Source organism: Dermacentor variabilis, chromosome 5 (genome assembly GCF_050947875.1).
Source record: "Dermacentor variabilis isolate Ectoservices chromosome 5, ASM5094787v1, whole genome shotgun sequence".
Lineage (NCBI taxonomy): Eukaryota > Metazoa > Arthropoda > Arachnida > Ixodida > Ixodidae > Dermacentor > Dermacentor variabilis.
In genome coordinates, this window is record NC_134572.1 from 16,511,475 (window position 1) to 16,655,653 (window position 144,179).

Here is a 144,179-nt window from a genome sequence, read left to right on the forward strand (position 1 = left end):
GAAAGTGGTTTTGACACGTAAAACCCCATAATTTCATTTTTAATTTTCTTTAGGCTTGGACAAAGTTGATAACTTCTTACGTTATTCAGTAATGTGTACCTGTGTCTTGCAGTTAAAATGACGAAGAAATTAACCGTGTTTCTAGATAAGCATCGCGAAAAAATAATTTATTGTATAATTCGTTGCCCGAGTTTCATTACCGTTTATTTCTATCAGTAGTCCGGTTACTGTGGCGCCTTGCGAGCAGTACCAATGTATGCGGGTCGCAGGAGGCCCGACAGCTCGTGGACATGACGGCCCAGAATGGGTGCCTGCCACTGCGTAAGATCAACCTGACCGACAAAGTGGCGCTCATTCGTGACTTGGGACACTGTCCACTCGAGACTGTTGCCAAGAACTTCCGCGAGGTCAAGGTCTATGGTCTAGTTGTAGGCCTCTCCGGCAGCAAACTTGTAAGTCGACAAGAATTTGAAAGATATTAAACATAAATGTAGCAGAAGCAATCTTTACTATGAAGAAAAATTTCCCGTAATCCCGAAAGTACGTCTGGATGATCGATGGATTAAGCTTCCAATTAAACGATTAATGCTTTACTCGCGATTACGTTTTATTGTTCTTAAACGGAGATTAACAGCACAGGCAAGCTTTTTCGCCGGCGCCTCCGCTACACTTGCTCAACGCGAAGGAAGAAAATAATGGCTAGCGCTTTTAATGTTCCAACTAAAATGACGCCTGCGGTTCTTGTACGACCGAAGCCGCCCATGCGCGATGCTCCTCGATTTAGGAGAGAGTAAATTCAATGCCGTGCGAGTGTTCGGTCAGTGCAGCTAGCATGGCTGTTAATAAGCACAGGAAGTCTTTACATCGAGAAAGCGTTAACAGGCTTATTTGGCTCCACAGGGCATTCAGCTGCATCCGAGTGAGCCCGGCAGGCGCCAACATCTTTTTGTTGGGGGTGGTAGAGCATGACAGTCAAATTTCGTCGGGGGTGCAGGAGAGCAATCCATCACTTGGTACGGCTGGGTGGTAGGAAGGGGACGATGGGTCGCGGTTGGGCATTTTGGTGGGACGGCTGCCCCCCCAAGCCCCCACCTTAGATCCGCCCCTGCGAGTGAGCTTGATATGCTTGATATGTGCACTTACGAGAAATTGTCACTGAAAGGCAAATGTAGGACGGTTTTTTCTACAAGGCTTAATTACATCAACCAAAATTTTTTTATAACTCTTGCTCACATACGTGAATCGGAAAATCTGATCAATCGATTAATTATTCGGTTAAAAATGTTCAGTTACTCGGAATAAAATTTTACTCGATGCCTAGCCCTACCAGAAAGTGACAACAGTTATACACGCTAGGAAGGAATAGTAGGAATGTTCGGCAACCGGCTGTGAAAAAAAGGAAAGAAAATAAAAGGTCTCGAAAATTGATGACATTGCTTCTTCCGAATCGCCTAAGTGGTTCCGTCACCCTTCGTGATATTTATAACTGGAAGACGGGCTCAGGCAATGAAAGATGACGGACTGTTCTTGTATCGTTATTTCACTCATTTTATTCACTAGAGCCAGTTTTCTCATTATAAATAATGGATTAATTAGTCGCACAAGGAGAACCTCGTCCTTGCTTACGAGAGCTGTTTAAAGTTTTGCTACTTTGGAAGATCCTGTGTCCATTTCATTGCGAATTCATACGAGTATCGATGCAGGTGAAGTATTTTTATTTGCCACTATGACCTATTGAAAGCTTGTGTGTTGTAACTAAAGAAAGAAATTTAATGCGCGCATATCATATCGGTAAACGTAAGGAGCCCGAATAACGTTTGATTCTCTCTGTTTTATTTACTGTTTTTTAGGACGACGTTGTCTATGACAGGCAGTCACCTGAGCCTCTCGACATTGTTGTCGGGTTTGTCACCAGAAGAAGTTTAGGAAAGTTGGTGGTAAGTGGAAGCTCAAATTAGCTTACGCCCCTAGTGTCACTACCGACTTGCTGGTATTGCATTTTGCAGCGTGTAGTGCTAATTACCTGAAGCGTTTTGTATGTACCGTAATATCACGTAAAGGTCGCTGATTATAGTTCGCCGTCAAACGCAATGATCGACGTCCGACACAATCGGCACAATGATCGACGGCCTCAGGATCTACCGGCGATGCGCGAAAGCTGCCCCTGTTAGCAAGATGCGTCGTTCATTGAATGATAGATGCCGTCTCTGGATTCTATCGGAACGGGGCGCCTGGGATCGTACGTTCGAGAATGAAAGACGTTCGTTTGAGATCGTCTGTTCGAGAATGAAAGAGCGCTTGCGGAGCGCAAGCGCTCCGCAGTCAGTGGCAAAGTCCTGCTGGGCACTCATCAGAACTACCCTCGTCTAAACTGAGCTGTTATTCCGTAGAGCTCATTTGTTTGGCAGTGCTGCCAACTGCTGCCACGATTGATGCTGATCACTAATACTTGACGCTGTTTATGTGCGAAATTCTTGACTCGTTTTGTGCTTCCCCATGACATCGATCTGTCCAGCATGTTCATATCGGCTGCCGAGGGATGGCAGCTTCTTGCATTGTGTGGAATACGGCAATGGCCTTCACTTGGGGAAATAATGCTCGAGTGTTGCTGAAAGTACATATTTCGCTATGGGATACTCAAAAAGGGAGATTTAGAAATAATGGCACAATCTACGGGCGAGTACAGTTCAGGGCCACTTCGCAATTCGACTGCATCTGCAGGAACCGATGACCCTGGTTCTCAGGCTCTCTTCGGGAACAACCACAGGGAATAAATGGCATGGCTGCTTGTTCTTTTTCCCCTTAAAGAAAAGGTAGATCAGCTACTTGCTCTAAAGCCAAGAATCGACGAGGTGCTATCTTTGAAAGAAACAGTAAACGAGTTGTAAAGCTCTCTGCAGTATTTGGCAACAGGTTATGATGTTGTCTTGGCTGCGACAAAAGTACCACATTCAGCCGTAAAAGGTCTTGAAACCCAAGTAGGGTCACTAGCAGGAAGATTAAGAATACAGTCTGATGAAATTGCTAAAGTTCGGGCTGAGCGCAACAAAGATGATCAGTACAAAAGGGCTTTCGAATTTGGGACTCCACGGACTTCCATTTTCTTCAGGCGTAGACCTGCGTGTTGCCACAGCAGAACTTGCACAGAAGCTAGCCTTGACAGAATGCAACCTTCGGTACGTTGCTGGGGTCCACCGAAAACCAGCCAGAAAGGATAATGTACCAACAGTACTAATCCGGTTCCCTGACCCGTTATTACGGCACATTTGACTGGCAGCCCGTCGCAAACTGTGTGACTTGGCACAGAAAAGAACTCTATCCCATGATGTACGTAAACGAAAATTTGACTCAGATTAACAAAAAATTATTCTGGAAAGCTAGTGCCAAAGGCAAGGAAACGCTTTAAGTATTTGTGGGTTAAAGCAATAAAACGACAGACACCGACCAAAAGAAGTACTAAAAATGAATAAATCTTTAAGACGTTTTGGCTTTGCTACGGAAGCAAGCTTGCTCACAATGGGTTGAAGCAAAGTTCCTTCAACTTTTCTTCAACCCATTGTGAACAAGAATTCCGTAGCGAAGCCGAGACGTCTTAAAGATTTATTATTTTTTAGTACTTCTTTTGGTCGGTGTCTGTTGTTTTATTGCTGCATGTTTCATCCCGACCAGACAGGCTTCCGTCGAACCCTCGTGTGTGTGGGCTAAGAATGGCAAAATGTTTATTTGAAAATAAAAACGGAGGCCGCGTCCTTCGAATCACTACGTTCGCTGACGTTAAGATGACTTTGAAAGCAGCAGTCAACTTTCACTCTCTCAGATTTTTGTTAACTTGGAACAGTCTTTGACGTTGCACATACCCGCCGTGGTTGCTCAGTGGCTATGGTGTTGGGCTGCTAAGCGCGAGGTCGCGGGATCGCATCCCGGCCACGGCGGCCGCATTTCGATGGGGGTAAAATGTGAAAACACCCGGGTACCATAGATTTAGGTGTATACGTTAAAGAACCCCAGGCGGTCGAAATTCCCGGACTACGGCGTGCCTCATAATCAGAAAGTGGTTTTGGCACGTAAAATTCCATAATTTAAAAAAAAGAAAGAAGTTACAGATAACCCGTCTTTTTCAGTCGTTCATGTAAGCGTGGGAAGCATAAGGAAACACTGGGATCAGTTACTTATCGATACGACTAGCATTTTGAGTTTAGCGGACGCTTTCCTACTTAAAGAAGTTAACGCTGAAGGCATGTTTCAATTCCGCCTACCCAACTTTAAAGAGTATTATATAACTAGATCAGGTAGACGAGGCGGGGAAATAGGGGCCTTCATTAAGACTAAATGGTTACCTACACCGTTAACGATTTCGATTGCTGAAAGCCCTGCGTTCCGCCTGGAAAATTCTACCAGTACTCTCTCATTATTGGCTGTGTATCGCTCACCGTCAGAACACATGCAGCCATTTCTCAATCAACTGAAACAAAACTTAGATGTTTCACCCTCCTATAACAAGATCGCATTATCGGTGATAGTAATATAGATATCCTAAGCTCGGAGAAAACATTTGTTTCAAATTAAGCATATTAGCTGCCTATGGCATATGATCTGCCACTAACGAAGCCACTATAGACAAGAAGTGCACTCAGGTCGCCTCATGGTCGAGGCATGCACTCATGCCTCGACCACGTTTTAGTTCGTTCCACTGATGTCTTTGACCTCCACCGTAAAAACCGGAATATAGGTCGAACTTTTTTTTTCAAGAAACCGCGGCAAAAAAAAATCGACCTCTGTCTTATATAGAGGTCATTTTTTACATGTTTATACCGTTTTTCTTTTCATTTTTTTTTAAATTAAGGTTTGGGTTGTCGACCTGCATTCCGTTCAGATATTATACATTCCGGCTTTTACGGTAAATTCATTCGAATAGCAAGAAAACTGGCTGATCAATACTATGTCGGCGGCTGCATCTCCCCTCCTGACGCTCATGCAGTCAAAAGCAAAGAGGCCCAATATATTGAAATATTTGATTACGATAAATTTGACAAACCTGTATCCCAATATGACTGGGATACACGGTCAGCAGATAGTTTCTCAACCAGATAAAAAGTTTGTAGATGCTTTTATCGAGCTAAAGCAAGAGTGTAAAAGCTATAATTTAGTACATAAGCTAAAAGCAAACTTACATTGGCTAACTATTCGAATATTTAAACCTATTCAAGAGAAAGACAAACTTTCTAAACGATGTCAAAAGCACCCAGAAGACGAAGCTTTGAAGAGTCTTTACCGAAACGCACAAAACAAAGTGACAGCAATGATGCGCTCTTCCAAGGGAAGCTACTTGAGCGGTCAGTTTTCTTTTTCCCGCGTTAAACTAGTGGCGACGTGGTCTCTAGTAAATGAACTTTGGGCTGCCAAGTCGTGTTCCTAATTAGATTCAATACTAAAAGGTTTCGTTACTCCATCACAAGCAGTGGCTGATTGTTTCAACGATTCATTTTCTTCAGTGGCGACAGATATGAGAACGCTCCTTAATCTGCTGAGCCTTATAGCAGCTAGCAGTTCAGTACCAGATTCTGCGCTTCTTCCCTCGATGGGGAAAGTCTACTATGTTTCAATTTCTATGTCGGTCACGAAAGAGCCGTGCTCAAGGTTTAGATGGAATATCAGCTGAACATATAAGACGTACTACCGGTGTGCTAGCTAAGCCGATTCTTTTTTTTTTTTGAACAGTATTCTAGACACGTGTGTTGTACCCGATGAAATGAAGAGAGCGCGTGTTATTCCGATATTTAAGGGTGGAGATGCGTCAAAGCGAGAAACCTACCGCCCTATATCCGTACTTCTTAGTAAAACTACTGGAAGGGCATGCTCCTGACGCTGTGGACAGCTTTGTTCTTAAGTACATTCTTTCATCTAAGCAGCGATACGTAGGAACCTTTTGAAACTTTGTCAGATTTTTTACACGGCGTACTTGAACGAAACCAAGTGGCCGGTGGACTCATTTTGGATATATCCAAGACTCACCGTTTTCTATGCACTAAACTTTACAACTATGTCTTTCGGGGACGTTTTCTCGACTTATTAAATATTTATCCTTTGAATCGGTCTGAAATTTTTTGTTTGTTTGATATACACAGCGCTCTGTGGTACCTCACATCAGGAGTGCCGCAGGAGTACCACTTTTGTTTACCTTTCACGTGTGACTTGGGGCAGGTAATTGACACGAGCATTGTTTTTCAATATGCGGACGACACGTTGCTTGTTTCGAGGCACTTGGAATGTGAAATGGCCGTTGCTCTGCTTCAAAGTGATGCAATAAATATCATAGGCTGTGCAAAAATAATAAAATAAAAGTTAATGCGCGAATAACGCAATAAATGTTTTAGAAATACCTTAAATGTTCTTGATGCCACTCTGCCTTTCTGCTTGCGTGCCTCCGACTGTTTGAATTGTGACTGTACACCGCCGATAGGGTATGCATGCAGTGTAAAATATTTAGCAGTTCACTTTGACAATGATTTAACATGGAACGTTCATATGGCTTCCATTTGTGCAAAACGTCTACGAGCTGCGTGTTTATCTTAACGCGTTGGAAACTATTATATTAAAGAAAATGATTCTTCATGTGTTAGCTTATTTTCATATAAGATATAGTATCTGCTGTTTTTTCTAACTGCAGCAGCTATTGGAAAACCAAATTAAACAGTTTGAATATTCAAAAAAGTGCAGCCTACAACACAAATATTTATATGGATGAACCATTCAGGGCTGGTATGGCATAAAACTATTAAAATCAAATAAGATTTGATTTTAAAAAATCTGTTTTTGTTCCAAACCGGCCGTTAGCCCTCCGTGATAGGTCAAAATGGCTCGGGCTCTGCCCATATGGCTGTGGCGCCCGCCCATATGGGCTGAATTCGAACCATTCTGACCTATCAGGAGGGCTACTAGCCGATATGGAATACCAACAGATTGGAATAGTTCTACGTTATAGGACCCGTGGCAGTTCTCTGAAAATACCGAACGTTTATTGCAGTGTTTCTTTCTGTTGTGCCGCGATATCTCTGGAACTAAATATTTACCGTACCCGTTATAAAGCATATGGATCTACGCGATCCCTGCAGATGTGTTGTCCCTCGAACAAGAACTAATTATGGCAAAAGACAGACTGCATTATATTCCGAATTTGTTTAATGAAACCCCACTTCAGTACTGGAGCAACGAAGTTTATCCGGCTGAAAGAACGCCTTAAAAGAAGGAATATAAAAAATGTCATTTGTATGAAGTTGATTTTTTTTTTTGTATATGAGCATTGCGGTTGGTGTGAATGCTGTATCTGTGTCCAGTTCTCGGCCTTTGCTTTTTGCTGATTCAGTGTGTATTTGACTCAGTTAATCACCATTTTCTATGCATTAAACTTTAGAAAGTTGTTTACGTGTGTTGTTTTACGATGACATGTAGTACCTCTGGCGCTCAATTTTGTGTGTTTCTTGGCAATTTGTATTTTGTACGCGTTATTGAAAATGGTGAAGCAATTTAGTTTATATTTTCAAGCATTAGTTATGCTCGAAAAGTTCTCAATGTGATTTTGCCGATACTCTCAGGTCTCTGCCTTACAATCTCTCGGAAGGGTTCGGCGGAGCCAGAAATGAATGTACCTAAGAACCCGCAATAAAGGCTATTATTATTATTATTATTATTATTATTATTATTATTATTATCATTATTATTATTATTATTATTATTATTATTATTATTATTATTATTATTATTATTATTATTATTATTATTATTATTATTATTATTATTATTATTATTATGGTCCATCATAGCCCCACTATTGTTTAATATTTTCATGAAGGACCTTGCGCCCACTGTTTCAAAATGCACAATTTTTCAATACGCTGATGACACTGTTCTACTAGCAAAGTATTTATGCTACAAATCAGCAATCAATATGCTACAAAGAGATGTCTATAACGTAATTGATTGGTTTTCTAAACATTTTCTTGCAATCAATAATTCAAAAACAAAGCTGACTTGCTTCAGAAATCCCTTGAAGATGACGTCGATAGATGAACATATCTTTTTGCACAAAAAGTCATGTTCGCAATGTAGTTGTACTCCAGTGGAATTTGTGCAGTCTATAAAATACATGGGCGTATTTTTTTACTCAAGCCTGTCGTGGGACTCACATTTAGCGTATTTATGTAGTAAACTCCGAAGCGTTGCCTGGGTACTCTATCACTGTAAAGGTATAGTTCCTTTTTCAGTCAAAAAAACAATTGTGCACACTCTTGCGTACGGAATATTAAGGTATGGCATCACAATTTTCACCTTCTGTTCTGCGCGTTGGGAGAGCCGGGTGGACGCTCTTTAAAAAAAAAAAAGAAAAATGCTCCAAAGTGTAGCGTATAACTCGCCTCTGCTTTCTTCTCGAAACATATTTACCGCCGTATGTTTTCCTTCGTTCCGCTCATTGTTTGTTGAAACAGTGGTGTTACGTCATTTTTGGGACTCGGATTTCAAAGTTGAACATAAACCTGTGCGCATGCTCCGTTCGGGCTTGCGTTTCACTGTGCCTCGTTCCGCAACGAGATACGGTAAGGCCCGGCTATGTGTGTACGTTCCTAATCTGTTTAACAATCTACCATATGACATTTTCACAGCAACTTCGAAAATATCACTGAAGAAGATGATACGGGGTGCTCAGTAGGTTAAAGATGTTCCATATTCACATTGCTTTGCCTTCTTATCTCAGGTAACATTTATGTGGAAATTGTTTCAAAGATTCGAATTCCGGCATTTTGTGTTATCTGTTTTGTTCGTTTTACTTAAGCTTGAACTCTAGGTACTGCTGTAATAAATTTGCGCATTCAAATGTAATGTCGCGCACTTTATGCAACAGCGTCATTTTTTTATATGTAATTGTTTTCCTATTTCAATGTATTGCCTTGCCACTTCTGCAGGGCCATGTCCCACAAGCCCTTGTAGGCTTAGACAGGCCTGATTATAATGCTGTATATGTGTTATGGCAGTAAAGATATTATTATTATTATTATTATTATTATTATTATTATTATTCAAAGGAAATAAAATTGATTGATTGATTGATTGATTGATTGATTGATTGATTGATTGATTGATTGATTCTGCTTTCCAGGTCGAAATTGTGTAGCAGCTATTTTTACTCATTTGAACTACTGTTAAAAATAACAGTTGGTGTAATTTCGTCAGACATAAAGAATACTGCCTGCATATAATATGTTAGCATCTCCTGTCCTCTAAAAGAATGTTGAGAAATAAGCTGCAGTTTCTCACGCAACGGAATTCTGGTTGCACAAGGTGAAAAAATAAACAGCAATAAGCAATAAGGACGGCCTCCGAGAGCTCGGGCAATATGTTAATGAACCATCCATTTATCTTGTATATGTTTTAGAGTGCTTAATGATTGGCGATGTGCACAGCCCCTTCGTCTTTTTTTCTTTTCACGCATTTGCGCTTGCAGAAACTGATGACGCCGAAGGAACCGCTGCTTACTCAGCTCTTCACAAAGGAGCCTGAGGTCGACAAAGGGCTCCTCATTGTTTGGTCGATCGCTACATTCAGCGTTGCCATGGGCGCTTTGTGGGCAGGAGTCATCAGTCACCAGCTGTAAGTCCACAATTGCATCGGTTCTGCAAACTGACTTGAGGTTTGAACTTCGCTCTATTTCACTCTATGTTGATTTTCCGCATCCACCCCTGGTACAGCACTGGATAGGTTTGTAGTATCACGGAATAACTGCAGCGAAGGAGACGCAGCACAATCGCCATCTCACATGGTTCGCATACGAGTCTCTTGCTGTTGACAGACGGACGGACGGACGGAAATGCTCATCAAAGGCCGAAGCTTTCTCCGGGCTAGTCCTCTAGTGTTTGCCAGATCTCAAGTTCCAACCCTTCGTGCATTTGCGCACTCGCAATACGGGCGAGTAATTCAACCGTTGTATATCGCACTGCGCCTCACACCGCTGAAATCAGAACTCAGTGTCACACAAATGCGCCTCTATGGGCTTTGTTAGAGTGTTTTTGCCAATTTGCGAACAGATGCTCTTTGCCTACACGTCATTCAAAAGCCTTCAGTACCAGCTACTTTGACATTTCGTGAAATAAAACTCCGAGCTGAAAATCGCATTACTCCAACGAACATCGGCTGCATCCTTTCTCACGTCTACCTCCTGAATGTGGATCTTTTTTCTTGTTTACCTTGTTTACCTTGAATATTCGACGAAAGCAGTTGAAAAACAAGCAACATGCTACAGATGCCAAGGTAAAATACCTAAATGAGAGTTAGATTTATCGAATCCACCCTTAATTTGGGTAGTTACTTTTTTACGAAACCCACCTTGTAGTATTCAGAAACTAACAATTCAATTGCAATCTACGACACTTGAGGTGCAATGACACTGAAAATAAACTTGCAAATCGAGCACACCTTTTTTTTTAATTATTATTCGACAACGAAGCGGCAAAGGCATACTGCACGACGTCTGAGCAAGAAAGTCAGTTTTCTACTGAAAAGCTGGGTTTTGCTGCCTCAAGCGTCCAATCTGAACGAGTGCTCATGCTTAGTCGTTTCACATATAACAAATGCAGGCCAATATTTGCTGAGCTAAGCAAAACATTCTTGCTTCTTCGCACAAGTTAAAAGGCTCGCTGTTTTCAGCACGTCAAGACACTGCGCCGAGCACTCGCTTTGCATGAAAATAGCTACTACAGAGTACGTCACAACGTACGACAAACCGCTGAAGTTGTCTTTTGACAAAATTTTGACTTTCGAAACAAGGCTTACGTGTACAATGTCAAAACTAGTGCAGTTGTACTGAGTAGCAGATAATCAATGAAAGCTACAGGTTCTCGGCATCCTAAACAGCCCTTTTCAACACTCACAGCTTTACGCTCACGCTATCATAAACTAATATACGAGCCTACTGAACGAGCGTGATTTATTATCTACCATTGTAATTCTGGCACATTTGCTTTGACGGAAACATTAGGGAGCCCACATGTAAGTACATGTCGCGTAAAATTTTACGCGACATCAACAGAGTTAACATATCTCGACATGACCGCACAGATAAAAGTGGTGATGGAGTCCTGCTTGCAGTAAATAAAAAATATTTGGTCTTTTTTAGTATACACTCCGTCCTCACTTGAGATATCTTAGCTTCCTGCCGGGTACTTGTGAAAAACATTTATTTGGTGTCTGTTACCATCCTCCGAAAATGTGCCTTTCCTTGGTTGATCATTTACATGAACGTATTGCTAACCATGCAGAAATGTCCACCAAGTGATATTTATCCATCAGGCAATTTTAGTTACTCCAGATTGATTGGCCGCAGTCGACGCCCTCTCGTAGCACAGCAATTGATTTGGTTAGTTTAACTTTCGACTGTAATCTTTTTTAAGCATTTGACTGATCCACCTGTGATACTAACTTTTTAGTTTTGGCGATAACTACAATTCCCGAAACCGTGTGTCCTCTGTCATATTCAGGTTAATTTATTGACCCTAAATTGCTTCGACGATTAGTGCAGGTACCTTTGCCGTTTGTAGGACTTAAGCGGAAGTAAATCGTGATTATGATTATAACAAAACTAACTATGACGCCATAAACGCCGAATAAAAAAGAAATTAATCAATCTTTTTAGCAATCTTTTTCACGTCGCTCTGTCGAGTAATACAGGTCCTTTATAAGAATAAGTTGCTCTAGCTCGTTAAATACGTGCCGTATATTTCTTCAACTAACGACAAAATCAAACCATAGTTCAATATTTTGCGAATACTTAGAAATACGAATATTATGTCTTTACTACCACGCGACACGCATACTTTGTGAATTACCCGTACGCACGTCGTCGTGATTACGTAATCGTCTTACTTTCAGGCGCATTCACGGAAGTACGCGCCTTCAGCTTACCTGCTCTTCCTCGTGCCATATCCCATTGGGATGGCCTTCCCGGCGAAGTTGTTTTCACATCGTGAAAACTTCTGCGATAACCTGTGTGCGCTTTCCACCTAATCTGCCTTGTGCGTTTATTATTTGCAGATATGCTGGTGTCCTTTTTTTTTCTCAGCTTTGAACATATATTGGTGCAATGCCTAGTATGTGGCGCCCAGTCATGCCTACACATATACTGCACTTCGATGTCATTTAGTTTTATTTCTTATTTTTTGTACTAACTTACGTGGTTAGTGATGTTCTTGTTTCGTGTTTTTGTTCCCATTGTTCATGTTTTTTTTAACCAAATGCCATGCTCTCCTTACTCAGTGTCGGGTGCAGGGCCTAGTAAGACGTTTGCTAAACGAATGAACCCTCTCGTCAAGGCACCGCTGACCGCCTATCGCAGTTACCGCTACCAGGCCTACAAGGCGAGCCGGCCCGCGGCTGCCGCGGAGGAATCCCAGCCCGAGGGCCGACGAGCGAGCGTCGACGAAAACGGCGAGGTGGTGAAGAAGCCCGAAGAGATCGACATTGGGGAGGACATCGACCTGCAGTTGACGCCCAAGGCTATGGTCTTATTTGTCGCCTTCATGTCCGGCGCGTTGATCGTGCTCTACCTCTTCATCCAGTATCTCGGTGAGTTCGCGACCGACGTGCATGTCGGCACGCCCGACATACTTTCAAACCGCTTTATCTTGGCAAGCCCACAACTGTCGCCAGTGAAACATTCTGGGACTCTAATACAGAGAGGCTGTTTTAGCACCAGCACAGCCGCCTTGGACCCTCTCTCACCTCCCCCCTCGATTTCGTTACCAGAGATCGCTAATGTAGCAGGTATACGAGCTGTTTTATTTTCTGCACCAAATAACACAGGATGCTGCACTCATAACTTGTGATAAGCGCATTTGCACATCTATTGTCAGAATGTGAGGCTTGGCAGCCAATAAAGATAAAGTTTTAATTAGCGATTTGTGAGGCAATATTGCGTTTGCAAAATTGAAGCCTGACAGTCATATGTTGCCCAACAACTTCACAAAAATTGTTGTAGGTACTGCGCTCAAACGAAAATTAAATAGCGTGTCAGTGACGCTGATCTCCACACCCTATCAGAAAACGCCACCTGCTTCCTTACGGCGCAGGCGCCAATGCTATGACAATTACGAGTTCTCTTCATTCTGATCCATAAAGCCTTTCTTAATTTGCTGCTATTGGCAAACGTGATCATTCGAGCTGCGGTAGCGCCACAAGATTGGAAACGGAATAGAGCATGCTCCGTGTCGATTCCTTGCGTCACTATGCAAAAAACGAGAAGGCCGCGATTAAGCCCGTGCCAGCGAAATCTTGTGCTACTGTTGGTCTGCACTCGCAACGGAGCGCGTAGAGATATCGACGTCACTGATGCACTATTTCATATTTCTTTCGGCACTGCCATACTGGGCCGCCCGCAGTGTCAAAGTACTGCATGCCTCTAGCACCCAAGACAATGTTGTTTAGATAAGATTTTGTTGAATTAATAATATCCCTTGGGTCCTCAATTCCCCAATCGCAATGTTTCTTCTATAATTGCTAATTAAGCAGCTATTTAAGATGTCCTTATTAATTGTCTGTCATATTTTTACGATACCCAGTTCCTAGTGGTCGCAAAGACGCATAACCTGATAGAATATAGGGAAATATCCTTACAAAATTAACCTTTTTGGTAAAATTCCGTGCAGCTGAAACAGGACACTGTATTTGTGACATGAAGTCACACAACAACAACAACAACAACAACAACAGTAGGAGGAGGAAAAGAATGAAGGAACGCTAGGAGGGTCAACCAGGCGCACATCCGGTTTACTAATCTACACAGGGGAAGGGGTTTAAGGGAAAAAAAGAAAGGATGGGGAGGGAATAAGGTACCATCACTGTGAATGCGTGCAGTTGTCCACAACTTCACGCCTACAATCGGTCATTGAGGCCAGTCGATTTTATGAAACGTAGCAGTGCCCGCGTCGCTTTGCAGACCTGCAACGCTTGGGGCAATGGTCCGAGAATCTTAGTCTCTGAATATGGTCTGCTATCTAATCGGTTTAACACTTTCCGAAGAACGTCGTGTTCGATCTCATAGAGATCTGACAATGTACCGCAGCCAGTTAGATAATAAAAGCCTGTCACTATAGGCAATGTTATTCGCTCTGAAAGCAATGAAATGCAACATCCTATAAATGGGGAGAGCGTTTTATTGGGTGTTCAAACGACGCTGCGAGTCACCGCCTGATCATTGCGTCGGTGGTTACGTAAATTTTGACGATAGAAGGTCGGAATACAAACAGATTTTTACGCTATAGGGCGCCAATTTCGAACGATGTAGTTGTGAACTTGTGATATTTCAGTAGATGCCACTAGGGCAAAGCGCATGGCTTTCGGCTTGACTCGGCCGCATGTTACGACAACGGAGGAGAACAAGGGCACACTTGCGCGCGAGCGGTGCTCGTATGGCGCCGTGTTTTCGAGTTTAGTCCTACTGATGATGCTGCGCACTCGCTGCTTGACTCTCCTTACGCGGATAGTTAGCCGTGCGCGAATGTAATTTTTGCCTCATATTTATAGTAATTTTCGGTTAAGGTCACAAAGAGCTCTAGTTTACTCTCTACTTCCAGTGTACGTGATCATTGGCATGTTCGTGCTCGCGTCGACAGTTGCTCTCATCGGAGTTCTTGAACCCCTGTTCTACATGCTGCCTTTTGGCACTGCAAGGTAAGCGTACCTTTCTGTAATGCTGCTGGTCACTCATTCAGTTTCTACTGAATTTGCTGGGTTCCTTTCTTGCGCATTCGCTCAGTTCGCTTTGCATCTTTGAAGTGAACTGTGTTGCACTTAATCGGTGGCATGTTAAAGGATGGGATCATTTGACATGATCGTTTCATATCGATTCGATGGACTTACATGGGTGGACAAATGATGTGCGAAATACGTAGCATATAATGGCTACATTTCCTGCAATGCTGTGAGCTGTGTTATGAGCCGGGTGAGCTGTCAGATTGCAGTTAGACGGTGCTCTAATGTAGGTGCTCTAAGACGGTGTTCTTTTATGTAGCATGCATTATCTGTTTAAATGCGTATACTGTATATATCACTAATTCATTGTAACACCCCTATGTAATGCCCGCATGGGCCTTTAGGGTACTTGAATAATAATAATAAAAAAAAAACAGAGCGGGAGATATGCGTTCTGATCGTTTGTTCTGTGTCTCACTGTTTTCTTTCCCTCGGTGTTTGTGGTGCTAATGTGCTAGGCATTTTTACAAAAGTGCAGATGCCTGAACAATTAATACAAGCGCTTGTGGCTGCTCAGCTTCCGAGTTGTTAATAAATGCAGAGAACTAGTGAGGGTAACGCCGACGTGCACGCAGATCATCGGACTGACTCGATTCTCGGACGCAGCGCATGCGCGTGCAAGGCTAGCGGATATAGCGCTGCACAAGATGTCACAAGGCGATGCTGCAGATGTGCGTGTGTGCGTAGATGTGTAGTTATGTCTTCGTGCGTGCGTGCATATGTTGAGGGTGTAGTGCGCGCGTTCACGTGCGTCCTTACGTGTAAAGGTACGGGACGGCTTCCTTGCATGCAGTAGAGCGGACGAATTCGTCCTACTATCGACTAAGAACGAACACCAGACTTTCGCACTGAAACTGCTCAAAATGTAGGAACAACCAAGGGTGTATACATACTAATTCTCCCTTCTTAGTCAATATTATGTTCAAATTTTGTGTTCTTTGCTTGTGGTGACCGTGCAAGTGCGATTCCTGAGTTTGTCTCATACTCCCGTTGAAGGCTGCCAAACTACGCATTCCCCTGCTTCTACGGCTCACTGGAAGTGCGCCAGGTGTTCCTGATCCTGTTTTCCATTGGCCTGGCCTTTTCGTGGGTCGTCATCCGCCACAACTCTAAATCTTGGCTGCTCCAGGATTTCTTGGGCGTCGTCTTCAGCATCTACATGATCAAAACCTTGCGCCTGCCTAACCTCATGGTGATCACTCTAAAAGCTGTGCATCATACTCTAGGCATTTTTTTTTGCGATGCACAGGTGTTGCCTCTTTCCTTTTCCTATTGCCCTCTCTCATATTGAACGCGTTACCTCTTGTCTTCTAACCTACAGTGTACTTGGTGCGAAAAGAAGCGTGTTCCTAATTGGTTGATGCAACCGGTAAGATAGCTGACGAAATTAGAAAGTTGAGAGCAGGGCACGTTTTCTAACAATGGTGGCGGGGGGGGGGTGATGACGGCGCCTAAAGAAAACGGTTCGCTTCTGCACCCAATATAGGACCGAACTGCTGCAAATCAGTAGGTAGACACAACGAAGGCGCGAGGCCACCCAGGAACTGCAAGAAACTTCGAGACTTCCTCACAAACGTGTGTAGGAGCGGCAACTAGAAAAAAAGTAGTTGCTAATTATCGGGAAAAGCAACTGATACTGATGCTGAAGAGCAACTTAAACTGAAACTGACTATCGGTTCATTGCTAAAGTCTATACAAGTCCGACGACTTTTTCTCGTTCAAGTGTTCAAGCGTCCAGAAAGAGAGATACAGGAAGAACGTGTTTAGTAAAAAAAAATTCTTAAGAAGGGATGCGAGGAACACGCTGTTGTGTGGTTATGTATATGGCTGGCATTGCGCAGTAGATATTTTCCCATGGTATCTTTAGGTGTGGGTTGTGTAACTTGGGAATTTGGCCGTCAATATCGGCATCCTGAATGCTTGTAACCGCCTCCACGTAAGATATGGCTTTTCTAGAAACGCACTTAAGGATTTTATTCCTTTTTTCTTGCAGGTTATCTGCGTTCTCTTGGTCTTGCTTTTTTTTTACGATATTTTCTTCGTATTCGTCACACCATACCTGGTTCCGGTGAGTGAGCTTAAAGTTCCGCGAACAACTTAAGCGCGGCTGTATGCTTACTGTCTCAAAGAGTGAAATAATGAACTGATTGAAAGTGAAATTGATGTACTGTTATTGCTGAATTATTTGTAAAGGAGTCTTTGTACTTTTGTTCTTTATGCCTTGCGTCATACAGAAATCAACGCCACACAACCAGACAGGCAGTTTCGCCAAGTCATCAGGTGTAAGTGGAGAAACAAGACATGACTTCTCTCTCTCTCTTTCATTGAAAGCACCTACTTGAAAACATTGCAGGAATAGTCGTGAAGAAGTGTTTATTATAACTTCATGGTGAATACGCAGCAAGTGCGACTATACACGCGCGGTTGTTGGCGTTTGGCTGCAGCCTAGATATTATCCATGTACGATTCCTCTAACGGAGGGAAACAAGTATCGGTCATATCTTTCCGCCGAGGCTATCCGGTGTAATAGATCATGTATATGTAATTTTGATTTTTCTACTAGATAAGTTCTTCGCCTCTTAATTTTTCTTCTCTACTCATTTTATGAAACTGGTAGCCCGGATGACCGCGTCAAAGATTAGGGTTTTCTCATGCAGATTGGGTAACGACTCTTGTGCACTTGACCACCTTCTCGCAGTGTGGACGAACAAGTCATACCCAGAACATTAGATAAGGACAACTGGAGCCACTTGTAATCGAATAGTACGAATCAATTGCCCCACGGTACAGCTTACAGAGCGTTTACTCTTACCTTCAGGTTAGCACGATTACTGAGCTAGTTTCGACTCAGTTCAGGGCATAACGGGGAGAGAGTTTCATAGTTTGGCTCTGGTTCAAATAATCTTTGTTGTAGTTCGGCAAAACTTTAAATGAAAGTCAGTGGTGAAGTTCCGCTACACCAGCAGTCTTTGCTCTGGACGGATGCTTACTGAATGCTGGTAGCTTTGAAAACGAAACATGTTGGAAATGCCCTCACGGCAACGTCGGTGGTGGTGACGTGTGCTGCACATGCAGCAGCAGCGTGTCACTGCAGGCCTTCCGGTGAAGTCTGTAGCTCGGAATACGCAGATTTTACGTTTTGCATGCTATACGTAGGGCGTGAAGTCACTGCATTATTGCGGGTAGCCCAACATTGAGCTACCCACAATATTGTAGCAGCTACGATATAGTAGCGCTCTGTTATGCATCGATCGTCTCCATACCATTCCGACGTCTATGCTAGAAAATTTTGTTTTTGAAAGAGCTTGGATTATTACGAGATTTATAATAGCCTGCCTATGTGCTCCGAATAGCTCTCTAAATTTGAGGCTGTGCGGTTTTCTTTAAACCGGCGGCCTGCCCTAGACCGCGCAAACGGTAGCGGGAACGCAGCACGCAGCGTCGACGAACGCGATTAAGCGACGCGGCCTCGCCTTGCAGAAAGGAGACAGCATCATGGTGGAAGTGGCCCGAGGCGGCGGCAGCGACGAGCAGATACCAATGGTTATGCGGGTGCCGCATTTGAGCAACGAGGACATCGGCGCTTGCTTCGGGGAGTACTCTGTGCTGGGATTCGGCGACATCCTTATTCCCGGTTAGATAACGCCGATTTCTTACCTTGATGTGTCCACTGCGGCGTAAGGTTACGTAAAGTTATCCCATGATCGAAGTGATTCCTGAAACCTGTGCTGTTCTTTCAAAGGACCGTTCAGACAGCGAGGGGCACCGGAGAGTGCAGCCGAACTTGATTTATCGAATTCGAATTTATCGAATGGCGCCATCCGATGTGGCACCTACTCGCATAGTAATTTTTGCTCTCATTCCCGTCTTCCTTAAGCTGTCCTTCCTCTGCACTGACAGGTTTTCTCGTGGCGTACGTGCACAGCTTCGACTTGATAGCGTCCCAGGGTTGCCTCTATTACGTGACCAGCGTAACCGGTACGTGTGTATATTTTATTTATTTTATTTATTTCCGTATTTGCCCTGAACGTCTGGCTTTAAGTGAACCACATGCACGCGTGGCACATGCCGGCAACAACCAAACACGCAGCCTACGGCGCCGGTCTCGTAGTCACTTTCATCGGCCTCTACGTAATGAAGATGGCCCAGCCCGCCCTGCTGTACCTCGTTCCCGCGACGCTGATTCCTGTCATTCTCGTCGCGTGGTGCCGCGGGGAGCTTCGGGAAATCTGGTACGGAATCAAGGTGAGACGTATACCGTGTGCGGGACGCGGTGTGGGCAATTGCTTCGGAAAATGAGGTCAATGCGTACGTCCGTGCCGCGGACTAATATACGCATGGTTACAGGTTACATCGATTTAAAAACAATGCTAACAGATGACACGAAAAAGAAAGAGAACAAAGACAAATTGAAGCTAAGAGGTAATGCTATGGCGTGAAGCGTTGTTGCGTGCTCAATGTGGTGTTCTTTTACCACGGTGTGACCTTGACGTATCATTTTGGCGGCAGCAGCGATGTTTTAGTACGCTCTCCTGAACTGCTCTACTGATGTCGTGCACTGCCGTTATAAGTAACTTTCACCTGCTACCTGGCAGTTTGTCCGTTGCCAGTCCTAGAAATCGCTACGACGACATCTAGACCTTACGCCGAAAACCCAACAATTCCTTGTTGCCATTAAAATGAAAAAGAAAAACGGACACTTTGTTAACTCACCATTTTGTTGTTTTCATCACTTGTCCCTTTCACTCGTCATGTCAGTTTTGGTGTTCTAGAGCCAAATGTCTTGTGATCTGTTACCACCAACTAAACTAAAACAAAATTTAGTATTTAACGTCTCGAAACTGCGCATATGGGTCCCGAGGGATGCCGTAGTAGAGGGCCCCGGAATATTTTTGACAGCTTGGTGTTGTTTACGTATTGCACCCAAAGCACGGTGTACGGCGAGCGTTGTTGTTTCCCGTCCCTGTCGAAATGCCGCTCCCGGGAGTAGAACGCGCGACCTGGTGTTCAGCAGCGCGACGCCATAGACTTGCCGTCAACTGTGACAGAATACGTGGGACTGCATCCGATGCTGTGGTGCCTGGGGTGAGCCAGCCCCCACAATAGCCTAAGCCTTGATTCTGCGCAGCATGAGACGCCTTTCCCCTCCGAGGAGGAACCGGAGCCCCCCGCAGACTCGTCCAAGAGGAAGCGCTCCCAGGACGACGAGGCGCAGCGTGGCCCTCCGCGTCCCGCGGCAGCTGCCACCGAGCCGCCCCCGCAACTCCCCGGGCCGCCGCAGCGGTCCGCCCTGTTCCCCGTGCACCGCTTCGCGCACCCCGCGCCGCACGTGCCAGCATCGCCGTTGTTTCACGTGCCTCCGCGATACTTCTGAACAATATGTTGGCTCACTAAGCGAGAAAACACGTCTGACCTTGACCTATACCGGCGCGTGCTTGCATACGTGCGTGTTTGAGCATTGATATTGTAACTTAAGCAGCCATTTCTAGACGGCGTCGCGTACTAAAGTGATTTCGAGAACGTCCGTCTACGAAGCACCGCCATAAGCGTCTTTCTTTTGCTAATCTCATCGCACAACAGGGTTTTTTCGTCGTGTATAAAATAAAAAAAGCATATAGTACCCATCCCACGATAAATGACGTGGTCGTTAATGCGATTCGCATGAAGCAGTGGGGAGATACACCGTAATGCCAACGCCGAAACGTGTGTACCAGCCGGGCTCCTCTCTCGCACTTCCCACTGCACACGCTGCGCCATCTAGCGGAGCCACAATTAAGTCCGCGCGTGGCGCGGCTTCGAGTCCGCCGAGCATCGCATAAATTGAAAGGATATTTTTTGTCTTTGTAGAGCGGCAAATACCCAGTGGCACACACCTACTTGCCCGAGTAGGCGTCAGAGAGGTGCACTGAAGAGCGGCGCAGATCGAGTGGCCCACGCCCGATGCTCCAAGTCGGCGTCGACACTGATGAGCGGTACATAACTCAGCGGCACACATCCAGTGCCGCATTCCCAGTGACCCATGTATAGGCGTCAAAGAGGTTCGCTGAAGAGCGGCACATAAGTACATGGTGCCACATAGATCAAAAAGACCAATTGTAGCCCATTAAGTATGCTACAGGTTTCCTTATGTATCCTAACAATAAACAGGCTTAATATGTATATTAGTCCATGCACACAGCAGTCCAATGGCTAGTACATACATTTTTATGCGATTTGGCACGCCTTCGCTGAGAGTGCACTACAACTTCTTTCATTGTGGCTCAGCTCTGCTGCGGGCTAGCCGCATATCGTTTCATGAGAGCAGGTTAGTGTTTCACGTTTACCACAAATTAATGATATAGCGCCATTTACAGTGCATAATTAGGTCTCGACACTTTCGTGTATTCGGTTCACTAAAGTTCTATAGCTTAGGTTCGGGCTGCATACTGTAGTATTTTGTATGTTTTAAGCAGTTACGTTTATTTGTAAAGTTTTGGCAACTGTATGACATTAAATATTAGAGGTGAAAGGAGCATGATCATTGTCATATGAACTTGCGATGATAAATTGTATTAATATGAAAAATCGGCCGAATCCAGAAGGGTGATGTTTAGGGAAATCCATTTTGAATGAACCGCTGAACTGGTGGAGCGCACAGGCATTAGCGTCAGGTTTCTGCTTGGTACACTTATAAAAAAAAACAAAGAAACAAAAACAACTATCTTGCAATCCAATCTCGGTGCAGAGGAGGCGTTATTTCTTCGCTATCTCTGCTAGGCTCTTTCCCATGTGCGCTTCGTCCCCGATGGATTACAGCACAAGCGCACCACAGCACGTACTAGGTGAACAGCTAAGGCAGTAAAATCGTAATCTCGAACGCAACTCTCGTCGCTGTGCGCGTTCTGAAAATTTTCGACATTGAGTAACACTTTAATATACGTGCTCTGTGCAAATCACGAGTGTACGGCAGCGGCGTGCATGAGAAAAAAAGAGGAGCCTATAACTAGCAATCAAGCTGTCGGCGCTTTGTAGACGGTGAAGATAATGTATATGATGAAAGCTGAACGAAAAGTGAGAGCTTGAAGTGGCTCACCACTTTTCTACGTATACAAATTTAAAAAATGTTCAAAACCTCTCAAGTAGGTAGTGTATCTTCTGCTTACTGTATGACGACGCCCTTAAGCCGGTGCCGCAGATATACCTACTTGATGATTTGTGCGTATAGGGTCATCTGCATGATATTTAAAACCTTTGTCATTATTAAGCCTTATCATGGATATTGAAACCTTACAAGGTTTGCTATAGCCTATTCGCAGAGCGTTGGAGTAGACTCGATACCTTATGGAAACCACTATGTTACATGGTTGTACATACGCATCCATTCTTCCTGTATTCGTCATTTTTCATCATTCTTTTTAGGAAGTCACTGCCATGAGGAGCCCATCATAATAGAACAGTTGCTAAAGTAAGAAGGAACCTTTTTCTATCACACTTTATAAGCGCACAGAATTTCGCTAGTTTGTACGCGTACGTACGTTCAAGCGGAAAAACAGATGTCCGAATATATTTAGTGCTTTCGTTCCTAACATGACCTAAGCCTAACGAAACCTAAACTACCTAAAAAAGTAAAAATAAAAATATAATTCAAGGACTAAAACCTGACGTAACGCGGCTTGAATCGAGGACATTGTAGTCACGAACTCGGGCGTTCTCCGGCGCCACGAATCGCGGACGGGAAGAGGCGCTATGTGATGCACAGGTTCTGTATCGGCTGCTGCGGCCCAGTTGCTGTATAGTGTTGCCCATATAGTGAGGGCACTTCCTTCTTTTTAATTTCTTTGCTTCCTCCCCTATGCAGTGCAGCAGGACGGAGCATAATAGCCAAGGCAGAACTCTCTGCCGTTCCTACAATAAATTCTATTTGTTTTTCTCTTTCTTGTCATCATCGTACGCAGGGCCGTACGGGTCAGGCCTATGATTCATTAAAATAGCAGCTTGGGATGGTTGGTTTTCCATGCTGGTATGAACAGCGCAAAACGTGGAAGGGACACGAGGCGAGAAGACGGCACCACAAGCGCTGTTTCAGACGACACCACAGCGCTTGTGGTGTCGCCTTCTTGTCTTGTGTCCCTTCTACGTTTTGTGCCGTTAACACCAGGCTATGATTCACGTTTCACCTGATACCGCTTTAATCTACGCTTTTTAATAAGTTTTGTTACGTTTAATACGTTTTACGTTTTTACGTTTAATACGTTTTAATGCGTTTTTTACGTTTTTACGTTTAATACGTGTTAATACGTTTTTACGCTAATACGTGTACGTTTAATAAGTTTTAATGCGTTTTTTACGTTTTTACTTCTTACGTTTATTACGTTTTTTACGTTTAATACGTTTTACGTTTTAATACATTTCTTACGTTTAACACGTTTTAATACGTTCTTACGTTTAATACGTTTAAATGCGTTTTTTGTTGTTGCAAACTCATTTAATAGAATTATCGGCAACAATGGCCAGAGATTTTCGACAATTTCGTGTTTAGCATGAAATAAACAGTCCATGGTGTCCTTCCAGCCAAAAGGAAATCTCGTACATCAGGATACTTCGTCGTATCCTGCCATTAAATTTTGGTTACATAGAATTGGCCATATGGTGTTTCCTCCCCATTATGCGTGTAATGAAATTGAATCGATAGACCAGGTCTCTTAAATTGTTGCCTTCAAAACGGAGAAAAAGGCTACCCAAAGCTCCACTTTGACAGATTGGTCTAAGCCTAGTATCTTGTCCTATTATCATTTCAAGCCTAGACACTAGGCTTTTGTTAAAGAATAAGTGTTGCGCTGTAGCTTTGTTTGTTTTATGGGAAATAAAATGATTACCGTGGTAGTTTTTATTTATTTTACTGATTTCCTTTTTTGTTCTGTGGTAATTTTCCCTCCTAAATGTGTACTAAAGCCGCCGTTCATCTTTCCTTCTTTGATATGCCTCTTCTACAATTTTGTTTCGGTTGGTATATGACACCTCAATCTTTATGATACATTCTTCCACGTCTATTTAACTGAAAGTTCGCCTTGGGGCATAAAACGATTTTTCTTGTATGTTTTGTAAGTTCGTATGTTCAAGAATCTTTAATGCGGACCATGTATATCCACAAATAATAGTCAGCTAGGTGGCTCGGATGTAGACCCACTTTTTACAGGTAGTGGCGCCTAAATGTTAGCAGTCTTTCTCGTTGTATTGCTGCTGTTCTTCTTGACCTGAGTGGTTGTGGCGCATGCATACAGTGAGGGATTCACCATGAATCGGGTGGTTAAATTGGGCGTATAAAAATAGAGGAACTAACAATTTCAAGGTTGGAACTTAGAACGTAAAATGTTTGTGAGAGAAAAAAAAGTAATCGGGAGAAAACCGTGAATAATAAAAAAGCTAATAAATAAATAAATAAATAAATAAATCAAGAATTAGAACTATAGTGGGGAGGGGGTAGGATCAATCTATAGCATGGTATTGGATTAGATTCAGTCAGGCTATTCTCGGTTTCCAAGCAAACATTGAAGGGTTGAACCTAATAATACAGGCTCCAAAAGACAGGATCACAGGCACAGATATATCTAGGCCAATATTGCGAAGCGGGATTTCTAGTAGTCTTTCTTCTTATTACAGAAAAAAACTCCTACAAGACAAGAGGAAATAATCTATTATCTCTGCTTCGCCACAGAATGAGCATAATGGCGAAGGGGCCAGACCAGACTTCCTTGGATAGAAGTTTAACGTAGATGTGCGGCAACGCAGCCTCGTTATGAACATTGTTACGTCTCAACACCACCAGGGGTGTTAATTGAACGTTTTCCACGTGTCAAACCACCGCACCTCCTAACCAGACGTCAGCGCGGCGTGGATAACTACTAAAAGCGCTCACCCCACCATTACCTGGAAACCGGAGAAGAGGATGAACGGGAGGGAACCACGACAACGAATGAACAGGCGCAGTTAATTAGACGAGTCAAATCACGATTCATCCCTCGGCACTTATCCAGCCGTCAAGGCAGCGTGTAAACCGGCTGTTGCAGGATTCCACAAGAGGCTCTCAGCCCGCCCTTCACCTTGCAGACTGAGCAAAGAACGGGGTGGTGTTTGGATCCGACTGCTGGTACGATCTGTTGGGAACTCGGCGCTGACGCCCGTGGTTGTACCTGGGTCGCAAGCCCCAAGGGTAGCGTTGGCCTGGCGGCCTGGGGTACAACTCGAAGCATCCGAAGGTCCCGGCAAAGCATGAGTCGACTGGTAACAACGAAACAACTTGTTTATTTTAACATCGCAAAGAGTTGGCGGTCAGGTTTGACCGAAGTAGAGAGACGGGAGAGCACTTCACTCAACTGAAGAAATCGGAGCCCTCCTTTTGGCGTCCGGGGGCAGCTGTTTTTATACTCTCGCAGTTGAGGGCAAGAAGGAACCCCTCAAAAGACGAGCACGTGAATGTACAATGGGCTAATGGTGACGCACACTGTCGTGGCGCTGCGCACGATCTCGTAGCACCCTGTCGTGGCGCTGCGCACGATCTCGTAGCACCCCGTCGTGGCGCTGCGCACGATCTCGTAGCACCCTGTCGTGGCGCTGCCGGTCGGACACAATGACTGTAACGAGAAGATGGTCCCTGCTTTGGCATCGCCTGTTTCGGGCACAATGACTGGAACGAGATCCCTGCTTTGGCATCGCCTGTTTCGGGCCCAATAACTGGAATGAGATCCCTGCTTTGGCATCGCCTGTTTCGGGCACAATGACTGGAACGAGATCCCTAGGCGGTCGCATCGCCGCAGACGCGCCTGGAAACACCTGGCGATGAGTGTTGCGGCGACGACGATCGGGCCAAAATGTCTGCCGCCCGCCGCAGTCGCGCCGGCAAAACCACGTGTCGCAGGCGAAACGCAACAGACCGCCCCGCCGGGGGAAGGAGATCCCGATGGACAGGGGACTGCATCTGCTGTCCGGAGGGATGTCGCTCGATGATGCTCATAACCGAAGTCGGGCGTCCCTTGACGTTTCTTGAGCGCAGCGCACAGAGAAGGCCTCGTTCTCTCGTTCAGGTTCGCACGGGACACTGCAAAGTGACTTCGGGAGAGTTCACATTTTTGTTCTCGTTCCCGGCAAGCGTTAGAACTACGCTGAAAACTCAACCGCTCAGTCAGCAAGCACGGCACAACCCTCACTAAGCCCTGCCAGGCTCTTTCCCCTTTTTAGACCACTGCCTAGTTCCTTACAGTAGTCTAGCATCACTCAGAACGCGTCCACAAATTGAAAAATTGCACTAGAAAGCATATCATCACTTTGAAACACTAAACAAAAGCAATATGTTAAAAAAAAAATCCTGCCTCAGGAAGAAAAACATCAGTAACAAACAATTTTGAGGCTGATTCCTACGTTAGGGGCTTCGACTTAAGCCATCGGCGTTACCGTTGAGACTCCCCTTTTTGTAACGTACCTCAAAGGAATATTGTTGTAAAGCGAGGCTCCAGCGCAGGAGGCGGCCATTTTTGGGAGAGATGGTCTGCAGCCATTGGAGAGGGCAGTGATCCGTCTCAATGATAAACCTCGAGCCGGCTAGATAGCATGACAATTTCTGAACGGCCCACACGAGACACGCACACTCTTTCTCGGTGGCGCTATACGCCTGCTCACGACTGGTCAGCTTACGACTAGCATACAGGACGGGGTGTTCTACTTCTCCATTTTCCCGTTGGCACAGTACAACGCCCATGCCTCGCTCACTAGCATCGCACTGAACAATGAACCCTTTTGTATAGTCTGGCGATCGTAGCACAGGCTGGCTTGTTAGGGCACTCTTTAGGGCGCTAAAAGCTCTTTCCTTGGTCTCGTCCCAGACGACTGTTTGAGGCTCTGTCTTTCTTAGAGCATCCGTCAGGGGAGCCGCGATATCAGAGTACCTAGGGATGTACCTCTGATAGTAGCCGGCGACACCTAAGAACGACCGAATATCGGTCTTTGTGCGCGGTTGCGGAAAGTCTCGCACAGCGGCCACTTTTATTTCAGAGGGGCGGCTACGACCCTGACCAATCACGTGACCGAGGTAGACAACCTCGGCCTGTGCTATCTGGCACTTAGGAGCCTTGACTGTCAAGCCCGCTTCGCGCAGGCGGGTTAGCACTGCCCGCAAGTGTGTCATATGCTCCGACCAGGATGCGGAGAATATCGCTACGTCGTCTAGATACGGTAAAGCGAATTCTTGCTGTCCCCGCAACACTTTATCCATGAGGCTTGAAAAACAGTATGGCGCGTTCTTCAAACCAAAACTCAACACTTTAGGACGGAATGTTCCCATTGGTGAAATGAACGCCGCATACCTACTAGCCTCTTCTGTAAGTGGAACCTGCCAATAACCCCTGACAAGATCTAGGGTGGAAATAAACTGAGCGCTACTAACTTTCTCAAGGCGCTCCTCGATGTTAGGGATCGGATAAATTTGATCCTTAGTGATGGAATTAAGCCTGCGGTAGTCGACGCAAGGACGAGGTTCCTTGCCCGGTACCTCAACTAAAATCAAAGGGGAGGTATAATCACTCTCACCTGCCTCAATAACACCGAGCTGTAGCATTTTCTTTACCTCAGCCTCCATAATATCGCTCTGGCGGGGTGACACCCGATACGCCTTGGATCGTACTGGCTCTGTGGAGGTAAGTTCTATATCATGAGTAAGTACAGAAGTCCTACCAGGCCTCTCAGAGAACAGACCCTGAAACTCTTGTAATAGCTGGTGTAGTTCGGTTTTCTGCTCGGGCGACAGCGGTGCTTTACTGATAAGGTCACTAATGACTTGACCGGTGTCTTCCCTGTTCGTCACTGAGCCTAGTCCCGGAAGCTCGACCGGAAGCTCTTCAGGAACGTTTATCATCATGCACACCACTGCTTCCCGTTGTCTATAAGGTTTGAGCAGATTACAGTGGTAAACTTGCTGTGCTTTCCGCTTTCCTGGCAGACTTACCACGTAGTTAACTTCCGACAGTTTCTGAACAATTCGTGCTGGGCCCTCCCACTGCACGTCTAGTTTGTTGTTTAGCGATGTGCGCAATATCATGACCTCATCGCCAACCTCAAAACGACGGGCCCTGGCTGTCCGATCATAATAAACCTTGGCCCTCTGCTGGGCCTTTGTCATTGCTTCACCTGACAACTCCTGTGCCCTTCTTAAGCGTTCGAGGAGCTTAAGCACGTACTCCACCACGACTGGGTCGTCGCCCCTACCTTCCCACGATTCTCGAAGCATGCGAAGCGGAGATCGAAGCGAGCGACCGTACACCAGTTCAGCTGGCGAAAACCCCGTAGCCGCATGCGGCGCGGTCCTTAAAGCAAACATCACCCCAGGCAGACACAGCTCCCAGTCAGTTCGATGTTCAAAACACAACGCTCTCAACACGCGCTTCATGACGGAGTGGAGCTTCTCAACGGAATTCGACTGTGGGTGGTACACTGAGCTGTGTAACAGCTTTACCCCACACCTTTCGAGAAAAGTTGTCGTCAAAGCGCTAGTAAACACTGTGCCCTGATCTGATTGGATTTCCGCAGGAAAACCAACTCGCGCAAATATGGACAGTAGTGCATTAACTATCTCAACTGAGCTGAGTTCTTTAAGCGGCACTGCTTCAGGGAACTTTGTCGCTGGGCAGATCACAGTCAAAATGTGTCTGTACCCCGTGGCTGTTACCGGCAGAGGTCCCACAGTATCAATAACGAGCCGTCTAAAAGGCTCCGTTATGATAGGTACCAATTTCAACGGCGCCCTCGATTTGTCCCCTGGTTTGCCCACCCGTTGACAAGTGTCACATGTCCTCACGAAATGGTCTGCGTCCCGAAAACACCCTGGCCAATAGTACTCTTGCAAGAGACGGTCCTTAGTTTTCTTAACTCCTAGGTGTCCGGACCACGAACCCCCGTGTGACAAGCGCAACAGATCCTGACGATAGCATTGAGGCACGACCAGCTGATCGAACTCCACTCCTCTGCGGTCTAGATACTTCCGGTACAGGACTCCACCTCTTTCCACAAAACGCGCAGTTTTCCTGGCGATACCTTCTTTGACATTGCAGCGCACGTTTTCCAGGCTGCCATCCTTTTTTTGCTCGGCTATCAAAGCCGACCGGCTGACTTTTAGCAACCTATCAAGTCCGTCTGACGTAGGTGCGATGAGCAAATCAGTAGATAGCTCTTCTAACTTTCCCGCGTCGGGCGTTTCCTCTCCAGTATCTGGCGCCTTTAACGTTACAGACTCAAGTTTATTCAGTTCGGGCGTGCTCGGAATATCAGCTTGCTGCGCCTCTGACCCTTTTTCGTTGTTTGATAACGTCGGCCCCGCAACTACCGCCTTTGCAGCGAGCTCCCGAACCTTCGATCTGGTTAAGGCCTGAACACTAGCTTCACCAAACAAAAGCCCCTTCTCGCGCAGGAGGTGATCGGACCTGTTTGAAAATAGGTACGGGTACTGGGGTGGCAGCATAGATGACACTGCCGCCTCTGTCTCAAGCGTTCCGAAAGGTCCTTCAATAAGCACCTTTGCTACCGGCAGACACACGCTATGAGCTTCCACGGCTTGCTTGATCCATGCGCACTCGCCCGTGAACATATGGGGTTCTACGTAAGATGGGTGAACTACATCCATCGTAGCTGCGGAATCGCGAAGCACTCGGCACTCTTTCCCGTTCACGAGGAGGTCTCGCATGTAAGGCTCGAGAAGCTTCATGTTCTCGTCAGTGCTGCCTATTGAAAAAAACACAACTTTTGGTGTTGTTTCCGGACACTGCGCTGAAAAGTGACCCGGCTTCTGGCACGTATAACACAAGCGCGCTCGCCTCATCTCGAACCGCTTTCTGCGTTTGGCTTCGGCTGCCGCCGTCTCCTTAGGTTCAGTCGCACTGCTTCCACTCGCATCCGCACTACGCGTGTTCCCCTTTGCTCTCATGGGTGTGAACTTCGGCCTCTCAAACTTCGAGCCAAATTCACCCTTTTGACCGTCCTTAGCTCCGCGAGCTCGACGCGTCACAAACTCCTCGGCTAGCTCAGCGGCTCTAGCCACCGTACAAACGTCTGGCCTATCCAAGACCCAGTATCGCACGTTCTCCGGTAACCGACTATAAAACTGTTCTAGCCCGAAGCACTGCAGAACTTTATCGTGGTCACCAAACGCTTTCTCTTCTTTGAGCCACTCCTGCATGTTCGACATAAGCCTATACGCAAACTCTGTATATGACTCACTTCTGCCTTTCTCATTTTCCCGAAACTTCCGACGGAACGCCTCCGCAGACAGCCGGTACTTTTTTAGAAGACTCGATTTCACTGTGTCGAAATCCTCTGCCTCCTCTCTATCCAAGCGAGCGACTACGTCGGCCGCCTCGCCGGGTAACAAAGTGAGCAAGCGCTGTGGCCACGTTTCCCGAGAGAACCCCTGCTTCTCGCACGTTCGCTCAAAGTTAACCAGGAACAAACCAATGTCCTCTCCAAGCTTAAACGGCCGCATCAGGTCAGTCATTTTGAACAATACGCGTTCTCCTGCACCGTGTGCCTGACTTCCATTACGAGCGCGTTCCATCTCTACCTCAAGACGCTTCATTTCCAAAGCGTGTTGACGGTCACGCTCTTGTTGCTCTCGCTCTTTCTGTTCTTTAAGTTCGCGCTCCTCTTTTTCTTTCTGTTCTTTAAGTTCGCGCTCCTGTTTCTCTTTTTGCTCTTTAAGTTCGCGCTCCTGTCTTTTTGACCTCTCCTCAATAGTCTCAAGGCATTCCGACAGCTCGTCATCCTCAGCCTCTAACTCAAGAATAGCCTTTATCAGTTCCGGTTTTCTGAGTTTGTCTGAGACATCCAGACCCAACTCTCTTGCAAGCTCCAACAATTTCGGTTTGCGCAACGACTTCAAATCCATGGCTGCTCTGAATGCTGCTTTCTCTACTGCTTACTATTGTCTTGCCGCAAACTAACCCGGCAGCAACGACAACCACAATTACCAGCTCTGTTTCTGACACTAACAAAAGCCTGGCAAAGCTCAGAAGGAGAAAGTCCCGCACTCACCAAACCTCGCAGGCAGGAATTCCGCGCAGTCGTTCCGCTGCAGGCAACCAGTCGTCACACAGGGCTCGTTGCACTGCTCCCGGATCGTCGTTGAGCTGCTCAGCATACTGTCAACTGCATCTCTTTGCTGCTGGCCTCCGTTGTCGCGATCTCGCCGCTGGCAGACCGTTGTTTGAAGTCGTAGGCGATCTCACCGCTGCCAACCAGATGTTTGGATCGCGACACTGGAGCGATCAGATGGGAACTCGGCGCTGACGCCCGTGGTTGTACCTGGGTCGCAAGCCCCAAGGGTAGCGTTGGCCTGGCGGCCTGGGGTACAACTCGAAGCATCCGAAGGTCCCGGCAAAGCATGAGTCGACTGGTAACAACGAAACAACTTGTTTATTTTAACATCGCAAAGAGTTGGCGGTCAGGTTTGACCGAAGTAGAGAGACGGGAGAGCACTTCACTCAACTGAAGAAATCGGAGCCCTCCTTTTGGCGTCCGGGGGCAGCTGTTTTTATACTCTCGCAGTTGAGGGCAAGAAGGAACCCCTCAAAAGACGAGCACGTGAATGTACAATGGGCTAATGGTGACGCACACTGTCGTGGCGCTGCGCACGATCTCGTAGCACCCTGTCGTGGCGCTGCGCACGATCTCGTAGCACCCCGTCGTGGCGCTGCGCACGATCTCGTAGCACCCTGTCGTGGCGCTGCCGGTCGGACACAATGACTGTAACGAGAAGATGGTCCCTGCTTTGGCATCGCCTGTTTCGGGCACAATGACTGGAACGAGATCCCTGCTTTGGCATCGCCTGTTTCGGGCCCAATAACTGGAATGAGATCCCTGCTTTGGCATCGCCTGTTTCGGGCACAATGACTGGAACGAGATCCCTAGGCGGTCGCATCGCCGCAGACGCGCCTGGAAACACCTGGCGATGAGTGTTGCGGCGACGACGATCGGGCCAAAATGTCTGCCGCCCGCCGCAGTCGCGCCGGCAAAACCACGTGTCGCAGGCGAAACGCAACAGTGGGCAACGACGAACGAACCAGGTGTGGTAGGATGATTTCTTTCTTCCACAAATTCCAGACCAGTTTCTTCGAGGCGGAGTTACTGCGAGTTATGGGCGTGGTATCGCAACGGAGTCGACGATGGTGATTTGCTGCTGGACAGTATTCAGATTCCCTAGCCGACTCGCCTATAGGGAAGACGACGGGATTAAGAGCAGATACTTTTCGAGAGTAAGGACAGAGGGTCCTAATGTGAACTGAGACGTTTAACTTTCTCCTGCATGGAGCGGGCGTCGGTACTGGAGCCGTCTAACTAAGCCAATAAACCCTTTTCCTTCATTTTCTACAACTTGACATCGTAGTCGATGGGTTTGGTGGATTCAATGCCCTGGACGCCACCCTAGCCGCGACAGCACTTCAATTTTTCGTGTTTGGCAAAAAATCTCGCTGCCAAGAGTATAGACCCTTTTCATGCTTACAAACATAGTTCCCAGAAGACTTCCGGTTAAACAGTCCGGAGAAACGTAAGTTACAATAGCCTAAAAATTTATAGGACCTTACATCTGGCACCAGTTTTGTTGCAGTGTAGGAGTGTTTGACAAGTGAATTGCAGTATTAAATGCAACAAAAAACGCGTTTACATGAGCTCGACATACGGCGCACGTTTTTTTATATCTGAAAACATCAAGAATATGTGCCTACATTATACTATGCGGCAAAATACTTCTTTTTTTCTTGGCTAACTGGACTTTCGAAAATGACTGACCGGAAGTTCTGTGGGGTCATGCACGCACTGCTGCCACACCGCGGATGAAAAAGGTGGTGCGGGTAATCCACAGAGTCAGTTATTGTTGATGATCTGTCGTAATTACGATGTTTGTTTGAAGGCTCTGCGGATGATCTTGCAACAGGCCGTCTAGAATACGATGTGGAAGTAACTTTGCATTATTAGGCAAAACGTCATCGAACTGAATATCACTGTTAACAGATCTGTCAGGAAACGGAAGTACATCGCAGATGCACACGTCCAAAGGGTCAAGTAATTTGTACGAACGTAATTTGTGGAGTATGCAATCGCGGCCTGTTGACACCGAAAGGCAACGCAGCCTGGGAAATAAGTATTGTTTGAGAACGCCGCAGCAGTGATTCATAAATTCTCAAGAACGCCTGCACTGTCAAAAGACGGAACCTGCACTAAAGAGGAGGCACACGGATTTCTAGGAACAACAGAATTTGCAACAAATTTAGGCAGCCCTAGACATAAACGTTATGCCTCTCTTTCTAGGAGGGAGGATATGAGGGCGGGACTCGTATGCTGGAGCTCCAGAGAATAGTATGTAACTAAATTTTAATACAGGACGAACGTACATACGATATATAACAAGGAGTGTATCTCTTCTCAATCATATTCGACGACTGCTCAGCTTACGCAATATGCTAATTGTGCTTATCTCTCCTTAGAGTACTTCTTAAGGTTCCTCCTGTCGCCCCAATGTTGCTCGAACCCCTCCCTCTCCCTCCCCCCTTCATATTTTTGGGTGGGGGGGGGGGGTAAGGGGCGTGCGGGCCGAAATTCAAAGTCATCATCACCATGAAAGAGAAAATTGTCATCCACCCGGCTGTACACGAAGCACCAAGTTCCCTGTGTAGCTTCATGCTATACTCCGATGGACAACAATTTTTTTCTTTCATGAATTGTCGTTCACTTTGCGCGCTTCTGCAGAACTGATTTGCCACGTCACACTGACCATCTACCAACTTCGTTTTCAACCTACTCGATTGTGTACTATTCTTGTTCTCGACAATATTCCTTTTGCGTTTATTGTTTCCCTCCTTAGAATATTTTTTTCTGCTACACTGCCTACTGCCCGATCCTTAGATTATCTTTATCTGTAGGCTCATGCCTTACCTGAGGATCGTCATCATCAGCCGCAGCAGTGGCAAAGCTCGCGCGTTTCTGGATCTGTCCCTGATGATCGTTAAAGGCCGTTTGCGACGTCTGTGCTGCGTATTAGGCTGAAGTGAAAAAAAAATGGCGTCGTCCTGGTCTCGTCTGCCCCAAGCAATTCACGGGATCGGCTCCCGTTCTGCGAATGTGGTCATGGTACTCCTATCGCTGATAGCCATGTCTCAGGTGAGGGCACTGTGTGCTGCTTGCAATGTCATGTCACATTCGGATCCCGGTGGAATCGAGACCCTGTAGAGGCGATCTAATGCGTGTATCGGTTGCAGTGTAGGGCTGTAGATTAGGAATTAGTTTTTGATTTGGTTTGATTTGATTAATAGAATTTGTTTTCTTCTCTGTGAGACGGTGGCCACTCTGGGTGTAATATAACTTCTTCACTCATTAAAATCTCAGTACACGAGGAATACTTTAGCTTCTTCTTTATTTTGCCTCTATTTGAATGCAGACGAAGTTGTGGCCATTATATAATCCGCAGCTTTACGGCTCCGCTATGAAATGTATACAGTAGGCAGACAAACCGCTGTCAGTGGACAAGCAAGTCGCAGTAAATGAGCTTCAACTGCGACACACATGTCCGTCAGTAAATTTTTTTAATTGTTCGGTCGCGCTTTCTAATGATATTATTGCTGCCATGACCGACTGGGACCTGTTCTTGTGAAGCGTCCCTATATAACGTACGAAGAGCTTCGTAAAGGGGTCGAATTCAATTTTTTTTCCTTGGGGTAAATTGTCATTGGCCCGTCGCCTTCGTATACCATATTTAATGAGTGCATGCTTTAAGGATTGACCGGTGATTTTTTCCAGAAATCCCTCTTGCTCGAACAACTTTGTGAGTACAGGACCAGGGCTATTCATGCACCCATTTTTATTCTAAAGGATGATGCAACAGAATGAATCTAGAGAATGCGCGTGGCCAGTTAAAGGGATCGTTTTGGCGAGATGGTTAATATTTGTGGTATAGTGAAGCAGCGTAAACGTAACGAGGACAATTTGAGAAACGAACACGACAGGACCAGGTCTGAATGCCAATTAAAGTTATCAGACAGCTCTGGTGCTGTTGCGCTCGTTTTCTTTGTTACTCCCGGTACTTTCGCGCTTCTTCGTTATAATCATTCACAATCTACATTTGCGAGCAAATATGCGCTTGAATTCGACCCATGATAGCATCTTAACACGTGCTAGCGCTCCCAACCTTCCCCCCTTCCCCCTCCTGATTTTTCATTCTGCAGAGTGAAAACAGCAAACTGGGAGTTGTGAACTTCTTTGCACATGGCAAGGATTTCTCATTCTGTCTCAAATACTACCCAAAATTCAAGGGGTTGCCACAAGACAGATCGGAAGCGGTAAGTTTTTCAGAGTCCCACGCTGAAAGGACATTATTGTTATTTTGTAGGCCCACTTTCACTTAGGACTGCACACAAACTATTATGCATACCTGTGCGTTCGTTCTTTTTTGGTATTCGCCTAACGAGCGAACGCTGTTCTATCGATAGTATAACTTCAGTGAACTCAAAGGCGGGTTCAAAATGTCAAGTACGCATGAAGGAAATGCTATAGCTATATTTTCAGGTCTCGTGCATGAAGACGATTGAATTTCTCGACATAAATGTGCTCAATCACTAAGCGCTGTTCTTAAAAAAAAAAAAAAAAACGTACAATGCTTCCTCCGTTCTGGAAACAGGAGTGAAATAGGAACAAGTAAAAAGATAACGCATAAGTTAAGAAAATCTCCACTATTTGCAGTAATATGCGCAATAGCAACGCAGCGTAACTGCGCTGAGGAGCACGTTCTGTACAATCGCAGCACGCTTGAGTGAACGACCCCTGTTTCACGCACACCCGTAAATGTATGATAAAAATCCCCGTTGTACAGCTTTTTCGGTTTAGTTTCGATGGTACTCATGCAATATGAGCACAGAGCAACATTTCTACCCTCCGGTTCTTCAGCTTTCTTAATTAAACAGCCCAGGAGAAACTGAGAAAGAGTGATTGTGAAGCGGAAGAGGCGCCATTTTCTGCAACCCTTTAGGGAACACGACTCTGCGCCTTGGGAAAGGGGAGGGAGACATGAAGAAGAAAGAGAAGGTCGAGGCTTTCAACGCAGAGAAAGAGAAGGTTGGCTGTCAGGCGGTGGCCAGGCGGCGCATTCACAAGTTAGACGACAGCCCTGTGACCTTCAGGAACGTGAGAAGGTGACTGAAGGCGGAGCTGTGGTGCCGACAGGGAGAACAACATTTGCGATGCCGAGAACGCAGGGAGTTCCAGGCGTCGAAATGACGCGTAGAGAGAAGCCCTCTCTTTGGAGAAAGTGGGACAGAAACAAAGCAGATGCTCGAGTGCTTCGGCCTCACCGCGCGCTGAGCAGGCCGGGAATGGAGCCAAGCCACATGGGCCTCTGCCTCTGCTAGCGAATTCCACATGGGCACCATAATGGGCGAGTGCGAGCAGTTATTGACAGCAGTTATCCACAGTTCTGTAAAGTAGATACGCACGTATATCTCTATCTAGAGGCAATGAATAAAACATCACCGTCATTCTGTACAAGGTAATTGATTGATTGATTAATTAATTAACCGATTGATTGATTGATTGATTGATTGATTGATTGATTGATTGATTGATTGATTGATTGATTGATTGATTGATTGATTGATTGATTGATTGATTGATTGATTGATTGATACTTGAGCCATAGAATTTGGGCTGTAGAGGCGGTGGTGGAAATTTCGTTTAGACAATGCGCTGTTGAGGCACGTGACTTTCCTCGCCGCGCTCACTTTAAGAGCCCCCTCAGCGCGCACTTTAACATGGTTTCTGTCACAAATTAAGTGCCTGTATTTGTGCGAGTCATCTTTAAAGCCGGATAGGAACGTGGCGGGATTTAACTAGCTAAGCTTAACCGCACACCTTATTCCTCTGGCTGCAGCGATCGTTTTAAAATCGGACATATACCGCGTGTCTCAGCGAACACTTTCAAAAATTTTTTAAAGGTTGCCTGTTGCAGGTAGCACAAGTCTAGTGCTACTAGACTTGTGCTACACTTTCTTAACAATATGTCGTTTTATGCATTGAAACAGAAGATAACTGGAACGTAGGCCAATGTACTTCTTCGCAAAACTCGGGAATTGATATCTCGAAACTGGTGTCATCATGAAAATTTGTTCCAAGTAGATCCGCCTTGCGAACTCCCCGGCTAGAATTTGTAAATTGCAATATGGTCCATAAGATAATTAGCTAACACTTAATTAGTGAAGTTTTGTTGATTAGTCGATTATGCATTTCAGTTTTTTGTGCAAGTAGACTAGACTACTTCATGAACTAGAATTGTGCTGTCTGCCACAGACAACCTTTAAAATTTTTTGATAGTGTTCACTGGAACACCCGGTATATACTGTGCTGCGCTACATGGGGGCCACGCGCTAGGCAGTTATAGCGACTTTAGCAATTAATGGCGACTTTCATGATCACCTCAGGAATTGCTTAAGACTTTCACCACTACGTACTCGAGGTCTGCTCGGTTCCTGCGATGCTGTTTATCTGCAACCTGTATTTTCTGCTATCATGCAGCAATCGTTTGAATATAACTCCTACCCGTCTCCCACTACGCACACTTAGACAATACATTAGTGAGTCCAGAGAGGACAGCACAGATATGGCGGCCTCCACAACCGGTACAGGTGACAGCGAGACAACCGCGGTGGGGGCGCAGAAGCGATGCTTCTCATTACGTGCTTCGCATTTGTCTACCAAACCGCAGCAGAGCGACCGACCCATAGCGAACATGGCAGCGCAGGACGGCTGCCAGCCGCTGCACGGAATCAACCTGACCGGCACCGTGGTGCTCGCCAACGACAGCAGCCGCTGCCCGCTTGAGACCGTAGCTCGAAACTACGGCAACGCCAGCGCCTACGCGCTCGTTGTCGGCCTCTCCGACAACAAGCTCGTGAGTTCAGCGGCTCGCGGCCGTATGTTATCGCTGCATGTATGGTCTACACCGTCTTAGCTTCGTTCTCTTGGCACTGCCGTCGTGAAAATGCCAAGTTGTAAACAGATATATTCTCTTCTGTGTCAGTTGGTGGAAGACAGGCGCAATTTGAGATCTCTGGGAGAAGCTTTCGTCCGGCACTAGACCGTAATGATGATGATGATGATGATGATGATGATGATGATGATGATGATGATGATGATGATGATGATGATGATGATGATAGCGTTGCAAGCAGCGGCGGCAAGCTGGCGAGCGTGAGGAAGACCAAAATTGTCTCAATGACTTTCGTCGCTTGCATGTTAGCCATGACCTGAGCAGCGTTATACGCAAGGGCACCAGCGAATACACTCAGTTTGTGTTTGCCTCTTGTGCTGTTCACATTATGGTGAGTAACCAGGCAGCCAATGTCAACCTGTTACCTTATGATTGTTAACACCGTGGTTTAGGCGAAACTTTCATCACTGGCACCAAATACGGTGGTGTTCTAGATCTCTTCTACGAACCGTGTGCAATTGGCGCAGTAGCCATTGCACGAGCGTAGAGTGAGTGTTGCCAGAGGAGGCACTCGCGCAGTGTCAATGCAAATAGTTACTCCATACGTACAACCACCGTCAGACTTAACCAGAACAATGGATACATAACACTAGCAGCTTAATTGTAGCAAACTTGGGCTTAAAACATCGGAATTTTCTTTAAGGAAAATACATTAAACTGCTACTTTCAAGGCACCTCTAACCAGAAATCTCCACCACAGCAGAACAGCCTTTGAACCACGTGCCTTAAATTAAGCACAGGGCTGACGACATCGGCAGACGCCATTGCCCACGGATAACTGCTCACTGTAAAACCTTTGAATAACGCTGATTGTCAGCATACTTTAGCCTTCTCTTTTGCTAAATCACACTTATATTTCAATGGAAGTGAACAACATTAGGCAAATGCGTGGGCGCGCACAATGTTCTTTTCCTATTTTCACAGGACGACGCCGTTTATGAAAGGAAATCATTGGAGCACCTCGATATAGTAGTTGGATTTGTAAGCAGGAGGAGTTTTGTGACTATGTTGGTGAGTGAATTACCTTGTATCCACGTATTTTTGCGTAGTTTGACGTGCGGCAAAACTTGATTGTGGTCAAACTTTATGTTCACATTTTTTTTCTATAGGGTGAAAAGTTGGTCATAGAACTTTGAATGATACCGCAGTATTAAATTTAATATTTGAAGAGTCCCGCCTTTTCAACAGCCATTCTTCATTTCTTTATTTTCTGAAGCTAAATTAATGTCTGAAAGCATAGCAATACTAATCCAACGCAGGAAGTTTAACGAAATTATGTGGAACTACATTTTTTCGCGATGAACTTGAGCCCATGCTCTTTGTAGCACAAAGTGTAACAAATCGAAATTAAATTTTGCGTTCTTTGCGCACTTGTAAAAATATATGCGAGTAGACCTCGCTCACTAGATGTTTGATTGATTAAAGTATACACAGGTGTCAATACCTCAACACTAGGTTGTCTCATACAGACAGTGCTCACCAAACAGCACAATACGGCCGTCCTGCTTCCTCCTGGACACTTAAAAAGTTTCCTTCCATAAGAATTGAGGCAATTTCATCGTTTACGAGCCGATTAAAGACGTCGTCAACGTTCGTTTCGCTGAATCTTTCCCAAGTGGCACAAACATATTCGAATCGGAAAAATTTGTGGGACAAATTTGTGTACCAAGTTTCGGGAGACAGAATACGAGTTAAACCTCTAAGGGTCTTAACAGCATGTTGTAAAATACTTCTATTACCCTCTTCATCGACATTGTTGTGGTTTCAAATGCTCCGTTTCACCACATGTCATTAGATCAAGTCATTCGATACGCGACAACTTTGATTTCCGAAAATTTGTCGATGCCTATTGATGTTGGCATCTACCAGTTTTTTTTTTTTTTTTGCAATCATCAGGACAATTTTACGTATTTGTTCATTAGCAGCGTTTATTGCCGATTTCTTTCTTTTTATATTTCATCAGAAACTGATGGTGCCAAAGGAGCCACTGACGGGATTACTGTTCACGAAGGAGTACGAGATGGACACAAGCCTGATACTAGTGTGGTTCATTGCCACTTTCAGCGTAGCGGCTGGCGCTTTTTGGGCAGGAACCGTCAGTCATCAGATGTAAGTCACGAGTAGAGCACTATCTTCTAAGTTTATATTAAACCGGACACAACCTTTGGCTTCCGCATTTGCAAACAAGTGACAGAAAAGGCGAAATAGGGCGAAAAAACACGGAACTGAAAAAGAAAAAAAGAAGCAGAACTGTAACACGAGCAGCACTAAACTGCATCTGAAGGAAAACCATCCACCCCGGTGGATCGTGGCGTATGCGTGAAGCCAGCCACAATCACTGCCAGAGCTATTAAAGGCGGATTTAGACGGGTTCAAAATGCAATAACACCCGTGTACTCTGAACCCTGTGTGTAACGTGTATCGCCTTCGAAACATGCGCGTTCTGTGACATGAAAGTTCTTCTTTGATAATGTCATGTGATGGTCATGTGATGCGTGTTATATATTGGTTGTTTTCTTCCAATGAACTTCAGTTGTTAGTACAGCGCCGCATTGTGTCCCCTTCTATTCCTTTTGTGCTCGTCCGCTGCGCTGTAGCTACCATGAGGCTTCACCAAGTCGCCCGACTTTCCATGTTATTGAAACCCAGCTGACCAAAGTTAATCTGGAGGCCCCCACTACGGCATGCCTCGTAATCATAGAGGGGTTTTGGCACGTTAATCCTCAGAATGTAATTTTTAAATGTGCTTGCGTGTTTTTTTTTTCTTTAGTAAATGAGATATCAGGCATCTCGTTATTAACCTCAGATGAAATTAGTTCCTTAGTGCTTTGTACGCGTATCCACACTTCTTGGATGGCTTTTTTTATTACCTGGGAGATGTCAGAAAGTAATATTCATCATGTCACCCAAAGGGTTTTTCTTCCTTTTTAACTTTTCCATACTCCGACCATTGCCATCTTTCGTTTTGCATTTTAGAGCCACTAAGTTGCTTAATGCGACCTCTAGGCTATTGACCACCACATATACCTAATATCATAGAAACAGAATTTAATTCCTTCCGCCCGCAGCTACCGCTACCACGTGCACAGAGCGAGAAAGCTGGCATCCGCCCCTCCTCGACGAGCCCAAATCGAAGCGCGCAGGCCAAGCCAACCCGCTGCTGGTGTAGCTGACGCCGGGGCTGGTGCTGGTGGTGCTCGAGGTGCTGGTGGTGCTGGTGGTGCTGGTGGTGCTGGTGGTGCCGGTGGTGCCAGTGGCGCTGCTGGCGCCGTAGGCGGGGCCGCCAGAGGCGGTGCCGGTGACACGGAGAAGCAACGGAGTGACACCAGCTTCGCAGAAGCGGTCGACATCGAGCTCACGCCCGTCGCCGTCCTCGTCTTCGTGGTGTTCATGTCCTCCTCGCTCGTCCTCATCTACCTGCTCATCAAGTACATCGGTCAGTGCGTCACAGACCACAGCTTTCCGTGTCCCTCTTTGACTTGGCCCACGTTTCACTGGACGCGCCACAATTTTTACTTTCTGATTTCAACCTATCGGGTGTGACTTCTTCGCGACCACGGCAAGGAAGGTCAGTCGCAACGTCTTTATTGGCTGAACTACGTGCCAGCGCTTCCTAACATGTGCCCGCCACGCATACGCCTTGTGATGTCCAGTCTGGTTTATACAGAAGCGCAGTAAGAAAATATTTCGGGAAAAAAGTGTGACAGCGGCGCTTGCGAAATCGGGGCAAAAATTCGTAGCCGATTATCTACGCCAGTAAACGAGGTTTGTTAGAAAAGTATTCGACCTTTGACTGAAGAAAAAAGAACTGGCATAACTGGAGCGTTGGAAACCTAATAACCGTGAAAGTAGTCTCCTTGGGACTCCACACACTTCTCCCAGTGGTGCTGCCATTGTTGGAAGCATTCCGAGAAGGCCTCTTTCGGAATGGAGTTTAGCTCAGCTGTCGTTGCAGCCATAATGTCCTCTCTTGTCTGAAATCGTGCTCCTTTCAATGGCGTCTTGATGTTGCGAAACAGCCAGAAGTCGCAGGAGGCCATATCAAGAGAGTAAGGAGCCTGTTGAACTACAGGAGTCTGGTTTTTCGCCAAAGAAGTCTGAATCAAGCGCGAGTAATGTGCAAGGGCATTGTCGTGATGAATGCGCCAATTTCCTGTTTACCACAACTCCGGTCTCTCGAGCCGCACAGCATCACGTAGGCGATGGAGGACATCCCTGTAGTACTCTTTGGTGATTGTTTGACCCTGTGGTGCGTACTCGTGGTGTGTCACACCGCGGGAGCCAAAGAAAGCAGTCAGCATCACTTTGACGTTGCTGCGTGCTTGGCGGGCCTTCTTTGGTCTTGGTGACGTGGAGTGCTTCCACTGTGACGACTGGGATTTGGTTTCCGGGTCGTACCCGTACACCCAAGACTCGTCACCAGTGATTACGGTGTTCATGAAGTCGGGGCCACTGTTTGTGGAATCCAGCATGTCCTGTGAGACTTCAACACGAAGTTACTTTTGCTCCACCGTGAGCAGCTTCGGCACGAATTTCGCCGCAACTCTCTTCATGGCCAAATCTTTGGTCATAATGGAATGTGCAAAAAAAAGTGCTGATGCCCACCTCTTCTGCAATTTATCCGATAGTCACACGACGGTCCTGCATCACCACAGCGTTCACTTCGGAAATAACCTCGTCATTTCGGCATGCTGATGGCCGACCGGAGCGTGGCTCGCTCTCCATCGATGGGCGGCCGTCTTTAAACCGGTTGTACTACTCCTTAATCTGTGTGCTGCTCATAACATCGTCACCGAAAGCCGTCTGAATCTTCCAAATGGTTTCCACTTGGCTGTCGCCTCGTTTCTGGCAGAATTTGATGCAGTAGCGCTGCTCCAGTCGCTCCGCCATTTTCCTTGCAATAAAAAACCGACGAGAGCACTGCGCACTACCTCATTCAAACGCTGCGTCTCAGCAACTGGCGCTATCGGCAGGCGGGAAAAAAAATCGCGCATGCGCATGAAGGTTCAAGGTCGGCTGACGCAGGCGCGCTTGTTTCATATCCATCAGGTGCTCACAAAAAAAATAATCATAATAAAGTTGGGTACTTTTCTAACAGACCTCGTACGCTCTCCTGCAACGGTTTGTGGGAAAGCAAACGTGAAGAAAATGTGTGTGGTGGCTACTTAAAGTCCGAATAAATCAATCGGATAATAATGCCACGTGTGTTACTGTGTTGTCGCACAAAAAAGCATGCAGTGTCGTTTAAAAAAATTTGGGGGTGATGGCAGATCAGTGGTAAGAGCTAGAAAACCTTCGCAGATGTATGCAAATCTGTGAGCTACTGATACTCCAAAGACGGTGAAACCGTATGAGCGCGCTCTCACGCTCTTCATCGGCAGTAGCAGTAGGGGCTCGTTTGCTGACTTAGTGATGATTCATCACCGACGCTGCCTGCGCGTTCTCACCGACGGCGGCCTCGTCACGTGCGCTGCTGCTCTCGAGCAGGCTGCGTCGCTGCTGGATCACGACGTCATCTTGCGCCGTTGTAGCCGCATAAACTCCTAGCTTACCTCCAACGTGGACTCGGGGAAAACGTGACGTGTGGAACAAATATCGCGGATTACTGGCTAAAGAGGCCATGCAAAGGAGTTGTTGCCTGTTCGAGTGAACATCAGCAGCACTACTCTCTTTTGCTGGCTTATAGTGAATGTGACGCCACTTAATTCTCTTTCTTCAGTGCCTGTTGCTGGGCTAGTCGGTTCATGCTGACAAATTTCTGACCATAAAACCTATGGCCCATTTATCTCCAAATGGCCATGGTCTTATATTCTGAAATTGTTAATTATGTTTCATGGCCAGAAAAACAAAGGTGCTGGCTATCGTATTTCTTTCTTTTTTACAGTGTACGTCATTATAGGAATGTTCGTGCTGGCATCGTCCGTCGCCCTCGTTGGCGTGCTCGAACCTCTGGTCCACAGGCTTCCTGTCGGCACTACAAAGTACGCAATGATTTTGGAACGTTGCTGTCCAACTGACTAATTGATGAAGCTTAACGTTTTAAACTATGGCACAACGGCCATAATATATGCGGTAGCGGAAGTCGCTGCGTTAAATTTGACCGCGATTTTTTTTTAACGTGCATCCAAACACGAGCGCTTTTCGCACTCGGCCTCCACCGAAATGTGGCCGATGAGTTTAAAATCGAGCGCGTGACTTCGTTCTTACTGCGGCAAGGGAACGCTGTACCCACAGAGCCACCGCGACGGGAGATTGCTCTTCGGAGCAATCAAAACGTGCTAGCGAAGATGACCTGCCAATACCATATAGTTCTTATACAGGCTGTTCTTTCTTTCTTCTTTTTTTTTTTTTCGCTGCAACACATTTTTTCAAGATTTCCAATGGCAAACAGCACAATTCTAACCTTTGATCTAAATTACTCGACGATGCGGCCATTACTTCTACGAGAAATCAAAATGTTGAATAATTAACGTAGTTACGGTAATTACCTTTTTAATTAATTGCTTTACCCCACATATTTCAATATACGAATTATAGCCGCTGAGTTCGCACGGCGTATCCACTTGGAACGAATTCTCTGGACAGCACCACTACCGAGATATAATTTACAAGGTGCCCGTCGAAATGTATTGGTGTTCCAGTTAATTTTGTGCTTCATTGCATAAAACAGCAGTTTCTTAAAGAAAGTAAGTGGAACGCCAATGCATTTTGATGGACACTTTGAAAATTGATATCTCGGAACTGGTGCTGTCCAGATAATTCGTTCCAAGTGGATACACTGTGCGGACTCTGCGGCTATAATTCGTAGATAGAAATATGTGGCGTAAATAAATTAATTAAAGGTTAATCAGCGTAACTACATGAATTATTCAATTTAGCATTTTGATTTCTCTTAGAAGTAACGGCCGCATTGTCAAGTAATTTAGATCAAAGGTTAGAATTGCGCTGTCTGCCATTGGCAATCTTTAAAAAAATTGGTGCAGCTAAAAAAAGAAAGAGAAAAACGCTCTGTATGCCAACTAAAAGCTTTGTCAATTAATTCCGCAATCTTCCCGTAGCTCTGCACGCTCGCATACGACGCGCATTTAGCTTTCCCTAAATGTTTGATATCCCGTTCAGTCACGAATTATGACGCACTATCAATACACGTGTCAAAGTTACATATTTTATTCCATGGAGCTGCAGACTCCATTGAAGTGAGGACAAGAGCGGCAGGGTAATCAGGTGTGTTTTCGTGCAGCTTTTTAAGCGAAGCTTTCTTTTCCTCTTCTCCCCACATTTTGAGGTTTCTACCTTGCCGATTATACAGTTTGGGTCACTTGGTGGTTGTCACGATATAGACAGCTTGGGCCACTGGGTATGGGAACATGCTTGGCCAACTCCTCAGAATTGGTATGGGCCGCTAGGTGGGTGCCCGAATAGACAAATAGAACAAGAGGTAAGAAAACGAGTCAGCAACAGAAGCAGCCGAGTGTGAAGAAAGACGTAAAGGAATGAACGTATTTTTTTTTTATTTCTCAGAGAGGGACAGAGGGTTACGGAGTAAAGCTGCGTAATGCAGCTTGACAGAGCTCCGGCCCAAAATGGGCGAACCAGAGCGTGCATTAAGCGAGAAGTACAGAAGCGAGGACAAATAAATGCTACTGCACTTAAGGTGGTCGTCGTCGTCAGCATCATCATTTCTGTAAACATCAAAGAAAGCTCGATTTATCACTGATTCTCTCATATATGTGGAAGGCGCCGTTTTTTTTATATATATATAAATAGTTGGATCACTGCCTCGAACCATACGCACAGCTTAATTATTAACTGCAGGCATTACGAGGAAGAAAGAAGTGTTGTTTCACCATCGCAGACGTACAACACGGCGCATCGGATATCCCGTCAAACATGTTTAGTGCCCTGAGCAGTTATGCACAGAAACACTCTGCAGGTGGGTCTGCAGTGGGTTCTGTTGAGTCACAGCTCAACGTCCGCGTTTTTTTTTTTCATTGCCAGTACTTAACATTAGTGGCAAAAATGCATCGCGTCGACAAATATGTACATCCGCCACGATAGCTAAGTGGTTATGGCGCTGCACAGCGGAGCTCGAAGTCGCGGGTACGGTCCCAGCCGTGGCGGCCGCATTGTCGATAGAGGAGAAATGCAAGAACGCTCGCGTGCTTTACTTAATTTAGATGCGCCTTAGAGAACACCAGGCGGTCAAAATTAAACCGGTGCACCCCTCTACGGCGCGCCTCATAATCATATATATCGTTGTTCTTGCGCGTGAAACTCCAGAATATAACTTCTTTAAAGTAGAGCTCATTACTTGTTTTCTTTCTTTCGTGTCTATCTATATTTATAAGGGTTCCCGCCTACATGCTACCCTGCTTCTACGTCGAAATGGAAGTGCGGCAGCTGTGCCTGATTGTGCTCTCCGTGAGCGTGGCCTTCTCTTTTGTCGTGATCCGGCACCACCCGAAATCCTGGCTCCTGCAGGACGCCCTTGGCATCATATTCTGCATCTACATGATCAAGACCCTGCGCATGCCCAATCTCATGGTGATCTGGCATCGATTTCACTACCTTTGTTGCGGCTCGCTTAACAACAGTAACCTACTGAATCTTATTTAACGATTAACACGAGAGGTTCGTATTTTGGGGCTAAACAAGACACGCTAAGTTCAGTGGCATATTTCTTTTTTATCTTTATGCGATAATATACAGGCCACGCGCATGGAATGATAAATGAGCAGTTTAGAGCGTGGGCTCAAAATTGGTTCTGTTTAGCATTTGGGGCATATTACGTTCAGCTGGCGTGATTGCACGCCTTCGTTAGGCCGCCCGGTGTCATTTGTTGTGGCGGATTATTATGAATTGGAAAATAGTTGTAACGTGTTTCTGTCGAATATGAGTATGGCACCTAAATAACCTGTAGGGCCCGTATGCTAATGCAGGCTAACGTCCCTGTATCTGTTTTGCGTAGTGCGTGCGCGTGTTATAATAATGGGTATACATTGTGTGTTCAGGCACATGGCTGGCATTTACAAGTAAATTCTTTATAACTACGATATGTCTGAGGCAGGGGGATACGTTCAGAAAGTTTAGATGCAGGAGTGGTTTGTAAAAAACTGGCAGTGGCCAATCGTAATATCAAATGAGGTGATGGTCAGTACTGCCAGCCAATGGAAAGGATATCTATATAGGAACGAAGAGCTTCGTGCGCGTACGGATTTTGTGCCTCGCTTCGAAAACCCTTTGGATACAGCGCTTTGTAATCTCTTCGGGCCATTGCCGTTATTGCGTGGGCGATAACAACTGGTGGTAAATTGAAAACAATCCTTGTGGTAAAAAGCTTTGTGAATCGGACGTCCGGACAAACAGCGGTAAGACTAGCCTGTAACGAAAGCGACGAGCAAATGGGGTAGAGCTGACCTGACCGCTGCATGTTTTGACGTAATTAACCGTGCTCATTCTTTACCGCAGGTTATCGCCGTTTTGTTGGTCTTGCTCTTCTTTTACGACATATTCTTCGTCTTTCTCACGCCGTTCATTCTACCAGTAAGTGAGCATGGCGCACTTAACATTATACTGCACTTGCTATTTCGAGGCCACATCGCGTCGCTTCGTTGTGTCGCGCCTGATCGCATTTTAACTGCATTCTCATACGATGAAGTTCGCGGGGCAGATAACTTAATTTCCTTGGTGGCTCGAACTTCTTTTCTTTTTTTTCTATTCAGAGCCGCACGGCTATCAGCGGGCAAATGTGATTGAGTCATCGTTGTTCTGTGCCGGTATTAAGCTAGGAAAAGGAGTTGCGTCTGCGTAGTCGATAGATTCTTGATTGGTGCAACCAGCAGCTGAAGTAATGCAACTGCATGCTCATTCAATACTCAGTACATTCTTATTCTCGGCGATTGTCTTAACGACACCAACAGCATAAAGTTTGGTGGTTTCATCTCGTCTTTTGTAGCTCGGTGTCCATGGTTGCGACGCCTGGTTCTTCAACCTCGACCGGCGTTATTATTGGGTATCGTGGCGTTGTCGGCAGGCAGCAGGCGTCCGGTAGACCATGGCGATCAGGCAGAAACGAGACGACTTCTAGTGCGAAACTTGCGCTGTTTATTCAATGGTTGGTGAAATATGTAAAAGAAGAGAATGAAGTTAAAAAGTACATTGCGCGGACCTTTAAATAGGCCAACTAAAATCGTAGGCGGTATCTTGCTCACGTCAGCGTCACGTGACAGGTACCGAGTCTGGTTGTGGATAGGCGGCGGATCCCTTCTCCCCGGGGAGCTGGCACGGGCCCGCTTCCGCAGGTGGCAACTAGCAGGTCCGAGATCGTAGGCGGTTATCCTTTCCTCTAGGAGACGTCGGTTTGCGGTAAGCGTTCTCCCTAGAGTTGGACAGTTCGCGGAAAGGGTTCTTCTAAAGTCGCACACACACGAAGGGGCCTGGAAGCACTGCAGAGCGCCAGCCAGACCGGAACCCCTCGAGACAACCATACCAAATCAGTCATCCATTCTTCGTTTCGCTTAGGCATGCACACACACGAAGGGGCGTGTAAGTACTGCTGTGCACCTGCCAGACTGGTAACCACTCGAGACAACCACACCAAATTAGGAATCCACCCTCCGTTTCGATGAGGCATGGTGGTTGAGCATCGTTTTCGCCCTTTGTGTTACACGCCAATCGTAACACCATTCAGTTGTGGTGAAGTGGTCAACCATCTACTTTTCCAAGTGTAAAACTACGGCTAAGAATGTAAAAAGGACGAGAATGTGGGAACACAAAGTTAAAGCGTCCACTCTTTTGATAGCGTTTTGTTTACCCTGTCCAATTCGCTCTTGTCTTCCCATGCATTCCGTTCGAAGCAAGTTATTGGCGCTCCCGTTATGGTGGCCAGCAGCAGATTCCATCCCTTATACAACTGCCGGTCGTGCAAGCCGCAACTGCACCTAGAAATGATTTGATAAATTCTGTTGCACAATACGACAGAGAAAACTCACCTGCTCAGTATGTGTTGTTGAGAGTAAATATTATTTTACATATTTCTTTTTATGTTAGACCTTACGGCAATTCAAAGTGTTCAGCGCACGCTACCCTGACCGTTGAATGGCTGGCAACTGGCTGTAGTCAAATTCGCTGTTTTTTCGGTAACATTGACCCGAATAAAGCTTGCCTACGAACTACTTCGTAAGCTCGGCATCGTTTTCACCCATACAGTCTCGTGATGCGCCACGTTTTTAGTCTCGGTTTAGTCACGCAATACCTCGACGAATACAAGGCGGGGTATTGTAGAAAAAACTCAGTCATTCAAACCGTGCTCACCTGCCGTACTCGTACGCCACCTAACGCATTATGCAAAATTCAACTAGCTCATTCGTTCCTTCTAATCTGCATGCTGTCAACCTTTCACGTCCGACTATCGTCCGACTGACGAGTGTTTTCCGACTCCACTACTACAATGTGTGTGCCTTAATTATATTAAATTCTTTTTCCTCCGCAGAAATCGGACCCGCACAACGATACCAATAGCTTCGCGAAGTCATCAGGGGTAAGCCAGCATGTACAAACGCGCGTTCTGATCAGTCTGGAGAAGCAGGGCAAACTGGACTTGCTCTTCACTACAATCATGTTGAGAGCTACGAAACCAAACTCTTCATACGTGTATAACCTCAGTCCTGAATTTATGAACGCGCCATTTACAGCTGAACTATTATTAAATTGATGAGTAGAGTAGAAACGTGCCAGGAATGATTGGTCGACAGGACAAACGCGGAAAAATGCGGACAAACGCTAACTTCCAACCAAATTTTATTAAGCAATGCAGCACAAGTAAATGTGTTACAATTAAAAATAAGATATGCAAGAAATAGAGGTGGACTATCACAGAATGCACAACCCAGCACTATGCGGCGCGGCACGCGCGTATAAGTGAAACCGCAGGAGCGCTGATTCCTTCGGAAGCATCAGGACTGACGTCTCGCTAACGCACAGATCTTGCCCACTTTTCATTCATGCTGACTTTTAAGATTTCTTTCCTATACGCTGTCATTCAGATTCAGGTTTGCGGCAGTAACTTAAAGTGATATGCTGCTGATGTACTGTTTATGCTGCGCTGCATAGTGGGCCATTCTCCACAGAATTCGTAAGCCACAAAAAGGAATCGTGTGTCCCCGCTGCCGGTCTCATAAAAGCGTGGTGGTCGAGCGAAAGCACTCAAAGACGCTTCATTGCATTCCATGTCCCGCGCACATATATGGTTGCTGGGCGGATGCAGTATTTGTGAATTCAGCTTGGTTCCTCTCTATTCAGAAACGGGAAATTCAGCAACACACTCACTAAGTAACCCCTGAATCTACCGTATAGATCGGAATATAGGTCGAGCCTGAATATAGGTCGACTCCTGACCTTGATTTGGCCAGACAACTCACAATGTGGTAAGACCGCCATATAAAGTAAGGGGCGACTTTAAGCGATTTTTTTTTTTTGAAGAAACCTCGACCTATATTTAGGTTTTGTAGTTAAATGAAGTGCACTGTACTTGACTGAAGACAAGTCAAAATCTAGCGATGTTCAAATATGTGGGAAAAAATATATATTGTTGCTGTACACTTGCAGTGATGGTGGATGATCACACTACGCCAGAAAGTGCGAATGAATACTCACTCTTTATTCGCCGAAATTCTGCTCAAGAACGAAATCAACGCTCAGATAACACTGATTGCTGCGAACATGGCGCACTATCATAGCACTATTTTGGACGCCGTCAATTTCCGCCATGCTGGCGCTTTGAGCCAATCAGAAAGGTTGTAGTAGCCATGTGGGCCATTCATAACTGACAAGACGGCGAATTGGGTGATATGGCATAAATTCATGCCAATCTCCAAAATAGTACCTTCGCTTGTCGGTCGTTTGAATCTAGTCTCGCGCCTGAAGTCGGCCCGATATTTACACACACGTCACCGTATATTTCAGAACAATTGCTGACGCTCAAGCAGGTTCCAGGATGTACAACACTATTTTGTGTCACACTCGCAATCAGATTAAACGCGCCTTGTCACTATCGAATTAGCAACTTGCAGAAAGCTTACCATACGCGAGCGCGAAAACCCGATAACAGCGAAAGTTCAACAAAGCGGTCAACGGCAAAGATTAAAACATGACGCGTGGCCATATTAAAGAACTCCGCCACATGAACAGATATCTAAACCTGTATTCACTAAGAAGTAAGTACACGAGAACTACTCGAAAGAACGAATGCCAGCCAGTCGCGATGACGGACATATTATAAACGAAGGCTGTTCGCCAATGGGAAACGCCACTACGAACCAAAAGATTTGTGAATTCGGCTCCTGAATTCTACACACTGAACCAATTCGAGAGGCTAAAGCCCGCAAAATTTATGTATGTGTGATTCGTCAGGACACTGCATGTATACTGTATTTACTATTCAAAAATACAGTATCTTTGCGGAACTCGCATAGCCAGAGTAATTGTTTCAAACAGTTAAGCAGTGTACATATATGTAGTATGATAACACGTCGTCTATAGATTATTGTAGTATAATCGAAGTGTTTACAATACATACGCGCGCGCGTTCACTTGCTAAAATCCCTTTTGGATCCCATTACCTTGTAATCTTTCGTTGGTGCCCCTTTGAGATAAACCTTAAAACTACGACGATACTGCTTGCAATGTCGAACCTACAGCAGCCAGTCCTGCGATTACGGTGATATTAGGTTAAAAGATATGTGCTTGTACTGTATAATTATTTATGAGCGTATTAGACTGTTGCTAGTGTTCAAGAAGTATTTGATGCCATAATACAAGCTCCGACCGAGGAAACTACGAAGTCTGTTTAATGCTATTTATACAAGCTCTCTTTCTCTCCCCCCTCTCTCTCTCCTCACACGCAGTACGTGAAGAAACTATACGGGGGCCGTTTAAGATAGCTTTATGCCACCCTCTGTCAGCGTTACGGACAGGGCGAGAGCTGGAAGTACCAAAGAACACTGTGTCTCGGCGTTCGCCTATGCATCTGGTATATGTTGGTGCGAGTCCTTCGGTATAGGGCACGCGCACTTGGGCTACTGCACGTATAAGCTTTTGACTACGCACATGTATCGCATTCCTTGTACAACTAATCGCGCGTGACAGAACTTGATTTTCCTGTTTGTGCTGCTGCATTCGGCGTGCCCAGTACAGTTGATTTAGCAGAATATAACAGGTTTATTTGTAACACTAATGAAATTATTTAACCAATACACGTGATATCACTGTATTGGATCAGCTGAAAGCGAAGGCGTAGTCTGCAATCCACTTAGCAAAAAGGCCTAGCAAATGGCAAACAAGCTTGTTTACACGTTCCAGAGAGGCGACAGCATCATGGTGGAAGTAGCCCGAGGCGGTGGCACCGATGAGATGATCCCGATGGTGATGCGGGTTCCTCGATTCGGCAACCACGACCTCGCTGCTTGCTTCGGGGAATGGTCGCTGCTCGGACTCGGCGATATCCTTATTCCCGGTGGGTGGTGTCTATATGCATGACGTCATTAAACGTCACTGATTGCTTATGGAGAGCGTTTCCGGCGCTCGCTTGCGTCTCGGCCGGACTGGGGCACACGCGCGATACCCTCCAAAGAGCGCGCGCGCGTGCTCCGGTTTGGCCGTGGTTGCACAAATCGTTGCCATGATGTGGAAGTGCCATTGGGGGTTTTCGGAGTACGCTAGCCCTCAATCAAAATTCTGGCGTCGTATATCTTAGGTGGTGGGACATACTTATCTTGCGATAGGTGTCAGCAAGAGAAACAAGATGTGTCGATTCTCCAGTGGCGAGCGTGAATTCCAGACGTGGCTTTGGTATATTCTCAGGTATACCAAAGTTGCCAGCTTTTGTTTTGTGACGATAATAATCGTGTTAAGAATTGCTACGGGGTACACTACGCCGTCTTTCAAACGGTGTGTCGCACCTCGCCTGCATTTTCCATTGATCGGGTTAAATAGTTAACGCTCCAGGAGACTTTCCGTTAGTTTACTTCTGATTTCAACGTTGTTACTGTTGAGGCTAAGGCTGTCTCGACGGCCCCCTACTATTTACTCATACCGTTCCTTCGTAGCGCTGACATATTCCACTTCCTTCTTGGTGCTCGCAGGGTTCCTGGTTGCCTATGTGCACAGTTTCGACCTCATCGCGACTGGGCGCCGCTTGTATTACACTACGACAGTCATCGGTAAGTGCGGTCATTGACACGTTTGCTCTTCAATAGACTGCATGTGAAGCATCTCTCTGAAAAGCTTCTGGCTTCTGTGTGCGAGGACGTTCTATAGTTTGAGAGAATTTGACCTCCGCTATCGGTGATTCTTTCAAGAGAGCCAGCACTGTAGGAAGTTAGGGAAATCATTATGAAATCAGGCAATTCAATGTGACGTGTGAGGGGTGTATAATCTCCCTCTTTCATATGGCTCTGCCTTCGTAGGACACACTGGACGGTGTGTGAATATAAGATTAAGGCAGCACGAGTCATCTACACGTGGCAATGGTCAGTCAAATATTACCTTGCACTGAAACGATTGCGGCTGCGTACCTGAGTTCAGCCAGGCTCATGTTGTTGCCAGGCATACATGTTCAGACAACTAGGGAGGTTATCGAGGCATGGCACATACATAATAAAAAAAGAACCACGTATCAGTTTTCCTTCTATTGCGTTGCATCAAAAATAAATTTAGCATTTTAAGGGCTAACCTGTTTGTTTAACCACGTGTGGATATATATTGTCTAGTTAATTGCTAGTAAATTTGAGTTGAGAGTGGACGCTTGTGTCCCTAGTGTCATTCGGTGTTCGTATTTTTATATGGCGCGGTTTCAACGAAATCACTATGAAACTGCAGTCTGGCATATCGCACCGTGACTCAGATATGCTACTCATTTCTGGGTACTTCTAGAGCATCTTCGTTCTTTTTATATTTTTTCGTTCTGGTGGTTAACTCCTTGCCCATAACAAATTTCGCAGCTTTCGCAACTTCCGCAACTTTCGCAAGGGGGACTTTTTTCTTCCATTAGAATAAAAAATCGCCAATTTTTGCGAACGTTTCGCCAATCATCCACTTGTATTTCAAAAGTAAAATTTTACTCAAAGGTCGCTCTATTTCTGCACTTTCTGAAACTCGGCGCTGTCCAAAGATTTGTTGCAGTTGACCTTTAAATAGATAGAGGCGAGCGATGCGTTATTCAGTTATGGATGCGAGTAGCGTATGCCTGTTCTTCTAGCATCGCAAGCTCACCACTGAAGAGATTGTCTCACGATCTGAAACCTGAAAAAAAGAAATCTCTGTACAAAAGGCGATAGTCAGTATAGACTTAAGCAGATGAAAGCCGGATGTGCCTATCAGTGACGTTGCGTTTCACACGCCGACATCAGGTATCCCTCTCGTTATTTTCCCATTCGTTCGGTACATTAGGTCTATTGGGCTATCTCTGCAGCATTTGCTTTTTCTAACAGTTCTGTGAAAAACCACGGATCACCTAACCACCTTTGACATCATGTTGTGTCAGCCAAGCCTTATCGTGTCAGATTTCCTATTCAAGATAACGCACTCGTTGCAATCTACGTTAGGCAAAGTTTTTATGAATCGTGTTGCGACTGTCCGTGCTGTTCATCGTGTTTTGAAACATAGCGAATACGTACTTCCTGGGCAAGGCGCTTGTTCTTGGCTTTAAGAACGCGCTTCGATCCCATGATACAAGTGGGCATGGCTCACATTCTCCTAATGCGAGCTTTTATATGTTATCCCGTGGCTTCAAAGCCTATAGCGTGGGCCTGGTGGTTACTTTCCTGGCGCTGTACATCATGAAGACCGCCCAGCCGGCGCTGCTCTATCTAGTACCTGCAACGCTGATCCCCGTCGTTCTCATCGCCCGACATCGTGGAGAGTTGCGCGAGATCTGGTACGGACTGAAGGTAAGTTACGGAACGTTGTCTTTGTGCGCTAATACACATTCACTATTACTCCTGTCACACGGCACGTGTAATGTCATTCGCAGCAAATGAGATTACGTCTTAATGCCATCTTTGTTGCTTCTACACGGCCGTAATGAATGACATTTGCAGCTAATGGCATTCACCCATTGGATGAGTTTGCCGAACTCATGCAGCGCTCTGTCCTGTGCTCTTTATTCGCTCGTCATGTGTTGCGCTGTTCCTGTTCTTATTCCCAAGCGCGATTTGTGTAATCTCCATGACAGGGGCTTGGCAAAAATTACAAAATCGACAAGTTAAAACGCAATCTCATCAGAGTAGAGGGTGTCATAATTGCTGTTATGAGCTTTTTAGTAATTTTGTGACGTATACAGCACGATAGTTGAAGTGGTGTGTGGAACTATATTCTTGTTCCCCACCTCGACTGGACTCTAGCACCTCTTGTTGGCCTTGTTTAAAAGGCTCGTTTGTTTTGTTAAATTTCTGCAACCAACCACGGAAGCTGACTCTACAGCTTCGTCGCATGGAGAATGAGAAGTCAAAAGCGCACTGGACCGACGACGAGAGGTTCGCGCTACTGAAAATGGGGGAAGACCACCTCAGTGATTTGCACTGGGCGAAGCGCAACCTGAAAGTGTACATGTCGATTACCGAGTGCCTACGTGCGCAAGGTGCCGATAAACATCGCCATCGATAGCGAATGCCACTTTATATGCCCGTGTAGAAAGGAACGCAATACCGCAATGACATTCGGAATGAATGTCATTTACTGTGAATGACATTACACGTGCCGTGTGACAGAGGTTTAAGGCGAGCCAGTAGGGTCTCGGAGATTCGGTGGTTCGGCAGTGAATGCATGTTACAGGGAGGGAGGGGGGGAGGGGGCAAGGGGAGGAGTGGCCGATCCCCAATGTCATCACAATATCATACCGCTGCAAACAAACTTCTACTTGCCTACAATGTTAACCCGGTAAAACCCAGAGTGAGAAACAAAAATTACGGATTACCGGCTTAACAGCCCGCGCACGAAAGTTGTTGCCGATTCCGAGCAAGGTATACGCAAAGTAACTGTGACAATCATTGATAATTACGTTTAAGAACAAAGGTTTGGAACTCTGAACGCAAGTTTCGTTGCTGGCTGTTCTTTAATTCACATTTGACACCGATCACGACATCGCCGCACGAAAACGGTTGTAGAATGCCCCCCCCCCCCTACCACATTTTAACAGCTTACTTATTCGACATGATACTCGACCCTTCGTTGCACGCACCCCAGCCTGAGACGCCTGAGCCGTCGGAGGAGGAAGACGAGCCTCCTGCGGTCCCGAGGAAAGGCTCCGAGCGCCAGGGCCCGGCTGACGCGAAGGAACAAGGAAAAGCGCAGGAGCGGCGCAAATCCCGCGAGCCCTCGGAAGTCGGCGATGCCCCAGAGACCCGTGGCACTGCCGGAAGGCCTCCCTCCGCGGGATCGGTGGCGGCGACCTCGCCGCAGCGGGTCGTGAGCCCCGCGATTCGTTCCCCCGCAGGCGCTGCGTCCGGGACTGCAGTTCCGCCGCCCGCGTTGCTGGGCACCATGTTTACAGTGGGACTGCGCTAGATGGAAAAAGAGAACAAAAAAAAAAGTCGCTTCTCGAAAAACGCGTGCGCTCTCGGCGACTCTGACTCGTGTTTGTCTCTTTAAAATACCGTACATGTCGACGTGTATGCTTGGCTGCAAGCTCGTGTTCCGCATGGTTTAGCAGTGAATTGCAACTTGATGGCTAACGGTGAGGTTCTGTTTTGATTTGGTACGCATATTGTTACCACATTCCTGCCTGTAGAAAACGTACAAATATTATCTTTGCATTTGATATTTCGTATCGAGTTCTTGATAATTCGTATCGTTGAATAAAACTTAAGTGCGATCCAAGAGCCACATTGACAAACCTTTCATTTCCATCGAAACTGAGAGTTGGGCGAGTTGGTGTGGTTCCATCTTAACGAAAAAGTGCACGAAAAGGACGTAGACGAGAAAAGAGAAACGACAAACACGGGCGGTACTGGCAACTAACAGTTTATTTCCAAAGAAACAGAAAAAGTAGAAAACTATGCTGAAAGGAGAACAAACATCCTCTCAAGTGCGCACAAGAAAACTAAAATAACTAAATATGTTAGTTTTCTTAGTCGATTACGAGACAGATTACTTCGTCGCCACTACTTCGGCTTAGCGTGTTTCGCACCATTACACGTTGACATGTGTATTTGGTTTGTTCGTTTTACAGCGAATCTGTATATGGCCGTCCGTCCGTCCGTCTGTCGGTCGCCTGTACGCCGAAAGCTCCTCCGGCGCAATCCCATGCGCATGCGCGAAATAAGACAGAAATATAGGCGCGCGATTAGCCAACACCACTGAGGCAGCACAAAGCCTGTTTACACCGATCCATGACGTCACGTTATCTGGCCCGAAATTTACATTGACAAGGCTGGCGTGATGAAAGCGGTAGCGTCAAAATCACTGTTGCCTACTCGGGAGCATCCTTATTAGATTCTGTGGCAGTCGGGCCAGGTAACGTGACGCCATGGATCGGAATGAAAAGGCCTCGTGCAATCTAGGTGGTGTTAGATTAGCTGCGCCAGTAGTAACGTCGTTGCTCTCCGTCACAGCCGAGCGCGCACGCAGCAGTTTCTCTCCGGCTCCGAAATGGTCAGGCCACGCGTCACACGTACTCCCGAGGAGCAGACGGCCTTCGATCAGCAACGCCGCGAGCTGAACCAGGAACGAGCTCGTCTACGCCGTGCCGATGATGCAGCCCGGGCACAAGAACAGGCTCGTGCAGCCAAGCGCCAGCAGCAACTGCGTTTAGTAGACTGCCGGATCGGCAGTCTACTAAACTGTCGGTTAATGAACTGTCGAGATTAACTCAGTGATAAACCCCGGGGCCGCACGTTTCAGCTTCACCGGTTAACCCTCCATACGCAGTGCTTGGGCGGTGATTTTTCAATACTTTGGCATAGTTCTGAGTTTTTGCGACCTGGGCTTAATTGCTTGCTGTCACCGCGTCATGCGGAATTCCCTCAGCTGAGCGCTACTCCGTACATCCATACGTGCCTTTTTTCTCTTTTGTGGTTAGCGCCTTTTAGAACATCGGCCGCAGGCGCTTTCGTTTAGCTTGTACGGGGTCCCGAAACGAATCAATTTCACCACATGCCTTGTGTTACTGCATGGTGATTACGCAGAGGACACACGCCGTTGCTAGCGCTTCATCTGTAAACAGGAGCAGTTTTAGCAATGTTCTCGTTCAAGAGCATTAGTAGCTGCCGTTACATGCTTATATTTCGCTTCCATCGACACAAGCTCAAATCTGCGACAGCTTTGGTGATGGCTGTCTGTAGTTCCGGCCGAAAACTGGTATTCATTGTGGATAGGCACTTTGTTTTGTCGTATATAGTGAACGCCATCGGTGCGCTGCTAGTCACTGGCTAGTCCTCTGGTGCCACTGGTATCTTGTGGTATGACTTCACGAGGTCCACCTTGGAGAAGATTGTAGCACCGTGCAAGTTCGTTGTAATATCGTGAATGTGTGGCACAGGGTGGCGCTATAAACTAGCCAGTTATAGCGGCGCGCGGATGCCGTTCATTACAGTCCCTTTTGTGTGGGCTAGGTCATTTGCCTGGTGCAGAATTCATGGAGAGCTGACGTCCAGGTTGAACGTTCAAATTGCTTGCGCTGAACATTCTTTCTTTCACAAACATGGTGTGTACGCATTGCAGTCGAATTACTTTTTGAAGACCTCGCTTGTTGACGTAATGGGTGCGTCGCGGTGTAACCGAGCTGGTCATTGCCACTGCCTCTAGCATGGTGCGGCTGACACCTGTCGTATGTGTAAATCAAAATTCACCCATGTGAGTTCGGAGGCGCGTAACCGGCTCACAATGGCCCGAGGATCAAAGGGATCAGGAACGCTGTAATACAGAGCACGTAAGACCAAGGGGTGGTCACAGTGTCGAGTCACCGGTGGTGTCGTATGCTTCCGTTGCACCACTAAGCAAAGTAGGGTGCGCTGCGGCTTGCCTCTGTTTTTGTCCTGCGCGCCCTGACTTATCGCTGCCTTGTTCGGAGGAGCACAGCATATAAAAGGAATTCACAGGTGTCAGTTTATATTATCAAGTGTTTGTTTAGCACTCCCCTGTCTCCTGTTTCTTGTCTTTATAATTCTTTTTTTTTTTTTTTTTGAGGCGAAGCTTTCTTAGCGAACTCTTCCGGACCGCGGAAACCGCTGCCTTGCGTAGTACATCGCCTCGCGTAGCAACGTGCGCGCGATTTCATGTTCGCACGAAAACATGTGCGCGCACACGTCTTGTTTCCATTAGCCCGTGCACGCAGGAAAGAACCGGGAAAAGTAATGGTCATCATTACTCCTGCCTTTCGCGACGTATTTCTCTTAGCGTACATCTTTCCTCATCACTCTTCCTTAGAAACATCAACCCTTGTTCTCTAGACATCGCTGCGTCGACGTCGATTATAGTGTACACCCGCATGAACTGCTGTTTCCATTTTAGCTTAGATTGTGACTGGTGTAGCGCATAAACATGCCATCACATGAAAGTTGGGACCGATTGCGGCGCATAAACATAAACATTGCACCATATCACACGATATGATGATAATAAAGACATTGTACGTATGGTATCATTTAAGTAGCCGCTTCACGAGACCTTCGATTCAGCAATTCCAACATGCACAATGAATCAGCACAATGATTTTTCTTCACTCATGTTCAGTTCCGCTAATCTCAACATGACGTCATTGATTACCAACTCGCCGGAACCTGCAGCCTTGTTCTCGTAATGGTTGCTCTATCTATACTAATAGTCACAACCATTGAATAGTCGGCTACCCTTTCGTAATTGATGACAAAACGCAGCACAAAGAACTTGGGCGATGTGAGGCGCCGGAGTGGACGACTCCAGTTTGGTTTTGACCATCACAGGAATTTTCAAGGTGCAGCGATACCTTAGTGTATGGGCCTTTTTTATTGACATTTATAACGATTTCATTTAAAATTAAATTTTGGGTTTTACGTGCCAAAACCACTTTCTGATTATGAGGCACGCCGTAGTGGAGGACTACGGAAATTTCGACCACCTGGGGTTCTTTATCGTGCACCTACATCTAAGTACACGGGTGTTTTCGCATTTCGCCCCCATCGAAATGCGGCCGCCGTGGCCAGGATTCGATCCCGCGACCTCGTGCTCAGCAGCCCAACACCATAGCCACTGAGCAACCACGGCGGGTGATATATAACGATGAGGAATGCGTATTTATTCAGAAATGAAACTTATAAGAAAGTTGATAGTAATTTTAATACTGAGAAGTGTTTGGGTGCAAGGAAAATGACAAACGTCGCGCATCACCAACCTTTCCAGTGTGGCTGTTCTCGATTTCACGTTTACAGTCCTTCATTCAAAGCTTCGAAGTCTTTATTTAATTTTTATACCCCTCAAAGTTCTCTTTGGAAAGGAAACGCCGCCCGATTGTTGGTCGATGCGCCAAAGTGGCTATGTGCCGCTGCTGGGGTTCATTATCATCACCGTCTGTCTTGTTAGCGCAAACAGTGAAAAGGATGACAAATACCAAGAGAAAATCAGTCTGATGGCGGCGGCAGGCGGTTGTAGCCTTATTTATTGCAATAGAGGCTCGCAGTTTTTTTTTTCTTTCACAGACGCGTCTACTGGAGAAGTGTTCTTGTTTTAAGGGCTCATCATCATCAGTTGAGATGTAGGGCGCCACGGATGGCTCCTACTCAGCGTGGTCGCGAGCGCCATCTGTCACTAAGCAACGTCCATCCTGTAACACACAAGGTACTGAAGCAACTGTCAAGCAGCCGGCTGAAAGGCTGTGTCCGACTCGGCGATGGGACCAGCACACGCTCAACGCGACGCCGTCGCCGATAGCCGAGACAAACGGCGCGGGCTGTAGTCGTCGGCGCCTTTCGATTCCGACGGCGTCCGGTCTAGCCTGTCATGCTTGAAGCCACGCAACCAAGGCACAGCGCCCCGGATCGCTCGCTGTGGAGGCAGGCACAGGTTGGTTCACCTGTGACGCAGTGCTGCCGGGGCTCGTGAGCGCACCAGCAGGACGTACAGTGCATGCATCTTACGCAAATGGCGTCGGCGAGACCTCCACGAAAAGCCAGCGTCGGGGCTGCGAGCTTCGTAGCAGCCGTGGGCCTGGCTTTCGTCTCTCTGACGGTAAGTGTGAGCAAGCACAAACGGCCTTGTTGCTGCTTCGCGTTTTCCCCCCCCTTAAACACGTAGCCGACAGCGAAACGATCCCGCTTTCAATTTTATCGCGAAATGAAATAGACTACATCGTTCAGTCGGGAAGACACCAATATTGAAGCAGCGAGTAAAAAATATGTTCGGAGGTAAATAGATACAAAGGAACAACACTTTCCACAAAATATATGAACGTACAGAACGCGTTCTTATCACTTAAAATCGTAATCTATAGCCTTAGGACACATTAAATGAAACCAAAATTTATACGTTTTAGTGACTTACACGAAAGCCGCTGTAACGCTCTAAATACCTGAGATAATAAAAGGCCCATATTTATTGTGCGATCATAGATCTTAGCCTAAAGATAATGACGGCAGAATGAAATATTTTCTCCTTACAAAATAAATTAAGTTGTTATTGACACCTGCATCGCCAATTCGACACTTTGTAAATATCTGGCGACTATCAGGAGCGTGAATTATGGCTTTAAAAGATAGCGTATGTTGGCAGCACGTGGACAAGCTTGGCTCCATTAGCAGCGGGGTGATCGATAACGCTGTGAACTGCACCGAAGTGCCTATAGGTATTAATGTACACGGTTTTACAAGTTACCGTCACTTTTGCTGTTACATATTACATCAATAATCTGCTCTTTGTTGTTCCTTTTCTATTGTCGCACTAAGCGCTGTCAAGATTCCAAATAAATTCCCTTTCTAAGCACATTCATTAAAAAAGAAAGCTTAGTGCCCTTCCACTCTGTGCAGAAGGATGACCAGCGAAGCCCTGTATATGGGCGCCTTAATGGCGTACTGTACCTCCGCCGCGGTATAGGCCCGGCATTACACTATCTTCGGCATCGCCGCACGTATGGGTAGTGCTTAACGCCTGCTTCACCTCCGCCGTGGGTCGGCCCGGTATTGTACATCTTCGGGATTGGACCATGTATGGAGAGTTTTGTGTCTACACACGGACACGATTCCGGGAGGAACTAGCCCTTAACAGTTCCGGTGTAATTTCGCTGTAAAATTGGTTAAGTCTTTGTGTTTTCTAATTAATTAATTCCTCCTGCGAACGCGGGAGCACTGACACGAGCGCGCTCGCGCGGTAGCGCCGAGGGGCGCAAACGAGCCAGCTGTTGAAGAAGACGCTGCTGGAGCCAATCGTGATGATGATAGTTTCGTGTTGACACACGCACACGATCGTGGGGAGAGTAACCCTTAACACCTTCGTAGAAGAAAAGAAAAACGACTATGTGCGGCTAATCCCAGCTGCTATCGAAGACTGCGTTTACCACGCTTTCGGAGGTGGTTACTTGTGGCATTATGTTGCACTATATGTGCTATGGGTGACGCTCCCTTTACTGCCGTGCCTTAGATATACACGGGAACCAACCCGTACTTCGAGCTGTGCTGCCCCAAGGACCAGTTCGGAATTCCGTGCATCCAGAGGATCAGCGTCTCAACGGCAGCGTTAAACGACAGCGTTAAGAAATGTTAGCTGTCAGGAGGGAAGTATGCAAGAACGCCCGGCCACGGCGGCCGCATTTCGATGAGGGCAAAATGCGAAAACACAAGTGTAGTTAGATTTAGGCGCACATTAAAGAAGCTCAGGTGGCCCTAATTTTCGACGTCCCTCCCTACGGCATGCCTCATAATCAGATTGTGGTTTTGGCACGTAAAACCCTATAATTTATTTTTTTAGTGCGCAAGAACGCTCCCCGCCACCATGCCACCATGCGGTTCTTAAGTGTTAGACTTCACTATCTTGGTGATCGGCCATGAAAACGGTTAGAAACTCAAGAAATCTCGGTTAGCTCTCAAAGAAAGGTAAATATGTTTTTTTTAAACAAAGTTGGAAGGCGATTGGACCTCTAGCTGACGCCGATCAATGAGAATGTCTTCGTGAGCGAGCTGAGGTGGGGATGGGGCGGAGTCATTGCGCATCGCACTCCATCAGGTCCCCCTTCGCGTGAGGGGAATAGGATGAGCGTTGGATTCCTCACATCTTTAGACTGCACTGCCTTACGGATCGGCCCACGAAAGAGCCTAAAAGTACACATACCCGATACGGCAATATCAGGATAACTCGCTAAGAAAAAGCAGTCTTTAAAAATATGTTCGCCGAAAGTATTAATAAAAACAGTGATAACTCTTTAGACATGCGTGCCAGCCATAACACGCGGTAGGTATTCTATATCCTTGCAGTACTTTCTGTTACACACGCGCACGCACACACACGCGCACGCACACACACGCGCACGCGCACGCACACGCACACGCACACGCACACGCACGCACACACACACACACACACACACACACACACACACGCGCGCGCGCACGCACGCACGCACACACGCACGCACGCACGCACGCACGCACGCACGCACGCACACGTTTGTAGAACACGTTGCTGCAAAATGCAATGGGGAGCCGCATTTATCGGCTAGATAACGGTCCCGCCATTTGCGTCTTTACAGCTGTGCAAAAGGAAGTTTTAGCTCGGGAGCTCACATCGAAATACACGGGAACGGAGGAATCATTTTCCTCAGCAACACCAGCACCGATGTTGAGAAGGCTTGTTGCATTTAAAAGAAAAAAAAAGATAAAGTGCAGTGACTGTTGGAAGCGGGTTTTTTATTTTCGCCGTCATTGCTCAAAATCAAATTTCTTGCAAAATGCAAAAAATAAAGTAAAAACTCAGGTGTGAAGTTTACAACTCCGTACCTCCATAATAAATAGTCATATCACAATTATGTATGCTGCACCTAGTAATATACCTAAAGCGGGCAAAATTATGTTATGCATTGCTCTGAAGTATACCACTAAGTTGTGAGTTGGACTTTTGCAACATCATTGTAAACATAAGAATTTCATGTAAGCCGCCAATTCATATCTTATATTTGTGTGCTTTAGATGCTCTAACAGGCGCAGTTTACGGAACTGCGATATGTATTTTCATTGGTGGGTCATGGATTTGTAAATTCCGTACTTCAGTAGTTTTGAAGCCTTCCAGCTGTCAGGAATTTTCGGCAACGTTATCCAGGCCCTACATCAAAGTTATGCCACCTAGTGAAACTGGGATTTAACTTTTTCTTTCAAATGCAACAAGTTTTATGCACATTGGTCAAGCGGCGGTCTCAAAAAGCATTTATGCGTTACTTATTTGAATAGGAAAATTGTAGTTTGGGACACCGTCTCGTTATCCTAATATAGGCCTTGCCGCAGAACAGCATGCTTCTGTACACTTCTGGCCTGTTTGATATTCCACAAATTTCGTGGAATGAACTTACTTTGATAGGCTGATTTGCCTGCACGGTTTATTATTTTGCGGCACTTTATTTTCCAGCTTACACCCTGACTAAAAAACGGTAGTGCCCCATGCACTTCTCGTCTAATTATTTGAGGTGGTCGGAAAGCCGATGAACATGCGTCGACAAGTGCAATTCTAGCCGCGTCGCTGTGCCTTTTCCTTTTCTTGAGTCGCATATCGCCTCACATATTTAGTGAGGCATTCGGCCATCGCAACCACCAGCTCGTTTGGGTATATACCCTGCTTCTTTTCTTTTTTCAAACGTGCCACTTGACCAGCATACTTCGTGCCATATCCGAAGGCCACTGTGCGGACATTTTTTAATGATCCCTCTTTTTGCGAAGTTTTAATGAACAGGCTTTTCCTTTCCCACCATAGTACTACGGGTTCGGTACTGCCAGCACAAATTAAGAGACACAACTACAAAAACTACAGCTGATTGTCGGCAGGCAGCTCGTGCATGAACTTCCGACTTTCAGAACAATGCTCAAAAACCAAGACATCTTTACAGCCTCTTCACTTTTATGAATTCGCACTTGCCCCAGTACCACCGAGTAATCATTCACGTGGTGGCACACGTTCAGTACAGGAAGTTTTTTTTTTTTTTACGCGTGCATGAATTTATTTATCACACCAGGCCACGAAGACATCAATAATGCCTGGCATAATGCGCAAACCAATGCAGATGCCATCCTCCTGGACAAATGCGTCCCTGTTAAAACTGACGAAGCCAGACAAAACGAGACGACAATGGACGTTACTGCGGTATTGTCGCTGCAAAGTCAGTGGACCGTCGGCCGACAGTGGTATTGCGACCGTGCGAGCGAGCGCTTACGATGACTCTATTGCGTTGGCCGTTCGGGGCAATGCGACTGGTGTGAAAAAGACGCTGACATCACAAAGCGACGGCACAGTGTTTGTAGACCAATCCACGACAAGCTATCGTTCAACTGTGGCATCGAATTTGCGATACAACTTTTACAAATTAAAGAAGGTAACGTATAGAAAAATATTGGGCTTTGAAGCTTCAACCTTTTTTGTGTGGTAAGTACAAGGGAAAACAGCCTTCTCTGATAAAATAGCTAGCTCGCAGAACACATTTTGTGTATCCACTGTGGCTTGCGAGTCAAGTTAACTTATAAGACCCGCTGTTCGTCAGACGCCTCTCTCTCTGTCCAGTACAACTATTAGATTATGCTCTTGTGCGAGACCACACGTGTGCGAGACCACGCGTGTGCGCAGCTCTGTGCGCAGCTCTGCACGCTGTTTCCGCTGCTCTATATAGCATCCTGAGTGGTGAATACAACGTCCATGTTCAGCCGCCACCTTGGAATTGTCGAGGAGGCTGCAGCGGTGACGAACAACTTCTGTTGACGTTCTTGTGCCGTCACGACGTGTTTCATTCCATCATTTCCAGCAAGGCTTCGGTGTTCATTAACTCCTCCTGGGAGTCCGGTCATGTCCGGTCCGATGTCGTAGTCTGCAGGAAAAAAAAAGAATACAACAATGACCAAACAAGTTACGCATAATGATGCACTATGTATGCATAAATGAGATTGTGCTGCTGGCGTGGAGCATCGACACATCTCCAAAATGAAGCTAAGCTGCCTTAATTGTAGATATAAAGAGGGCATAGGGACAACTGACTGCCCTGTGCTGCCGTCCACTCATGTTTCGGTGAGTGATTATCTTAAGTACAGTAAAGTTTATACTTTTTTTATAAGCAAAATCCATATTTTCACCAACTCGACAGCACCAAAGTGATAAAATATAGCCATTTTCACTCCTCAAACATCTTTGGATAAGTTCTTGCTCGCCAGTAGACGTAATTTTTCACAAAGATTACCAACTTTGAAGGAAGGACCTCCCGATGCATACTTCGCTCTCTTGCACCCAAATGAAAGCTGGAATAAAGAGGCTACTCATCACGTTACCTCTATGATATATGTTAGCTCGTGAGGCTACATGAAAGCTTTATTCGGAAACCAGAAGTGCCCAACGTCAGCAAAGTGGTATCAAGTGCGTAATTGATGCTTTGTAGCGAAAACGTTCACTTTACAGGGCGCTCAAGAAATCGCTGTGGTGTCCCTAATTACACCGAGCGAGCATCCAGTCCAGTTGTGCATGTCATACTACCCAGAGTTCAAAGAACTGCCGGATGGTCCAGACGCTGCGGTGAGAGTCTCAGCGTCTTTTTCGTTTACTTTCTTTTGTGATCGCAGGCAACCCTATGCGATTAACTTATGACTTGTGTATAAAATGTAGAGACCATAGAGTGTTTAGTGTTAAAACAACCTAATGTTCTTTGACAGCACTTCACACTGCCTGCCTCAATGCCGCCCTGCGTCAATGCAACCCTGAATTGTGCTGCCACCAGTTTGCATTTTCACTATTAATCGCTAATGGATAACCCAGTGAATGGTTTTCGCTTCCTTCTTTGATCCATAAAACTAACCATTGTGGTAGGCGCGGATCCATGGCTTGACCCGTCTGTCTCCAATGCGGAAGTCTTTTCATCGGACTATCAGTGCTTCAGGCGTTATCGTGCCACACCTCGTGGTTAATAAGTTAATTATGGGGTTTTACGTGCCAAAACTACTTTCTGATTATGAGGCACGCCGTAGTGGAGGACTCCGGAAATTTTGACCACCTGGGGTTCTTTAACGTGCACCTAAATCTAAGTACACGGGAGGCCTTGTGGTGGTGTGTTTGTTTTAGTATACATAATAGGTATTACTAGCCCTTTCGTGCACCAATGAATTCTGTTGAAACTTACTTTCAACCGCATCTCTAGAATAGTATAAAGCTTACAGCTGCAGAATAAATTGAGAATTTTCAATTTTTATTGAGTTTTGTTATGCACAGAATATGGACCCCATGCGAAAACTCACTACAGGAACATTAAACATGGGAACTACTTCATGTCTAGCAGGCTTGAAAAGCACCTATCCAGGCACTTGAACATTATTCACAGGGCAATACAATGTGAAAGTCAATCAAAGAAGTGAACCCACTACATATAATGACATACTCACACTGAGAAAAGACACATAATCGTCTAATTTACCACTCGTTTCACAACAACATTTTGCTGCCGTTATTCAAACCTGCAGCACGATTCCAAGCAGAAGGGTTCTAAGATGTGTGCGAAGCATTTTAAAAATCATTACCTTCATCAGTGGTTTTGCTGTTGACGCGCTTTCTTGGCGTACATAATTGTGTACGCGGCACCTAGTGTGCACAGATTTTGCTGTCGTAGATTGTGAATGCGTCTTTTGTAAACTACAGATGTCCAATGAAAAATGCATTGTTTTAGGGTCATTTTACCGTCATCCCTGTCCGTCTGATCAACGAATACATAAAGGTAGTTTGAGCTATTAAATGTAATCATGTGATAATAGGAGGGATTTGAACCTTCATCATAATGTTCGGTCATCCAGCTGTCCTAGAGGCGCTGTGGGAGGAAGTTTGTATTCCACGCTTGTTTTTATTTGCTGGATGAATGCGCATTCAAACAATATGTTGATGAGGCGCTCCGTAATGACTGAGCTGGCCATATCCTTCACTTGCTTATCTGTACGACTTCCATTACATAAGATGTCCATACATACACGACGCACCACCCAGTCAAAATCCTGTAGGATGTATGAACGCGTACTCTACAAGAACTATGCCTTGCAAAACGAAACGCCCGTACTGCAACTATAGAATAACTAAGTCGGCCAAAAATCAACTGAGTTAAAAAAAACTAAAATGTGACTTTAATTACCTGTCGACATCGGTTTAAAAAACTATATCCCCTAATCTCAAGTTGGGGCTAGTTTATGACACTAAACATATATGGAAACAAGTTAGGCGTTATGGGAATATAACTGTGCACCACCCTTGAGATATAAAGGTGGTATCATTCATGATGGCCTTATAAGTAAAGGCTAAACTGTTCTTATTCCTCACCCGTGTTTGGTCAGTCCGCTGTTAGCCCAACAGACGATGCCTTCGTTCCAAAACTAAACGATATGCCTGAATTTGGTATTATTTATGCGAATATCCTTTTCCTCGCTCATGCTATAGCTCTATAGTAAGGCGGCACGTTGTGTGCACGTGCAGTGTGCGTGTGGTATGCGCGTAGTATTCGTGTAAGCGTGCGTGCGCGTTCTTGCGCGTGAGTGGGCGTATGCTCCTGCGTGTGAGTTTGTGTATGCGTATGAGTGTGTGTGTGCATCTGCGTGCTCGTGTGCGCGTGAGTGTGCGCGTGAGTGTGCGAGTCTGTGCGTGTGTTCGTGTGCGTGTTCGGGTTTGTGCGTGTGTTCGCGTGCATGTTCGGGTTTGTGTGAGTGTTCGTCTGCGTGTTCGGGTTTGTGTGAGTGTTCGTCTGCGTGTTCGGGTTTGTGTGAGTGTTCGTCTGCGTGTTCGGGTTTGTGTGAGTGTTTGTCTGCGTGTTCGGGTTTGTGTGAGTGTTCGTCTGCGTGTAAGTGTTCGTCTGCGTGTTCGTCTGCGTGTTCGTCTGCGTGTTCGTCTGCGTGTTTGTGTGCGTGTGAGCGTGCGTGTTTGTGTGCGTGTGAGCGTGCGTGTTTGTGTATGTGTGTTACACTTCACATACACACTTTTGCCTACTTCGACAGTCCTAATGCTAACACCCCTAATATCGTTTTCAGCTTCGACAATAATCTGCTTATTCTCACGAGTTAACGGAACAAGAGAGACATGATCCCGATTTTTTCAGGAGGTGCTCCAGGTGATAAGCTTTACAAGCCAGAGCAGCTGTGATAAGCCATATGGAATCGACCTCAAGGAAAAGGTGGTCCTCATTCAAGACACCGGAAACTGCACTCTGGAAAAAGCCATGCAAATATACAAGGATGCCAGAGCTTACGCCCTCATAATTGCGCTATCCTCGAATAAGCTCGTACGTGTGGGGAAACGGTGGGGTATCGGGTGAATATAAGATTATAGCAACATTATCTTTTTCTCGCTATTGCAAAACTTATTCAGTACTTTAACAAGTTGAAGTAGACTAGGCGAGATATCGATGGCCTTTTGATGATATTTTCGCTTTGGTGTCCGAGTATTTGTAGGTTTTCACAAATAAGAAAAGTAGAGGACTTTCTTAGTTATATAATGCAGATGCGACCCATGCCTATAAGAAGTTCTCAATCTGCGAGGTAAGCGATATTTGCCTAATTTTTGGCAAGTAGTCGAAAGGTATTTGGCATCAGCTATTGTTATTTACGTTTGCATTGTGCTGCATCTGTGGTACCTATCTCTTTTTCAGCGTGAGGTCCTGCACCGCTGTATTGCACTAGCTTTTAGGTTCGTGCAGTCCGTTGCCAAACAACACCATTGAACCTATTTATTTATTTATTTACTCGAGGTCCGGAATTAGGCTGCTGCGTGCTGTTTTCCTTGCTCACTCTTCCCTGATTTATCATTTCATTGATAGCGATAAGGAAAATTAAAAAAGAAATTATGGGGTTCTACGTGCGAAAACCACTTTCTGATTATGAGGCACGCCGTAGTGCAGGACTCCGGAAATTTCGACCACCTGGGGTTCTTTAACGTGCACCTAAATTTAAGTACACGGGTGTTTTCGCATTTCGCCCCCATCTAAATGCGGCCGCCTTGGCCGGGAGCGATAAGGAAAAAAAATTGCATATTTGTAACGGTGCAGTGAATTGGAACGACAGATATACATTGTCTTCCAAGTTAAACTAACAGTAATTTTAATAAATACGCGATGCTAACTGCGCAAATTCTGCTTGCACAGGCGGTTTATGTGCGCTGACAGGCACAATTTTCACAAACACTTAGTTATCGGGCGAATACTTAACACGAACTTGTTAATGAACTTTTTGCTATCACGATTAGGATATATGTTTGTTTGAAACGTCAACACAATCGTATTCAAAGGCGATTTCACTTTGTTTGGTCCTCCTGGAGTGCTGCTGTTCCGAGATATTCAGAATCGAATTCGACACTCATTCAGCTAATTTCACACTCAAGGAACATAGATTTTAACGCAACGTCAAGCCGTGAGGGAATGTCAACCTGAGGGAATGGGAAAAAGTCAGTCGTTGCTTGTCTTCACCAGCCGATAACAATATTGCAGTTGTTGTCAGCTCTGACCAGCTTTCAAACGATATGCCACACGCAGTAAGCTACGTCATAACGGGGGCTTGACGTTGTGTTGAGATCCATGCCACTGAATGCGAAATTGGTCGGATGAGTGTCAAATTTGATGATGAATATCTCGAAACAAAAGCGTTCCAGGAGAATCAAACAAAGTGAAGTTGTCTTCACCTGTGCAAGCAGATTTTGCATAGCTAGCATAGGGTTTTATTAAAATTATTTTTACTTTAGTTCTAAGACTTTGTACATTACGCTAAGGTAGCAGTAGACAGTGCGAAAACTGGGACAATGTCGATACTATAGACCTACACAGCGCTGGCTATTTGCTGCTTGCATTCGATATTTCTAAAACTAACGGTCTGTTCTGGCTGCGTGCTGTGAGGAATATTCGTTGCAAGAACACTTGAAAGTTATTGCTTTGTGAAGAATTCTCGCAGTCGAAATGTGCAAGATAAAATGACGTTGCATTGTGTAGCAGATTTCAGATACCACGCGCCCATTTATGTTCTTTTTTACTTCAGGAAGAGTGAACACTATAGGTACAAAGTTTTAGTTTTATACACACTCATCCGAGAATATTTACTGAATCTGGCCTTGTCTTTCTGCCATATACAGAATGACATTACTGTCGAGAAGACGTCTTCGTCTGTGACGGACCTGGTGCTCATATTTGCAGCAAACAAATCGGCTCAATTCCTTAAGGTACGTGTGTATTGTGCCTACTACGAACGATTTGCTTCCCTGGTTTCCTTTGCTCGACGTGAGCTTGAGTTACCACTGTTCACCCCGAGAAGACGGAGGAAGTATATCGATGGTGACGACGGCTTCTAGCTACTATAAAAGTAGGACGGATCGAAGATTTTGCGTGCTAACATGATTGAAACATAGCTAGAGAGGAATGCAAAGTAAAAGAAACATGACGATGCGCTGACTTTCGAATGAAATTTATTAAGAAAAAACAGCAAATTTAAAAGCTTTCACATGCCGTTTGGCGGTCAAAAAAGAAACAGAAGCAAATAAGACAAAATATTTAAAGCAAGGAAGGCGAACATTGACATGTGTAATCAAGGTTCGGGGCACCACGAATGTGATAATTAGCCTCATAATTTAGTCAGCGTTTCGTTCTGTACATCTTCCTTCTTCTCTCGCATACCTTTAGTCTTGTAGCCAGCGTTTAGGATGATAGCGGCATCATTTTCGTGCAGTGATACAATCCTTGTAAATCACGTAATGGAAACATACAATGACCAATGAATAATCGATGGCAGCAACGTAGCTTTGATATAGCGAGTTATTATGTTTCCCGCAGAAAAACATGAGTTGCAAAAACATTTAGAATTTATTTTAGTTGAACACGTTATCTCATGACGCCATTATATTATCCTCTTAACCATGTGCGCTTGTTGTAGCGTCACCGCTGACGTCACGAGAAGCTTTCTTTCATGCCCGGTCCCGTGTTCGTTTCAATGAAACGCTTGTTGTTTGATTAAAATTACTTCTGCGTTTTTAAGCAAATTTAACTACTTTGCGTTGGGCATGAGGCGCAAGAATACTCGAATCAAACGCTTCTCTGACCTCAAAATTTTCTTATAATCAGATAGTACCCGTTAAATATTCGCATTTGAGTAAAAGTAATGTATTCGACTGTTTTTAAATATATGACGTGACACAAATATTCTGAACTAATCCGAAGTTTTAAGGGCACATTGGCAAATACCAGCTTCAGCTTGTTCTCTGTGCTCATCCACCCAGTGCGGCCTCTGAGTTACCACAGCGTTGTGTCGGTGTGCACAAGGCCGTGGATTCGATTCCCGCTCTTGGTGACCGCGTGTCGATAAGGCGAATGGCAACAACATGTGCCGTGCTTTCGGTGCACGTTATACAACACTAGGTGGTCAGAATAATTCGGGTGCCCCCGAAAGAGAAATCATCGGTGTTAAACCGAATACTGTGTATACCCTTTCCAATCACAGCACCACAAACACGCCGCATGAGCTTTCTCTGTGAGTAAGCTATGACCAACTTGTTAGCGCCTGGGGCTGCCGGAAGTTTCACCAGTTGTTGGATCTGGAGGACAATCCCAGTTGCTGTCCCCCAGATTTTTGGACCTTGCCGTTGGGTGCGGGAGATGGCCGAGGTTGAGGAGGACTTTGAGATGAAAACTGGAGGTTTATTTACATTATTTACAGTGAGAGAGCAAAGACATTAACAATCATAAAGTCATTACGAGCCGGCAGCAACTCGGACGCGGCGGCCCGTGGCAAGAAGCTCGAAAGAGATGAATGAAGGAATGCTCTCTTGCTGCTACCGGTCTCTGGCTTTTAACCCCTTCGGTGTCTCGAAGTCACGTCACGTTCGGCCAATCGGCGAGCCCGCTCAGGTGGCGTCATTTTCGGCCAATTGTAGGCGCCCGTGCGAGTGTACGTCACATTCGGCTCAGAGGGTCACTCCTTGGGCTCCAATTGTCCGAGGAATTATTTTTCTGCGGTATTGCCTTCCCGGTCTGTAACTGTTTTCACAAAGGCGGATTGGGGGATTGCTGCCAGGGCTTCAAGGTGCATTACAGCCGTCTTGCCTCCAAACCCAGTTACCTGGAACAGTGCCAGGCTCTCGCTACACTTTCGGGAAGAGTCAAGCAGTGAATAGTTCCAGATGCGGCGCACGAGGTGGGGGACGCCAACTAATTTGGACGTGCGGCGCCTCGGGAACGTGGTAGATGTACTTCTGCGCTCCTTAATTAGCTGTGACGCGATTTGATGTGGTCTGGTGAACTCGAAGTAGGCTCAGGAAAAGGTCCCGTATCTAACACAGTGCGTACACCATCTGCTCATAGCGCCTCACGCTGCTTTCCTCTTTATGACGCCTTAATAAACATTATTTTATATCGTTATGGGAAAATCGCTTCCCTGTTTGGTTTCAGGCCTTAAAACATTAAGTGAGAACCGTTCCTCAGAATCCAAGTACGATGAAAGCAGAGTCATTCTTATTGTAAATTATAGCATGTGCAAGTGAGAGGCGTTCGCGGACATCTGACTGCTAATATATGACGTATTGCAAACTAGCCTTTTCTGTTGATTCAGTGTGTGTAAGCAAGGTGGCTAAGTGCGCTAACTAGTTTACACACACTTTATCTGTGCATTGAACCTTTGATGCCGTCATTGAAGGGCAGAGTAGCATAAGAGACATACATGCTATAGGCGATTTGTAGTTTTTTTAGCTCCTAAGTACGTTGTCAGATGCTTGAACCTTAAGTCACGTGTGTTTGTACACGTTCTGACACATCTGAACGAAAACCACGGGTTTCGCAGACAGCACGGCCAAATTTCAGCAGACTATGGGTATTCTCACTTTCAGAAACTCATGATACCGAAGCAGCCATTTCCGGCGAAATTGTTTACCAAAAGCATGCAAGTAGACCCTGGCCTGCTAGTAATATGGTTTCTCGCAGTCTTCTCGGTAGGGATTGGTTCCTACTGGTCGGGAAACATCAGGCATCAGGTGTGAGTATACCCTTCTCTGTCTTATAGGTTCACACTACGATTGAAGGGGAGCTCTCTCCATAGCGCTGCCCATGCATTCGCCCTCCGTACGGGCCGGTGCCGAAAAGCCAAGCGTATGGCCTGAAAACTGCCTCATAAAGCAAGCTGTAGCAGTTCTCTGTTACTCGTAGTCTCTGAAATGACTGCGTCATAGCTAAGTGCCCCCGCTAGTGACAGAAAATTAGCGCATCTCTGGTTCCATGTATGAGCGCCTTTGTTGGGAAAAAAACAAAAAGAACAAGAAAACGATTGAGCTTTCTTTTTTTCTGTTGGCTGCATGGGCCGCATGGAGACTTATTCACCAATGTCAGTTTTTCGTAGTATCAGTCTTCATCCAGCAACACCTACTTCGTTGCCTATAGGTAGTGGTGCTGTCTCGCGTCTTATATGCGGCCGACATCTTTAACCAATCTCGCAGCAAGCACATCATTCCGGCATTTGTGCCACGCAGCGGTGTTTCTAATGTGCAAATTCATGCAGACGTGTATCATTGATATGTCCATCGATATTTACACTAAGCTTCACTAACTCTGAAATTGAACTGAAGCAAATGTGTGCAAGATTTTTTTTGTGCTGATTGAATATTTCTTTCATTATTATTTTTCGTTTTTGTGTCTGCTGAAACTACATTGTGGAGCATACCAAGTTCGCGCGTCGACTGAAAGGCACCGCGCATTACAAACGCGGCCAGAACACGAGAGGCTAAAGATTCCGCTACAAAGCTACGTCTTTGAACACGGATTCGTAACAAAGTACAAAAAAGCCTCCTCAATCCTATCTATCGGTGCTCTCAAACATTAGCGGAAGAGGGTGAAGGCTGCGATGTTTGTTGTTGTGACCTGCAACGACGGGCTTGACCAATACTGCTTCGTTTCATTTCTATAGTGTCATAGTCAGCTGATCGACGCTATGGTTACCATTTGAGTTGCGTCGCAGAGTGAAAAATTGGCTGGGGTTCAACGTGGCTTGAACCTAGTTATACGAGCGAAAGCTCTGTTAAGCATGGTTAGACATGGTTGTGCCGCGATATCTGAGAACCCTGTCACAAGCAACACTGATTGCACGTCATAAATTATGCGCTGTGCTGTGTCGCCGATATTCCTCACTTCCGCTACTGAATTAGAGATTCATGACCACCTGCAGAAAATAAAAAATGATACTGCATGTGGCACAGACGAAATGAAGCCTCAGCCTATAAAAGCGATTTCTCATATCATTGTTCGGCCATTCTCTCACATATCCAACTTAATTATTTGCACTGGAACGTTTCCTGATAAACTAAAGGTCGCAAGGGTGACAGCAATCTTCAAAGGAGGCGACAAAGGCGACCTTGGCAATTACCGGCCGGTCTCAGTCTTGCAGATATTCTCAAAAGCTTTTGAACAGGCCATCTATTCTAGGTTTTCTAAGTTTCTTCAACATAACATAATAACTAAGCAGCAGTATGGCTTTCAAAAATAAAAATCTACTGAAGCGGCCCTATTGGAAACAAAAGATAAAATTATTGCCAACTTTGAGCACGAACTGTTCACTTTAGGCTTGTTCCTTGATTTCCGCAAATCATTTGACTCGGTAAAGCATGACATGTTATTAGCCAAACTGTGTAAACATGGAATTAGAGGAGTAGCTTTAGATCTGGTTCAAAACTACCTTAAAAATCGCGTTCAATACACTGCCATTAATGACTTGAAATTTAGGATGGGGCATATAACATGCGGCGTTCCTCAGGGGTTGATTCTTGGGCCACTTCTTTTTCCAATTTATGTAAATGATATCGTAAATGTACCACACACGCCACATTTAACATTATATGCAGACGACAGTGGCGCTTTCTTTTCCGGGCACGAAATTAAAGTCATTATATGATCAGGCTAACGATTGGCTGCAGGAACTGGACTTATTACTTACCACGAAATCTGCACACACTACCTATTAGACCGCTTAACCTTTCCGCCACTCATGGGCAAATCCCCGCGTAGGTGTGAAGTTCTGTGGCGACAGCTGCAGACTCGCACCTTTCCGTCCCCTTACCTCCTCCACCGCATTCATCCCGCCATTTACCTTTCTCCCTCTTGTAAATTCTGTGTATCTCCCAGAGTAGACTTAAACCATATCATGTGGGGGTGCCCTAAACACCTCCTTCCCCCTTTCCTCAAGCAATTAATATCTAGTGAGGAGCAGTGGGAGGCTGCCTTGCGCAGCTCCAGGCCCGATCTTCAGGAGGCCATCCTGGAGTGGGCTGAGAGGATAAAGGAGGCCTACTTCAAGTAGTTCCTCCCCCCACCCTCTATTCCATTGCCCCCTTCCCTTTAAAGAGGGATAAATAAAGTTTTTCATCATCATCATCATCATCATCATCAAAATGGCTTAAAGTTAGGTTTAGAATTAAACATAAAAAAACAGAGTATGTTATATTTAGACCTCGTAATAAGCCAGCTCTTGACGAGAACTTTATTCATTTTCCTAATCAAGTAATTGACCGAGTTACATCATACAAATTTCTTGGTATACTTTTTAACGAATACCTAGATTGGTCTATTCATACAATTATTGTCCGTGCAAATGTGTCGCGAGGATGGTGTTGCAAGTAAATTGCGAAGCTTGATTCCGGTGTGGTTAAAGAAACAGCTGTACTACAATTTGGTACACTCACACATTCATTACTGTCTGCTTGTGTGGGCTACCACGACAAAAACTAACATGGAAAGTATACTTGTGCTCCAAAAAAGAGTATTACGTATTATCGAAGGTGAACCATACCATTGTCACACAGCTCCAATATTTAAAAAGCAACAAATCCTGACTATTGGTAATATACTCAATAAGAAATAAGAAATAGCTACTCTAATATATAACCAAAGAGTATCTGATCCATTTGATTTTGTAAATAAATACCTTCGGGGAGAACACTGCCGCTACTTGCGACATACGTTTTATAAAAAGTAAAAGCTGCGCACAAACTACGACACCCACAAGCTTGAATACTTAATACCAGATTTCTTACACAAACACCCTAATGCATTGTCCATTATCGGAAGAAGCACTTCTGCCCACGCCCTGAAAAAAACTATGCATACTTACCTATTATCGTTTCAGTAGGAACGGACTATGTCGGCAAATGATCACCTTTGTTGTACGGTATGGTTGTTGTCATGTTTTCAGTGTTGTTCATTAGACCGTCTAGTGTTTGTATAATTACTCTTGAAGTCATCATATTTTACATATATTTTGTATCCTTGCAGTTATGTGTGGTTTCCACAACTTCTTTGACTTTCTTAAACTATGAATTGCCGCTTTCTTTTTTTTTTTACTGTTCTCTTTTCTTTATGCTCACTGAGTGTTTGTGCTTATGGGTAGCTGGCGCTTTGTCAGGCATTTATTTGCCTTTTCGCCAGCGTCCACGGAGAATCTGTACATGACCGTCCGAAGTAAACAAACTTCAAACTTCAAAAAAAAAAAAAACATGGTTCTTCAGTGCTTCTTCCCAGCGAGCTATATCGGCAGGGTGCTCAGACGCAGCCTGGCGCCTGAGACGAAGAGTAGACGCGCTCGTACCGGCGCGTGCTTCGTCCATGGCGAGACTGGTGAGCGACTAAGCGTCGCCGAAGCAGCTGTTCTAACCCTCGCCTACTCGCGTGGTACACAGCGGCGAGGCTCGAGCGAGCGCAGCTGCGACGCCTCTCCCCAGCGGATCACGTGACGTGACGTCACACGAGCGCCGGCGGCTGAAGGTCAAACGCGCGCCGTGATTGACCTTGGGAGTTGTACCTCGAAGAGTACAGCTATCGATTTAATACCGGATCGCTGGCAGGTTCTGGGTGGTGAATGTTGGAGGTGTTCTTAGACGTTGAACAAAGATTGATTTGATTTGGATATCTGACTATTGAAAAAGTTTAGTTTTGATAGTTAACTACTTGTCTTGAACTATTTAGTCTTTATTTTGAACCGATTTTGAGCGGTGTCATCTTCGTTTGCTCAATATTTTGTTTGTGTAACTTTTGTTTAGTTCTGTAGTAAGTTAGTCACTAAACCAGTCAACCAGTTAGTGAGTCAGTAGGTTAATTAGTTTAGTGTTAGACGATCATTCAGCTATTCAGTCAATTGATTAATTAGTTTATCGAAGAATCCCAGCTGGTCAGAACTTATCCGAAGCACTCACTGCATAACACAACGTTCTTCATAACCCACTTCATTATTTTCAGGATATAGGTTAGTTAGTTAGTTAGTTAGTTAGTTAGTTAGTTAGTTAGTTAGTTAGTTAGTTAGTTAGTTAGTTAGTTAGTTAGTTAGTTAGTTAGTTAGTTAGTTAGTTAGTTAGTTAGTTAGTTAGTTAGAACGATGTCTACCCTTGCCGTGGTGGCATCCTCGGTTGCCTGTGCACGAAGATTTGTGTACAGGGACTGTCTTCTGTGGCACACCATTGCATGCAGGTACTTGTGCGAGGTGCATAAGCGTCAGGAAGCGGCGATGCGCCGTCGGCGGCTCTCGAGCACCGGCAGCGTGGTCGGCCGGCGGCCCAGCCGGCCGCAAGGCATGAACATCATCGAGGAAGAGAGCTCGCTCGACGTCTCGCCCGTCTGGGTGCTCTCCTTCGTCGTCTTCATGGGCACAATGCTCGTCGTCCTGTACCTCTTCATCGCATACCTCGGTGAGCACGGCGCCCCCTTGCCACCTCGAATGTGGGAGAACTGAGCTTAATTTTTACCGCTTACGGATCCTATAGGTTCGATTATTAGAGGTCACGTCTGAAATTTACTCTCACTGTTGGTCGCATCACCGTGCGGTTCGTTAATTGCGCTGTCTACAGTGGGACACCCATTCGAGATAACTTGCTACTAGTTACTGGTTTGTCGTAAGCACCATGCCAAACTTTCGCAATTTCGTTACAATAGAGCTCGCAAAAGGCTGTAGGAAGAAAAATCTTAGGGCACCTCGTTACGACCTATGTGTTAAGACGGCAGTGCGGATTCTTTACCAAAGGTGGACTGATGACATTCCACTTTGAGATTGGAATTAAGAGGTGGAGTTTGGCATTTCACGTATTGCCTGGTGCAGATATCCCGTGGTTTATCAGGAGTGACAATGGTGGGTACCAATGTAATGTAAACGCAGCCGAGGCCTGTATTAGATGGAGTGATAAAATTATGACGTGGATGGGACAGTTGACATAGGTGCATGTTCTTTTGACTACTTTGACTTAAGTTAGCGGCGTTTACACTAATGTCATATGTGGCACGTCACATAACATTTCTAGCGCATCGCATCCATGTAAACGGCGGCAGGGCGGTAGGGAGATGAATCAAACTGTTGCGGCGGGAGAGGGTATGGTTCGAGACAAGGAAATTTCTCACTTGGTAGGCATAAACGCTGGCGTATCGCACTGAGGGATATAGGGAAAGTGAGACAACTGCCGGCGTGGCTCTCGTCCACTTAACACTTGTTTCGGACCAATGGGGATGCGCCACGTGGAAACGCTGTCGCAAAGTAATTACCGTGATGAGCTAATAAACGCGATACGCTAGTGTCGCATTCACATAAACGCGGGCATTGACTTATAATGATGATGCGTCATAGCACACGTGTCCAGACAGGGTTCACCTTCACTTCGCAGCTTGGCTGCTTCTGTGAAGTAGCATGATAACCGGATGCTGCGAAACGTACTGCAGTGAAAGAGCCTGCTTATAGAACTGCCAGCACCTCAAGCTCAGGGTAAAGCCGTCCAAAAGCTGCGGAGTCTGCGAATGACGCAAACGCACCTTCCCTGCGGGAATCTGCATTCTGCCACGATATACTGCTGAGAAAGCATGCGCGTTAAGGGGCCGATAGCACTTCAGTGAGCTGCCTTTCACTAACTTTTTTATGCTTGCTACTTGCGTACACTGGGTGTTTTAGCGAATCCTTTCAAAAATTTTTAAAGGTTGCCTGTGGCAGATAGCACAATTCTATAGCTCATGAGCTGGTCTACTCGAAGAGGTGGACATTTAAAAAATTGAAATGCATAATCGATTATTTAACAAAAATCACTAATTTAGTTTTAGCTAATTACATTACGGCATATATTGCAATTTACAAATTTTAGCCGTGGAGTTCGCAAGGCGCATCCACTTGGCACGAATTCTCAGGATGACACCAGTTTGGAGATATTTCCCGAACTTTGCGGCCAAATGCATTGGCGTTCCAGTTACTTTGTGCTTCAATGAATAAAACGACGTTCATTAAGAAAATAACTGGAACACCAATGCATTTCTCCGCGAAGTTCGGGAATTATTATCTCAAAACTGGTGTCGTCCTGAGAATTCGTTCCAAGTGGATCCGCCTTGCGAGCTCCAGGGCTAGAATTTGTAAATTGCAATATGGACCATAAGGTCATTAACTAAAACATTAATTAGTGAATGTTTGTTAATTTTTTTTTTGCAAATAATTTCCGCCTCTTTGACTAGACCAGCTCATGAACTAGAACTGCGCTATTTTGCCACAGGCAACCTTTAAAAGTGTCGAAAGTGTTCGCTGAAACACCCTGATACATTGGGAGCATTACATTCGCCCTTAATATTCTTATCTGAACATATTCATCATCATGGTCAGTTTTATCGTTTTCAGCTCGTGGCCTTAGAAGTCTGGAAAAAAACACCAGAATGCCGATGCTCTCTCTCGTTGTCCACTACCACCGTCTTCAAACACTCCTCCCTTGCCACCTTCCATGAGCAAGCCTGAAGACGCGTCTTAGTTATTTCACTCGCAGCTATCGACCGGCTTCCATCTCGCCACCCTCGTATGTTTGCATCTTTCCAACGCAACGACTCCTCCTTCCATTCAATTACGGAACGTCTTCGCGGCTCATCTTGTCCTCCTAACGCGCGGCTCCGTCGAAGAATTTCGAGATCAAAAATTACATAATATATCGGTGCGTGCTTCATTCCGAAGGACAGCGTTCGGCTCCTATCACTCCCCGATCCCTTCGGGCCCAGGTGGTACAGGAGACCTTTCACGACGATCCCAAGGCCTGGTCACTTCGGCTCCCACGGAGCCTTTGAGCGCCTCCACAGTCGCTTCTCTTGGCCCTAACTTGCCACCAGCGTATACCCAAACACGTCGCTCCTCGCTCGCTCTGCCAGCGCGGCAAACGACTGACCTCACCTCCGGCTGTGCTATACGCCAACCGGTCCCATGTCCTGAAGCTCCTGACGCAGTCGTTGGTATCGACTTCTATGGACCGTTACCCTTACTAACTGGCAATAAGGGGTGGATAGTCATGGTCGTAGGCCACTTGACACGGTTTTGCTGAGACAGCCGCAGTGCCTTCAGAATCCGCAGCGAAGGTTGCGGCATTTTTTTCTTGAAAACCACCTTTTTTATCCAATGGAGCCCCATGTGTCCTTTTGAGTGATTGTGGCAAGACCGGTCGAAATATGTTCTCTGTGCGTCCAACACGATCCATTAAACGACTTCCAGATATACGACCGGAAAACTAATGGCCTCACCGAACGCTTTCATCGCACGCTGTCCGACATGATATCAGTGTACCTCAACCCTAACCACACGAATTGGGATGTCATTCTGCCATTCGGGACTTTCGCGCACAACACCACTGTGGTACAACGCACTGAGGGGGTACGCATCATTTTTTTACTCGTGTGCGGCCGTCAAGCGACCTCTCTCCTCGACGTCTCTTTCTTTGGTGTCATTGTGCCCTCGTCGGCGTCAGTGTGTGGGCAGTTCATTTCGCGCTTTGCCCAACGTCACCACCACGCCCGCCGCAACACTGACGGCAATGAAAAAGACCGCTAAGCTCCATGTGACGCATACCACCGTGTCGTTTCCTTTCACCCTGAATACGAAGTGGACCCCAGTTCGAGCTACTGGATCGTATACGAAAAGTCTCAATGCCATTTCATCCGGTCATACACTGTTCAGCAACAAAACATCCTCGGAGAACTATCGCATCATTCCCGTTGTCACGCTACTCAACAGCCGCTGCCATGCCACAGAGACTGTGCATGTTTCACGTTTAAAACTTTTCATACTGCATTCTAAAACTGGTGAAGCGCAATATGAAAAAAAAAAGACGAGCCTGCCAGAAGAAGAAACAGAACTCTGTTTCTTCTTCTGGGCGGCTCGGCTTGTTTCTTCCTTTCCATGTTGCGCTGTACCGGATTTAGAATGCAATACCAACTCGCCGAACCCTCAACCCTAGCGAATTATCATACGGCGTTCTTCGCTGCCATAACCAGCTACCGCGCGCTTGGTAAACAGTGTGAGCATTATGTTCATCCTTCCTGTCCATCTGTGCATATTCATCATCATGGCCAGTGTCATCCTCTTCAGTGCTCGGCCCGGCTGCATATATATATATATATATATATATATATATATATATATATATATATATATATATATATATATATATATAAATTTGTTTTTTAGTGAGAATGTGTGACCTGTATGAATATATTTTTTTTATAGTGTTGCCAACGTAACTCCGCATATAGGAAACGCCAACCAACTTCAGAAATAGAAGTCGAGATTGAAAGCTCATGCTTTCTCTGTAAAAGAAAAAGAAACCGTTATTAGTCATCCTTAGAAAATAGGATGCGCTATTATGCATGACACATCAATTCTGCCGCCGGTAGCTGCTCTGTCCAATGATGGCCAAATTGCCTCGTCATTGGTGCCATAAGACTAGACGTGATCGCTGAATAGAGTTTCTCACTATTACCTAGAGGGAAATCTGGCGCTGCTGAGCTGTGGTATGCATGGGAATGCCGGTATATTGTGACTTCGGATTGACATCGTTCTCGGAGAGACAGGACACCTTGAAGACGCGCCTCCCAAGTACCGTTCAGTCTGTCACAATGATTCATTTCCTACTAAAACAGCGCGTAAAACGCTGTTTTATCTTTATTATTACGCGAGAACATGTTTTGTTTAACTATGAAAACTTGTTATTGCGTGTACGACTATACGTTACGTAAAAAATATCAGCGGGCCGCTAAAGTTGGAGGACAGACGACAAGGTTCGCGCTCGCTCTGAAACAGTTGGTCGTCTGTTCTTGCTTTTCTTCGCTTGGTGATGCAGTGCGGGTGAGTAAAGATGTAATATGCGTGAATGGAAACATTTCATTACGATTTTACTTTGAGAACGCGTTATTTGCGTAGCCATATCCACGTTTTAGACGAAGCCTCTTACAACACCAGCCAACACGAGCCTCGCAGACACATATACCGTCATTCCCATGACGGCACGGTGCCCCCTTAAGAAACTCCCATAGACGGTGGCGCCAGATTTCCCTCTAGGTATTATAGTGAGAAACTCTATGGATCGCTGTATGTTTGCGTGTGTATATATATATATATATATATATATATCATCAGCCTGGTTACGCCCACTGCAGGGCAAAGGCCTCTCCCATACTTCTCCAACCACCCCGGTCATGTACTAATTGTGGCCATGCCGTCCCTGCAAACTTCTTAATCTCATCCGCCCACCTAACTTTCTGCCGCCCCCTGCTACGCTTCCCTTCCCTTGAAATCCAGTCCGTAACCCTTAATGACCATTGGTTATCTTCCCTCCTCATTACATGTCCTGCCCATGCCCATTTCTTTTTCTTGATTTCAACTAAGGTGTCATTAACTCGCGTTTGTTCCCTCACCCAATCTGCTCTTTTCTTATCCCTTAACGTTGCACCTATCATTCTTCTTTCCATAGCTCGTTGCGTCGTCCTCAATTTGAGTAGAACCCTTTTCGTAAGCCTCCAGGTTTCTGCCCCGTAGGCGAGTACTGGTAAGACACAGCTATTATACACTTTTCTCTTGAGGGATAATGGCAACCTGCTGTTCATGATCTGAGAATGCCTGCCAAACGTACCCCAGCCCATTCTTATTCTTCTGATTATTTCGGTCTCATGATCCTGTTCCGCCGCCACTACCTGACCTAAGTAGATGTATTCCCTTACGACTTCCAGTGCCTCGCTGCCTATTGTAAATTGCTATTCTCTTCCGAGGCTGTTAAACATTACTTTAGTTTTCTGCAGATTAATTTTTAGACCCACTCTTCTGCTTTGCCTCTCCAGGTCAGTGAGCATATATATATAAATATATATATATATATATATATATATATATATATATACATCTTGTTGGTCATATACATCATATACATCTTCCTCGCAGTTTATTTCATTCACGGCATGTTCGCGCTGTCTTCGGCAGTCGCCATTCTCGGTGTTCTGGAGCCGCTGGTTTACAAGATGCCCTGTGGCACCGGCAGGTACGCATGTGAGCACTACTGTTGGGGTTTCCCCCCGCTGTTTAATAAGAAAAGTGCAGAGGAGCAAGGAATGGCCTAGCATGTCGATATTAAAGCGAAGCTTTCTATGCCTATCCTCTCGGGTTGGCCGTAACTGCTGGCTGAGCAGCTCAGTATCTCGATGGATATATTTGTTGATAGATATACGAAGGTTGTATATGCACAGAATGAAATTACCAGCTGACGGGCGTATGTGTATACGAGCCCAATTTGCCACACCTTGACTACGCTACTGCTGTTAATCAATAATTAATTAGTTATTTTGTATAATATTTCAAAACAACTGACGGGCTATGAACGTTAGTTAGTGAGGAACGCTTGATTAATTTGACGACCTGGGACTCGTTAACGTGTGCGATGAACGAGGAGAACAAAGTGGCTCTATTTTTGTTGATCACAACCATATGAAGCGAACAGTTAATGAAGCCAAAGAACGTTTCTTCATTCCTACCCACGCGCAAGGGTAGCGTAGGAGATTTGGCGTTCCGCTGCTAAGCCCGAGGGCGCTGAATGAAATCCCGACTGCGGCGGCCGCGTTTTGATGGGGGTGGAATTCAAACACTCCCGTATACAGTGCACTGGGTGCACGTTAAAGAACCCTGGGTGGTCGAAATTAATCAGGAATGCCCCACTGCAGCGTGCCTCATAACCATATCGTAGTTTTGGCACGTAAAACTATACCATTTAGTTTCTTTTTTCGTTCCACCGCAGCGGCTGTCAAGGGCTTAAAGACCGGGTATTACGTCAGTCAGGTTCGCGCAGTTGCAACGCCTGACCGTCGCTGTTCGGGCAACGCAGTGCAGTCTCTCCGCGCATGCGCAGGCTTCCGGTTGGCGCAGTACCCTGCTTCCATGGTTCGCTCGAGGTCCGGCAGGCGCTCGTGCTAATCATGGCCGTCATAGTGCCCGCTGTCTGGGTCTACTGGAGGCACCACCCGCTCTCATGGATAATGCAGGACGTTCTGGGCGTCTGCTTCAGCGTGTACATCTTGCGCGTGCTTCGCATGCCCAGCCTAAAGGTGGGTACACGACATGTCGATTGAACAGCCGATCAATGCACCCAGCGACCTGCGTATTTATTTAATCCGAAGCATTCTACCAAGAACTTTGCGCTAGGTAGGCTCCTCTCTCGCCACGTTCTGAGCCTATTCAACAATAAAAAATTAGATTTCCGATGTTGGGATTCGAGCCAGTCTCCTTAAGTGCAATATAGCCTGATGCCCTACCCATTAGGCAAGAGACGCATGCATACTTCTGCACACCCGCCATGGTTGCTCAGTGGCTATGGTGCTGGGCTGCTGAGCACAAGGTCACGGGATCGAATCCCGGCCATGGAGGCCGCATTTCGATGGGGGCGAAATGCGAAAACACCCGTGTACTTAGATTTAGGAGCACGTTAAAGAACCTCAGGTGGTCAAAATTTTCGGAGTCCTCCTCTACGCCGTGCCTCATAATCAGAAAGTGATTTTGGCACGTAAGAAAACCATAATTAATTAATACTTCTGCACAGTCAACTAGTACTTTGAGACGATTGCCGCGCGTGATGTCGCATAGCAACAACTGGCTTAGAAAAACGAGAGCATGTGCCGGCGCTCCAGTTTCTACCAGGGGCCGTATTCTGAAACGTTCGCCTTCCGCGAGAGTTTCGCCGCCGCGATAGTCACGTTCAATAAACCAAGCGACTGCGTACCCGTGACGTCAGCATGCATTACCAACACGCGCTGTCGAACGCTTCACATCGCATGAAAGAGCGCACCGTGCGAGGGCAGAGCGGCTCGGATGTGTTGTTTTCGAGTGTAGTGACCGCAGTACTGGTTCTGCACGCTGATTACGGTTGGTTACGGCCGCATCAGGTAAAATAAGTTGAATAAAGAAGTGTGGAATGTTTTATTTTAAATGAATCAACAACTATCGCTGCGAAACAACGCGTGTAAGACGTCACCAAGAAGACTGCTCTAAACTACCACCTATGTTATCTCTGGTACACTCCACCACCAACCGAACGCCAAAAGACGCCAAAGGACGTGTTCGTTTATTCAATTTATGGCGAGTGCACCCATCGACGCAATGACGTTAAAATGACGTGGGCCGGAACTACTAGATGGCGCTGTTTATTTTCGGGCTTCCGGAAATGCGGTTGTTTGCTTTAAATCAGGGGTACAATCAGGACTCGATGGGAACCAAAGGTCAGTGGGAAGCCTCGCATTGGGCGCTCACGGGAAAACTACAAATGAAGCTGTACAGGGTGATATGGGATGGACTAGTTTTGAAGTGAGGGAAGCTCGCAGTAAAATTGAGTATGAAGAACGACTGAGCAATATTGAAGAAAGTAAATGGGCTGGGGGAGTGTTGAGGTATATGTACAGGAAAAACATTGATTCATAGTGGAGGAAAAGAACTAGGAAGCTTACCAGCAAGTATGCGGCCTGTAGGGTGGGCAACACAGCAACAAAGAACGTCAAGCGGAAAGTCAGAGAGGCTGAAATAATTTCATGGGTATCGGCATTGGAAAAGAAAACTGCCATGAGTAACTACTTAAGAGGAAAAAACGAAATCAGGAAAGAAACAATTTATGATAACTCAAATGGAAGCTCATTACTTTTCGAAACGAGATCGGGATGCCTTAGAACACGCACCTATAAAGCGAGATATAAGAAGGAAGAATAAACATGTGCTTGATGCGGTAAAGCTAGGGAAACTATGCAGCATGTTTTATTAGAATATGAAGACGTCTGCCCGCGATCGATTTAGGCACCACTGGCCTCCTTGAAACCCTTCGGTTCAGTGAGAGCAGGGGAAAAGTAAACATGTCTGCAATAGAGATTAGTAAGAGGCGATTGGAGGATTGGTGGAAGAAAAGTAGGGGAAACGACAAAGAACGGAGACGTACAAAAGCACAGTTCTCAATAGATCAGAAAATTTGGTTGTGGGAGTTCATAGTTGTTTTTCTTTTTTTGTTGTTTAACCTAGGTAGGAGGTTAGGCAGTATAAAAAGAGCTTGGCGGCGCAACCCACCGCCCGTTTCCAAAGGGGACGTTCATAACATACACACATACTGTTAGGGTTGGCGTCTGACACCACGTGGCGACAGGTCATTCACCCTACCCTCTGGGCCGGAGCCCACGGGCGACAGATCGTCTCGCCCCTGCTTGGTCGCCATGATCTACCGGATACCTGCAGCCCGCCGACAACGCCACGCTACCCAATAAGTAATGTCGGTGGAGCTTCGATAGGCAGGCGCCGCTACTTCTCGGCAGCAGCACGGTACGCTACCCTGGAGCACGCAACAATACATACGTACATACATACGTACGTACATACCTACATACGCACGTACATACGCACGTACATACATACATACATACACACATACATACATACATACATACATACATCGTACGTACGTACATACATACATACATACGTACATACGTACATACATACATACATACATACATACATACATACATACATACATACATACATACATACATACATACATACATACATACATACATACATACATACATACATACATACATACATACATACATACATACATACGTACGTACATACGTACATACATACATACATCGGGCGAGTTGGTACTGGGTGAACATCTTGAAGGGGCAGCGCAATATGACGACGACAGAAGGCAGCGCTGTCCTGTGTGTTCCTGCCTTCTGTCGTCGTCGTATAGCGCTACCCCTTCAAGATGTAAAACGTTTCAGAACACGGGCCCAGGACCCACAAGCAGGAACGTGCGAATAATATTCAAGCCCACCACTGTCTTTCGCGTGCGTCACGTGGCGTCGCAACAATTTGCTTGTAAAAGCGAGAGCGAGTTTGCTCCATTCTTTCGCTGTGGAAGAGAGTGCTTTGAGATATTGCACTGCCGTTGCCACTGACCCACTTTCCACAGTGGGAGCTGTCTCCTGCCCTAGTAAGTGATTGGCGCTATGTGCGATGATACCGCCTTCGGCATCAGCCTTGGTTGTAAGGGAATAGATGTTCCTTCGTCAGAATGCAGTGAGCCAGTCGTCGTGCTATCTTTGTCGTCGTGCTTTCGCCTTGCCGCTGTCGTCACATGCACACTCGCGTTACACATACAATCGGTGGCTTTGAAGAAGTTGAGGTCACTGACCAAGTCAGGGTGGACAAAACCACTAGGAGGCGTTTGGGAACCCGTACGCGTACCTTGATTACTCTAAAGCTGTCTAGACTCTGAAACGTCTCTGCGTTCTTTTTCACCTTTCCTTGGTCAGTGACCGCAACTTCTTCAGCATGTTACCTGACCAGACAAACTTTTGTCGAACTCTAAATCGGTCGCTTTACGCGAAACATGTACATTGGATCATCTGAAAACACTTTGCGTGACCGCAAGCGATACCGTAAATAGCTAGCTACCAGCAAAATCATTTACATAACATTGATTCTCACAGTGCTTGGAAAACGCAACAATTTCTTTTTTTTTTATTCTTCCAGAAGATCTGTCGCTTACCGCTGCTTTGTTCCCGAAAATATTTCCAAATATTGATTTTTTTGGTACGCATCGTCTAATAAAGCTTTCGGCACCTATGCCATTTAGAAAAGACTGTTTCAATGTACATTCACTGCCATGCCACCATGAGCGGTGCTGGTTAAGCCTCTCGCGTATACATCGCGCGTCCATGTGCACTATAGACACCCTTGAAAAAGCTGGGGAAGAGAGCATTCGCTGTACCTCAATTTGCTGAACGAGCACGCATTATACGGAAGTTGTGGCCCGTCTACGACGGCGCCGTTATATCTTCCTGATACATTTCTTTTTCGAATTTTCGATGTGATGAATAAGAGAACACATGTACAGGTGTAATTAAAAGGCTCAGAAAAAAGTCCGATCATCAATCGCCGGCTCTGAAGCAACTTACGTTCCTATTACTGCACCAGACGTATCATGACCACATACATATATATACCGATAGTTCGACCTCCCGTACCAGCTCAACTGCCGCATTCGTCATTCCGGCAAAGAAGGTTACAGTTAAATTCAATTCGCATATGACTACATCTACATCGGCAGAGCTTGCAGCTCTCCGTGCCGCTATGATGTACGTCAGCGAAGAGCCAACAGAGAAATGGGTCGTATTTTGTGACTCTAAGGCAGTCCTTCACAGCATCAAGTCTGCATTACGCCAAAGAAATTACGAGCAGATGACATCTGACATCAGGGAAGTGCACCACCATGCTCTGGAAAGAGGGCACACCATCATATTTCAACGGAATCCTGCTCACTGTGGCATCGTCGGCAACAACCTAGCTGACGAGGCTGCCCGGTCTGCCCACGAAGATACCCAGACTCGTTCAATACCTTTGGCGAGGTCGGACGCTGCCAGAGAACTTCGCCTACTTGCACGCAAAAAGTCGCAAGATCTCTGGAGCTCAAGTGCCTTCAATTGCCGGTTATATGAACTGGACCCCACGCTACGGCTGCAACTGCCATCTATCCTTTCGCGCGGCGAAGCAACATTTCTGTACCGCTTGTATATGGGAGTAGCGTTCACGAACTCATACTCCTATCGTTCGGGAATGGCCGAGAGCCCGATGTGCGATTCCTGTGGGTGCGAGGAGACCATCGAACACCTATTGTGTACTTGCCCCCGCTACGATGTACAACGCCTCTCTGCGGGAAACTTTACACCAACTGGACTTAAGACCATTCACCGAGTCAAACATACCCGGACCGTGGCCACACCCGTCACTGGCACGAAAAGCGAATCGTGCATCAGTGCAATTCTTGAAGTGCACCGGCTTAAGAGACCGTCTATAGTGTCCTTGTGTATAGTGTCCCGTCCACACGCACTCACTGCTCACTTTCTCCCCTTTTCCTCTTTCTATTCCCCTTTCCCCCACCCCCATTGTAGGGTAGCAAACCGGATGCTCTTCTGGTTGACCTCCCTGCCTTTCCTGTCCTTGCTCTCTCTCTCTCTCTCTCTCTCTCAGATATTAGTATTTCAGAGGACTTTTCGGAAAACGTGCACAAAAAGCGCAAACGACTGTGGGATTACGCTAAGGCGAATCAAGAGAAGACCAGCAAAGTAAACCTCAAGTTCATTACTCTTCATATAAATAAGGTGAAGTAAGTCTATATGATGAATCCCTGGACGAAGTTGTGCAAGCAGAATGACAGGAACTCAACACGGATGGGTCGGTGCTCTCTCTTCTTATTGTAAATCGCAGAAGTATACGAAATAAAGGGGATGACTTTTCTAGCCTCGTTGATATGTCTAGACCAACTGTCGTTCTTGGATCTTAATCCTGGCTTGATGCTGACGTTGAGGATAGTGAATTATTTTCCGGAGGCTTTGTTTGCTACCGTAAGGACCAAAATCGTTACAGTGGAGGTGTTTTTATTTTAGCGGATGCGACAATGTGCTCCCGGTAATGCAGTCAAATGAAATGTTGTGGGTAGAGATTAGATTGAAGAACATAAATTCATTATCGCTATGTTCGTTATATCGCCCACCAAGAAGCAAATTTAATATTCTTGGCGAGTTTAGAAAACAGTGAGCACCGATTATCTATATATAGGCGGAGATTTTAATCTTCCAGAATCAGATTGGTCTCTAGCAGATGCCAGCTACAGCGCTTTCAGCCAGTCAAGTAAAGAAATGTTGAAGATATGTCGCCTCTTCAAGCTAACTCGGCTAGTTCTAGAGCCCACAAGAGCAAGAAATATTTTAGATTTATTTTTCACTAACAGGCCAGAGTATGCGCGCTATACAACAGTGCTACCGGGCATAAGCGACTACCAAGCCGTATTGCGCGACATGAATTTGCAGTATGTGAGAGCTGCTAACGGTGTTACGCAGCGTATCTACAGCTATCAAAAAGCACGTGTCAGTGATATGGTTCTGGCTTTAGATTCCTATTTTGATGTGTTTGAGACACAGATTGAATTCTTGAACATGGAAGAGCTATGGAAAGTATTTAAGAAGTTGCTCGAGATGCGTGAAAGATATTTACCATCATGGGTTTTGACTGCGCGACGCAGCAAAAGTCAGCCGTGGTGTTCGCGAGACGTGAAATGCAAGGCCAGGCACAGTGCGCACGTGTACACTGCTTATAAGAAAAACCCTTCGTTGAAGCTTGAAGATAAACTCAAGAAAAAAAATACTGAAGAGATGGAGGCAACTTTGAAGACAGCCAAAGATAAGCTCTTCAGCACGTTCCATCTCCGTATACAGAAAAGACCGAAAGAACTGTGACAATTCTTTAAAATGAACCGTAAAGGTGTATTATCAATTCCGGCCCTTGATAGCGACGGCGCTACCGTCCATAATCAGATCGAAAAAGCCGAGTGCTTTATCTCCTTTTTTTTCCCGTTATGTGTACGCTGCTCGTGTTCACACTCAAAACTCTGTGGCGCGATTGCCGCCTGTGTTGGGTGAGCCAATGAGCGATATCGTGATCAACCAACGAGAGATTGAGGCCGCTCTCAGAACATTGAATGCGTATAAAGCAACTGGGCCTGATGCTTTATCGCCTGCGCTGCTTTCATTATGCCCACGAGAAGTAACCAAATATCTGTGCGCAATCTTCACCAAATCTTTACAAAAGATCTCTTTACCAGATTATTGGAAACTTGCGAATGTCGTCCACGTGCATAGGGGGGACCGCGAAATAGTGTTTTGAATTACCGGCCTGCCTCACTTACTAGCTTTGCATGTAAGATACTTGGGCATGTGTTTTACAGTAATGTTATAAGCCATATGAACGTGCACTCCTTGCTCAGCCCCCAGCAGCATGGATTTTGTAGTGAATTTTCCTGTACAATACAGCTGCTTGAGTTTACGCATGATTTAGCAGGAGCTTGGACAATGGTTTCGGTGTTGACCGCTTCTTTCTAGATTTTAAGAAGGCGTTCGATGGTTGTCCCTCACTCTTATAGAAAATTTTGAAATGTATAATATAAAAGGTATGGTTGTTAAGTGGATAAATGAATACCTAAATTTAAAAAGACAGGAAGTTGTGCTTAACGGCAAGACATCCCGTGAAGTTGATGTGTCCTCTGGCGTGCCCCAAGGATCAGTCAGAGCCACTTTTGTTTCCCATCTATATAAATATCTGCTCCGGTATTTCATCGCAAATCAGACTATTTGCGGATGATTGTGTTTTGTATAGGGTTATTCATACTACCCATGACTGCAGTGTTTTACAAAATGACCTGTACAAAGTAAATGAGGGGAGAAACAAGTGGCACATGCTCATTAACTTGAAAAAATCTGTTCATATGCATTTTTCGAGGAAAAGATCAACTCATGACCCCTGTCACTCTCGAAATTCAACCAAGTCATTATCAGCTCAGGAGCACAAACATCTCGGAGCTTATTTCACGCCTGTTCTTTCTTGGAGCCGTCACATTGATCATATCACAGCTAAAGCATGCCGCGTTCTAGGTTTCCTGCGCAGAAATGCAAGAAAGTTGCCTCTCCAGACAAAGCTATCATTGTACAAATTAAATGTCTGATCCATTTTGTATTATGCTTGCCCTGTGTGGCATCCGCGGTCAGCACGTGACGTAAACAGTTTAGAAAGAATTCAAAGCATAGCCGTTCGTTTTGATTGTCCAGATTATACCAGGAATTTCAGCGTTTCAAGAGCAAAAGAAGGCCTCGGTTGAGAATCACTACAGCAATGCAAGGAATATCTCAGAATGAAAATTTTCCACTCTCGAACGGCTATAGATCCCGGGAAATATTCTTCCAAGCCTGATTACGTTTCACAACGGCTGGACCAAAAAAGTAAGATTAAAGAAACAGCTTGTAAAACTGAAACGTTTAACATGCCATTTTTTCCCAGAACCATAAGCCAGTGGAACAAGTTACCATCTGATGTCGCAAAAATTACCTGAAGCAAGCTATTTTCGAATTCAATAAGCCCACCAAAGTAAGAAAGAGAGAGAGTGTGTGTGTGCGTGTGTGTGGGTTCGAAAGTATGAAAGTGTCCCGGGTACATGTTTTGTTTTAGCTGCGTCATTTATTGGTTCTTTATTTGATCTGATCCCCCCCTCCACTGTAATGCCTGCGGGTGCTGTGGGTATTGTGATAAATAAATAAGAATAAATAATAAAAAACACTCCATTACAAATGACGCAGTTGCAGTTCCCACTGACCATTTCCTGGCCTCATTGAGCTGTTTTTTCTTTTCTGAACTGATTCTTACCAGGGACGCTGAAGGAAAGTGATGCATGTTTGTTATTGAGTACAGCACTGCGCACGTGACTAATTCAGACAGTAACATCACAGACGCTTCTGACTGTTTAGCGCATGCTGCGCACCTGATCCACAAAAGCGATAATTAATGTATAGAGCTAACTCTTTGATCGTTACGTTGACGAGGTTCACTGTAAATTTCACAATACAAACACGTGTTCGATATGTCTTCTCTGTCGCAGATAACAACAATATAAATACATCACTTTTTCTTTTTCTTTCAGATATGCACACTGCTTCTGTCGATTCTATTCTTCTATGATATATTTTTCGTATTTCTCACGCCACATTTGATTCCGGTGAGTCCTCGTTGGCGGCTCCCTTTTTTCTGCCCATATTTCATTAACACTAGTAGAGCGGTGTACCAGAACTTCTGTTAAGTTGGCCATAAAATACCGTGCTCCACTATAGCTTCATTTTTACTTTCGGGTATAGAAAGAAGCAGATACGAAATGAGTTTTGGAAAACTATTTCAACAATACTGCATCCTTTACGCCAACCGCAATCCAGTTATCTCCTAATTCTGCTTGCCCAGTACAAAGCCCAACTACACCGTTAGATCCTGCTGTCTTTGACAGAACTTTACCGGAAAATAGCGGTTTGAAGTGGGGAACAGTGGATGAATTAGGAATGTTCCTGGAGCCAATGTTTCAACACGGAGAGTTGTCTTCATCAGGGCAACGAAAACACTACTTTCTTAAGTCGGAGGGCGGGGAGAATTATTCAGCTAAAACAGCATTCAATGTCTGCCATGATCCACTAAACATTCCTCTGAAATCGCTGAAAGGTTTCTGTGCATTTATTCTAAAGAGAAGATGCTACACACCAAAATTGCATTTTGGAAAGCCTGTAATTGTATAAGTAACTTTGTACACGCCGCAAATACAGGAAGAGCAAATACAAGAAACTTGTTTAGATTGATGGCAAAGCACTTACGGAACCGCCTTTCAAAAAAGGCTCTTGGTTTTAATATACCGGTTCTGCCGTAAGAGCTGTATGCATATTCATTTCATCGTAACGTACCTACGTACTTACGTCGTTAAAGAAAGGCGCTGCAAGTCATTGGCGTATTTTCGTTTAGCTAAAGCCGAACGTTGAGCTAAGCTAAGAGTCAAATTCGGTCACAATACGGCTAAACGTTCTCGTGAATCGGCTTAACAATTTGCATGACAAATCCATTAAAAAGCCATTTGTCCGTTATAATTTCGTTTTTGGCGCTAAAGAAGACCTAAATCCACTAGATTTATCGGAATATTAGCCGGAATGGTAGCAGTACTTTTGAGTGACCCGTCAGATCGTCTTATTTTAACAATGATGCATCAGCAGTTGATATGATTCTGCCATCGTAGTGTAGAGACGTTTAGATAGCGGTACCGATGGGATTAATCGCACCAGAGATGGTAGAGCAGATACGCTGTAAATGCAAACGTATAAGCGACTGTTGTAACACCTCGGCAAAATGAGAGCTGTAAAATTAATGACAAGCTTCGGGAGTGACATGGACTGAATAGCGTGATAACGCCAAAAGCAGTCAATAAAATGGACATCCTAATCGATACTTCTTGCCCCAAGCGCAGTTGCAAGAATCGTGCACAACATTTCGTGATCACTTGACTGTGCACATTATCGCACCGAAAATACGACTGGACGCGTGTTCTGCAGAAAACACTTTGCCGCTCAGTTTGTGTCCCTTATTCAGTGGCGTAGCCTGGAGATGGCACAGCGGGTGCGTGCCCCCCTCTCCCCTTCCTCCCCCACCTCCGTCGCCGGCGGTGATGTTCCGTACCCTGCAGATGAATTGCTACTCATATGCACCAACATTATCTATTTGTGGCCATTTCCCCTGCAATATTCTAAAAAAAGTGCCCTGAATTTCTCTACACATACGTGTACACAGGTGGCACGGTTTTGACTAGTGTTGCAGAAGTCGCGGGCGAGCGTGGTAGCCCCGAACTTAACGTCACAAGTTGGCGGCTGGTACTCCAGTTTAGACCATAAATCATCCCATTTGAAAACAACCTTGACGAGGCCGTTGGCCCGTTTCCCACGGTCGCACTACCCGCGGCCGGAGGGTGTCGCGCGGTGAACGGCCGATCACAACACTGCCCTCCGGCGGTGGTCAATGCCCTTCCGTCTACGCGTCACGTGAACACGAAAACATTTTCGTCGCCAGTTTCTCGCGAATGCTCCGTAACTCTCAATTTAATGCAGGTATCTTGTAAAAATTACACTGAAATTTGCGGCTAGAACGACTTTATCATTGCGCTGAATTTCATTTACTTGCCGTAATTAGTTAGTTCACAGTAAAGTTGTAAACGCTACAGAATTCCCGTCTGCTGTCAATACATGACCGTCTACAGAGGGAGCATGATTACAGAAAACGGCTGGAACTCTTGTTTTATTAAAATTATGCAGAAACGAATTGCATGACAATTAGCCGCTAAGAGGACGCTAACATTACGCTGAGTTTCATCTACTTTTCACAATTATGTAGTTATCAGTTGTAGATATAGTGGAATTCCCATCTGGCCATGCGGCGGTGTTTGCACACGTCACTACTTCATAAAATAATAAGATCTATTCTTTGTCTGTGTCCAACAGCAACTCTACATACATAGATGCGTCGATTGAGGTAAAACAATACAGCTTCACTGCTCGTCTTTCTTCGAGTGGAAAGGCTGACTATATTCTTTTTTCTATGTCGTGAGGTTTTTATGATACGCAGTTCTCGCACAGTTCTTTTTTAACATATGCACTTGCACAAGCTTTGCTTCAAGTTCCTCTGCTTTGAAATTGTCGTGATTGTTTCTGACGGTATTACTTGATTTCTATTATTTTGCTTGATTTCTCTTCATTTCTGGTCATTCAGTGCGTGGTTTACTTTCACTGAAAATTTCAAGGTGTGCCTCATAATATGATCGTGGTTTGGCACGTAAAAGACCAGAATTTAGTTGCTTTAAATTTCGAAAAATCTCGGGGGGGGGGGGGGGGGGTTCGTGGGCTGCATGATCTTTGATGCATAAGCGACACATGTGTTTCTAACACGTGTTGATTTTTAAAAATAAAGCTCAGTTGATTGTACACTTCACGTGAATCACGAGGAAATAATCAAATTTTGTTTAAATAAAATTACTATGTGATACAATGAATAAGCCACTCAGTATTCAGTTGTATGACTTAGCTGACTGATAAGGAAGGCTCTACATTACTGATGCTCATAGAGGTGTGTCCAATCCCTATAAAACGTGTCAGATATTATTTTTTCGACAACTGTCAAGCTGCTTTTAAACATGAAAGATTGTGAAAAAAATATTTCTATAATACTATTGTTCACATTTGATATTTCCAGGCGAAAATTACTCACAATGCAACGACGAGCTTTGTAAATGCCTCGGGGGTAAGCCATTTTCAAATCTTTAAATTTTCGTGAGTTTTTTGTGTGTGTGCTGCATTTCCACGTTCACGAATGCTTCTCGTCTTCTTGAGTGTTAAGTGCCACTCCAGCTGAAGTGTCAATAATTTACTCGGTAGTCTATTATGAAACCGCGCACAATTGTTATTGTAGCAGCGCGCTCTTACTTGCTGATAGTTGCTATATATGTTTCCATGTCTAACAGCCTGCACGATGTTTTTATTATTTCCGCCATGAAATTTGACGATCTCGAATGTAAATCGGCTGTTCCTTTTCACGTTGACTGCACTCGCACGGAGATGTTTCACGTGTGCCCTGTTGAGCTCAACAAACCCTCGAGGTGTCGCAGTGGCTGCTGGTTAGCACTGAGTAGCTGATTCGATTCGCGGCGGATGCGGCAGCATTCCTATGAGGGGGGCGGGGGGGGGAGGGCGAGAATTTCTTGTGCCCGTCAGGAGTGCGTTAAAAGAGCCCTGGCTGGTCAAAATGGCGCGACTACTTCCACCAGTCGTCGTGTTTTTCTTTTGTATCTTGTGGCTTTAGGCTCAAGTTTTCTTCAACGCAAGTCCTCAGTTTGAAGGTCAACCAACTAGACCCCTTCGCTAGACTAATGACGTTGGTAGACGCTTGAGCAGCAGCTAGCAGTCGAGGAAGGGAGGGGAGATGGAGGAGAAAATGTTAAAGGGGCCATACTGGCACAGTACTTTCTACTATTCTTTTTTTTATTAGATGAAAATCCAATCTCTCTAAACCGTAGAAAAAATAGTGACAAGCCTCAAAGCGCAATTGGTAATAATTCGTAACCTCCACTAAATGTTACGAAGAGGAAGCCCGATGCATAGGTGTATTTACAACTATTTACATCGGGAAAAGTCAATGGTAATCGCGAAGGCTGGTACAAAGGTCACAGCTCGAGGAGGCAGTCTACCACTCCCTCTTCGTTTCCCTCTTGCGCGCACGGTTCTGTCCGAATGCACCGTAACAATATAATAGCTTTTTCTGTAGCCAGCTTATGTTTCGTTTCCAAGAAGGATACCGTGTTGTGAGGTCAGATACAGTATACTCCTGGGAAACGAAACCAATACTGAGTGTAGAAAAGCTGCTACATTACATGGCAATAAATTATTTACGGCACGCTGGGGCTTATTACTATTCTTTTCTACGGGTTAGAATCTAAGACCTTCATTTAACGCAAAACAATAAATATTCGAAACTATCTCATGCCTGCACCTTAAGAGTGAGAAAGCAGATATAAATTGAAGCTATAGAGGACACATAGGGAAAGAACTCGAAAAACTATTTACAGAATCGTGACAAATTAAAGGTTCACCATAGTTAGCGTATTAAAAGAAAAGTTCAAAGAAATTCTAGTGACTGTAGGCAAATACCTTTCTGTTTATAACGACAATTTCTTTCTTCCAACAGATGACGAAATTCTAAAAAGCTGAGGAAGCTGTAGCTCATAGATTGATTAAGAGTACAAATGTATAGCAATAATATGCTATGCAATATAATTTACATATTCATGCGCATTACACTAGTTTTATATGTTGTGATAGATAAAGCTCACATTCTTTTTTTGCCGAATTAGAGTTGCAAGTTCGGTACTTTAATTTATTTTTAGCCTCCCCTTTTTTATGAACCTTTGGGCTAATGTTTAGGGACCTTAATACGCTCCAAGTAGTCACTGGAACTTAACTATTCTTCATTATTGCAGAGCTATAGCCAGGAATCTTTGTTAAACTTGTACTACGCCTCACATGTTAATAGGTTTGGTGACTCAGTAACCTTTTGCATATTCAGCTTCCGCTTGTGCGTTCGATGACGCCTCAAGCTGTCGTGGAATATTTTGTACCCTCGCCTCTAGCCCCATTTCGATATGACAATTCATATATTTAAGGATACCTACAATCATTCGCCCGCAGAAAGGCGACAGTATCATGGTTGAAGTGGCCCGCGGCGGGGGCTCGAAGGAGCAGATCCCGATGGTGATGCGGGTGCCGCGGTTCGGAAACCAAGACATCTCCGCGTGTCTCAACAGCTACTCGCTTCTCGGCTTCGGAGACATTCTCGTTCCCGGTGAGCAACAGCTGTTGGCCTCCGCACACTGTTTTCAGACTTGGCTATTAATAACGATGCATAATATGGTCAGTCGGAGAGGAGTTTGCCGGGGCTCCAGCGCCTCTTATATATATCATAATTACGCGCATTAATTTGACTAATGCGACAAAAATTAGATGTGTTCAGCGAAGTTTTATTCGTATCCTGTACGCTCGATTTCCGGGACGCTGTGTATGTCGTGCCTATGACCGTGTGCTGCGTATGTTTAATATTAGACCTCTAGAATTAGGGCGAAAAAATCGTGATTACTTATTTTTGTGGAAACTAATTCACAACCACTTCTCCTGTCCGCAGTTAATGTCAGTTGTAACGTTCTGCGTGCCTCGCCCAAACTTGCGTAATCCCAGCATTTTCTAAGTGAATCCCTCTTGCACCTCTAACGCTATTACGCGTCTTGTAACACAACAAAATACCTTGCGTCATGATTTTGATATCTTGAGCTCTGTTCTTTGCTCATTACCTGACTTCTCTCATTGATTAATTCAATTTTTTGTTCAATTCGCGTACCACTGTTTTTTCAGATATTACGTTTGATTTTTTCTGTTTTCAGTTCTTTGTGTAACACAATTTCACCAATACTAAGACGTGGAGCTGTTCTTGGGCACTTTCAGAAAATAAATAAATGACATGAAATGGAAGCGTTCACTTGGGAGTTAACATGGGCAGCACGGAAACAGAAAAATAATGAGGCGTACAATGCTATAGCGCTCAGTAGCAGCTGCTGCGTTAAAAACAGATTAAAGATAACCACAAAAGAATTTCAGGAGTGCTCGGACCTACCGAGCCGAGTAAACGCAGCCATTGTGTGTATGTCCAAACCATTGTCCAAACACAACCAGTGAAATGACTAGGAAGAGGCTTGAATCACTTGAAATTAAGAAAAAGAGTATCAGATGAGCTAGCCAACCTTGGTAACCTTTTATTTCGATATATAAGAGCGCCCAAAAACCAGGAAGAATAGGAAGAATGACGCATGCCATAGTGCTTGGTAAGTTTATATTCAATAACAATATTTCCTCGCTTGGAAAATCGCGTATTTCATCGCGCCCAAACCACTGTTTCCTACGCCTGCAGGTGCTTTTAGTGTAAAGGTCCCGTCTTTTCTATTGCTGTTATTCGTCTGTAATAAAATCCACTTGAGATCGACACTTGTCTCATCTGCGCCTTGTCTTGTGTCCTGTCGTTCTCGCGGCGTTTAGCTATCGTGTCGTAGCAATAGGACCGTCTTTAGGAGAGAAGTAGAGTGGAGAAGATAGCTCACGAAATCATGCTATTATTTTTTTAGAAAGTCTCTTTATTAATTATTAAGTGATACGTAATGTCACTTCCGGTGGTATGTTGGAACAGTTGACCTCCCAGAGGATTGTTGTGGTCTAGTAAAAATGTCGCAGTTTCGCCCTGAAGGCAAAGCGTCGGTCACGTAACAAATTAGTAGACAGCTATATGAAGTAAAGATAGTAGCTTTACCAGCCGTATAAACTTGTAAACATTCGCTTACTAACTAAATTAACAAGAATGGTGTCATGTGCATACAAGCAAATATGAACACATCTCACTCGATGACCGCAGAAAGTCGCTTTCAAAACGCTGGAGTGAGGAAGCGCGGCAGCAACAGCGAGCGAATTGAGCTTTGTGCTGCTTCTCGCTTCAACGCCAACTAAGCGGCAAAAATACAGTGCACACGAAGATACCAGCACTGGGCCCCTCTCTCCCCATTGCAAATCGCTTTTAAGCTAAAGGCCCCACGCGGCCGCGCCATACTCAGCAGCCGCTGGAGTAGAGCGCCCCCCCCCTCCCCCTCCCTACGCTTCTCCTGGTGTCTTGCGCACCACGGAAGACTGCGCTTCCTCCCCGCTTTCTTCCGTTGCGCGCGCTAGATTTATCAGCCGTCGCCGGCTCACCCTTGCACGCTTTCATTCGCACATACAGCACGCGCCACGCGTTGAAAGTGTTATCACCCTTGGACTTTATACGGAGCATCACGGTGACGGCGACGGCAGAAATTCCTCGGGAGTGTCCATATGATTGCTATCGCAATAATAAGTATATAGCTCAAGATCAGGTAGATCCTTATGCAGGTCAACCATCATCCAGCGTAACAGCTGTGCCGCTAGCCTCATTCTTGGCGCTGTGCCAGCTTTTATCGCCGAGCTTCATAAACCCGCATCGCGAATCTTCAAAGTGGGGGCATATACGCTCACGCGTAAAAAAATTCCTTTCATATGGGCGTACTACTTCACTCAAACGCCCTTTTCTATAGGTGTCAGGGGCGAATTATAAAACAAATAAAAAACGCTCTCAAGTGTGCGAATTGTTTTAGTGTGCGTGCCACAATGATGTATTAGCTCACCAACACAATGATATACGATGTTCCCATCTTTTTGGAATGTGCTACTACGTTCAAGAACTATGTGTTATCTGATATCGTGAGTGCGTTCTCGCCAGACAACAAAAACGTGATACCAAAACAACCTACGAAGTGAACGATACTCACATGGCAATAGTTAGCTGCACCATACAGTCCATAGGCTACGGCTGCACGTTCAACTTAGCCAGCCTCTCTCCCCCTGTAATTATTTTGGTTACACGGTACGAATTGGTGCTAAAGCCTGAGCATGCAGCAATGGAAATCGAGGCGTAGTCATATTTGTCGTATCCGCCGCACTTTAAAGTCGTGAGCAATGATATATGCATGTATGTCGTCCAAATGTACCAATTCAGCTGCTCGCATCATTTGCGCAGGCCTTCTGCTCGCGTTTCTGCGCGGCTTCGACCTCAGCAATGTCGGTGGTTGCATGTACTTCCCTGTGGCCTTGATATGTAAGTATTCTCTGTTCTGGAGGAACCTAATCAACCCTTGTGTTCCACTGCCCCCCTTTTTTTTGGTTTCTGTTGTCCAGCAGTGTATGGGGAAGAAAAGCAGTAGGAAAGTTGTTTTAACAGCGAAGATTTTCTTTGCGGACCTCGCCGGGTTTCGTGACCGTGGCTGCAGTGTGGCTGTTCTCTTGCCGAATAGGTCAACCAATCACAGCGGAGTAGCGCTCCGCGCGAATCGCTGTGTTCTTTGCACCACCACCATAACGCGCTTGCATCCGCGCATCTGCGGCAGTAGCGGTGCTGGCCATGCGCGGGAAAGAAAAAAAAAGTAACCTGAAAACTCGCCTTCGCGCAGCCGCGGCTGCACGGTAATGAAGTAGATGCCTCTTGTGGATAGAATGGATTCGAATTGCCCTACGCACATATAAGCATGCTGCCTCTGAAACCGTGATGCATTCAAGGCGCCCGTCGTACTCGCTATTAGTCTGTAATTCCGCTTAACAAAAGGCTCGGCATAATTTTTGTGCGTGCGTGCGTGCGTGCGCACGCATTTTTTTAGGAACTTTGTTTTAGCTGGCGCTCGCATTGCTGCAGCCGGGTGCGGCTACTCCTTTGAAACGTTAACCGAGCGTAAAGGTGTCGCATATACGAATGCTGTAAAAACGTATTTATTTTATAGCGATATTGAACGATCAGCCAAAAGTCACACTGAATGCGTTTGTTTTCTTCATATTGCCCGAAGCTAAGGTCGGTACTTAGGTGTAAAGCTTAAGTCACCTGGTAACCGAATACAAATTCTTGATGGCTCCTCTCGTGTCTTCCTAGATCGGCAACCGCCCAATTTTGGAGACCAGTCTTTACTTATGTCACAGAATAGACTATAGCGAGACAGCTACTGTGTCAACTACAGAGGATCTCTCGCAACACATAGCAGCCGCTTCGCCCCCCTGCCCCGACTACTACCGCTTTACAAAAAGTGAACAATTAAGGTCGCTGACAAAGTAAGATTGTTTACTTGGTCACTGACCTTCATTTTTCACTTTTTGCAACATGCTACTGGCCATATGAGTTTTCGCCCAACTTCTCACTTTCCCACTCTCACCTTCTCACTGCATTCAAGCACTGTGAGCTACAGCAAAATAAAGTTTACAACCTGTTTTCAATTTGTGTTACTCGTATAAACTTAACATCAAGAAAATAACAAGTGAGGATGCATACGGATACACTCGGCATGGGTGCCTTTTGCATGGGCGTTAACGTCTATTTCTCCGCCACACGGTACGTCAACACAACTGAGAACAAGCGGTCTTCTGGTGATCAAGATGTCCAACATAAAGTCGAACGCATATACAACAAACCCCTCTACATCGAAATGGCCTGTATAACGAAGGAATAATTCTGTTCCGTTTCCACTGTGAGGCTGTGCGGTGCGCGACCTTTACAACAAAGTGACCTGTATAATGAATGATTTTAGAGGCCTCAAGCACTTCGTTTTAAATCTGTTCGACTGTTATTTGTGCGACTTACGTGCACTGAATAGTCAATTCGTCCACTGTGCGGAGTATGCCTTTAACAGTGGTAAAAAGAAAGTAACAATTCATAACCCTATCACTATGGAGTTCTCCATATGGATATTCGTAGAAGAGTAACAAAGTTCAATGTGTTGAAATGGCGCAGTTTAAAAAGGGATACAGGGCGTTTCACGTAACTTTAACCAAGGACTTATTTAACCGCAGCTGATAAGTCCTAATTATTTTATAAGTAAGATAAACTTTTAACCGCAGCTGATTGAAACCAACGACATATGATTTGCCGTCATGTGGTGCTCCTTGGAGTATTTTTTTATATTCCGCTTAATTATTTAGTTGACTATAGTCAATTATGCAAAAAAAATTAATATTCACGTTAGGGCCAAGTGTGTTTCGTTACGTTGTAGAAGTGATTCAGAAACGACCGATCCAATTTCTTGTGGCAACATACACGCTGCGTGGTGACTTTTTTGGCGTGTAACGAAAGCCCACAAAGTATGAAATAAAACCACGTGACTGCGCTCATGCGCTATCGTATTGCAGCGCTCTCAAACGCGTTTCGTGCGAAAGAACGGTGCGCGCGGACTGTGGCGAAGATAGCGGCCGCAGCGGTAGGCATCGGCTTCACAGCGCGTCAGCATCTTTGATGGTGGGCCACGGAAAGGAAGAACCGCCGTCCCTAATAAGCCATAAGCTATAAGCACGGTTGAGGGCGCTGCAATACGATAGCGCATGAGCGCAGTCACATGGCTCCATTTCACAGTTTGTAAGCTTTCCTTAAACGCCTAAAATATCACCACGCAGCATGTACATTGCCACAACAAAATTGGATTAGTCGTTCCTGAACCCCCTATACAACGTAACATGCTCGGCCCTAAAGTGAATATAATTTTTTTTTAAATAAATGATCTTAGTTCATGAACTAATCAAGCGAAATATAAAAAAAAATATTTTGAGCAGCGCCACATGACGGCAAAGCATGTGCCGTTGGTTTCACCCAGCTGCAGTTACCCAATTTTTTCTGAATTCTTGGTTTAAGTTACGTGAAACACCCTGCATAAGTGTGAAGAGATCACGTTTGGTTATTCCACCTCGCAATTCCCGCAAGCACTGCTGATTTTCTCTTAACGGAACAAGACTTTTAAAGGGTAACGCAGTTGAGGCTGCCAGAGTAGTCGTGCAATGCGTTATTTGCATGACTTTCACGAAGAAAGGCCATGTATTGGTGGTGAGAATGTTTTAGGCTAAACTTGGACAATCGAATTTCGAGGGCTATGCGTGGTGCCGATGACGTCGACAAGTCACGCATTACACGGCATTTATTTCGTTCTTGTGTAGCTGAGAATACCATAAATGCTATGAGGATTAGTTTTTGCTTATTTCTGAGTATATTATATTGAATCTCTATTGATAAAGTATTATTCTTCAGCAGACGTTGTCGGCATCCATGACGGGATAAGGAGCTCGTGTGGAAAGTTCAAGGCGTCGTCAACCCCAGATTTGGACTGTTCGGTCAATTTTTTCACTCACCCAATGCTCTGTCCACAGCTGCACTGGCCAACTTTATACTCCCGTGCTCTGTATTAGTTCTCTGCCCGCTGTATTGTTTTAACAACCACAGCAGCAGCAGCAACAACAACAACAAACGTTGGTTCACAAAGCACACTTATGCACTGAGCAGAATGCACTATAATAAAGGTTACGTACATACTGACAGTATGTACATACGTACATACTGTCTAATCTACCAGCCTATAGCCAAATTAAGTGTTTTGTTTAAGTTTCCTTTCAGCTTTTTCTGGGGAGTAATTTCGGTCTCTCGTCATCCGTGCCGTCCCAGTCGCTTAATGAGACATGTATAAAAGGAAGTGAAATAGCTTTTGTAACGTTGCTTGCAAAGCCTTAGAAAAACCAAGAAGTCAGCGCGGCATATAATCCGCCTCCACGTCAAACTGCAGTACGTGAACTTTCTTAGACCATGTACATCAGAGCTGCCATTTTTACACCAAGCATTAAGCTCTTCCAGCTTTTTGAAATGTCCAATTGCTGCTTAATTTCCCAGGCCCAGTTTCAGAAACGGAATCCAAACTGGGGAGAGTCATTTTTAATTAACCTAATGATTATTTGTTGTTTCTAATAGCGATTTACAGTGATTACTCATGCAACATCATCGTAAAGATAAGGAAATATTAAGTTGTGCCCGTTTTTGCTACTTTTAGCGCCACTGTTTGTTCGTTGTTCTATTATCCTTGTGCAGTCTACGGCTTAGGTCTTCTGGCGACGTTCGCCAGCCTCTACCTGATGCGCCTGGCCCAGCCTGCACTTATGTTCCTCGTGCCATTCACAGTGCTGCCGACACTGCTCATTGCACGGCTGAGGGGCGAGTTCGACGACATCTGGAACGGAAATGCGGCAAGTCTCACGATTATTTGTATGGTCTGTCGTTTCCGTACAATGATGCAGAAGCTTGAGCTAGGAGCTAAAATAATATATATATATATATATATATATATATATATATATATACTCGCACGCTGTTCTACCGAAGCACAGAGACGACATGTCTGCGCGACGCAGCACGCGAGAGAACTGCCGCTGAGCAAAAGAAACAGTGCCCTGCTGGTAGATAACAGGCGTCTCACAACGTTGGGCAACGCCGGCGCCATTTCACTCAAGCGACAGCGTGCATCAACGTTGGTATATACACGTCAGTGTTACATGGCATGCTCACAACTACTCGGCAGGAACGCTAGGGCTTGTACGTACAACGATCGCGCAAGAAGCAGGAGGCAGAACGCTCCGCTGAAGAGCCAACTACGTTCTGTGCATAGCATCACGTGAACGTTGCGGAAGCTGCACGAGAAGTCCGCTCAGGAAAAGTTATCACTCCACACCTTCCGTCCATGCTTCGCTGCGAGTCAACGGCGTTCACTCGCTCGAGGATGCACGTGAGGCTCCTCGCGACGGGTTGCAAATTAAAAAAAGAAAACGAGAAGAACAACAAAAATAAAAATGATCTAAAACAATGCATTAGCAGCCGTTTACCATTTGTTTCTAAGGATAAAAACTTCTTTCATTCAATACTGAGCCCATGTAAGATACAGTCGCGCACAATTACGGTCAAAAGACACGAAGCTATATCCAAGCGCGAACGAAGCCACTGCGAGTAGTCACTCCAGCCTCCACAGCGTTGACTGCTATGTGCGCAGCGGAGTATAAGCGCAGTCTGACGCGTCCACTTGTTCCCAGTCCTTTCACAGCCGAACGCACTGCGCCCGTCTCTGAAAGCTTTTTAACCATCCACGCGTGGTCCGCGCTCGCACCACTTGCACCGTCGATACCACGACGGAACGGCGGCGGCAGTCGAGGTGTTCGCCGTTTCGCCGCCTCTGTCACCGCTACGGCGATAAAGGCGGACGTGCGCGATGCACACAGTTGCCTTGCGATAGCGGATCTTGCAACGCGGTAAGCTAAATGTATGTAGTAATTGCCGCGGTGACCGAAGCCAGTTTATTACAGGAGTTACTGGCCAACATACCTAAGAGTGGCAAAAATACAATAGCTCCAAGCTTTCAATAAGTTCCAATAGTGGAGACAGCAATAAAAAAGAAACAATTATTACGCCATATTACGCCTCAGCGAAGTCACACACTGTCAGTTGCAGAGAACATTAGCAGTAGCCCTGCTACAATGTTGCTTATTAGACGAGTAGAATTTTGGGCTAGTTGGTGCATAGCTTAAGGAGGATGCGTAGAGCAAGGTTGAAATCAACGGAAGAAACAAAAGGAGATGAAAAGAGCGCCAGAATGACAACAATCTCTGTCTCCACCTCTTCCGTTGATTTTGACCTTGCGCCACACACCCTTTTTATGCTTATTAGGCCTCACCCTTCATTAATTTCTTTGCTGGCGAAGCCTTTTATGTGGGGGTCAATGCTAGGAAATAAAGTACAAGTTTCGATAACACTTCTTTTCTCAATCTATTTATCGTTGCTGCGACGGCATAGGGATGGTTATTATACCGAGAAGCTACATTATGTAACAACGGTTTGTGACGACGGTGCAGTTGCCATTGGGATGTACCTATTAAAGGTTGATATAGTAATCGCTGTAGTGCGCGATTATAAGTGTACAAGGCAGACAAGGCCAAAGCATTTTATCCACAGATATTCCTCCCAGATTTTTTTCAATATTGCAGCGACGTATGTAGACTACATGTAACAAGACATGTAAGCTTGATCAGCCGGCTGAAGTTATTAAATTGCAATTTTTCTTGTTGCCTGCACATTCACTTTAAATTAAGTGCGGATTCTTTCGTTTACTTCTGCACGAAGTTAAATAAAGAGGCCAGTGTTATATTTAGGAAGAACAAAAACCACGTAGCTCGAAAATTTCCTGGCCATCACTTTCCGAACATGGCGAAAACCTGGCTAGCCTGATCTCGCTACAAATAACTGAATCTGGCAACACTACGACACCCTCTATGGCAAAGTCGAACGCGGATAACACTGAAGGACCGTGTTTATGAGCCAAGAAGATTACTTTTGTGCTGGACAAAATGTTCTGTGGACGGCGTTTGCGCGAATCGTGTCACCGCGGGTGAAGGTATCATCCCCTCATTTGTCCTAATGCCTACGCATCGATCTCTAGAGAAACGATTTCGTTCTGCGTCGAGGAAAAACTCGAAGTAAAAGAGCGCGAAAAGACGAAGACAGAAATCAAACATGCGCGCAGGACAAGCCCTGCGCTTCCAATTGGAGTTTTATTTGTCCAAACCACATAATATAACGTTCACCCCCTCACATTCACAACATATTGGCCCCTTTTAGCGCGGGATGTGTGAGTGCTCAGGTCATTCCTGCACGGAGGGAACACTTCACAATGTCCTGTCCACCATAAAGCACTACTAATAGGGGTTTCACGAAGTGCATTGGAAATTTCTTAAAAGTAGAAAACACGAGATAGTAAATGATGTCCTTACGAAAGTCATTCATTTGAAAATGACTCAATGTTGTAATCATACAAGCAATTATGTAACTTACACTAATTACCTGTTTAAATTAAAGTTGCTGTGTGATCTATACTATTGGAAGACTTGAAGTACGCCATCCGAGAAACTCGTAACCCTTTCAAGAAATGCTAGTAGTTCACGCTGCTGGTTTTTCTGGCGCAATGAACTCCGATAAATTTCACAGAGAAAAGCGAAACTGAACAGCCGAAGAGCGCAACTGTAACGTCCATAGTAGACGCCAACCTAATTGGGTGTGCCTCACTGCTGCGAGCATCAAGCGAGCGCCCTTATCAAGCCACAATCTCGGTGGCTTAATTCAGGGTCACCCGACGGCAGGGCGGAAACAGTCACATCACACTTGGTCGCCACAGTAACGATCGTCTGTTCAGTTTCGCTTTTCTCTGTGAAATCAATCGCATCGCAATGTGAATCGATCGCATAGCTTTCTTGGTTAAAAAGATAATTAGTCTAATATACATAATTCCCGTGCAGCGGTGGCGTAGAGGTAGAGCATCCGCCTCGCGTGCAAGAGGACCGTGGTTCGAATACCGGTGCCGCGCAATTTTCCACCGGATTAAAAAAAAATCCGCGTCTTGATAAAATTGCATAAAGAAGGCCTGGAGTGCGGCCTGATCCCGGTGACCAGAACCGGTAACGCACTCCCTCACCAGGGCAGGATTGGCCACCCTGGTGCAATACTTGGCCGCAATCTCCTATATGAATGTAACAATCAAACCCCGGCCCTCATTGCCCAGCAGCTGCGAAGCAACTGACCACGGCTGTGGTCAGACCTGTGACGCAGCAGAGGGTGCTAAGAATCCCTGAATCCGGACAGGCCGCCATTGGAATCTCAACCTGGCAACGTTTAACGCTAGAACGTTATCTAGTGAGGCGAGTCTAGCAGTGCTATTGGAGGAATTAGAGAGTAGTAAATGGGATATAATGGGGCTCAGTGAAGTTAGGAGGCCAAAAGAAGCATATACAGTGCTAAAAAGCGGGCACGTCCTGTGCTACCGGGGCTTAGCGTAGAGACGAGAACTAGGAGTCGGATTCCTGATTAATAAGAATATAGCTGGTAACATACAGGAATTCTATAGCATTAACGAGAGGGTGGCAGGTCTTGTTGTGAAACTTAATAAGAGGTACAAAATGAAGGTTGTACAGGTCTACGCCCTTACATCCAGTCATGATGACCAGGAAGTCGAAAGCTTCTATGAAGACGTGGAATCGGCGATGGGTAAAGTCAAAACAAAATACACTATACTGATGGGCGACTTCAATGCCAAGGTAGGCAAGAAGCAGGCTGGAGACAAGGCAGTGGGGGAATATGGCATAGGCACTAGGAATAGCAGGGGAGAGTTATTAGTAGACTGCGGAACCGAGTAATATGCGGATAATGAATACCTTCTTCCGCAAGCGGTATAGCCGGAAGTGGACGTGAAGGAGCCCGAACGGCGAGACTAGAAATGAAATAGACCTCATACTCTGCGCTAACCCTGGCATCATACAAGATGTGGACGTGCTCGGCAAAGTGCGCTGCAGTGACCATAGGATGGTAAGAACTCGAATTAGCCTAGACCTGAGGAGGGAACGGAAGAAACTGGTACATAAGAAGCCGATAAATGAGTTAGCGGTAAGAGGGAAAATGGAGGAATTCCAGATCAAGCTACAGAACAGGTATTCGGCTTTAACTCAGGAAGAAGACCTTAGTGTTGAAGCAATGAACGACTGTCTTGTGGACATCATCAAGGAGTGTGCAATAGAAGTCGGTGGTAACTCCGTTAGACAGGATACCAGTAAGCTTTCGCAGGAGATGAAAGATCTGATCAAGAAACACCAATGTATGAAAGCCTCTAACCCTACAGCTATAATAGAACTGGCAGAATTTTCGAAGTTAATCAACAAGCGTAAGACAGCTGATATAATGAAGTATAATATGGATAGAACTGAAAATGCTCTCAGGAACGGAGGAATCCTAAAAGCAGTGAAGAAGAAACTAGGAATTGGCAAGAATCAGATGTATGCGTTAAGAGACAAAGCCGGCAATATCATTACTAATATGGATGAGATAGTTTCAAGTGGCTGAGGAGTTCTATATAGATTTATACAGTACCAGTGGCACCCACGACGATAATGGGAGAAAGAATAGTCTAGAGGAATTCGGAATCCCACAGGTAACGCCGGAAGAAGTAAAGAAAGCCTTGGGAGCTATGCAAAGGGGGAAGGCAGCTGGGGACGATCAGTTAACAGCAGATTTGTTGAAGGATGGTGGGCAGATTGTTCTAGAGAAACTGGCCACCCTGTATACGCAATGCCTCATGACTTCGAGTGTACCGGAATCTTGGATAAACGCTAACATAATCCTAATCCATAAGAAAGGGGACGCCAAAGACATGAAAAATTATAGACCGATCAGCTTACTGTCCGTTGCCTACAAAGTATTTACTAAGGTAATTGCAAATAGAATCAGGAACACCTTAGACTTCCGTCAACCAAAGGACCAGGCAGGATTCCGTAAAGGCTACTCAACAATAGACCATATTCACACTATCAATCATGTGATAGAGAAATGTGCGGAATATAACCAACCCTTATATATAGCTTTCTCGTATACGAGAAAGCGTTTGATTGTGTCGAAACCTCAGCAGTCATGGAGGCATTTACGGAATCAGGTTGTAGACTAGCCGTATGTAAAAATACTTAAAGATATCTATAGCGGCTCCACAGCCACCGTAGTCCTCCATAAAGAAAGCAACAAAATCCCAATAAAGAAAGGTGTCAGACAGGGAGATACCATCTCTCCAATGCTATTGACAAGTTGTTTACAGGAGGTATTCAGAGACCTGGATTGGGAAGAATTGGGGATAATAGTTAATGGAGAATACCTTAGTAACTTGCGATTCGCTGATATTTCCTTGCTTAGTAACTCAGGGGACCAATTGCAATGCATGCTCACTGACCTGGAGAGGCAAAGCAGAAGGGTGGGTCTAAAAGCTAATCTGCAGAAAACTAAAGTAATGTTTAGCATTCTCAGAAGAGAACAGCAATTTACAATAGGTAGTGAGGTACTGGGAATGGCAAGGGAAACATCTACTTTGAGCAGGAAGTTACCGCGGATCCAGATCATGAGGCGGAAATAATCAGAAGAATAAGAGTGGGCTGGGGTGCGTTTGGCAGGCATTCTCAGATCATGAATAGCAGGTTGCCATTATCCCTGAAGAGAAAAGTGTATAACAGCTGTGTCTTACCAGTACTCACCTACGGGGCAGAAACCTGGAGGCTTACGACAACGGTTCTACTTAAATTGAGGACGACACAAGGAGCTATGGAAAGAAGAATGACGGGTGTAACGTTAAGGGATAAGAAAATAGCAGATTGGGTGAGGGGACAGACGCGAGGTAGTGACATCTTAATTGAAATCAAGAAAAAGAAATGGGCATGGGCAGGACATGTAATGAGGAGGGAAGATAACCAATGGTCATTAAGGGTTACGGACTGGATTTCAAGGGATGGGAAGCATAGCAGGGGGCGGCAGAAAGTTAGGTGGGCGGATGAGATTAAGAAGTTTGCAAGGATGACATGGCCACAATTAGTACATGACCGGGGTAGTTGGAGAAGTATGGGAGAGGCCTTTGCCCTGTAGTGGGCGTAACCAGGGTGATGATAATGATGATGATGACATTTTTACTTATTTATTTACTACATAGGTTGGATCTTCAAGTGGATGACACTGTGCTAAAAGCAATAGAGAGGAAATCATATCATTATCTCATTCTTCCCATCTTAAAGGAATTTCTAACGCACTTCGTGAAACACCCGGTAAATCGCAGAAACCAAACAGAATTTGTATATGGTAACAATAATTGGTGCTGTTAGGGAATAAAATAAAAAATAAGAAACTGATCAGTCGCAAAATAAAACGCAGGCCAAGATCTCATGAAATGAAAAAAAAGATCAACAAAACGGACTGGTGGGCTAGTTGTCATTGCATGTTAATAGTCTTAGCGCAAACAAACGCACGACACGAGAGAAGGCAGGCAGGACCTGTGTGCCTTCTCTCGCGTCGCGCGTTTCTTCGCGCTAAAGACTATTAACATGAGTAAAGAACTATGCACAATGGGCATGAACCCCGACAAAACTGAGAATGAAATAAAAAAAAGTTAGAATTATGAATATGAAGCTGATTGCAAAGTTAGGTGTCACTTATAGTTATTTGATTTCACCTAATCAATTAATTTCATCCATGCTTTCCCTGCCTTCATTGTCTGTTATCTTTATGTATAGTTGTTTACTGAAAAATGGAACCCTTCACTCTTTATTCTTCTCGCTAAACGAGTGTGGCATATTTTGACTGGACTAAGCACAATGGTATGTATTGTTTCTCTTTGCTTACATATTCGTTCACGAAAGGTATATGCTCGACCAGTGGTGACTAATTTTAAATTTGTTCACTCCATTTATCTTACTTTCAGCCTGAGGAGCCCAGCCTGTCGGAGAGCGACGTTTCGCACCCGGACGTCCTCGCGGAGGACCACCTCAAACCCACCGACCCTAGAAACTTGGTGACTCAACCCGTGCAGCCGGCATTCCAACCGACGGGATCATACGGAATCGCCTTAACGGGACAGGCTTCACAGCAGCTCACTCCGGAGAAGTTCCTCTAGCGAGCACACTATATCTAGCGCCGAAAGTCGTTTTTTTTTTTTGTTAACAGACTGGTCATACTTTAAAAGATACATAACGGGCAGATGTTGATGCTGACTGGTCCGTTATGTGCACCCGCCGCTTTGACTGATCGATATATTTTACATGACGTTCAACTCCTAGCACGCGGGTTCCCGACCCCGGGTGCCTTATTTCGCTGAGCTTGGTCCGCGATTTAAAAACGCCAGGTGGCCAAAGTTAATTCCGATCCCTCCGCTAGGGCTTATCTTATAGACCCCTGTTGATTTTGGACACTAAAGTTAATCGTCATTGCTAGGTACAGTATCCTTGCAGTTGAAAGTAGCCATTTTTTTTTATTTTGTATTTTCAGCCGTGCTATGCAACGAAAACCGCTGACATATTTCTTAGTCGACACAAGGATGGTTCAACCTCATCAGAGAGCCTTAGACAAACATGTGCTTATGAGACATACGCAGTCTACACGGATACTATTAGCTTGCTCGGCTCGTCGCTGCATGGTCTGCAATGCAGCGTGCTTGAATCGCGCAATGTTCATGGGTGGATGTTCTGTTTCGTGGCCACATAATTTGACTAACGTCGTCAAAACCGAGGATGACTGTCCTTCACTTTTTTAGCGGAACCAACCACTTTTCTTAGCGCCTAATTTCGCAAAATTCTTTTTTCACACGCGATATTTCTGACATTGTTCTTGATAGAAGACTTTGTCCTGGACCTTTGCTATAATGAAAAAAAAAAGTACCATAACCCAGAGTGTTTCAAGACAGTCTGACCTGTTACATATTTTAGCGCATCGGGTCACATATACACTTTTAGTTTAATTAGAAGCAGCTCAAGATAATTTTGAACTCAGACTGACATTCTTATTTCGTGTTCTCCGTGCACCACTTCCATCGCTATTGACTGCTGGGTCCATTCGCTGAGATGATGGCGTTTCGAAGTGCCTGGCTGACGGAGGTGCTTGGATCATCACCATTGTTGGCTGGCTTCGTTTTCTGGTGGCGAGCGCTAGACCGGCGCTTTTGGCATCAGCTCTTGTAACGAGACAGGTTATTGTTAGTTAATTGTTACTGTCATTAGGATTACCTACCCGTGAAGGCAAGAGGAGACGCAGGCTGAGCGGTATGCGCAGGCTTCTTCTCAAGCTTTGCGCCCTTGCCTGTAACAGAACCACTTGGCCTCGCGTGCAGAGTTCTTCCAGCCTGTGACCATGACTCGAGGCCACCAGCTTTCCTATAAGCTTGCCACTGAAGCGCGAAGCACTTGCGCAGTGTAGTGAAACCTACAAATACGAGTAAGCCGCCATTAATGTAAAGCAAGTTTCCGGTGCAATAATGAAACGATAGAAGCAGTCTCCATGCGGGAGATATTGGATGTTCACAAATGGTGACGTGGTGGGAAAATGTACAAATGACACGTGGTGATGGAACAGGCGAACTAAACTCATTGATCCAAATTCCTCGATGTGCATTTCAAAAGTGAAGATGCAGAGGCGCGGTAGGAGAAATCGAAAATGCCGTCGGAGCCTTTAGAACGATCCTTGGAGCAATTAACTAAAATTTAGAATTGTTTTTATAAGCAAACGGATCAACATTACTGCTTCGTTTTTCACTGATAACAGAAAGACCATCTACGCCATCTAGATTCAACCATGGAAGATACCCTTTCAATTCTGCAAGTATTATTTTCAGAGCGGCGTTGTTGTAAGCCGCACAGCTTGGCGCAGCGTGGATTTCTACGGCAATCTGAACGCTTCTGTCGGGAAAATGCGCCACGCGAAGCCGTCCCCTTGTCTCATATACGCTACTTCGCTTCGGCACGCTCGCACATTTTTTTTTCCTCGAGGTTTTGCGAGATTTTCATTAACCACCCATTTGATTTTTTTTAACTTTATATTTAGCGTAGGCCCTTCTCAGCGCCAACACTATTAACGGAGTACTGACAGATGTTTTTGAAGTTGTACAAACTACAACCTGCACGCTTATCGCATGTAAATGCATGAAACGTACCAAGTATGAAAGTTTGGAAACAAGAGATATATATTATTTTATACTATCCGGGGAGGGGGTGGGGGTTGAAATGTCGCCCAGAGCCATCCGAATTTTCGCGACGTCCTCTCACAGAGCGAAATTTCTTAGTCTCATCGCAATATGCCTAAGTATGATAATCACGTTGTTCATTAAAGAAGGGGAAAGGAAATATTGCACGCGTGCCTCCCCACTGCGCTGGCAGGAATGGAGCGAGGCAATTTATCATGACATTATGACACATCTGCCGCCATGGGTACCGAGAGCGAAATTGGTTTGCAGAAAGAAGTACTATATATAGTAAATTATTTAGCGCGCTCTGACGCCTGCCAGCTCTTGGTCTTGTTCTTTTTTTTTCGAGGGGGATGGGGGGATTGAGTGGTGAGGTTAGACCTTTCTTTTATGAAACAATAAAAGAAAACAAAGTGAAAATGTGATATCAGTACTTCAAGAAGGGTGTCTTTGATTGGTATTTTTTTTAAAAAAACCTCTTTCTCTGCGAAATTTTGTAGTCGGCCCTTAATTCCTATGTCTTATACCCAACCCTCACCTTACTCATTCGCACCCGCCAGAACATCTCGTCCTTGGGAGACGGGAGGCATATATCTAAGCCTGAGTGAGTGAATAAACTTTTATTGGGTCCAGCAAAACGCGATAGAACGCGCACCCGGCTAATACGACGACGGGTCTGACAGATCTAGTCTGCCAGCCCATCTCGGGCGCGCTGGACGGCCAGGATTTGGTCCTCAAAGACGGCACTTAGCAGGAGCGCGTCCCACTCTTCCTTGGTGAACTTCGGGCCCAAAGACCTGCACTCCCAGAGCATGTGAGACAAAGTAGCAGCCTCACCACAGGTTACGCTAGACCAGTTCGGGTAAATCTCGGCATATATGCTGTTAAGGGACGCCGGATTTGGGTAGGAGTTCGTTTGCAAGAGTCTGAGCGTGACCGCCTGCGGCCTGCTTAACTTGGAGTGAGGCGGCGGGAAACCCTTCTCTCTAAGTAAAAGAATTTAGTAAGTTCATTGTGCGTGATAGGAGCGTCTCTGTGTCCGGGGAGAAAGTCGCCCGATCCGAGGGCAGCACGGTCGGTAAAGCCACGCGCAGCCTCGTGGGCAGACTCGTTGAGGTTAAGAGGAACCCACTCAATCGCCCCGATGGGGGCAGGGAACGAAATGATGGAGTGTATGGAGGTGTCGCCGTGTTTGGCGCCTTTCAGAATTTGAATTACCTGCCGGGTTACCCGGCCTTTCTGGAATGCACTGACGGCCACTTTCGAATCGCTATACACCCTTTCTCTCCGACCGTCTTGCATGGCGAGTGCAATGGCCACTTGCTCGGCCACCTCGGAATTCGTCGTCCGGACGGAAGCGCAGTTGATGACTTTGCCCAGCGTGTCCACGACGGAAACCGCAAAAGCCTTACCGTCTCGGTATGCAGCTGCGTCCACGAAGTTTGCTTCGATCTTCTCCTTGTTTATTTGCTTCAGTATATTCAATGCTCTTGCCTTCCGACGACCTGCGTTGTGAACGGTATTAACATTGCGGCGCAAAGGTGCGACCACGATCTTCTCCCCTATTTCTGAGGGTATTTGGGTGTTTTCAGTCAAGTTCTTGGTGGGTGCGAGTCCGATCTCCTCGAGGATACGCCTGCCGGCCAGTGTGGTGGACAGCCGAGTTAGCTGTGTTAGCCGAGACAGCCGGGCCCGTTCCTGAGCCTCGTCTATCTCCTCCATGGTGTTGTGTATGCCGACCCGAAAGAGGTCCTCGGTATGCGTTCTGATGGGCAGCCCGAGGGCTCTCTTGACAAATTTTCTAATGAGGGCATTAAGCTTTTCCCGCTCGGCTCTGAGCCAGTTGTGCATGGCCACCGTGTACGTGAAGTGACACAGCACAAAGGCGCTGATGAGCCGAAGCAGGTTGTCCTCCATGAGGTCACGATGTCTTTTAGTGACCCTTCGCACGAGGCGAAAAGCATTGTCGGTCTTCGCAATTATCTTGTGCAACGCAGTGCCGTTGCCGCCGCGTGATTCTATGAACATATCTAGGACTCTGATGGCGTCGACCCTGGGTATCGGGTCACCGCTCCGAGCGAACATGTGAATGTCACTTTCCGAGCCCAGTTGCCAGCCCTTGGGTCTGCCGCCTTTTTCTTTTCTATAAAGCAGAAGCTCAGATTTGGTCGAGGAGCATCTGAGTCTGGTGGGTAGCAGGTACTGCTCCGTGACGTTTGCCGCCCCTTGCATGGCGCTTTCCACTTGCTCTTCGCTACCGCCGGTGCACCAGATCGTGATGTCGTCGGCGTGGATGGTGTGTTTGATACCTTCAACTTGGGCCAGATCCCTCGAGAGGCCGACCATGCAGATGTTGAAGAGAGCAGGCGAAATGACCAAGCCTGGCGGCGTGCCTCGTGGGCCCAGGAGCACCTCGTCGGAGACAAAGTCGCCGATCCGCAGCTTCGCTTTCCTCCCCGTCAGGATCGAACGGACGTAGTTATATAGTCTGAGGCCCAGCTCGAGGTCTGCCACGGAGGCCAGAATGTGTTCGTGGAGAACGCTGTCGAACGCTTCCTCGAGGTCGAGTCCGAGCAGGGCCCTGGTGTCCCTGGTACTGCCGTCGATGATGTAAGCCTGCTCAGGAAAGCAACTGCTCCTTTAACGAAGACACTGCACCTGTCGAAAAGGTAACTTCAAGAGGAAATTCCTTCGTTCACCCACAAATACGGGAAAACCACGAATGATTTTTCGTGTATCTGTATGCATATATCTGTAAGCCCGAGAATACACGCAAAGTGCCTCGAGAGGCCAGTCGCGCGGCAATTTTGCGTGCATTTTCGGGCTTCTTTCACGCTGGGAAAAACTTTTATGTAACACATATTGAGCAGCAACTGAAAGCTGTATCGGTAGTGTATATATATATATTGTGTGTGTGTAAAAGGTAGTGACCGGATTGATAGCCGTCGCTGTTATCTTTTCTTGCCCTTTCATTTTTCATTTTCCTCACTATTTCCAACATTTATGCAGAACGTATTGAGGAACAGAAAGCTGTATTGGGAGTTTTTCATGTCGGACCAAGATTTTAGGTATACCCAGGAGCTCTAGAGAAATCGTACCGACTGCATAGTAACCTTAGTCGTATGTACTTGCGGCCAGCATTTTTTTGTCATAACGAAGTATTACCTAATTAATTTTAGTTAGTGAACTTTTTAATCATTGCTTGAATCGCAAATATCAATTAGCCCTCACTCCTGCCGTGACTAGGAAGTGGCCGCGCTTTCGCCCGCTATATCCTCGTCCTGAGTGTCCACTCTGCAAGTCGCGAAATGTTGAAGCCGACATCCACCACCTGCTGTGGGTTTGCCCTGCACTGAAACCGACGAGGCTCCGGCACCTCGCAGCAGCGGGACTCTCGCCGCATAATCTGAGCCATTACACTGCTTGGACGCAGGGACCGCATTATCGATCCCTCTTGGACTTCATTAGGTATGCAAATCTATTTTCATTCATTTAATCATCCTTATTCACCCCCATCCCATACCCTTGTATGCCCTGAGGCATTTATCCTCGCATTAAAAAAATTACAAAGTTGTAGGGCACCTTAAATCACCTTCTAATCAAGCATTTATTTCGTGCTGAAGTGGTCCTGGCTGTTCTTTTCCAAGAAAAAACAAAAGCCCGCGAAATACGCGAAATACGAAATAGATGCGCACTCGCACGCCGCTACTCAAGCCGCCTACAAGCAACCAACAGCCGCATCGTACAAGGCTCCGCAACGCTTACCAATGCGTCAGCGGCGTGTTCTCTTGATGCCGCGACCATCACATAGCGTGAAGCCCTGTATCGAGCTGCCGCCGATAGTAAAGCCGTGTATCCGTGGCTATTCGCTTGGGAGCGCTTGAGTAGCAGCGCGCGAGCGCCTATCTATCTCGTATTTTGGATGTTTCGCGCGCTTTTGTTTATTTTTCTCGGAAAAACCAACGAGGCAAAGCTGAGCACTAAATAAATGCTTGATTCGGAGCTTATTTGAGGTGCCCAACAACTTTGTAATTGATATGTTTGCGATTCAAGCAATAATTATAACGTTCCCTAATTAAATGCATTTAATTATGTAATACTTCGTGATGAAAAAAAATACTGGCCGTAAGTACATACGACTACGGCTACTGTGCAGTCAGTACGATTTCTCTAGAGCTCCTGGGTATATTTAATATCTTGGTCCAAGTTAGCTGGGACACCCTGTATATATAAACGTTTCCTTCTACCACACACTATTCTTGACTTATTTTTTGTAGTGAGTATACTTTCTGTGAATTAGGATCATCATCAAAAATACCGCCAAAGCACAGAATCATACAGACATGCAGCGCAGTAGCGGTGAAAGCCATCACTCACCAAGCCTTGCATCGAAAAAGAACTACAAGAGTCGCCGTTGTGTCATGGTGTGCCTGGCATCGACCGGGCTGGGAGCGATCGTTGCCTCCGTGCTTGCCTTCAGCGTCAAAGAGGAATTCCCAACGATACGGGTCTGCAAGAGCAAGGCCTGCGTCGAGTATTCCGCGCGGCTGCGGCAATCGATCAACACATCAGTGCAACCGTGCCGCAGCTTTTACCGCTACGTCTGCGACGGCTGGAGCAAGACCGTGTACTCGGTTAGAGAGTACGCGTACCTGACAGCGCTCGACAGAGTTAGCGACCTTTTCTGGAGCGTCCAAGTGCCGACGACAAACCAGACCCCGCAGGAGCGGATAGCTGCGTTGTACAGAAGCTGCGACGCAGTAGTCAAAGGCACGCGCAACGACTTGGCGAACGCCAAGCTGGCGCTGTCCGCAGCGGGCATCGTGTGGCCTCACCGCCCTGATAAGCCGGACGTGCTCCGTCTAATGCTGGAAACGTCGATGACCCTTGGCTGGGACGCTGTACTTCATGTGGAAGGTGGCGCGGAGAAGAATAAAATTGTACTGACCAGGGGAACCTCGTTCCCAGTTATATCTTCCAAGTATGAACGTCTCCACACGCACGTTCAGAAAAGAATCTACTTCAACGCCCTGCGCGACAAGTTCAGCGTGGCAGGCCGAGGTACGGTCGTCGGCTTGGACGAAATGATGTCCGTGTCAGATGACATGACCAGCGCGTTAGCAAACATCACGGTGGGGCATAGAGCGGAGATGTCCATCTCACAGTCCTGGCTCTACGAAGCGCGCCTTAACCTGTCTAAAGCCCGCTTCGCGGAAGCGATGAGAGCGTACAACGTGACTGTGGACGACGACGCCACAGTCATTCTCTGGGATCCCGGCTTCGTTTATGCTTTCGTCGAGCTTTGGCACCGGCACGGCGAAAGCATGGTTCACCTTTACGTGTCTTGGTGCACAGTTCAAGTCGCCGCGCTTTACGCGGACGCAGACCTTGTAGCCAACTATTATTCCAGCAGGTACCGAGCTCTTCTGCAGCACGGCGCATTCTGCCTCGGAAGAGTTCAGCTGTTCGGGGGACACGCCACTTTCTCCCAGTACAACGCACTGATTCTGAACGGACAAACACTCGCCGATGTCGAGAAACTCCTTCTAACCGTGCGCAGCACGTACCGCGGTCATCTTGACAAGTGGAATTTTCTCGATCCCGAGAAGCCAGTAGTCGCCAACTGGACATCGCTCAAGACAGTGCTGCCGAGTGTGGATCAGGACGAGCATGGTATTGAGGCTTCCGAGCTTGATGAAGCCGCACCCCCCATGACAGACTCTTTCGTCGACAACTGGAAAAAGGTCATGGCGCACGCGCGCTTTTCCGGTCGTGTCTTCGGCTCAAACACCGTCCACAGCACGAAGGTCTACTCTCTTCTTCCATCGCAGGCAGACTTCCACTTCATGCCGTTCGCATTTTCATTTCCCTTGTACGACTACGACCTCCCCACCATGGTCAACTATGCCGGTCTCGGAGCGCAGGCGGCCGAGGCTATGGGAGAGCTTCTCATGGAGGAACACGTCACCAGCGATGTGATCTCTGCGGTCCTGCCTTGTCTTGCCAAGGCACCGTCAGCGCAGCAAGGGCCGGCAGCGGTTACCGAAATCGTGTCTCTCGCCGTTTTGCTGGCTGCGTTCGAGAGCGACGCCGCTCATACCGTCAGACTCGTCGACTTTGAAGCCTACTCTCCCGCGCAGCTGCTCTTCATATCGTGGTGCTACATGAAATGCGGCGGCAAGTACAACTCACTCCCTTCCGTGTGTGACGCTGCCCTGCAGCATATTAGCAATTTTTCTTATGAATTTGGATGCAGCCCTGGAGACCATTTAAACCCAATGCAGGGATGTGCACTTACGTAGTCGGCATCGTTACACTACGCAGAACGGTCACAATCTTCGTTGCCCCTTTTAGACCACAATGAACTTGTTTTTGTTGTGTCATGCGCTTTTCTACATTACTCTGTGCAAAGTAAGAATACAATGCTTTCCTTGCAGACTTTCTGAAATTTCGTTATTTTTATTGCTCTCAGGAGTGCACATCATTGCGAATTACCAAATGTGTAATGGCCGCATGTGCGCAACGGCAATAATTATACGGCTGAGATTGGCTACACACATAATACCAGCGCTGTTTCTTTTTCCCGGTCGATAAGCTGTTAGAAGGAAATCGTTCCACTTATGGGTTTGCGTTGTCACTGGGCACATGTACAGCGCGCGCACATACGAACGCACGCCCACTGTTATTACACTGAATGCATGCAGATGATGCAGCTACAACCATAAAATAATTTTGATTCGTTAATTCAAATGTATTTACGGAAACTTGGCTTAAGCGCCTGTTGGGTAGATAACATCAGGAGACGTGGTGTGTATTCGGAGCCACTTAAGTATGCACGCACCCTTAACGAAAGCCAAGTGCGAGTGCTAGATGAACCTGTTAGTCATCTGCCAATCGGGTCGATGGCGTAATCCATGCCTCATATTAGGACACTCGCATTGTTCTGAGGTAACGGTCCCGGTGCTGAACGAGGCACTGGCACTTCCAGAAGAAGCGATGGGTCAACCACGTGAAAAGGCCAGTCCGGGGAGCTGTGCGAATCCGATGACACATCCTGGTCCGCGGATAGCCTGGGTTCTTGCAATGTAAGGAAGTCGGGAAAGGAGGAAGGAGAAGGTCGCCCTCGGGGTGGTTGCCACCGCTCGAGAACGTCCGGTGTGAACACGGAGCCGGTGCAAAGCAACAGCACTCGCCCCGGCCGGGGGAGTCCCCGGCAAACACGGCACGACGGAGGACGGACGGGCAGATATAAGCGTTGAAACAGGGTATAGTGGCTTATACCACCAAGTTCGTCATTTTCACCTTTCCTCTGCACCTATTGCTCGTCAGGAATGCACGCACAGAGCTCCCTCTTGTGCCAGATGACTACCCCTCCCAGAGGTCTGTCTAGGTACGCACTCTATAGTCTGGCCTGTTCGGTGGTCCAGTTGGCATGCCGCCTGTGCTGGTGTTGAGGGATAGTGATGGATCACGGGAGACTATATGGGGCTAAATAGACGCGCTGTACGCAGGCTTTTAAAAAAGATGCGCTCTAAGTTTCGAACGTGTGAAACACGTGCACAGCATAGGCAGACGGTAGCTGTGATACCTCACGTTCACCCGCTATCACACAAGCTGAAAAAGTTGGCCCAGCCTAACGAGGTGAAAGTCGTGTTCTCTGCCTCCCACAAGCTGTCAAAGCATTGTGGGTGGGTCGACCCGGCAGCAACCCAGCAACGTGACTGCGGCACAAAGCACAGGCGGCCTTGTGTTGAATGCGCAGGAAGTGTAGTGCATCCCGTTCCTTTAAGGTGCTGAAAATTGTACGTTGGGCAAACTGGGAGATGTGTTAATGATAGATCAAGAGAGCACGAAAAAAAATCATCTGCCATTCCACTCTGTGAAGGACGAGCAGCGAAGCTGTGGTGTTTTACCTCAATAGACGCATCTATGTATTGTTGTTGTTGTTGTTGTTGTTGTTGTTGTTGTTGTTATTGTTGTTGTTGTTGTTGTTGTTGTTGTTGTTGTTGTTGTTGTTGTTGTTGTTGTTGTTGTTGTTGTTGTTGTTGTTGTTGTTGTTGTTGTTGTTGTTGTTGTTGTTGTTGTTGTAAGGAGGTTTATTGGACGTGTCCAACAAACAGGCGGTAGCTCGGAACAGTAGGTCGGGAGAACAAGATGGTGGTGTTCGAACGCCGATCTCGTGGCCTCCGCTCTTGATGATGATCGGGATGTCATTACCTTCCTTTCTTCATTACAATTGCCCCCGTCGTGAAAGGTGGAGCCATCCTGGCGACCTAACAGGTGGGGACAAGAGGGTCGAATTACGGCTTGAGGCGGTCTACGTGAACAACATCACGTCCACGTCGACGACGGTCGCCGTGCAGCGTAAGAGGTAAGAGGTGCAGCGTAAGGTAATGATAATTTGGGAGTAGTTTGGACGACAAGCCAGGGGCGCAGGGTGGTACAAGCAGCCACACAAGTGCTCCAGGAGTGAATGTTGCGGCAGGAGAGTGGTCATCATCGCGGGCGTTTTTCTGGCGTTGTTGGTCGGCTGTAGTAAAGCGCTTGGCTAGTTGTCGGCAATCTTCAGCGTAATGGGTGGCTTCCGACACGGCCGTGCACTCTGAGGCATCTGGTGGGTATGGCAGCAACGTGTCGATAGTGTGCGTCGGCTGGCGACCGTACAGAAGGAAGAAGGAGGAATACCCGGTTGTGACTTGCGTAGCGGTGTTGTACGCGTATGTCGCAAATGGAAGAACCAGGTCCCAGTTTGACTGATCAGATGCAACATGTGTCGCAAGCATGTCGCCCAGTGTCCGATTAAACCGCTCAATGAGACCGTTCGTCTGAGGGTGGTAGGCAGTACACGTCCGATGTACAATGCTGCACTGGTGGAGAAGTCCTTGGATTACATCAGAGAGAAATACGCGGCCACGGTCACTGAGGAGTTCGCGAGGAGGACCGTGTCGAAGCACAAAACGCTTGAGGATGAAAGAGGAGACGTTCTGTGCTGTCGCCGTGGGAAGAGCAACGGTTTCGGCGTATCGTGTAAGGTGGTCGACAGCAATGATAGTCCATCGGTTTCCCGCCGTGGTCAAAGGTAAAAGTCCATAAAGGTCAATTCCAACGCTGTCGAATGGGCGGTCTGGGCACGGAAGGGGCTGTAATGAACCTGCGGCAGGATGCGGTGGTTTTTTTCGTCGTTGACACTCGTGGCAGCCGCGAATGAACTTGCGGACAAAGCGAAACACTCCGCGCCAGTAGTACCTTTTGCGTAAGCGTTCATAGGTCTTGTAGACACCGCCGTGAGCACACTGCGGGTCGGAGTGAAAGGACGCGCAGATTGTAGAGCGCAGCGCTCTCGGGATAACTAGGAGCCACTTCCTACCATCTGGCGAGTAGTTGCGCCGGTACAAGAGGCCATCATGGATGCTGAAGTGCGAAGCTTGGCGTCGCAGTGTTTTAGTGGTCGAAAGGGTGGGTGCCTCGGATAAAACGTCAAGAAGCGAAGCGATCCAGGGATCGTGGCGCTGTGCAGAGGAGACAGTGGCGACGTCAAGAGCTGACAATGGGTGGTCTACAATGGATATGGACGCAGTTTCGGTGGATAGTGGTGACCGCGACAGTGCATCAGCATCGGCATGCTTGCGTCCGGAACGATATATAACGCGGATGTCAAACTTGAAGTCGAAGAGCCCAGCGGGCAAGGCGACCTGACGGATCCTTCAACGAAGACAGCCAACATAATGCATGAAGGTCCGTAACTACATCAAACGTGCGGCCATATAAGTAAGGGCGGAACTTGGCAAGCGCCCAGACTATTGCCAAGCATTCTTTCTCGGTGACGCTATAGTTTTACTCAGCCTTGGTGAGCGTTCTGCTGGCGTATGCCACGACATACTCTGCGAAGCACCGAGGCCGACACGACTGGCGTCTGTTTGCACCTCAGTTGCGGCCGTCGGATCGTAGTGGCGCAGTATAGGTGGTGACGTCAGGAGACGGCGAAGGGTGGAGAAGGCTTGGTCACACTAAGAAGACCATGACGAAAGACTGGAGGCGCTGCTTAAAAGTTGGGTCAACGGCGCAATTATAGAGGCGAAGTTGCGCACAAACCGACGAAAGTAGGAGCATAACCCTATGAAGCTTCGTAACTGCTTTAGAGTCGTCGGTTTGGGGTAGTCGGTCACGGCACGTAGTTTAGCAGGGTCCGGAAGCACACCGTCCTTTGACACGACGTGACCGAGAATTGTAAGTTTTCGCGCAGCAAAGCGGCACTTCTTGAGGTTTAGTTGCAGCTGAGCGGTCTTCAGACACGTCAGGACATGGTTGAGGCGTTCCAGATGGGTTGCGAAATCTGGCGCAAAGACAACAATGTCGTCGAGGTAGCAGATACACATGTGCCACTTCAAACCCCGCAGAACCGAGTCCATCATGCGCTCGAAGGTGGCAGGCGCATTGCAGAGGCCGAAGGGCATGACATTGAATTTATATAAACCGTCAGGCGTGACGAAGGCTGTCTTTGAACGGTCGGCCTCTGCTAAAGGCACCTGCCGATACCCGGAACGCAAGTCTAACGATGAACAAAACTCGGCACCTTGTAGGCAATCAAGGGCATCGTCAATTCTGGGTAACGGGTACACGTCTTTTCGAGTGACCTTGTTTAGGCGCCGGTAATCCACGCAGAAGCGAATTGATCCTTCCTTTTTTTTAATGAGAACCACAGGTGATGCCCACGGACTTTGTGAAGGGTGAATAACGTCGCGTTTAAGCACATCGTCAACCTGGTCGGTAATAACTTGACGTTCCGCGGTGGAGACACGGTAAGGGCGTTGTCGCACTGGCGAGTTGGTGTCGATGTAGTGAACAATGGTAGAAGTTCGGCCAAGGGCCCGTTGGACAACATCGAAAGAGTCGCGGAACTGGTAGAGCAGCTGGAGAAGAGCAGAGCGTTCAAATGGTGACAGTCCGTCTGCGATCGACGAATCGAATAGGTCGGCAGCTGGTACATCAGAAGGATTAAGAGCACTGACGACGTCGAGGTCGCGTCGAGCTGAATCATGCTGCACGGAAAAAATTTGGCCAATATCAATGGGTTGCATGCATCCAAGGGATTCACCTTTAAGCAGTTTGATGGGATACGGAAGAGGATTTGTGAGGCAGAGAGCGCTTGTTCCATTCGAAATAGAGGGGATCGAATAAGGCAGAAGAAGTGGCTTCCGACTTAGGAGGAGGCGTGATGGTTCAAAGAATGCAGCTTCATCACATATGCTGTTGCAGAATACGGGGAGCAAAACAGCTGCTGTCGGCGGAATTTCTGTATCTTCTGTTATGACTAGCTTGTGTGCAGCTTGATGAGCGGGGTTGTATGACTGGTCACACAACGAGAAGAGCTGAAGTTCAGATCTGGCACAATCAATAACGGCGTGATTATACGATAAAAAGTCCCAGCCAAGTATGATGTCGTGCGAGCAGGATGAAAGGAGGATAAACTCAACAATGTAGTGCTCTTTAGCGATAATAAGTCGAGCAGTGCAGGCAGCTGTAGGCCGAACAGGGTCTCCATTCGCTGTACATAAGGGCATCATCTCAAGAGGCGTGGTCACCTTCCGAAGCTTGCGGCAAAGTGTGGCGTCTATAACAGAAACGGCAGCACCGGTATCGACAAGAGCATATGCACGGGTGCCTTCTACGAAAACTTCGACAATATTCGACGGCAAAGTTCGAGGACTTGAGCATTTCGACAGCGCAGTTCTTGCCTCATGAACTGCGGGGGTTAGTTTCCCTCATTTTCAGGGGCTGGTCGAAGACGCATGGGCGACAAGGATCGGCGACGGGATGAAGGTGAGCGACGAGACGTGGGTTGCGGATAGTCACGTGAAGACGTGCTTGTTTGGGGACCCGGACCTTCATAACGAGAGCGGGGACGATCCATGTAGTTCTGCGAACAGGCGTCTGAGTATCCTGGCGCGCGACGGCGGCAGAATCTGGTGGTATGACCAGGGCCACCGCATGCAAAACAGATCGGCCGGTTGTCGCGCGTTCGCCAGGGATTTGCAGTGTTGGGAGCAGCCCATGTCAAGGACGGCTGAATCGGGGCTGCAGCATACGACACACCATGCGACGGTGAGGGCTGTTGAAGCTGCTGCCGCTTTACTACCTCAGCGTAACTTAGAGGCGCCGCGACAGGTTGCTGCTGAATGGGCACCGGCACGACCTCGGAAATCTGTTCTTGGATGACGTGTCGCAGCACGGGAGCCAACGGGATTGGTCGCTGCAGTTGCTGCTGCTGTGGGAGCTCCTGACGCTGAGCAAACGGCAGGAAAGACAACTGACGGGCCACCTCCTCACGCACAAATTCTTTCATTTGTGCGAGAAGGTATGACTGGTCAGGCACGATGTCCAGTGCAGCGAGTGGTTGACTGTACGTATGAGATGAACGTCGGGTGAGAGCCCGCTGCCTTCTCAATTCGTCGTAGCTGTGGCACAAAGTTACCACTTCAGACACTGTGCCAGGAGACTTCGCAAGAAGCATTTGAAAGACATCGTCATCGACACCCTTCATAATATGCTGTGTTTTGGCACTTTCGCTGATTGAAGCATCGGCGCGCCTGCAGGGATCGATTATGTCCTCAATATAGGCGGTAAGAGTTTCATTCGGTTGCTGTGCCCGTGTGCACAGCCGTTGCTCGGCGCATAACTTCCGCACGGCAGGGCGACCTAAAACGGCAGATATTGCCTCCTTAAAAGCGGGCCAGTTCTCAAATTCCGATTCGTGGTTCGTATACCACAGCTTCGCCACGCCAGCCAGGTAAAAGTTCGCGGTACTCAGCTTAGCAGCGTCATCCCACTTGTTGGGTCCACTAACTTTTGCGTAGGCCGACAGCCAGTCCTTGACGTCCTGGTCTTCCGTACCCGAAAATACCGGGGGGTCTCGCTGGCGAACCGGGCCGGGGCAAACGGCGGCCGGGAGAGATGGTGGCGGTTGGGCAGAGTCAGCGTGCATGGTCGAGTGCAACGTACGGGATCGGAGTTCCAGGGTGCCGGCAATGTGCGTACCCAACACGTTCCACCAAATGTAAGGAGGTTTATTGGAAGTGTCCAACAAACAGGCGGTAGCTCGGAACAGTAGGTCGGGAGAACAAGATGGTGGTGTCCGAGCGCCGATCTCGTGCCCTCCGTTCTTGATGATGATCGGGATGGCATTATCTTCCTTTCTTCATTACATTATTATTATTATTATTATTATTATTATTATTATTATTATTATTATTATTATTATTATTATTATTATTATTATTATTATTATTGAAGGACACAAAAACGTGATTTATTCTTATTCTTTTATGAAGCTGTGACGTGTATTACGGGAATTCCGCAATATTTACAAATTCACTGTGAACTACGTAATTATGAAAAGCAGATGAAACTCTGCGTTATGTTAGAGTCGTCTTAGTGGCTTAGTCGTCCTAATCTCGGTCTGTCTGCCGACAACACGCACCACTCCGACGCTCATCACTTCAAGGCTGCTCTCGAATCACTGTTTTGTTAAACTAAGCCCATCCCTCATGTAATACCCCATCTCTGGGGCCTTTTAAGTATAATAAATAAATAAATAAATGTCATATAATTTTTTTCGGGACAGCTTCCATAAAGCAAGGGTTAAAGCGATTTTCTGTAACCATGCTCCCTCTGTATAGACGCCCATGTAATGACAGCGGACGGGAATTCTGAAACGTTAACAACTTCACTTTTAACTAATTATGGCAAGTAAATGAAACTCGGCGTAATGATAGAGTCGTCTTAGCGGCCAATTTCAGTGCGATTCTTTTTTTTTTCAAGATATCTGCATCAGATTTAGAGCTATAGAGCATTCGTGAGAGACTGGAGGCGAAAATTTCTTCGTGTCGACGCGACGCGTAGACGGACGGACATCGACCGCCGCCCGGAGGGTAGCTATACGCAGCTTCGCTATAAAATGCGCGTTTTCTGGCAAGCCATTGTCTGACTTGCAAGGACTGTTCATCAGACCTTGCAAACACCTCCATTATCAAGAAGATTAAAACGCGTGTGACGTGGGAAACCGCAGAGTCTGAACGAGACTCGGGAAGGGATGTGTCAGCGTGGCCTCCATCACGCTCTCAGACAAAACGCTGGCATGTTTACGCACGCGCAGATGATAAGCCCTGGCTCGGACAGCGCGTATATATTGTGAATCATTAACAGAGTTGTTGGAATGTCAGCGCTCGTCCTTTTCGTCTCCGTCCGTGTCTTTCGTTCCTTTTCTTTCTTCCTTTCTTTCTTTCTTTCTTTCTTTCTTTCTTTCTTTCTTTCTTTCTTTCTTTCTTTCTTTCTTGCTATGCTGCCTTTTTAAACCTTTAAAAGCTCTATGTAACACGCCTTGTAGGGCCTATAATGGCATCGAACAGTCGCCACTATACGATGCCCGTAAGGAACCGCGCCAGTAAAATGACATCACTTTCAGGTTTGAACACTGCTATCTTTTTGCACTTCTAATACTTAATAATCTGATAACATTTAAGATAAAAGCTGTGGACTCTGTTTCATTGTATTTCTTTCTGGGCTGCCTTTTTCAAAAATTCTGAGGAACAATTCAGTCGAGAACGCAATACCTCATTCGAGTAGCTTTGGTAGTTCAACAGTATAGCATCTATGCCTTCCATATACGGCATAAATATATGCGGAACCTCGCAGCAACGCCGACTTCCAGACGTCCTTTATCGTGCAGATAGTTTTTGCGCCCGTTGCCTTCGGAGGCAACCAATCAGTTCGTGCTTCTCATCGTCAAATGCTTACACCAAGTTTGCTTAGCACGCGTGGTGCAGTTTTCGCCGACATCCTTTATCGTGCAGATAGTTTTTGCGCCCGTTGCCTTCGGAGGCAACCAATAAGTTCGGGCTTCTCATCGTCAAATGCATACACCAAGTTTGCTTAGCACGCGTGGTGCAGTTATCGCCGACGTCCTTTATCGTGCAGATAGTTTTTGCGCCCGTTGCCTTCGGAGGCAACCAATCAGTTCGTGCTCCTCATCGTCAAATGCTTACACCAAGTTTGCTTAGCACATGTGGTGCAGTTTTCGCCGACGTCCTTTATCGTGCAGATAGTTTTTGCGCCCGTTGCCTTCGGAGGCAATCAATCAGTTCGTGCTTGCAATTGTCAAATGCTTACACCAAGTTTGCTTAGCACGCGTGGTGCAGTTTTCGCCGACGTCCTTTATCGTGCAGATAGTTTTTGCGCCCGTTGCCTTCGGAGGCAACCAATCAGTTCGTGCTTCTCATCGTCAAATGCTTACACCAAGTTTGCTTAGCACGCGTGGTGCAGTTTTCGCCGACGTCCTTTATCGTGCAGATAGTTTTTGCGCCCGTTGCCTTCGGAGGCAACCAATTGGTTCGGGCTTCTCATCGTCAAATGCATACACCAAGTTTGCTTAGCACGCGTGGTGCAGTTTTCGCCGACGTCCTTTATCGTGCAGATAGTTTTTGCGCCCGTTGCCTTCGGAGGCAATCAATCAGTTCGTGCTTGTAATCGTCAAATGCTTACACCAAGTTTGCTTAGCACGCGTGGTGCAGTTTTCGCCGACGTCCTTTATCGTGCAGATAGTTTTTGCGCCCGTTGCCTTCGGAGGCAACCAATCAGTTCGTGCTTCTCATAGTCAAATGCTTACACCAAGTTTGCTTAGCACGCGTGGTGCAGTTTTCGCCGACGTCCTTTATCGTGCAGATAGTTTTTGCGCCCGTTGCCTTCGGAGGCGACCAATAAGTTTGTGCTTCTCATCGTCAAATGCATACACCAAGTTTGCTTAGCACGCGTGGTGCAGTTTTCGCCGACGTCCTTTATCGTGCAGATAGTTTTTGCGCCCGTTGCCTTCGGAGGCAATCAATCAGTTCGTGCTTGTAATCGTCAAATGCTTACACCAAGTTTGCTTAGCACGCGTGGTGCAGTTTTCGCCGACGTCCTTTATCGTGCAGATAGTTTTTGCGCCCGTTGCCTTCGGAGGCAATCAATCAGTTCGTGCTTGTAATCGTCAAATGCTTACACCAAGTTTGCTTAGCACGCGTGGTGCAGTTTTCGCCGACGTCCTTTATCGTGCAGATAGTTTTTGCGCCCGTTGCCTTCGGAGGCAATCAATCAGTTCGTGCTTGCAATTGTCAAATGCTTACACCAAGTTTGCTTAGCACGCGTGGTGCAGTTTTCGCCGACGTCCTTTATCGTGCAGATAGTTTTTGCGCCCGTTGCCTTCGGAGGCAACCAATCAGTTCGTGCTTCTCATCGTCAAATGCTTACACCAAGTTTGCTTAGCACGCGTGGTGCAGTTTTCGCCGACGTCCTTTATCGTGCAGATAGTTTTTGCGCCCGTTGCCTTCGGAGGCAATCAATCAGTTCGTGCTTCTCATCGTCAAATGCTTACACCAAGTTTGCTTAGCATGCGTGGTGCAGTTTTCGCCGGGCGAATGCCGAGCCTTCATGCAGTGCTCGCAAAAATGCAGAAAGAGGTCTGGTTTCACTTCGCTTAGGAGAGGAGTTTCTCGAATTGTCGAGTCGATCTCCTGTGATTTTTAAGGAGTCAGCAGGAAAGCTTTCTATTCATCTATGATGCATGCAATTAGGCTCTCCGACTCGACCGTGTTGCGCCATGTCGAATCGCGCGCTTCTGTTTGTTTTCGTGTTAATGCTTCTTGATGTGGAATCCGCAGCAAGAACTGAGCTCTGTGCATTTGACTACGGTCGTGGTACAGCAGGAACGCGGGTGGGGAGGGCGTTCTGTTGTTTCCACTGTCTTGTCTCAAACCCCATTGTTCCGAGGCAACGCGAAGGTCTCGTGAACTCACTGCCCTGACAACCGAAAGCTCTCTAAACGCGGCCGCTCACCGCGCTGAGCAACAGCCCCATGGTCTGGGTAAGACCATATAGCCCCTCCCTAGAGACCTACCTGGTTTTCTCAGAAAAAAAGATAAGCCGTTACTATATCAGTGCAGCCAGGTCCACTCACATCACTGGAAAATGATGGCTCGATCGACACTTCAGCTCGCAGGCATTAGCTGACGTCGATTCTCGCGATGAATAAATGAGTATACAAAGATTGGTTTTAAACGCAGATTTGAAATTTAAAAAAATGTTAACCCCATAGCCCATTACAATTTTCGTCCCGTCCAACCACTTCTCTCAAAAGCGCTTGTTCGGCGCATACATCACTCCCATTGCACTTGCTGATGATATTTTCAAAGATGAGTGAACGGATATACGCGAATTGGCTTGCCGCGAAAAAATGAAAAAAAAAACGTAAGCCTATAGCCACAAATCACTGCCCACGCGCGTGCAGACCCATATTTACGCATCTTCACATAAGCTCAGATTAATTTTATCTGAAAAATGGGAAAACGCCGACGAAAGTGTAGTTTCAGCCAGGTTCAAAACGTTTTCTCTAAAGCGATTGTTCTTCACATGTATCGCTCCCCACGGACGCGCGGTCACCGATTTATGCGATGAATAAACGAGTAAGCTCAGAATAATTTTCTCCGAAAAATGAAAAAACGATAAGCCCGCGAAAATATTGTTTCAGCCGGGTCCAATAAGTTCTCTCTAAAGCGCTGATTGCTCGCATATATCGCTGCCCACGCATGTTCTGACGCCGATTTGCAAGAAAAATAAACGGATAAGCTCAGAATAATCTTCTCGGAAAAACGAAAAACAGTAAGCCGATAGCCCCCGAAAATGTTGTTTCAGCCAGGTTCAATAAGTTCTCTCTAAAGCACTGGTTCCTCGCATATATCACTCCCCACGCATGTTCTGAGGCATGTTCTGAGATCGCGCGCCTGAGCGCGAAGACGGAGAACATGCTCAGACTCGTTTCGCGAGTGACCAGCAGGGAGGGGGCATATCAGCGAAGCCAACCTCATAAGGATCTACCACGCCCTCCTCATGAGCCGTATCAACTACGTGGCTTCTGTGCTAAGCTGGTCGCGGTCGGAGGAGAACAAGATCTGCGCAATCATGAGGAAGAGCATTAAACGAGTCCTCGGCATCCCCGTGACGACCAGCACGGAGAAATTGATGCAACTCGGGGTCCACAACACCCTGAGCGAAGTGGTCGAAGCACACAAAACGGCACAGATCGTTCGCCTCTCTACCACCAAGGCCGGCCGTCGAATACTCGAAATGGTGGGTCTGGCAGCCATGGCCGAGGAGTCGTGCGCAGTCCCGCTCTGCGAGGGTGAAAGGGACGCCTTTCAAGTCTCCCCCTTCCCGAGGAACGTTCATCCACAACACAACGAGGCCCGGCGCGCAGTCAGAGCCCGAGCACTCATCACGAACACAGAGCTCGCGTCCTTTGTCGACGTGGCGAGGTATCCCAGGTCAAACTCCTACGTAGCAACAGTGGTTGACCCCCAGGGCAAGATCCTGAATGCGGCGTCTACCCAACGCTCGACGGCGTCCGTAGCAGAGCAAGTCGCAGTGGCGCTGGCTCTGTGCGAACCCGGGCTCACGTAGGTCTTCACAGACTCCAGGTCGGCGGTGATGGCCTTTCTCCCCGGCTCGGTCTCGGCCGAGGCTGCGGCAGTGCTGAGGACCCGAAAGGCAGGCACGGCCCGTCATGTCATCACTTGGTTCCCGGCTCACATCGGCCGAAACGTCACCCCCGGCTCGATCAACCCGAATGAGCTGGCCGCGACCAGGCGCGAGGTCTCATCAACCGCGCCGGTCCAAGGCGCCCGGCTTCGCAGGAGATCGACCGAACGACCAACCCACGGCTTACTTTCCACGATAAAACGGCTCACTACCAGCTGGGACGCAGGCAGTTTCCGGCTCCTCACCTGAAGCTAGGCAGACCCCAGGCCTCAGTGCTGAGAATGCTGCAGACGGGCTCTTTTCCGTCTCGCTCAAGTCTGAGCCACTACACTCCAGCTGTGGATCCCCGCTGCCCAGACTGCGGCGAGGAACGGTCCACATTGAACCACATGCGGTGGCAATGTTCTGCGTTGCGCCACTCGCCTTTCAACAGGCAAGAAGACTGGGAGGAAGCCGTCAAGAGCGACGACCTTCAAGTCCAGCTTCGGGCTGTCCAAAGGGCCTGCGACAAGGCTGAACATCACGATCTTCCACCCCCGGCGCAGGAGCGGCCCGCTACTACAACATAGTCATTTAAGACCAATTAAAGTTTCTTGTCTGTCTGTGTGTCTGTCTGTCTGAGAAATTAAAGAAACGGTAAGCCTATAGCCCACGAAAATAATGTTTCAGCCAGGTTCAATAAGTTATCTCTAAAGCACTGGTTCCTCGCATATTTCACTCCCCACGCATGTTCTGAGGCCGACTTGCAAGAAAAAGAAACGAATAAGCTCCGAATAATTTTCTCGGAAAATCGAAAAAACAGTAAGCCTATAGCCCACGAAAATAATGTTTCAGCCAGGTTCAATAAGTTATCTCTAAAGCACTGGTTCGTCGCATATATCACTCCCCACGCATGTTCTGAGGCTGACTTGCAAGAAAAATAAACGAATAAGCTCAGAATAATTTTCTCGGAAAATCGAAAAAAACAGTAAGCCTATAGCCCACGAAAATATTGTTTCAGCCAGGTTCAATAAGTTATCTCTAAAGCACTGGTTCGTCGCATATATCACTCCCCACGCATGTTCTGAGGCTGACTTGCAAGAAAAATAAACGAATAAGCTCAGGATAATTTTCTCGGAAAATCGAAAAAACAGTAAGCCTATAGCCCACGAAAATAATGTTTCAGCCAGGTTCAATAAGTTATCTCTAAAGCACTGGTTCCTCGCATATATCACTCCCCACGCATGTTCTGAGGCCGACTTGCAAGAAAAAGAAACGAATAAGCTCAGAATAATTTTCTCGGAAAATCGAAAAGACGGTAAGCCTATAGCCCAAGGAAATAATGTTTCAGCCAGGTTCAATAAGTTATCTCTAAAGCACTGGTTCCTCGCATATTTCACTCCCCACGCATGTTCTGAGGCCGACTTGCAAGAAAAAGAAACGAATAAGCTCCGAATAATTTTCTCGGAAAATCGAAAAAACAGTAAGCCTATAGCCCACGAAAATAATGTTTCAGCCAGGTTCAATAAGTTATCTCTAAAGCACTGGTTCGTCGCATATATCGCTCCCCACGCATGTTCTGAGGCTGACTTGCAAGAAAAATAAACGAACAAGCTCAGAATAATTTTCTCGGAAAATCGAAAAAAACAGTAAGCCTATAGCCCACGAAAATATTGTTTCAGCCAGGTTCAATAAGTTATCTCTAAAGCACTGGTTCGTCGCATATATCACTCCCCACGCATGTTCTGAGGCTGACTTGCAAGAAAAATAAACGAATAAGCTCAGAATAATTTTCTCGGAAAATCGAAAAAACAGTAAGCCTATAGCCCACGAAAATATTGTTTCAGCCAGGTTCAATAAGTTATCTCTAAAGCACTGGTTCGTCGCATATATCACTCCCCACGCATGTTCTGAGGCTGACTTGCAAGAAAAATAAACGAATAAGCTCAGAATAATTTTCTCGGAAAATCGAAAAAACAGTAAGCCTATAGCCCACGAAAATAATGTTTCAGCCAGGTTCAATAACTTATCTCTAAAGCACTGGTTCCTCGCATATTTCACTCCCCACGCATGTTCTGAGGCCGACTTGCAAGAAAAAGAAACGAATAAGCTCCGAATAATTTTCTCGGAAAATCGAAAAAACAGTAAGCCTATAGCCCACGAAAATAATGTTTCAGCCAGGTTCAATAAGTTATCTCTAAAGCACTGGTTCGTCGCATATATCACTCCCCACGCATGTTCTGAGGCTGACTTGCAAGAAAAAGAAACGAATAAGCTCAGAATATTTTCTCGGAAAATCGAAAAAACGGTAAGCCTATAGCCCACGAAAATATTGTTTCAGCCAGGTTCAATAAGTTATCTCTAAAGCACTGGTTCCTCGCATATATCACCCCCCACGCATGTTCTGAGGCCGACTTGCAAGAAAAATAAACGAATAAGCTCCGAATAATTTTCTCGGAAAATCGAAAAAACAGTGAGCCTACAGCCCACGAAAATAATGTTTCAGCCAGGTTCAATAAGTTATCTCTAAAGCACTGGTTCCTCGCATATATCACTCCCCACGCATGTTCTGAGGCCGACTTGCAAGAAAAAGAAACGAATAAGCTCAGAATAATTTTCTCGGAAAATCGAAAAGACGGTAAGCCTATAGCCCACGAAAATATTGTTTCAGCCAGGTTCAATAAGTTATCTCTAAAGCACTGGTTCCTCGCATATATCACTCCGCACGCATGTTCTGAGGCTGACTTGCAAGAAAAAGAAACGAATAAGCTCCGTATAATTTTATCGGAAAATCGAAAAAATGGCAAGCCTATAGCCCACGAAAATAATGTTTCAGCCAGGCTCAATAAGTTATCTCTAAAGCACTGGTTCCTCGCATATATCACTCCCCACACATGTTCTGAGGCCGAATTGCAAGAAAAAGAAACGAATAAGCTCCGAATAATTTTCTCAGAAAATCGAAAAAACGGTAAGCCTATAGCCCACGAAAATAATGTTTCAGCCAGGTTCAATAAGTTATCTCTAAAGCACTGGTTCCTCGCATATATCACTCCCCACACATGTTCTGAGGCCGACTTGCAAGAAAAAGAAACGAATAAGCTCCGAATAATTTTCTCGGAAAATCGAAAAAACGGTAAGCCTATAGCCCACGAAAATAATGTTACAGCCAGGTTCAATAAGTTATCTCTAAGGCACTGGTTCCTCGCATATATCACTCCCCACGCATGTTCTGAGGCTGACTTGCAAGAAAAATAAACGAATAAGCTCAGAATAATTTTCTCGGAAAATCGAAAAAACAGTAAGCCTATAGCCCACGAAAATATTGTTTCAGCCAGGTTCAATAAGTTATCTCTAAAGCACTGGTTCGTCGCATATATCACTCCCCACGCATGTTCTGAGGCTGACTTGCAAGAAAAATAAACGAATAAGCTCAGAATAATTTTCTCGGAAAATCGAAAAAACAGTAAGCCTATAGCCCACGAAAATAATGTTTCAGCCAGGTTCAATAACTTATCTCTAAAGCACTGGTTCCTCGCATATTTCACTCCCCACGCATGTTCTGAGGCCGACTTGCAAGAAAAAGAAACGAATAAGCTCCGAATAATTTTCTCGGAAAATCGAAAAAACAGTAAGCCTATAGCCCACGAAAATAATGTTTCAGCCAGGTTCAATAAGTTATCTCTAAAGCACTGGTTCGTCGCATATATCACTCCCCACGCATGTTCTGAGGCTGACTTGCAAGAAAAAGAAACGAATAAGCTCAGAATATTTTCTCGGAAAATCGAAAAAACGGTAAGCCTATAGCCCACGAAAATAATGTTTCAGCCAGGTTCAATAACTTATCTCTAAAGCACTGGTTCCTCGCATATATCACTCCCCACGCATGTTCTGAGGCTGACTTGCAAGAAAAAGAAACGAATAAGCTCCGAATAATTTTCTCGGAAAATCGAAAAAACAGTAAGCCTATAGCCCACGAAAATATTGTTTCAGCCAGGTTCAATAAGTTATATCTAAAGCACTGGTTCCTCGCATATATCACTCCCCACACATGTTCTGAGGCCGACTTGCAAGAAAAAGAAACGAACCTCCGAATAATTTTCTCGGAAAATCGAAAAAACGGTAAGCCTATAGCCCACGAAAATATTGTTTCAGCCAGGTTCAATAAGTTATCTCTAAAGCACTGGTTCCTCGCATATATCACTCCCCACGCATGTTCTGAGGCTGACTTGCAAGAAAAAGAAACGAATAAGCTCCGTATAATTTTATCGGAAAATCGAAAAAATGGCAAGCCTATAGCCCACGAAAATAATGTTTCAGCCAGGCTCAATAAGTTATCTCTAAAGCACTGGTTCCTCGCATATATCACTCCCCACACATGTTCTGAGGCCGACTTGCAAGAAAAAGAAACGAATAAGCTCCGAATAATTTTCTCAGAAAATCGAAAAAACGGTAAGCCTATAGCACACGAAAATAATGTTTCAGCCAGGTTCAATAAGTTATCTCTAAAGCACTGGTTCCTCGCATATATCACTCCCCACACATGTTCTGAGGCCGACTTGCAAGAAAAAGAAACGAATAAGCTCCGAATAATTTTCTCGGAAAATCGAAAAAACGGTAAGCCTATAGCCCACGAAAATAATGTTACAGCCAGGTTCAATAAGTTATCTCTAAGGCACTGGTTCCTCGCATATATCACTCCCCACGCATGTTCTGAGGCTGACTTGCAAGAAAAAGAAACGAATAAGCTCAGAATAATTTTCTCAGAAAATCGAAAAAACGGTAAGCCTATAGCCCACGAAAATATTGTTTCAGCCAGGTTCAATAAGTTATCTCTAAAGCACTGGTTCCTCGCATATATCACTCCCCACACATGTTCTGAGGCCGACTTGCAAGAAAAATAAACGAATAAGCTCAGAATAATTTTCTCGGAAAATCGAAAAAACAATAAGCCTATAGCCCACGAAAATATTGTTTCAGCCAGGTTCAATAGGTTCTCTCTAAAGCCTTGGTTCCTCGCATATATCACTCCCCACACATGTTCTGAGGCCGACTTGCAAGAAAAAGAAACGAATAAGCTCCGAATAATTTTCTCGGAAAATCGAAAAAACAGTGAGCCTAATGCCCACGAAAATAATGTTTCAGCCAGGTTCAATAAGTTATCTCTAAAGCACTGGTTCCTCGCATATATCACTCCCCACTCATGTACTGAGGCCGACTTGCAAGAAAAAGAAACGAATAAGCTCCGAATAATTTTCTCGGAAAATCCAAAACACAGTAAGCCTATAGCCCACGAAAATAATGTTTCAGCCAGGTTCAATAAGTTATCTCTAAAGCACTGGTTCCTCGCATATATCACTCCCCACGCATGTTCTGAGGCTGACTTGCAAGAAAAAGAAACGAATAAGCTCCGAATAATTTTCTCGGAAAATCGAAAAAACAGTAAGCCTATAGCCCACGAAAATATTGTTTCAGCCAGGTTCAATAAGTTATCTTTAAAGCACTGGTTCGTCGCATATATCACTCCCCACGCATGTTCTGAGGCTGACTTGCAAGAAAAATAAACGAATAAGCTCAGAATAATTTTCTCGGAAAATCGAAAAAACGGTAAGCCTATAGCCCACGAAAATATTGTTTCGGCCAGGTTCAATAAGTTATCTCTAAAGCACTGGTTCCTCGCATATATCACTCCCCACACATGTTCTGAGGCCGACTTGCAAGAAAAAGAAACGAATAAGCTCCGAATAATTTTCTCGGAAAATCGAAAACACAGTAAGCCTATAGCCCACGAAAATAATGTTTCAGCCAGGTTCAATAAGTTATCTCTAAAGCACTGGTTCCTCGCATATATCACTCCCCACGCATGTTCTGAGGCTGACTTGCAAGAAAAAGAAACGAATAAGCTCCGAATAATTTTCTCGGAAAATCGAAAAAACGGTAAGCCTATAGCCCACGAAAATATTGTTTCAGCCAGGTTCAATAAGTTATCTCTAAAGCACTGGTTCCTCGCATATATCACTCCCCACGCATGTTCTGAGGCCGACTTGCAAGAAAAAGAAACGAATAAGCTCCGAATAATTTTCTCGGAAAATCGAAAAAACGGTAAGCCTATAGCCCACGAAAATAATGTTTCAGCCAGGTTCAATAAGTTATCTCTAAAGCACTGGTTTTTCGCATATATCACTCCCCACACATGTTCTGAGGCCGACTTGCAAGAAAAATAAACGAATAAGCTCAGAATAATTTTCTCGGAAAATCGAAAAAACAGTAAGCCTATAGCCCACGAAAATATTGTTTCAGCCAGGTTCAATAGGTTCTCTCTAAAGCCTTGGTTCCTCGCATATATCACTCCCCACACATGTTCTGAGGCCGACTTGCAAGAAAAAGAAACGAATAAGCTCCGAATAATTTTCTCGGAAAATCGAAAAAACAGTGAGCCTAATGCCCACGAAAATAATGTTTCAGCCAGGTTCAATAAGTTATCTCTAAAGCACTGGTTCCTCGCATATATCACTCCCCACACATGTACTGAGGCCGACTTGCAAGAAAAAGAAACGAATAAGCTCCGAATAATTTTCTCGGAAAATCGAAAACACAGTAAGCCTATAGCCCACGAAAATAATGTTTCAGCCAGGTTCAATAAGTTATCTCTAAAGCACTGGTTCCTCGCATATATCACTCCCCACGCATGTTCTGAGGCTGACTTGCAAGAAAAAGAAACGAATAAGCTCCGAATAATTTTCTCGGAAAATCGAAAAAACAGTAAGCCTATAGCCCACGAAAATATTGTTTCAGCCAGGTTCAATAAGTTATCTCTAAAGCACTGGTTCGTCGCATATATCACTCCCCACGCATGTTCTGAGGCTGACTTGCAAGAAAAATAAACGAATAAGCTCAGAATAATTTTCTCGGAAAATCGAAAAAACGGTAAGCCTATAGCCCACGAAAATATTGTTTCGGCCAGGTTCAATAAGTTATCTCTAAAGCACTGGTTCCTCGCATATATCACTCCCCACGCATGTTCTGAGGCTGACTTGCAAGAAAAAGAAACGAATAAGCTCCGAATAATTTTCTCGGAAAATCGAAAAAACAGTAAGCCTATAGCCCACGAAAATATTGTTTCAGCCAGGTTCAATAAGTTATCTCTAAAGCACTGGTTCGTCGCATATATCACTCCCCACGCATGTTCTGAGGCTGACTTGCAAGAAAAATAAACGAATAAGCTCAGAATAATTTTCTCGGAAAATCGAAAAAACGGTAAGCCTATAGCCCACGAAAATAATGTTACAGCCAGGTTCAATAAGTTATCTCTAAGGCACTGGTTCCTCTCATATATCACTCCCGACGCATGTTCTGATTCTGACTTGCAAGAAAAAGAAACGAATAAGCTCAGAATAATTTTCTCGGAAAATCGAAAAAACGGTAAGCCTATAGCCCACGAAAATATTGTTTCAGCCAGGTTCAATAAGTTATCTCTAAAGCACTGGTTCCTCGCATATATCACTCCCCACGCATGTTCTGAGGCCGACTTGCAAGAAAAAGAAACGAATAAGCTCCGAATAATTTTCTCGGAAAATCGAAAAAACGGTAAGCCTATAGCCCACGAAAATAATGTTTCAGCCAGGTTCAATAAGTTATCTCTAAAGCACTGGTTCCTCGCATATATCACTCCCCACACATGTTCTGAGGCCGACTTGCAAGAAAAATAAACGAATAAGCTCAGAATAATTTTCTCGGAAAATCGAAAAAACAGTAAGCCTACAGCACACGAAAATATTGTTTCAGCCAGGTTCAATAGGTTCTCTCTAAAGCCTTGGTTCCTCGCATATATCACTCCCCACACATGTTCTGAGGCCGACTTGCAAGAAAAAGAAACCAATAAGCTCCGAATAATTTTCTCGGAAAATCGAAAAAACAGTCAGCCTAATGCCCACGAAAATAATGTTTCAGCCAGGTTCAATAAGTTATCTCTAAAGCACTGGTTCCTCGCATATATCACTCCCCACACATGTACTGAGGCCGACTTGCAAGAAAAAGAAACGAATAAGCTCCGAATAATTTTCTCGGAAAATCGAAAAAACAGTAAGCCTATAGCCCACGAAAATAATGTTTCAGCCAGGTTCAATAAGTTATCTCTAAAGCACTGGTTCGTCGCATATATCACTCCCCACGCATGTTCTGAGGCTGACTTGCAAGAAAAAGAAACGAATAAGCTCAGAATATTTTCTCGGAAAATCGAAAAAACGGTAAGCCTATAGCCCACGAAAATAATGTTTCAGCCAGGTTCAATAACTTATCTCTAAAGCACTGGTTCCTCGCATATATCACTCCCCACGCATGTTCTGAGGCTGACTTGCAAGAAAAAGAAACGAATAAGCTCCGAATAATTTTCTCGGAAAATCGAAAAAACAGTAAGCCTATAGCCCACGAAAATATTGTTTCAGCCAGGTTCAATAAGTTATCTCTAAAGCACTGGTTCGTCGCATATATCACTCCCCACGCATGTTCTGAGGCTGACTTGCAAGAAAAATAAACGAATAAGCTCAGAATAATTTTCTCGGAAAATCGAAAAAACGGTAAGCCTATAGCCCACGAAAATATTGTTTCGGCCAGGTTCAATAAGTTATATCTAAAGCACTGGTTCCTCGCATATATCACTCCCCACACATGTTCTGAGGCCGACTTGCAAGAAAAAGAAACGAACCTCCGAATAATTTTCTCGGAAAATCGAAAAAACGGTAAGCCTATAGCCCACGAAAATATTGTTTCAGCCAGGTTCAATAAGTTATCTCTAAAGCACTGGTTCCTCGCATATATCACTCCCCACGCATGTTCTGAGGCTGACTTGCAAGAAAAAGAAACGAATAAGCTCCGTATAATTTTATCGGAAAATCGAAAAAATGGCAAGCCTATAGCCCACGAAAATAATGTTTCAGCCAGGCTCAATAAGTTATCTCTAAAGCACTGGTTCCTCGCATATATCACTCCCCACACATGTTCTGAGGCCGACTTGCAAGAAAAAGAAACGAATAAGCTCCGAATAATTTTCTCAGAAAATCGAAAAAACGGTAAGCCTATAGCACACGAAAATAATGTTTCAGCCAGGTTCAATAGGTTCTCTCTAAAGCCTTGGTTCCTCGCATATATCACTCCCCACACATGTTCTGAGGCCGACTTGCAAGAAAAAGAAACGAATAAGCTCCGAATAATTTTCTCGGAAAATCGAAAAAACAGTGAGCCTAATGCCCACGAAAATAATGTTTCAGCCAGGTTCAATAAGTTATCTCTAAAGCACTGGTTCCTCGCATATATCACTCCCCACTCATGTACTGAGGCCGACTTGCAAGAAAAAGAAACGAATAAGCTCCGAATAATTTTCTCGGAAAATCCAAAACACAGTAAGCCTATAGCCCACGAAAATAATGTTTCAGCCAGGTTCAATAAGTTATCTCTAAAGCACTGGTTCCTCGCATATATCACTCCCCACGCATGTTCTGAGGCTGACTTGCAAGAAAAAGAAACGAATAAGCTCCGAATAATTTTCTCGGAAAATCGAAAAAACAGTAAGCCTATAGCCCACGAAAATATTGTTTCAGCCAGGTTCAATAAGTTATCTTTAAAGCACTGGTTCGTCGCATATATCACTCCCCACGCATGTTCTGAGGCTGACTTGCAAGAAAAATAAACGAATAAGCTCAGAATAATTTTCTCGGAAAATCGAAAAAACGGTAAGCCTATAGCCCACGAAAATATTGTTTCGGCCAGGTTCAATAAGTTATCTCTAAAGCACTGGTTCCTCGCATATATCACTCCCCACACATGTTCTGAGGCCGACTTGCAAGAAAAAGAAACGAATAAGCTCCGAATAATTTTCTCGGAAAATCGAAAACACAGTAAGCCTATAGCCCACGAAAATAATGTTTCAGCCAGGTTCAATAAGTTATCTCTAAAGCACTGGTTCCTCGCATATATCACTCCCCACGCATGTTCTGAGGCTGACTTGCAAGAAAAAGAAACGAATAAGCTCCGAATAATTTTCTCGGAAAATCGAAAAAACGGTAAGCCTATAGCCCACGAAAATATTGTTTCAGCCAGGTTCAATAAGTTATCTCTAAAGCACTGGTTCCTCGCATATATCACTCCCCACGCATGTTCTGAGGCCGACTTGCAAGAAAAAGAAACGAATAAGCTCCGAATAATTTTCTCGGAAAATCGAAAAAACGGTAAGCCTATAGCCCACGAAAATAATGTTTCAGCCAGGTTCAATAAGTTATCTCTAAAGCACTGGTTTTTCGCATATATCACTCCCCACACATGTTCTGAGGCCGACTTGCAAGAAAAATAAACGAATAAGCTCAGAATAATTTTCTCGGAAAATCGAAAAAACAGTAAGCCTATAGCCCACGAAAATATTGTTTCAGCCAGGTTC

The 144,179-nt window shown here is 45.9% G+C and overlaps 3 protein-coding genes across 3 annotated transcripts; all 3 read left to right on the forward strand.

Moving 5' to 3' along the window:
- The first annotated feature begins 290 nt into the window (after nucleotides 1-290).
- LOC142582142 (signal peptide peptidase-like 2B) lies at nucleotides 291-21,140 on the forward strand. The gene is made up of 11 exons (XM_075691538.1): nucleotides 291-452; nucleotides 1,851-1,937; nucleotides 9,497-9,642; nucleotides 12,380-12,609; nucleotides 14,616-14,712; nucleotides 15,790-15,985; nucleotides 16,787-16,861; nucleotides 18,274-18,427; nucleotides 18,694-18,771; nucleotides 18,884-19,038; nucleotides 19,922-21,140. The coding sequence occupies exons 1-11, from the start codon at nucleotides 291-293 to the stop codon at nucleotides 20,165-20,167; spliced, it is 1,626 nt and encodes a 541-aa protein (XP_075547653.1). The 3' UTR covers nucleotides 20,168-21,140.
- A 33,500-nt stretch (nucleotides 21,141-54,640) lies between these two features.
- LOC142581809 (uncharacterized) lies at nucleotides 54,641-56,610 on the forward strand. The gene is made up of 2 exons (XM_075691259.1): nucleotides 54,641-54,783; nucleotides 56,078-56,610. The coding sequence occupies exons 1-2, from the start codon at nucleotides 54,673-54,675 to the stop codon at nucleotides 56,396-56,398; spliced, it is 432 nt and encodes a 143-aa protein (XP_075547374.1). The 5' UTR covers nucleotides 54,641-54,672; the 3' UTR covers nucleotides 56,399-56,610.
- A 4,336-nt stretch (nucleotides 56,611-60,946) lies between these two features.
- Nucleotides 60,947-113,152, forward strand: LOC142582143 (signal peptide peptidase-like 2B). Its single transcript, XM_075691539.1, has 13 exons — nucleotides 60,947-61,033; nucleotides 62,438-62,545; nucleotides 66,437-66,550; nucleotides 69,099-69,281; nucleotides 71,117-71,203; nucleotides 73,856-74,001; nucleotides 78,471-78,688; nucleotides 84,211-84,307; nucleotides 85,169-85,364; nucleotides 98,937-99,090; nucleotides 101,875-101,952; nucleotides 105,736-105,890; nucleotides 112,961-113,152. Exons 1-13 carry the CDS (start codon nucleotides 60,947-60,949, stop codon nucleotides 113,150-113,152), a joined length of 1,815 nt encoding a protein of 604 aa, XP_075547654.1.
- Nucleotides 113,153-144,179: the final 31,027 nt, after the last annotated feature.

Bases quoted from the DNA above. Each gene is read 5' to 3' on its own strand.
- LOC142582142 (XM_075691538.1), top strand. From the start codon at position 291: ATGACGGCCCAGAATGGGTGCCTGCCACTGCGTAAGATCAACCTGACC. The intron at 9,643-12,379 runs GTAAGTCCACAA...CGCCTATCGCAG, and splicing joins GGAGTCATCAGTCACCAGCT to TTACCGCTACCAGGCCTACA. The intron at 19,039-19,921 runs GTGAGACGTATA...GATTCTGCGCAG, and splicing joins AAATCTGGTACGGAATCAAG to CATGAGACGCCTTTCCCCTC.
- LOC142581809 (XM_075691259.1), top strand. From the start codon at position 54,673: ATGAAGACCGCCCAGCCGGCGCTGCTCTATCTAGTACCTGCAACGCTG. The intron at 54,784-56,077 runs GTAAGTTACGGA...CACGCACCCCAG, and splicing joins AGATCTGGTACGGACTGAAG to CCTGAGACGCCTGAGCCGTC.
- LOC142582143 (XM_075691539.1), top strand. From the start codon at position 60,947: ATGGCGTCGGCGAGACCTCCACGAAAAGCCAGCGTCGGGGCTGCGAGC. The intron at 62,546-66,436 runs GTTAAGAAATGT...TTCACTTTACAG, and splicing joins CGGCAGCGTTAAACGACAGC to GGCGCTCAAGAAATCGCTGT. The intron at 71,204-73,855 runs GTACGTGTGTAT...TCTCACTTTCAG, and splicing joins AATCGGCTCAATTCCTTAAG to AAACTCATGATACCGAAGCA.